At 42.4% G+C, this 135,134-nt stretch overlaps 2 protein-coding genes across 4 annotated transcripts; one reads left to right on the top strand and one right to left on the bottom strand.

Moving 5' to 3' along the window:
* Window positions 1–9,600: 9,600 nt before the first annotated feature.
* Window positions 9,601–38,915, top strand: LOC140739012 (traB domain-containing protein-like). The gene is made up of 9 exons (XM_073066992.1): window positions 9,601–9,661; window positions 16,986–17,034; window positions 21,640–21,803; window positions 25,007–25,144; window positions 27,369–27,479; window positions 29,574–29,719; window positions 30,836–31,008; window positions 35,015–35,126; window positions 38,622–38,915. The coding sequence occupies exons 2-9, from the start codon at window positions 17,001–17,003 to the stop codon at window positions 38,740–38,742; spliced, it is 999 nt and encodes a 332-aa protein (XP_072923093.1). The 5' UTR covers window positions 9,601–9,661; window positions 16,986–17,000; the 3' UTR covers window positions 38,743–38,915.
* A 36,171-nt stretch (window positions 38,916–75,086) lies between these two features.
* panx2 (pannexin 2) lies at window positions 75,087–128,912 on the bottom strand. 3 transcript variants are annotated; one of them, XM_073066384.1, is made up of 4 exons: window positions 128,363–128,912; window positions 127,665–127,982; window positions 92,297–93,733; window positions 75,087–75,945 (listed from the first exon to the last, which is right to left on the bottom strand). In XM_073066384.1, the coding sequence occupies exons 2-4, from the start codon at window positions 127,888–127,890 to the stop codon at window positions 75,584–75,586; spliced, it is 2,025 nt and encodes a 674-aa protein (XP_072922485.1). In that variant the 5' UTR covers window positions 127,891–127,982; window positions 128,363–128,912; the 3' UTR covers window positions 75,087–75,583. The 3 variants fall into 3 exon arrangements, with proteins under 3 accessions (XP_072922485.1, XP_072922488.1, XP_072922487.1); XM_073066386.1 differs by having other exon boundaries at window positions 75,754–75,941; XM_073066387.1 differs by lacking the exon at window positions 127,665–127,982.
* Between the last annotated feature and the right edge of the window lie 6,222 nt (window positions 128,913–135,134).

The raw sequence follows: 135,134 nt of genomic DNA, 5'->3' as shown, positions 1-135,134 counted from the left end.
GGGCCACTGTGTAAATGGGAATGTCCCACATTTCCTGAAAGGTTCTTGCAATTTGGAGACAAAAGTCTGCAGACAATGGGATCTCGAGCAACGCACATCTGAAGGAACTCATGGGGTTAGGCAGCATCTATGCAGGGAAATGACCCAGTCCAGAAGAAGAGTCTTGACCTGAAATGTTGACTGTCCATTTCCCTCCATAGATGCATAGATGACCAGCTGAGATGCTCCAGTGTATGGTGCGTTGCTCAGCAGCAAATTTGCTCATTGTACTCTGTCATGAGGTTCCTCATAGAGTCTAGCAGCGAGGGTCAACTTACTGCAGTACCACCTACTATGTCTAGGGCGCCGAAGTTCAGAGTACTGTGGTTAGTTTATGTACTGCATGATGTATATGAGTGATGATAATCCTAATACTGATATGGGTCTCTACTGTGGACTGAGAGTGGAAAGGGGGCAGGGAGAGGGGTATCTTGGTTGGGAAAAGGGAAAGGAAGAGGGGAGGGAAGCAGGAAGCACCAGGGAGTCATTATGTAATGGTCAATAAACTAATTGTTTGGAGTCAAATGGTCTTGCCTGGTGTCTCAGTGCTGGGTTTGTCTGTACCCACGCCTCTCCCAGCTCCTGGCACTCCTTCTCTGACACCTGTCCTACACTCCTCTTCACCATTCCCAGTATCCTTTGCTTCCACCAGATTTACAATCTCGCTCTCTGCTCAACGTTGACGAATACAATACTGTGCAAAAGTTTTAGGCACTCCAGCTACACACACACACACACACACACGCCTACGACTTTTGCACAGTACTGTATGTTTTACGGAATTTAGTTAATTTTAAATATTTTAATTTATTGTTTTAAAGTGATTTATTTAATAGAACACTTAAACTTTAAACAGATTTTTAATGTTTTTAAATATCATAAATATTTTTATATATTTAAATTTACCAGCAGCTTTAACAGTCAAGATATTTATATGTGATTTAAATAATTTCTAACCATATCCAATGATAAAATATCATAATAAAATGAATGATTACACTACAGTATATCAGGTCATCATCATCATCATTCTGTGCAGTGTCAGTGACATTAGCCATTATGGTCCTTCCATGACCATGATTGTTCTTGGCAAATTTTTCTACAGTAGTGGCTTGCCATTGCCTTCTTTTGGGCAGTGTCTTTACAACCCCAGCCATTATCAATACTCTTCGGAGATTGTCTGCCTGGTGTCAGTGGTCACGTAACCAGGACTTGTGATAGGCACCAGCTGCTCATATGACCATCCACCACCTGCTCCCAGGTGACCCTGATTTGTGGGCTAAGCAAGTGTGACACCTTGACCAAGAGTGACCTGCAGGCTAGCGTAGGACAGGAGTGCCTTATACCTCCTCTGGTGGAGACACATCAAAGTCCCTAACTTTTTAACTTACAGAATTGCAAATGATGTATTATTCATGTAACGCCTTAGCTCTGTTGTTAGCAGCAAGCATGCAACACATGTGGGTCATCACACTTACAGCTGCAGTCATCTGTTTATAAAAATTTCTACAACTGCTTATGTGCATCCAGACTTCAGAACCTTTTTCAGGTGATCTGTGATCAGAGCAAGCAGCAGTACGCCCTTTCAACCAATTACATTGGATGTTCTTAACTGTGGCACATAGATTCTAAGCCAGCATCCAGAAAGGGGCTGAGAAGGAAAAATGGATCAGCTATGATGGGATGGCAGAGCAGACTTGATGGGCCAAGTGGCCTAATTCTGCTCCTATATCTTATGGTTTAATTTCTTTGCTGGTGTATACATTCATTGGCCACGTTATTGAGTACATCTGTATATCTGCTTGTTATTGCAAGTATCTAATCAGCTAATCATGTGACAGCATGTAGACGTGGTCAAGAGGTTCACTTGTTGTTCAGATTGGGGAAGAAATGTGATCTACGTGACTTCCACCGTGTAATGGTTCTTGGTGCCAGACAGGCTGGTTCGAGTATCTCAGAAACTATTGATCTCCTGGGATTTTCACACACACCGGTCTCTGGAGTTTACAGAGAATGGTGTAAAGAACAAAAAAAAAATCCAGTGGGAAGCAGTTCTGTGGGTGAAAATGCCTCCTTAATGAGAGAGGTCAAGGGAGAATGGTCAGACTGGTTCAAGCTGACAGGAAGGTGACAGTAGCTCAAACAGCCATGCAGAAGAGCATCTTGAATGCACAACACATCAGTTCTTGAAGTGGATGGGCTACAGCAGCAGAAGATCACAATTGTACAATCAGTGCCCACTTTATTAGATATGAGAGGTGTAATACTGAGTGTATACTACATATAAAATTATGATTATAATTGAAAAAAGGAAATGAATATGTAATTAAAAGAGAGAAATATAAATTATCAAAGGAAAGATATAATAATATCTGCAACAATCATTAACTGCTGAAGGAAGCACACTATGTAAAACAAAATCAATTCTGGAGAGCACATTCTGTAACTTTGGTTGGTATGCAGATTTTGTCTTGTTTATAAATTAATGTCTTTTAGTAAGGTCCTGGAACGGAACCTCAGCACCCAGACCCTCTTCTCACTACTGCCATTAGGAAGAAGGTACAAGAGCTTCAGGACTCACACAACCAGTTCAGGAATAGTTATTCCTTCTCTACCATCATGTTCTTGAGCCCTCACTCAACTTCACTTGCCCCATTGTTGAAATGTTCCAACAAATGATAGATTCACTTTCAATGGCTCTTCATCAAATGTTTTCAATATTTATTGGTTATTTATTAATTATTATTATTTCTTCTTTTTGTATTGGCACAATTAAAAAAATTTTCTTCAGCAGCCTGGTTGAATTCCCCGGTGGTCTTTCATTGATTCTGATATTATTCTACAGATTAATTGAATATGCCCACAAGAAGATGAATCTCAGTGTTGTATATAGTGATGTATGTGTACTTTGATAATAAAATTTATTTTGAACTTTGAATGGAAATTCAAGAGGAGCTTCCTAGTTCTTGCATGTAACTGTACAAGTGCTGAAAGATTCTATCTGATTTGCTCTCCAATAGTACTTCTGGAAACTGGTGACATCACAGTTATTTCTACTACAAATTGTAGGCTACTGCTTACAATGTTTGAAATTTGTCAGATACTTAATGCTGCTGACTCAGAAATCAATTATGCAAACATGTTATGCAAAGAAAATACTGTGGAAATGACCACAAAATTGAAGAAGAAATCATTTTTATTTTGCTTCTTTCATCTTAGACTTCCAATGTATATATATATTCTGATTAAAATCTTCTAAAACTTACTTAACTTGTCTCTTTTGTCTCTAAATAGTTCCTCATATTCAGGTCTTTCAACATTAGATACTCTTGTCCAGGCAGCCCAACCAGGACTGATCAGACCCTGGCTTGTGTTCCAGTGGCACCGGTTGACGGGTCACTGCCTGACTGGCTGCATCCTGCCTGGTATGGGATTGTACCTCCCTTAATTGCAGGATTCTGCAGAGAGTGGTGCCAACAGCCCAGCGCATCTGTAGTTGTGAATGTTCCATGATTCAGGATCCCAGGATTGGTGACTCGGCTGAGTGACAGTGGAAGGCATAACATTCTTGAATCTAGGAACCTGCACTCGCTTAAATAATACAAGCACCACGGAATCCCCTAGCCTATCAAAACAAACGTAACAAGCTTAAACAGAAAGTGCAAGGAGACCACATTATAAAGAATGAGTCACTTGAAAAGCACAAGGAACTCTAAACGATTAACAATTTTCATTAAGCAACAATTAATCAGTTCAGATGCTCTAAAAACCTTGGAACCGCCAAACCTGTCAAAAATAAACTTAACAAGTGGCAAGAGACCATAGTACAAAGAGCAAGTTGCTTGAGAAAACACAAGGGGCTCTAAACGATTAACAACTCTCGTTTAACACCAATTAATCAATTTTGGTGCTCTAAAAACTTTGGCACCCAATGCTCTTTGGTGCCTCACACAGGCCTGAAGAACTCATTACAGGATGTAAACCATAAAATGTGCATGTAAATTATTTGAGCTTAATTATTTTAAAACTAAATCTAGTATAGCCTGATAAAAATACTTTGTATGTTAAAGATCACACCATGATAAATACTTTGCCTGTTAAAAATCTTGACCTATCAGTATTTAAATGTATATGTATTTAATTGTTCCCGCTTGGTGGTGCAATAATATCAGCACCGGACTCCGGAGCGAAGGTTCCCAAGTTCGAATCCAAGTTGGGTTGAGCGTCGAGCTAACAACTTGGCCTCATAAAAACAAGAATAGCTTGCTACAGAAACACCGTCATGATGGTGCCCCGATAACTCCACGGCCGAGTTAAGGGCTATTTATTCTTCTTCTTCTATTTAATTGTCATTAAAATAAAAGTGAGATTAAAGAAGTAATTTCACCCATTATTTTATTATGATCAAATTTATAAGTCTATTTGTATTAATTAGTTGTAATAGTATGTTCACTTGCATCTCCATCTGGTATGGGAGCAGTCGAGCTTCAGACCTGAAGTCCCTACAAAGGACAGTGAAAACAGCAGAGAGGATCATAGGGATCTCCCTACCATCCATCAGGGACATTTATCAGGACTGCTGCGTACGCAGGGCCCTTAGTATTATTAAGGATCCCACCCGTCCATCCAGCATCCTCTTAGACTTCCTACCATAAGGTGGAGACTACGATGTATAAAAACAAAAACAATCAGGATGAGAAACAGATTCTTCTCCCAGGCCACTAGGCTTCTGAACTCCCTGCTGCATCGTATTGGAAGTGTCACTGGTTAACCTGTTCTGCACCTTACAATATTTAATATTAATGCACTTCTATTTGTTTTTCATGTGGGATTCATCTGTGGAATGTATCCTTACCTTCATAAGTTATCATGTGTTATGTGTTTATGTGTATTACTGTGCTTTACGCCTTGGTTTGGAGAAATGTTGTCTCATTTCTATATACATTATATGGTTATATACATTATATACATGTATATAGTTAAATAACAATAAACTTGACTTGAAATCTGTTTAAATTAGTTTTCATGTATCTATCAACATTTTATGAGTGCACTGTCTCTGAATGTTTTTGCTGTTTGTAACACTTAGTTAATCATGAATCTTATTTCTAGCATTTGCACGGACCTATTTTGCTGGGCACAGGGAAACTAATAACATATTAAATGCAAAACAAATGGAAAAAACTAGGAATCGTGCTTATACCTTCTCAGAGATAATATGCACTTCTGCAGTTAGAGATGTTTCATTTGTGTGTTATGCACATCTAGGTTCATGGTAATGTTAAGAAAATAAAATTTCTCATTTGTGGTTCAAGCTTTAATTGCCTTTCAACCATACACGTGTATACAGCTAAACGACATATTGTTTCTTCGCAGCCAAGGTAAGACACTGTACATACAGTCACACAGTTAATATAACACATACGGTCACAAAATAGTATTAGCACAAGTCCCTGAAGATTGATGGCGCATAGGATGTTGCCTTGGAGCCACCTAGTGGTTACTTGACAACAAATTTAAATTGCTCTGAGACTAGTGGGGGAGGGGTGGGTTGTTGTTTTGTATGATGTACTCCAAATAATGAAGTTCCAAAGTTGAAGAAAGTATGTTCGATCTTTTTTTTAAAGAAATCAACAGAGACAAATAAAACTAACTAAGCTAAAACTAGCGATATAATGAAAGAAGCAGTCTAATAATACCACAACAGTGATCTCGCTGTAGTGTTAGTGGTCAACAAAAAAGATATAATTCCAGCTGCTGCTCTGGCTCTAACTAGACAAAGCGTGACTATGTAACTATACTCATTTACTTCTGCGCCCCAACCCACACTGGAGCAAACACCGGAGAGCAGCACCAATGGGAGAACCAGATTGCAGGGGTCAGCCCCCCAACCCAACATGGATTCCAGTGTGCCTGCCATGCCTCTAATCTCAGTTTTTGTACTTTTCCAGACAGTATTGCAACATGGTCTACCCTACACTGGATTCAATTAGCAGACCACTTTTCAGAACAATTCCGTTCAATCTCCAAAGGCAATCCTGAACTGTCTGCCCTTTCCTTACCCCATCCCGCTTCATTCTGACCTCCCACTGTCTGGACACGAAAGCCCAACATAAGCTCATGGAACAGCATCTCACCTTCCAATGAGATATGTTACGGCCCTCTGGACTTCATAAAGAATTCAAGAATTTCAGAAGAGCAGTCTTTCCTCTGCATATCAGAACTGGCCAGGTCTGATGAGAGGTCAACAACCCTGCTCACTAACCCTGTTTCGTTTACACTTGGTTCAGCCTAATCTGCAGACCACATCCAGAATTCTCACTTGGTACAGACTTCCTAGAAATTACTTTGTTATTTCAGTTCTCATTCGGCTCCTGCCAAGAAAAGCACACCAACATGACATGACAAAGGGAAAATAAGCAGAGGCAGGTTATTTCTCCATGCTTCTTCAGTAAGATTGTGCTTGATCTTTCCCGCCGCTTCATGTGGTGCTATTACTTCTCTAGGCATTGGAGTTCGGAGTTCAAACCCGGCACCCTCTTTAAGGTGCTTGTACGTCCTCCCTGTGGAATGCGTGGGTTTTCTCCAGGTGCTCTGGCTTCCTCCCACAGTCCAAAGACGTACTGGGTAGGTTAGATGGTCATTGGAAATAGTCCTGTGATTAGGCTAGGGTTAAATCGAGAGATGCTGGGTGAAGGGCCTATTCCATGCTGTATCTCTAAATAAATACATAAATAAAATACATCTCTTCCAGATAGACCAGCTGCAATTAATGTACTATTATTCCCCTCTACCATCTGACCCCACCATCATTTGTATCACTTGGTCTCTGTGGGTCAACGTCCCATCACAGATATTACCTTTGTTCATCTATTCTCCTCTCACTCTGCATCTTAAAAAAATTGATTTCTAACTCTTCCTAGCTGTTGTAAACATGAAATATGACCCACATTTCTCTCTCAGTTTATGGTGTCTGTGCCTCTGTGCTGTGGAAATATATCTGTAGCCCTGACATCTTTATGAATTCCTAACGTTTGGAAAATGTAATGTGACAAAATGGAGCCCGAGTGATCTCAGAGTGCTTTTCTGGTTTGTTTGGATGGAAGGCTTGCAAAAGAGGGTGTGATTTATAGCAGGGTGTGTTTTATGGCAGGGAGTGTTTTTTACAACAGTGAAAAACTGGACATAGCTGTTGGGGGAAGAAGTCAAAAGACAAATGTGACTCAGTTAAGAGGGATGCAGATAAGAAAAGAGTGCAATTAAGGGTGAATTACTGGACACTGTTAATGTATAAAAATGATCTGTTTTGAGCTGTAAGATTGAAGCTACCAACCAATGATTTAACGTATAGAAGTAGATTTTCCCTTGCACATAATAAAAGTGCTTATAATTTGATCCACTCTGAGTTTGTTGTAGTCTGTTTACTGTATACTTAGAAGACTGAGCTGAACAGTAAACAACAGTACATTTCCAACATCTTCTGTTTTTATTTCAGATTCCTAGCATCTGCTGTTTTGTTTTACAGTTTTTATTCCACACTCCCACTTTTTTCTGGAAATTACCCCACTTTTATTGCGAGAGGTCATTGTCATTTCTCTTCATTCTGCTTTTTAAATGGATTGTGCTGTCTGAGATATTGACTTTACTATTTGCTGTTGGTTGTACAAACTGCTCTACCTTCTACTTAATGGCCACAACATGCACAAAATGTCTGAAGAACTCAGCTACCTGGACTATACCTCTTCCCACCCTGTTACTTGTAAAAATGCCATCCGCTTCTCGCAATTCCTCTGTCTCCGCTGCATCTGCTCTCCGGATGAGGCTTTTCATTCCAGAACGAAGGAGATGTCCTCCTTCTTCAAAGAAAGGGGCTTCCCTTTCTCCACCATCAACGCTGTCCTCCACTGCATCTCTTCTATTTCACGCACGTCTGCTCTCACCCCATCCTAATGCCACCCTACCAAGGATAGAGTTCCTCTTGTCCTCACCTAACACACCACCAGTCTCTGCATCCAGCACGTAATTCTCTGCATCTTCACCATCTCCAACGGGATCCCACCACCAAACACATCTTTCCCTCCCCCAATTTCTGCTTTCTGCAGGGATCATTCCCTATGCAACTCCCTTGTTCGTACATCCCTCCCCACCGATCTCCCTCCTGGTACTTATCTGTGCAAGCGGAACAAGTGCTACACCTGTCCCTACATCTCCTCCCTCACTACCATTCGGGGCCATAAACAGTCCTTCCAGGTGAGGCAACACTTCACCTGTGAGTCTGCTGGGATCATATACCATGTCCGGTGCTCCCGGTGTGGCCAGCGAGACCCAACGCAGATTGGGAGACTGCTTCGTTGAGCATCCACCAGAAAAAGCGGGATCTCTCAGTGGATTCATTCTAATTCCGCTTCTCTTTTCCAATCCGGCATGCCTATCCATGGCCCCCCTACTGTCGTGATGAGGCCACACTCAGGTTGGAGGAACAACACCTTATATTCTGTCTGGGTAGCCCCCAACCTGATGGCATGAACATCGATTTCTCCAACTTCTGGTAATGCCCCCCACTTCACCATTCCCCAGCACCATTTCCCTCTCTCACCTTATCTCCTTGCATGCCCATTGCCTTCTCCCCCTTTTTCTTTCTTCCCTGGCCTTCTGTCCTCTCATACTAGATTCCCCCTTCTCCAATGCTCTATCTCTGCCACCAATCAACTTCCCAGCTCTTCACTTCACCCCGCCCTCTCCTGGTATCACCTACCACCTTGTGTTTCTCCCTCCCCTACCCCCACTTTTTAACTCCTCATCTTTTTTTCTCCAGTCTTACTGAAGGGTCTCGGCCCCAAACATCGACTGTTTACCCTTTTCCATTAAAGCTGTCTGGCCTGCTGAGTTCCTCCAGCATTTTGTGTGTGTCACTTGGATTTCCAATATCTGCAGATTTTCTCTTCTCTGTGAAAACCCTATATCTGAGTGCGATGGTATTCCTGATTCTCCACCCAAAGCTTGCACAACTGAGTATTGGAAAGCTAGAGGAAGCTACTGACACAATGAAGGAAACCCTGAACTACCCCCCCACAAATGGAGGACTTTCCTTGCTGCCTGAAACACCAGCTGCGTAATGGGCAGTAACACACAGGGTTATACCTTGTCTATTGCCCCTTATTTGTGCAGTAAAAGTATAAATTCATCTGAGAGTGCAATATCTTGAAAAAATAATTCTCTGGAAGACAAACATCATTGACAAATAGTGAATCAGCATCATAAATCTTATCAGAGGGAAACAAATGCATTCATTCATTCATCTGCAAGGTTCTGAGGAAAATTCCACCCATCCCTGCAACTTGTATTTTAAACCATGCCAACAGAAGGAGCTGAGGACGCATACGCATGCCGCGATGCCAGTTTACAAACCAGTCAAGAGAGCTGGCCACGTCCATTGGAAAAGAAATGGAAAACAATGAAACTGAAAGTTTTTGCGAAAGGGGATTTTCAAGACAGCCACTTTTATCAGGTTACTTTTGGTTTCACTTAGCGCACACTTATTCCTGCCTCAAAGACGCAGGGTGACCAGAGTACAGCAGTCATTTGCTTGGGCAGAAAACTAACGATTTGCGGTGGTGCAACTGTGAGTAAACGCTACTATTACACATATCTAAGGATAAATGGAATTATAAGGGGTGTCGTGGTAGGGCAGCGATTGGCACAGCTCGGGGACGTCAAGTTCAATCCCGGTGTCCTCTGTAAGGAGTTTGTATGTTCTCTTCTTGGAATGTGTCAACATCCACTGGGTCCTCCAGTTTCTTCCCACAGTCTAAAGATGTACTGGGTAGGTTAATTGTAAATTGTCCAGTGATTAGGTTAGGATTAAATCGGGGTTGTCGAGGGTCGCTGGGTAGTGTGGCTCGGAGGGCAGGAAGGGTATATTCCATAGTGTATCTCTAAATTAAAAAAGAGTACCGTAATTTCAGAAGAGTAAGAGCACAAATTTAAATCTCTTTAGCCCATGGAAGACTTGCCTTTACACTATAGCAGGCCCACTTCTGCAATATTTTATAAATATGGTTTACTTGTAATTTTTGGAACACTTCAGGCTCCCATGTACTGCATTTCTCTTTCTTTTCTCTCTCCTGTCTCTGCCTTGCTCACAACTCATTTTGAATTTATCACTCCCTGGTTAAAGAAACCACATTGTCACTATTTGTGCACTCACAGGAAATACTTGTCAAGCAACAGTAACTTTGTGTAATCTTTGTTGTTATTCAGGTGTTTGCCTTTAAGATAATTTGAGTAATGCAGGGGACAAGTGGTTTGATGTGGTGGGGAGAAGCATGAAACTTGGATTTGTGTACTTACTTGCATTCTTTATCAACGGCTCTAACAGCCACTTCTGTAGGCTTCTGTACCCCCTGCCCGACAGTAGTGGGCCCAGTTTTCCCCTCACAATGACTCAATGGGTCTTCAAAGAATTTAATTCACTCTCTCAATCTGTAGGGAAACCGTGTCTTGGAATGTCCTATGCTGAAAAAAATGATTTTTGTATTTTCAGTGAGTTAAATTTGTGACTGTCATTTACAATTTAGCAATAAGTTGTCATGAATGCCAAAGCAACACTCACAAAATGCTGGAGGAACTCAGCAGGCCAAGCAGCATCTCTAAACAGTTGGCTTTTGGGTCGAGACCCTTCATTAGGACTGGAAAGGAAGGCGATAAGTCAGAGGAAGAATGTGGGGAAGAGGAGGAAGAAGTACAAGGAGGCAGATGATAGGTGAAACTGGTGTGGGGAGGGTATGAAGTAAAGAGCTGGAAAGTTGATTGGGGAACGAGATAAAGGGATGGAAAAGGGGCAGTCTGAATGGAAAGGACAGAAGACCACAGAAGAAAGGGGAGAGGAGCACCAGAGGGAGGTGATGGGCAGGTAAGAAGATAAGGTGTGAGTGGGAAACAAGGATGGGGTATGATGAAGGAGAGGAGGGGGGGGACAAGTACCGGAGGTTTGAGAAATTGATGTTCGTCAGGCTGGAGGCTACCAAGATGGAAAAAAAGGTGTTGCTCCTCCAACCTGAGAGTGGCATCATCATAGCAGTAGAGCAGGCCATGGACTGACATGTCAGAACGGGAATGGGAAGTAGAATTGAAGTGGGTGGTCACTGGGATATCCCTCTTTCTGTGACAGTGTAGGTGCTTGATGAAGTGGTCTCCCAATCTACGTCGGGTCTCACAGATATACAGGAGGCCACACCAGAAGCACCGGACACAATAGATGACCCCAACAGACCCACCTGGAAGGTAGTCAGGGAGGAGGTGGAGGGGCAGGTATGGCGCTTGTTCCGCTTGTAAGGTTAAGTACCAGGCGGGAGATCAGTGGGGAGGGAAGAATGGACAAGGGAGTCATGTATAGAGTGATCCCTGTGGAAAGTGGAAAGTTGAGGGAGGGAAAGATGTGCTTAGTAGTGGGATCCCGTTGGAGATTGTGGTAGTTACAAAGTATTATGAGTGTGAATGCCAAATAGCTTGTTTTCATTTTAAAAAATTTATTGGATCAGTGAACAAAATCACAAAATCTACCCTGTAAACTCTCCAAAGATTCCTATTTATTTAAGCATTTTAGATTTTTCATCTCCTTTGCTTCATCTGGAAGCGTTGATTTCTTTGATTCAGGTCCTCTAGTTATGACTTATCAATTTGACCATCTGTCTCCTTGCCTCCACACCAAGATTCCATTTCAAGTAGTATCTTGGATTCACTTCTTCCATACTCATCAGTCTAGAGAACGTGTTGTTTTTCTCCTTGGGTCAGAGAAGGCTGAGACCAACTTTCGACAGGGGTGTTAAAATCATTAAAATTACAAATTGTTTCGATTTGTTGCTTCTGTTTAACGTGGTCAAAGAGATGAAAGTCAGAGTTCAAAGTTCCTGGGTGTTTGGCAAAAGACAGTGCCATTACTGAAGAAAATTCTTTTGAGCGATTAGGAATTGAACGGCATTGACTGATGGGATGACATTAATAATCTTCAAAAGGAAATTGGATAAACACTGAAGAAAATTATCTTGAAGATTTGTGGCAGGGAAATGAGTATTGGGCTTAATTAGAAGTTCAAAGTTCAAAGTATATTTATTATTAAAGTATGCGTGCATTATATAACCTTAAGATCTGTCCCCTTACAGGCAGCCACAAAACAAAGAAACCCAACAGAACCCATTAAAAAAAGACGATCAAACACCCAATGTGTAGAGAGAAAAGAGACAAATTGTGCAAACAATAAAAGTAAGCAGTCAGCATTTAGAACGTAAGGGAGTCCTCAGACATGAAGCCTGGAGCAGGCCACAGTGTCAAACTCAGTTAGTGCAGAGCTGATTTTGTGGAGCCCACAGACATGAAGCCCAGAGCACATTTTTGGAATCTTTGAAAGTGAGAGCGCAGATTTGATGGGCTGAGTGGCTTCCTACTCTTTTGTACTACTCCATGGAGCTATGATTGTACGGTTCCTTCTTCTTGTGGGTTTCCAGTGGCCTTTGTTGATGAACTTCTGAAGTCTTTGAGTGTGAATAAAGACAAAGGTTAATCACAATTGGACACTTGCAGTGCTGTAGGCTCAAAAATGAACTATCACTTGACCAAAGTAACAAAGAACTGCCTTTGCCTATGAGTGGTGTTTTTAGGGAATGGGAAGAGGAAACAAATCCAACAAAGATAGGTAGCCGTGTGATTTCTCAAGCAAGGAGCTCTCACGCTATTAACACAGATTAGAATCAAAGTCAAAGTCGTTCATTGTTGTATGCACATTATCATCATCATTATGTGCTGTGTCATCTGACGTGTTCTTGGCAAATTTCTTTACAGAAGTGATTTGCCATTGCCTTCTTCTGGGCCGTGTATTTTCAAGACCAGCGACCCCAGTCATTATCAATACTCTTCAGAGATTGTTTGCCTGGACTTGTGATATGCACCGACTGCTCGTATGACCGTCCACCACCTGCTCCCATGGCTTCACGTGACTCTGATCTTGGTGGGGGGGGGGGGGGGGTGTTTCTAAGCAGGTGCTACACCTTGCCCAAGGGTGGCCTGCAGGTTAGCAGAGGGAAGGAGTGCTTTACACCTCCTTTGGTAGAGACGTGTCTCCACCACACCACCCAAGTCCATGTAATTACCGGTGCAACGAGAAACTCACTTGCATCAGCATCACAGGCACAGAACATCAAATAAGCAACATTCACACGAAAAACAGAAAGTAGGTATAACTTATACATAATTTTTCAACAAAAAGAGCACAGTTAGAACAAAAAATCCACTTTGGTCTGAAGACATGGAAGTGGTCAGAGTGTTGCTAGACTGGTGTAATGATTAGGGTTGTGTTGGCTGGTTCGAGAGCAGAGCGTTTGAAGGGAAGTAGCTATTCTTGAATGTAGGCTTTTGTACCCCCTGCCTGATGGTAGTGATGAGCTGGGGTTCTTTGATGGTAAATATTGCCTTCTAGAGCTAGCACTTCCTGTAGATACTATCAATAGTGGGAAGGAATGTGCCTGTGATATTTTGATCAGAGGCCATGAAGTTAAAACTGAAAGTTCTTCCACTGTTTCTGAGAACTGTTAAAGGTTACAAATGGGTTTGTTAGGGGAATACCGAGAGACACTTGGAGTTTAACCTAGTGTGAATGATAACCAAAATCATTCCTACACCTGGTGAATTACTGCTTAATTCACTGACTGAATTGCAAAGAAAGGAAAACCAGACTAAAATGAAAATAAGGGGTTTCTTCCATGGATTATGCTGCAAATTGGGTAAACATGTCAAACAAAATAGCAACAGAATTCAATGTGGAGGTGGGAGATGATAAGTAATTTAACCTTAGGATCATTAGTAACCTAATAAATCTATACCAACAGTCTGATTACAGTATCAACGTTAAAATTAAATAGTCACAGACACAAAATGCTGGTGGAACACAGCAGGCTAGGCAGCATCTATAGAGAGAAGCGCTGTCGACGTTTCAGGCCGAGACCCTTCGTCAGGACTGATAGTCAATTTCCAATTAAAATGATCCAGATGGAATTAAGTTAATGGTAGATGTAGATATTAAATATAATATTATACACTGTGAATATAAATAGACTTGTTGGGAGACTTGGGGGAGTTGGATGCAGTTTCTGTACTATACTCATCATCAATATTTCTTATTGATGGCAAGCAATTTGTTTCTTATTTGTTATTGTTTTTAAAAATTATGTATGGCAACGTACTTCTGCCGCAAAACAAAGCAAATATGCTTGCGATATTAAACCTGGTTCTGATTCTGAACTAGGGGCAAAAGAAATGGCATAAGAGGGAGGGCTCCGCATTTTAAGTTGACTGCTAAATGAACAAGCAAAGACCTCCAAAGAGAAGAAAGCTCAAATATTCCCATCAGTGGGGAAAGTCCTCTGTGGGTTGAAATTGACTATGAATGTTGTATCTCTGCTGACTATGTAATACGCAAGCCTGGGCAGTACGATATGGACAGAAAGCCGTTGCCCATGTGGCAGGCTCCCCCTTTCCACATAACTGATGGTGAACCCAAAGGGACGGCAGAGACCGAAACAGTTTGGCACCAGCAGCATCGCGGGAGTTGTAGTCTGCGTTGAACTCAATGTAGGACTGATTTAGGGACTCCAACTCTGGATTTATCCTTGGGGTTCACTCCTGAAGCCTCCCAAATGAGTTGGTATAGCCACGCCACAAGGTAACAGAGTTTTGAGATCCGAGTTTTCCTTCTCCTTGATGAGCTGCCAAACATGCCCGACGAGCCCCACCTTCTCAAAAAGGACACAAAGCTGCAGTAAAGATAATCCGAATTAAACACTGGGGAAAAATGATGACTTTTGGTAAAAAAAAATGGGTCCACAATTCAAGAAAGAACTAAACTGAATATTAAAAAATATAGGGAAAACAGAAATATGAGGGATAACAAGTGTTGGAAGGACTGAATCTGAGGATTTCTGATGCCTTTCAGACTAACTAAGCAGGAGGTAGCCAATCACGGTCTCCATGACCATGATTGTTCTTGGCAAATTCTTCCACAGCAGCCATATGCCATTGCCTTCTTCTGGGCAGTGTCTTTCCAAACAGGTGACCCCAGTCATTACCAATCTTCAGAGATTGTCTGCCTGGTGTCAGTGTACCGATAACCAGGACGTGATGTGCACCAGCTGCTCATACGACCATCCACCACCTGCTCCCCCTGATTGGGGGCTAAGCAGGTTCTACACCTTGCTCAAAGGAGAGCTGCAGGCTAGCGGAGGGAAGGAGCACCTTACACTTCCTTTGGTAGAGACGTATCTCCACCCCGCCACCCAAAGTGTGATGTTACATGACATGGCACATGATGATGATGATGAAGCAGGATGCATTGTCAAGAAAACTAAGTGTAGAATTGTGAGAGGACTAAGCCCACCTCAGGAGAAATATTAAGAGGTAGCAAATCAGGATCAAATTGATAAGCATTTGGAAATGCAGAGATAAATAAGTAACACCCAACACGAAAACAACAGAAATGGTCAAAGGGAGTAACACAGATAATGTCATAATCATAGAGTCATAGAAATGTACAGCACAGAAGTAGGCCCTTTGGCCCATCAAATCTGTGCAAAACCATTTAAACTGCCTACTCCCATCGATCTGCACCGGAACCATAGCTTCCATTGCCTTACTATTCATGTACCTACCCAAACTTCTCTGAAACATTGACAATGAGCTGGCATGCACCACTTGTGCTGGCAGCCATTGCACACTATCATGACCCTCTGAGAGAAGAGGTTTCTCCTTGTATTCCCCTTAAACTCTTCACCTTTCACTCTTAACCCATGACCTCTGGTTGTAGCCCTGCCCAATCTCAGTGGAAAAAGCCTGCTTGTACTTACCCTATCTATACTCATAATTTTGTATACCTCTATCAAATCTCCTCTCAATCTTCTACATTCCAAGGAATAAAGTCCTAACCTATTCAATCTTTCCACATTCGGTAACGCAGGTCCTCCAGACCCAGCAACATCCTCGTAAATTTTTTCTATACTCTTTCAACCTTATTTACATCTATCCTGTAGGTAGGTGACCAAAACTGCACACAATGCTCCAGATCAGGCCTCACCAACATCTTATACAACTTCAACATAACATCCCGTAACGTAACATGTTTTTACATCCAAGAAGTTAAATAAAATACTGATTTATTCCTTAAGTGAGACTTCTTGTGTAGCAGAGGCAACAAACTTGGCTGCAGTGGAAGGCTGGCAGAGGGGCAGTGACAATCTTCGCGCCATGACACCCTACAGTACAGGCGACCCGGGTTCAATTCCCACCCCTGCCTGCAAGGAGTCTGTGCATTCTCCCTGTAACCATGTGGGTTTCCTATGAGAGCTGCAGTTTCTTCCCACAGTCCAAACATGTACCAGTTGGTAGGTTAATTGGTCATTGTAAATTATCCTGAGATTAGGCTGGGATTTAATTGGGGGGTTGCTGGGCAGCAAGGCTCGAAAGGCTGAAAGGGCCTACTCCACGTGCTATCTCAATAAATAAATAAATAACAGAACAATTTACAGATGATCACATTTGCTTTTGGCAGAGCTGATGAAAATCAGCTTCTCGTGTTAACAAGATTCACAGAAATCAAAGTAACAGTGAAGCAACAGACTATTTAAGTGCAGTGACCTCAAATGACCAAGGTCAGGTGACCTGGATTTTAATCCAAATTCCCAGGGACTTCAGGACAAACCTGCACAGTTCTCAGACATTCCTGCTCTCTCAATATCGTATCTCCAGCAACTTCTATCACAAAACATAATGGAGGTTAAACGGGTATGACCAGATCTAATCAACGATAACCAGTGTTCTTTGATTTATTAGAGGGACTTTTCTTTGGCCTAATGATGGCTTTGTGAATACAGTTGTATAACATTACAGTCCGTTGCACCCTACAGGTATTTTCTGGACAGATGCAGAATCTTGGCAATAACTGGACAAACATATGTAAGTGTTACATAAACTGGAGTTTATTGAATTCAAAAGATATACCAGAAGGAAAGATAGTTAATCTTGTTTAACTTATAATTGCATCTCATGATAAACTCTCTATAAATTCAACTGGCTGAAAGATAAGAAATACAATTACTTTTATCATTTTGTAACATAACTACAACATTTGGCTATTATTTAATGGGGAATGATGGAGCATTGGGCTGAATTCATTGTTTCAGCAGCCCCAATAACATGGAATTAAATTTGTCACATAGATTTTGAAAGGCCATATTGGGAAATGAATGAACTGTGACCCCCCCCCCCCCCCATTGTTCCCTTCTAGGGATCAAATCTGTCTGCAGCATACTGGATATATGTTTGTTGGTTGAACCAGGAGTTCATACACTTTTAGATGATACAATAAAAAAGCACTTGTTTTGTTGAACACATGTGAGAGATAGACACAGAGAGAGATAGAGAGACAGACATTCAGCACGAGAGAGAGAGAGAGAGACATTAGACAGAGTGTCAGAAAGCAAAGACAATGAAAGGATTAACATGTACCTTCATTAAAACAATGCAATTCACAAGTAATTTAATGTGTTTGTGAAGTGATGATCCAAATTATTCTCCGTAGGTTTACAGACAAGCAATATTCTTTGGTGGACCTCTATTTCAAGATGACTCTGCTTTTGTTGTTCGTGTTAATATGCACTTTGCCAATTGCCTCTTGCATCACTCTCTACTTTCTCTCTGAAGATGAAGTTCATGTCCAATTTCAAATCTACGACACCTGAATGAAATACTAGCCAGCTCAGAACTTGCTCAGTCCCCAATCTTGATGGTGTCAGACGGAATTGCAGATACTTCGCAATGCATGTGTTATGGTCTGTTCATAGTTCCAGAGTACAAATAATAAACCATGATACTTAGGGTCTCATAAATTGATCATTGGGAATTTTTAATTTTAATACTCTTTTCTGTTTTACTATAACACTAAACAATCATTAAATACCAGTGTCAATTAATAAATAATAAAAAAGTTTTAATCATGGGATATAATTTTTAAACTTCCATCAGTCCTTTGATGAGGCAAACAGGAAGGTAGATGATGGTAGAGAAGTGAATACTGTCTACATGGACTTTAGCGAGTGCTTTGACAAGGTCTCTCATGGCAGGTTAGCCTGGAAAGTTAAATCACATGGCATCCAGAGGAAGCTTGCAGATTTGATTCATAATTGTCTCAGTGTTTGGAAGCAGAGAGTGATGGTTTAGAGTTATTTCTTGGTCTGGAGGCCTGTGTCTTGTGGTGTACCTCAATGTTCACTACTGGGATTGTCACAGTGTTCGCTGGCAATGACAGAACCCAAGTGTAGCAGAAAGACGGACTCTCATGTAGAGCCCGAAACCAGGGTTTGTACATTGGAATTCCAACAGAATATCAGTGGCTAGGTCGCGTGACATAACATTCTCAAAACTAGTAACCCACGATTGTGCTAATAGAGTAGATGCTTAAATAATACAATTAATACGGAATCCCGAGCCTATCAAAATAAGCTTAACAAGGAAATATACACAATATAAATCTCATTAAACAACAATTAACTAATTCATGTGTCCTAAAAACCTGGGAGCTCAATGCTCTCCAACTCCCCCCACAGGCCTGGAGAGCTTATTACAGGATCCTTTGTTTGTAAATGTCTACCAGGTGTCCCCCTGCTTTACAAAGGTAGAGCGTTCCTTTGAAACCTTTCTTAAGCCAAAATGGCATAAAGCGAAGAACCATTAAATTATATGAGAAAAATTTTCATAAAAGCAAAAATCCTCTTTGTAATGTGAAAACAGGTTACTAACGTAGGTCTTTCGTAAAAGCAAAGCGGCGTAAAGTGAACATTCGCAAAGCGGGGGACACTTGGTATAAATAATTTCAAAATAAATGTACAAGGCATTGTTAGTAAGTTTGCAGATGCTACTAAAATAGATGGTGTTATAGATGGTAGATGAAGAAAAATTCCAGGCGGATTTTGATCAGCTAGGTATGTGGGCTAAGGAATGGCAAATGGCTTTCAATCTAGATAAATATGAAGTATTGCATTTTGGGAGATAAAACCAAGATAAGCCTTATACAGTGAATGGTAGGTCCCTGTAGAGTGTTATAAAGCAGAAGAACCTAGAAATTTAAGTGCATAGTTTGTTGAAAGTGGTATTACAGATAGATAGGTTGGTGAAGAAGGTGTTTGTCATGCATCTTTGGTTGGGGCATTGAGTACCGGAGACGGGAAGTTATGGTTGCAGCTAGATAAGTTACCAGTGAGGCCACTCTTGGTGTATTATCTACAGTTATAGGTAAGACATTATTAAACTGACAAGAATGCAGAGAAGATTTACCTGGCTGTTACCTGGATTTGGGGGTGCGGAATTGTAAAAATGACATTTTTATCTGTAACAAAATGGATCTTGTATTTACTAGAGAGCTTTGCTAATGGTTTTCATCCAACATTATGCGTTGGACCTTGAGTATATGGCAAACTGCAGAAAGGCAAACTGACTCAGTTACTGGAAGAATGCCAAGTACGTTAATTAAGTAGACTAACAGAATGCACTCTGTCCTTGAACTGGTGCAGGCAGCTAACGCTTGACCATAAAGGTGTGACTATGCTGTCTGTGGTTTTCAAGCTATCACTGGCTCGTTTGCGACGATGGTCTTCCCTTGCAGCAAGTAAAATAAATGTGCTTATGATTGATCCACTCTGAGTTAATCGTTGTTTTTTCATAAGATGTAGCAAAAAGGTGCTTGACAGAGACCTGAGTTGCAAGATGAAGTTGAATAAAAAAGCCTTTATTTCCTGGAATGTAGGAGATTGAGGGGTTGCCAAAATATGGTTTGTAATAACATGAGGGGCATAGATAGGGTGATAGCACATAGTTTATGTCCCAGGGAGGTGGTGCTAGAAGGTATAAGTCTAAGATGAGAGATAATCATCATCATCATTGTGTGTTGTATCATATGGTATAAGAGATCATGGCCTTTCCATGACCATGATTATTCTTGGCAATTTTTTTCTGCAGATGTGGTTTGCCATTGCTGTCTTCTGGGCAGTGTCTTTACAAAACAGGTGACCCCAGCCATTATCAATACTCTTCAGAGACTGTCTGACTAGCGTCAGTGGTCGTATAACCAGGACTGGTGATGTGCACCGGCTGCTCATCTGACCATCCACCACCTGCTCCCATGGCTTCACGTGACCCTGATTCGAGGGGGGGGGGTGGGTGCTAAGCAGTTGCTACACTATGTTCAAGGGCAACCTGTAGGTTAGCAGAGGGAAGGACTGCCTTACACCTCCTTTGGTAGAGATGTATCTCCACCCTGGCACCCAGATCAGAGATGAGGGATTTAAAAGTGGCATCAGGCGCATCTTCAGCAGGCAAAGGCTGGTTTGTATTTGGAATGAGCTGCAAGAAATAATGGCTGAAGCAAGCATGTTAGCAACTTTTCAAAGTCAACTACAAACTTTGTAGATAAGTACTTTGATAGAGGCTTAGAGGGCTATGGGCCAAAAGTAGGCAGATGGGGCAAGCTTGCTGGAAAACTTAGTTAGGATGGATGAGTTGGGCCAAAGGGCCTGTTGGCATGTTATATGACTATGAGTTCATAACTGTAGAGCAGAATCCACAAAACCTCTCCATAAATTGGAAACTCTGAGTTATTTACAATTTTGTTACAAGGATTTACACCTTGGTAATAATGATCAGAGAAGCACAGGGAGAATCTGTATTTATTGACCATCACATTTATTGGCTCAGTTCACAAGCACATGGATTTACAGAGCCAAATACTTGTGTGCAGACCTACTAAGTTTCCCTCACCCTGCAGGAACAGTCAAAGAATAGAAAAGCTAATATCTTGCGGTCCCAAACTAATCTCAATGTGCCTGTGTGGTACACCTCATGTGCAATACTTGGTCTCTGGAGAGTTGTCGCTGCTTTGCATTTGAAGCCCCTGCTTTTGTATTCATTCCTTACCAGTTCAAATGTCACATTTTGGTGTCGTTGGCTGTGGGTCATCTGACTGGCCAAAAACACCTATTGGCTCTGGTCCAAGCCAGCATCCATTTATTGCGCTCTTCAGCAAGTGACAAACTGGTAATTTATGGTTCTTTGTTCTAAATCAGTTATAAAAGCAGAAACCAGCTTGAAGGAAAACAATTTCGGGATGTATATTGTGTACATTTCTCTGACATTAAATATGCCAATTGAAACATATTGAAACCTATTGAATCACTCAAGGTAGACACAGACCCTATCACACAATCCTGCATGCTATATCATACTAAAGAAGACCTCACAAATAACTCCTTACTTGGAAATGATCTCTAGTCCAGTAGATTACTTGGAACATCATTATTTCTACTTTAAATCACTGATTTTTGTCAGGCAAATCCAGTTCACAAAATGGAAGATGCGGAGCAGCTTCACAAAATGGCAGCCTCCATTCCTTTGACCTCATGGCAAGAACAAAGACAGTTGGTCTGTCTGCTTCCATTGTCTTTGATTCATTTGAAATCACTGATTTGTAAACTGTAGTTCATTCTGGCTAACAATTTATTCATCTTTCAGCTTACAACCAAGTTTACAGAAGTCTGAGGAACGTGATTAAGGAGAGAGAGATGTGTTCAAACTTACCAGACTCAGTAACTGAACTTGTCACTGAAGATGGGTGCAAGGTCTACCTGGTTGGCACAATACACTACAGTAGAAAGAGCATAATGGACGTAAAACAGGTAAGATAAAAATATGTAAGATATGCAAAGAAATCTATGTAAATAATTATTTTAAAACTCATTATTTTAAGAATAAAACTCTTACTTTAAAAATTCTTGTTTTAGTCTTATTTTAAGATTAAAACACTTATTTTAAGGAACAACTATGTAATGTTGAGGCTTTTTAAGGCATTGGTCAGATTGTGCTTGAAGTATTGTGATCAGTTTTGGGCCCCTTACCGAAGAAAAGATGCACTGGCATTGGAGATGATCCAGCGGATGTCCCATAAAGTGATTCTGGGAATGTAAAGGTTAACATATGGTGAGAGCTTGATGGTTCTGGACCTGTACTTACTTGAGTTCAGAAGAATGAGGGGGGAATCTCACTGAAGCTTATCAAATATTGAAAAGCCTAGACAGATTGGATGTGGAGAGGATGCTTCCTATAGAAGGCACAGCCTCAGAGCAGAGAGATGCCATTTAGGGCAGAGATGAGGATGAATCTCTTTAGCCATGAAATGGTGAGTCTTTGGAATTCATTGCCATAGACGGCTGTGGAAGCCAAGTCATTGAGTATCTTTAAAGCAGAGGCTAACAGGTTCTTGGTTAGTCAGGACATCAAAGTTATGAGGAGAAGGCATGAGAAAGAGGTTGAGAGGGATAATAAATCAGCCTTGATGGATTGACAGAACAGATTTGTTGGGCCGAGTGGCCTGATACTGCTCTTATGTTATATAGTCATGATCTACTTAATTCAGAGAAACAGTAATGAAACTGTAACACTTATGTATGTTCCAGAGTAATTATTGAATTTTGCTTTGAATTATCACAATAGCCTTTGATGTGACGACATATTAAATAACTTCTGGTAATCTTAAAACTTTCACCTGGAGTATCTCAGTTTGCAGCTCCAACAATTCGCTCAGCACCAGTTCCCTTGTAATTCTCATTTTTCTGTACTTCTCCTTCCCTTCCAGTTTCTGATTTATAGCAGTTTCTGGTTAGTTACTTGTGTCCTGGTAATGATCAAGACTGATTATGTTTTCTGCTATTTTCTCATTTTCCATTATTAATTTCCTAGATTCTCTTCCTTTTGAATCAATCTTCACTTTCCTCTCCTTAATATCTGTACAATAATTTATTGCCTGCATACAGTACAATGGTCATCTAATACTGGAATATCTAACTATCCTAACAGTCTACCTTGGCACACCATTAAAACAAGAGCTATCCTTCTGACAGGCTCAATAACAAGTGTGTATGGAATGCTATAATTGGAAACATTCTGTAAGAGCATAACATTGTAATGAAATTTTATGGGAAAATGTAATTAATTTATTAATTGCGATGCAGCGTATAGAAGGCCTTTCTGGCCTTTCGACACACGCCGTCCAGCAATTTCCAATTTAACCCTGGCCTAATCACAGAACAACTTACAGTGACCAATTAACCTAACAAGTCTTTGGTCTGTGGGATGAAAGTGGAGCACCCAGAGGAAATCCACACATTCCATAGGAGGATGTACAAACTCCTTACAGAGCAAGCTGGGATGGAACTGCGAACGCTGACGCCCAAGTTATTAAAGTGTCGCGCTAATCACTACGTTTCCAGTTTTGATGAATTATACAGCACATGTTTAAGCAAGGACTATTAGATTTCAGTTTAGCTAGTTATGTAGCACAATATAACATTACATGTTAGTTTGTAACTGCATAGGTTTCCCTTGAATGCTTTGATTGTTCACACATCTCACATGGGATAATTGACCACTGTAAATTGCTCTCAACGTGTAGGTGAGTAGATAGAAATATAAGACCATACAATATAGGAGCTGAGTTAGGCCTTTTGACCCATTGAGTCTGCTCCGCCATTTCTTCATGGCTGATCCATTTCCCTCTCAGCCCAATCACCTGCCTTCTCCCCGTAACCCTTCATGCCCTGTCTAATCAAGAATCTTTCAGCCTCTGACTTAAATATACCCAATAACTTGGCCTCCTCAGCCACCCATTGCAACGAATTCCAGATTCACCACACTCTGGCTAAAGAAATTCCTCTTCATCTCCATTCTAAATTGATGTTCCTCTATTCTCAGGCTGTACCCTTTGGACCTAGACTCTCCCACCATTGGAAGTATCCTCTCCACATCCATTATTTTGAGGCCTTTCAACATTCGATAAGTTTCATTGAGATTCCCCTCGTTGTTTTGAATTCCAGTGAGTACAGGCCCAGAGACATCAAGTGATAAGCCTTTCAATCCTGGAATCATTTTTGTGAACCTTCTCTACAACGTCAATACTTTCTTTTTGAGATAAGGAGCCCAAAATTGCACACAATACTCTAAGTGAGGCCTTATTAGTGCCTTATAAAGTCTCAACATTACATCTTTTCTTCTATATTCTAATCCTCTCAAAATGAATGCTAACATTTCATTTGCCTTTCTGACCACTAACTCAACCTGCAATTTAACCTTTAGGGAATCCTGCACAAGGACTCCCAAGTCCCTTTGCGCCTCAGTTTTTGAATCTTCTCTCCATTTAGAAAATAGGCTATGCTTTTATTTCTTCTATCAAAGTACATGACCGTACACTTCCTGACACTGTATTCCATCTGCCACTACTTTGCTCATTTTCCCTATGTTGTCTGAATCCTTCTGAAGGCTCTCTGCTTCCTCAACTCTACCTGCCCCCCCACTTGTCTTTGTATTGTTTACAAACTTGGCCACAAAGTCATCAATTCCATCATTCAAATCATTGAAATGTAACGTAAAAAGAATCGGTCGCAACACTGAACCCTGTGGAACACCACTCGTCACCAGCAGCCAACCAGAGAAGGCTCCCTTTGTTCCCACACTTTGCCTCCTGCCAATCTGCTAATGCTCTATCTACGCTAGTATCTTTCTTGCAATACCATAGGCTCTTTATTTATTAAGCAGCGTCACGTGCTGCACCTTGTCTAAGGCCTTCTCAAAATCCAAGTATGCAACATCCACCAATTCTCTTTGTCTATCCTGCTTGCTATTTCTTCAAAGAATTCCTACAATTTTGCCAGGCAAGACTTTACCTTGAGGAAACCATGCTGACTACAGCACGTGCCTCCAATGTGGCAGGAATACCATGCAATTAATGCAAATTGGTGCTTGTTGGTCACCGAGGATCTGTTTAAATACTCCATGACACTGTGATTACTAGAGAGGGAAGTGACATCAACGAATGTTCTTCTTCCAGGTTATCCAGATGGTGCAACCAGACGCTGTGGTGGTAGAACTTTGTAAACAGAGAGAGTCGCTTTTAACATTAGATGAGCGGATCTTAGAAGAAGCAGGCAAGCTGGACTTCAACACAATACTAGCATTAATGAAACAGGTACTATTGTTTCCTTTATGCTTTAATGATTTGTTGTTGTCTTATACAAAATTCAAATTTGTTTCTATTATTTTGCACTCAGTTTACCAGTGACACAGAAAATGAAATTAGCAATGCAATCAGCTCTATGTCTAAAGTTTGTGGGTTCAAACCCTGCTCACTTGGTCACCATTATTTGTGATCACATAAAGTACTGAAGAAACATTGTCCCACTCTAAGATGTTGAGCTGAGGACCAGTCTTATCCCTCAGATTTACAGTCCTGTGCAAAAGTCTTACTTATAGTCAAGTAGTTATATTGCTTGCACTGTTTGCATCTCAGGCTTCCTGTATGGGTAGAGAGCATCATATATATGCAATAACTCCTATGTAAGGGGTTCTACTCTTGCATTCTTTGTCATCAGAGATCAAGAAGACCTTTGAAGACACCAGCCATCTCCCTTTGTGCTCAATGTACAGGACCACGGTGGGGATTTTCACCCTTCATTTTCACTGGTTTCATCTTTGCGAGATCATTTTGAAACATCACAAGATAAAATGCTTCCTTGATGTCAAGGATGGTGAATCTCACCCTACTTTTGTATTTTTTCAGTCTTTTGATTATTTTTCAGGTCTTGGTTGGGCACACACTCAGCCAGCTTCTTCCTTTCCGCCAATAGATTTGTGAGTGGTTCATGAGCCCACGAACTCCACCTGACTATTGGCACTATTTATTTCTATTTGATATATTGTATTTCTTACTGTAGCATACAGTAAGTTTTGTCTGTATTGCACTGTACTGCTGCAAAACAACAACTTGCATGACATAGTGATATTCAACCGCAGTCTGAGTCTGTTGTATAAATATAACATTGTTTGCTGTCCAGAAGTGTGGTAATGTTAGAAGCGAAAGTTAATCAGCAGGCTCATTTGGGACTTAGTTATTTATGTAGTGATACGGCGCAAAGTGGACTTTCCTGGCCACTTCAAGCCACCCCAGCAACCCCTGACAACCCCGATTTAACCCATGGGACAATTGACAGTGACAAATTAACCTTTGGACCATGGGATGAAACCAGAGTACCAGGTGAAAATCCACAGATTCAACGGGGAGGACGTACAGAGACTCCTTACAGAACTGCGGAACTCCCGAGCTGTAATACCGTCGCACTAACCGCTATACTACCATGGCACCCAATACGTAGTCGGGAAATGCAGTAAAGGTAGGCTACATAATTTAAAAAATGAAAGCCATGTCTCAATGTCATCATTGCCTGAGGATGCTAGTTTTATTTTAAATTAAAAGCCCTTCTACGTTGAGTGACAGTACATCAAAAGACAGGAACAAGACTATCTCCACGATGTCTTTCATTTCCACTGTGTTAGTCGTCCATCTTCAGCACCCCATCGCTAATGTTCTCAATACAATCAGTCGTCTGCATTGATGGGCCACGTCGTTTGCATCCTTTACAGCAGACTTCTGAAACACTTCATTCAGAACTTTGTCACAACAAGAGATTACCAGCTGGACAAGGGAAATGCTTGAAAGGAAGTTTTTCCACAAACTTCTATAGGTGCACGCCGGAGGGCATTCTAACTGGTTACATCGCCGTCTGGTGGGGGGCACTGCGTAGGATCGAAATAAGCTGCAGAAAGTTGTGAACTCAGTCAGCTCCATCATGGGCACTAGCCTCCCCAGCATCCAGAACATCTTCAAGGAGCGATGCCCCAAAGAAGTGGCATCCATCATTAAGGACCCCCGTCACCCAGCTCATGCTTTATTCTCATTGCTACCATAAGGAAGGAGGTACAGGACCCTGAAGACACACACTCAGTGATTCAGGAACAGCTTCTTCCCCTCTGCCATCCAATTTCTGAATGGGCAATGAACCCATGAACACTACCTCACTACTTTCTTTGCACTACTTATTTAATGTAACTTTTTAATATATATATTTACTATATTATTATATATTGTAATGTACTGCCGCTGCCACATAACAACAAATTTCACAACATGTGCTGGAGATATTAAACCTGATTCCAATTCTCAAGTCCTCTTTGAAAAAGCACAACACTCCCACTGATAATACTTCATTTTAGCCAGTCAAAATTGAGAAGGGACACCTGATACTGCAGAAAGAATGCCGTGAGTATGTGTCGGAAGCACACAGAAGTCCGATTGAAACGGGGGAAAGGAAGCACACTACGCCCCTAGTTAACCATCCATCTTTTCCCTCCTGCAGCTTGGCGTGCGGTCTGCTCTCTGGTTAATTCTGTTACTGAAGATCTCAGCCATTCTAACTAAACAGCTGGACATTTTACCAGGTGGAGAATTCAGGCAGGCTTACAGAGAGGTAAGGATTCTGTTTTTGCTATTCCGTAGTTCTGATATTCCAAAGTACTTCCAGTATACTTATAACGTGCAAGCTGCCTTCCCTATTGTCTGATAACAAAACTTCTCGCTGTTATTAAATTTGGTTTTATTTTTAAAGTCTATGCACTGTCTTTACCTTTAGAAATACAGTTGTAGTGACGATTTGGAAATACCTATGGGACTGTACCCAGTACAAACTGTACAAGTTATATGGATATATAAATAAGACAAGGGTGGTGGGGTAAATTGAGAGAATGACATTGAAGAATTAACAGCGCACTGAGAAATGACAGATACGTTTGCATTAGTCTTCAATTTGCTAACATCCCAAATATATTAGATAGGCTAATTTCAAATAAAATGGAAGAACTTACTGTATACCAATCCCAATTATAAAGGATAAGGGATGTGTGGTGATGGCCCAAGTGCAGAGGGAGGGACTCTGAAGTGGATGAACAGTTCACTGACTTAATAACTATGCAGAAAAAACAAATTCTAGGCCATCAAGGCTGTTAACTGAAACTCTTGAACTCTCACTGCAGCTCAGAAGCAGTAACTTAATACTAAATATATACATCTCCTTAAAAGCGTCAATCTAAACCAGGGTTTCTCATCCGGGGTCACTAGAGGTTCTGCAAGAGATGTTGATTAAAAAAATAAACATTGCTTTTTGAACTTCGTGCAATGCTAGCGCTCGCAGTGGTGGGCAGTGAGCGAGCAGACCGTTAGAGGTCTCTCAGCTCAGTATGGCAGTGTGCAGTAGGACCGTGTTTATTTTGTTGAGGCCTCTCCCTCCCGAATTACCTCCCCCAACTTCCTCTTATGCGCCACCAACTGACTTATGGGAGCAAAGAAACTCTACCGGTGTAGTAGGAAGTTGGAGGAAAATATTCATTCTGAAGACGGTCCAATGTGCCGAGTTTTGAAGAGGAGGTGTGAGATGGAAGAGAATGATTCTAGGCCTACGGGCATCTCTGATAAGGTTAATGATGAAGAATTACAATCTTTTGAGTCATTTCACTGCACCGGTGCAACAGCGGACACAAGAATAGACCTTCTTTACAGTGAAAGCTACTTATCACCAGTCCATATAAAACCCTTGGTCCAAGTTGCCCTCTTCCATTGTGCCTGGTCTGGCTAATGCAGCAATGGCTCCAGCAAAATTGAAAAGACACTTAACTACAAATTGCGGCCATATGACCGCGCACAAGTGCTGATTACTTCAAACCACTATTGGAATCTCAAAACAAACAGAGTAAAGCTTTTGCTAATAAAGTCGCAGTCAGTAAAAAAACTCAGGAAGCAAGTTATTTAGTAGCAGAACTTAATACCCAGAAAAGGGAAAGTCACACAGTTGGTGAGAACCTAATAATGCCAGTGTGTAAAACTAAAGTGGGTAAAATACTAGGACAAGATGCGGCATGAGAACTTGAAAAGGCTTCACTCTCAAACAGTATGATAAGTCAACATATTGATGATATGTCACATGATGCTAAGAGGTTTTGTGATAAACTGAAAAGCAACAGCTTCTCGATCCAGGTTGATGAGTCAACAGATTTCTCCAGTAAATGTCATGTTGTAACATTTGTAAGATTCGTAAATGATGGTGAAATTCAAGAAAACTTTTTTTCTGTTGCAAACAGCTGCCTGACACAAGCAAAGGCTAAGATATATTTAATGTTTTGTCTTCATATCTGGAAACAAAAGGTCTGTCTTGGAACTGCGTTGGCATCCGTACTGATGGTAACCCATCAATGGTTGCCTCCATGAGGAGTTTCATTTCTCTTGTAATATAAGAAAATCTTTATTTAAATTAAATCTACCGAGCCTACCTTTAGAAAAGTTTAATCCCATTTTGGCGTAAGCAATTATTTAACAGAAATGTATTATGTTTGCCTTATGAGTTTTCAAAATTTATGAAAGGGAAATAAAGAGATTAATTTCAGGAAAGGTAAGCTAAGCTTAACTGACTGTTCTTTTTTCAAGAAAGCTTGGCTAAAAATTCATTCTCTACAGCATTGACACCACATTGACAAATCCAGTATTATTATATGTTGGAAATATTGTCCATTAGGCTCAGAAGATCCCATTTTGTCAAATCTACCTTGGAGACCGGCCATTCCTGATCACTTTGAAAAGATTGACTGCTGCAGTTTCTGCCTGGGATCTGGTGAAAGCGCTAATTGGAGTGTGCTTCATTTCCCAGCCTACTGCTATTCGGTATGAGTATGATTCTGTTAACTGTGTCTTTGAAAACATTATTTATTGGTCATTGTTGTTGGGCAGAGACACTTTAGAAACACAGAATTCACACAAAGATTTTCACTGCTGTGAAATTGCTATGCTTTGTAAAAAGTTTTGAAAGGAAACAAAAAAAGAACGGTTTTTGAACTTGCTAGGAATTGAGTAACACCAAGCATGCATTTCTTCCAAGAGGACCCAACCTTGTTGGAGGGTTTGGAGATTTGCAAGCCCCCATGCTCAATGGCCTGGAGAGCTACGTTGGCTGGGGTCAGGGCCTTGTGCTTTGCCTCTTGCAGGGTGTCACCCATGCCAAACACGTCAAAGGGTAGAGGCCAGACTAAGAGTGGTCCACCAGTCCTCCAGGTTCATGGGTTCAGCTCAGGGCTAACAACCCTGACTGCCAAAACAAAAAATGTTACGGAAATAGCAATGAAGAATCCCTCTGTTTCTCTGTGTGACTGTATGGACAGACAGAGCTGGCAAACTTTCATTGCTGCCCTAAACACCAGCAGTGTAATGGGCTGTAAGTAAGTAAGTCTGCAGTTATCGCACAACCCTCAGTTCCCGTGTAAGTATTCTTCTTCCTAAATAGCTGCACTCTTTACGTGATCAATACATTTAAGCGGCTGGCAAATTCCCCACTACTCACTCCCAAACCCTAGTTGCCCCATTTCCTCCCTACCCAATTACTTTGTTTCATCATCTTTCAAAGGTTCCACTAATCAGGAGTAAAATTTCAGCTCAAGTTCTGAAAAAAAGTTATTAGGTTATTTGATTATTGATGAAGTATGTACCAAATGTACAAACTACAGTATACAACAATGTGAACTTCCCCATTCTGATTGACTCATCAAGAAATCCTTGGCATTTTTTTAACAACTTGCACTAAGTTTAGTAGTTTGGTTATGAATTAATGAAGTGGGGTGGAATGGTAGTGTAGTGGTAGCTTAATTGGTCATTATCAATTGTCCCGTGATTAGGCTAGAGTTAAATCAGGGGATTGCTGGGCAGCACAGCTCAAAGGGCCTGATCTGCATTGTATCTCAATAAATATAAAGTTTAATGAAACATATCAATTAATTTGTCTTTTAGTAAAGAGGTTGTTCAGCAGATAAAGGAAAATCATGATTTTAGTCAAGATCTCAAACAGATGAAGGCAGAGACTCCTGCATTTTATCGTACTTTTGTCGTGGAACGGGACATCTGCTTAACTCAGTCACTGAAGGATGTAGCTAAACCCATTTTATTACCTAAAATCTCACCGTGTAAGTATCTGAGTTATTTTGGCTCTTACTATAATGCTCACTGGATATTGTCCACAGATTTTATGAATATTTATGAATATATGAATTACAAGCAGGAGTTGGCCTCTCAGATCTCCATGATCCTTTGTCATTTGATAAGATTGTGGCTTGTAAACTCAACTCTACATTTCTGCTTGTTACGTTTTGTAACTTTGAAACATTAAACAAATTCAAAGGAAGATTCCAGAGTCCAGGAAAGCGGGTCTAATCTTAAGTTTACTTCAAGCACGTATCATATGATAGCGTGATGATGTATGCAGTTCATGTATTCATACGTATAATTCATAACAAATTACTTAAACAATATTGTTGTTCCATAAATGAAGTTACCAGAGTGAATGAAGTACTGGAAGATGTGTAGTGTCTTCATTTTGACAAAATATCTCAAAGAAACTGACAGCCTTTGGAGGAGTCAGAGAGAGAGGGAGAGGGAGAGAGGGAGAGAGAGAGGGAGAGGGAGAGATCCTTGCATCATCCATACTACGGATACCCAAATACACGCAAGCACTAAATTTAAATCAACATTGTCTGTTCTTCCAACTAAATTGGTCCATGGTCCTTAGGAACCTATTGTTCAGAGTTGCATTTTAGATTTAATCCACAATCCATTTTCAAATCTGAAGGCTAGTGGCTGAAGTTCTATTAAAGTTATTTGCTACATGTGCTAACCCAAAAATCACTCAAAACAAATATATACACACAAGATTACACAGGTATTACTGAAATATTAAATACACGACTCTGTCCATCCATGGTAACTTTGTTTATGAGGTACTTATCCATCTATCTTTGCCTTAAAGATATTCAAAGACTTCTTCCACTGCCCTTTGAGGAAGAGATTCCCTGAGGGGGAAAAATTGTCCCATCTCCATCTTAAACAGTAGCTCCTGGTTTTTCCCATATTCCCCCTGTCAAGAACTGCTAGGATCTTACAAGTTTCACTGTGACCCTTGTCTTTCTTACTGGAAGATGGAAAGATGTTCACCATCCCAATATTGGTTCAGTGGGATTGGACTGAAATCAATGAGATAAACTGAGATGGATTCTGCCCTCTGTCAGGACTTGCTCTCCAAGGTTCTCACCTAGTTGGGATGGAGATGTGAGAGGCAGTACTTTTTTCTGGGAGGACCCAGGAAAAGAATGTAATGTTGAGGCTTTATGAAGTGCTGGTGAGGCCTCACTTGGAGTATTATGAACATCTTAGAAAGGATGTGCTGAAACAGGAGAGGGTTCAAAGAAGGTTCACAAAAATGATTCCGGGAATGAATGGCTTGTCATGTGAAGAGCGTTTGCTGGCTCTGGGCCTGTATTCACTAGAATTCAGAAGAATGAAACCTATTGAAACCCCTGTTTTCCTTGGTTGTGTAAGTCTAGGGAAGACACACACTTCCCATGAAATGGTGGCATAGACTTGATGGGCCAAATGGCCTAATTCTGCTCCTATATCTTAGAGTCTTATGGTCTTATAGACTCTGATTGGTGTAGATTCTTGATTGCTGAAGGCAGGAGATTGGGGCTGACAGGAAAATTGGATCAGCCATGATGAAATGGCGGAGTAGACTCGATAGTCCAAATGGCCTAATTCTGCTCCTATATCTTATGATCTTATAGACTCTATTGGTGTAGTGTGGCCTCAGTTGTGAATGGTCTTAGATACTGTCTGTGCTTTTGGAATCTTCCTACAAAGGTGAAACTGGAGCACAGCCTTCCTTCCGCTAGAAATAGGAGATTCCCTTAACAGGTTTTGACTGTCTTTGATGTTCATTTAAAACAAACTCAAAAAATATTAAGCATGAGAAAATCTGCAGATGTTGGAAATCCAAAGCAATACACACAAAATGCTGGAGGAACTCAGCAGGTCAGGCAGCCTCCATGGAGAGGAATAAACAGTCAGCATTTTGGGCTGAGACCCTTCTTCAGGACTAGAAAGGAAGAGTGTAGATGCCAGGATAAAAAGGTGGTGGGGGGAAGGGGAAGGAGGACAGCTGGAAGGTGATAGGTGAAGCCAAGTGGATGGGAAAGGTAAAGTGCTGGAGAGGAAGGATTCTGATCAGAAGGAGAGACCATAGGAGAAAGGGGGGGGGGGGGTCCCAGGGAGAGGTGATAGGCAGGTGAGAAGAAGTAAGAGGCCAAAGTGGGGAATAGAAGAAAAGGGAAGGGGAAGGATTTTTTTTACCAAAAGGAGAAATAGATATTCATGCCATCAGGTTGGAGGCTACCCAGACAGAATATAAGGTGTTGCTCCTCCACCCTGAGGGTGGCCTCATCTTGGCACAAAAGGAGGCCGTGGGCCAACACGTTGGAGTGGGAATGGGAATGTTGTCTGTTCTAAATCAACATCAAAGTCAGTTGAAATATTTAAGAGGCAGAATAAACAGTGTAGCAGTTAGTGTAGTACTATTACTGCGCCAGTGACCCAGGTTCATTTCCCAATATGGTCTGGAAGGAGTTTCTACATTCTCTTCAGGACTGCGTGGGTTTCTTCCGGGTGCTCCGGTTTCCACCCACATCCCAGTCATGTATGGTTTGGTAGGTTCATTGGTCACTGGGCTCATTGGGCTGGGAGGGTCTGTTACCGTGCTGTATCTCTAAAGCTAAATCAGTCTAAAATGTAAAAAATAACGTAAGTGACCATTTTCCTCCGGGTCTCCACCTCATGAATCATCACAGAATAGAATAGAATGGTATTGGAGTGCTGATCTTATTCCAGGTCTGACTATCAGAGTGGGATGGCTTGGCAAATCCCAGCAAGTCAAGTTTCTGCCGTTGAATTCCATCTGGGAGTTCAAGAATGGACCAGATTGACAAACATAATTGTATAGTACAATTTTGTGCAGAAGTCTTAGGTATATATATATAGCTAGAGTGCTGAAGACTTTTGGACAGCACTGTAGTAATTTTATGTATTGTACTGTACAGGTGCTGCAAACAATAAAACATGTGATTGATGATAAACCTGATTCTGATATGGGTCTCTATCATGGACTGAGAGTGGGAAGAAGACAGGGAGAGGGGAATCATGGTTGGGAAAAGGGGAAGGGAGAGGGGAGGGAACGGGAAGCACCAGAGAGATGTTCTGTAATGATCAATGAACCAATTGTATGAAATCAGATGATCTTGCCTGGCAACTGAGGGGTTGGGCGCATCTGTACCCATGCCACCCCGCCCCCTGCCCCTGGAAATCCTACTCTGCCACCTGTCCCACAGTCCTTCCGGGACGCTTAACCTTGCTATTCCCACCATCATTTGTTCCCGCCAGATTTACAGACTCACTCTTGGCTCCACATTGAAAAATACAGTACTGTGCAAAAGTCTTAGGCACCTTAGCTATACATATGTGCCTAAGACCTTTGTTCGGAACTGTACGTAGCACTCAGCAAGAAAAATCAGTCCTGAAGAAGGGGCGAGGACCAAAATGTCGACTGTTCACTCATTTCCATAGATGCTGCCTGACCTGCTGAATTCCTAGAGCATTTTGTGCATTTTGCTAAAGAAAAGTTCAAATGGTTGGATCAACTAATCTATGGTCCTCTGTGTCCACAGGTTGTCCTCGCTGTCTACAATCCCACTAATCTTCATATTATTAAATTTGCTTATCAAACCACAGATAGTCTTACTCAAGATGTTTATATAGACCAATGTACTCAGGGACTGAGGGGGTGACTCAAGCCTCGTGGGTTGAGAATTACCAGGGTTCCCCACCCTCCATGTGGTAAATAAGCCATCTTATCAATCTTCTAACCTGACCGATGGCCAACCTCTTAGTTTGAAAGATGAATCCTGATTGCAGGTAACCCGACCATGGGAAAGATCGGTGCCATATTTATGCTGTCAAGCTCTCTGAGACACTCGCACATTTCCATGAGGTCACTTTCCTACACTCAGGAGAATATTTGAGACTGCTTGATCCTTGCCCCTCGTCAAACGGACAGTCAACGAAGACCTGACTTATCATTTCTTTCAACAGTTGAACCACAACAGGTTATACCATCGGTTGTGGTCGGGGTGGTTGGATGTGCCCATGTGCCCGGAATAAAGAAATACTGGAACAAGCAATTAAATACTCAAGAATTGTTCAGGTAATGTATTCAGCATTTACTGAATGTTTATGTTTCTAATTTATCTGTAACTATTTTTTCTGTATTACATTTATTTTTCTTTTTTAACCATAAATAATCTTCCTCTTTTCCTCCTATTTAATTGTTACACCGGATTCAATGCAGTATAAAAAACACAAGATAAAGGACGCAGTAAGTTAGTTAAAACACAATAAACATTGGGCACCACGGTAGCGTAGCACTAAGCCTGATGCTATTACAGCTTGGGATGTTGAAGTTCAGAGTTCAATTCTGACGTTGCCTCTAAGAAAGTTTCTATGATTTTTCCATGTGATGTGAGTTTCCTCTGGGTGCTCTGGTTTCCTCCCACAGTCCAAAGACGTACCAGTTAGTAGGTTAATTGGTCATTGTAAACTGACCTATGATTAGGCTGGGGTTAAACAGGTGCTGAGCAGTGCGAGCCTTTGAGCCAAAGGACCAGAGGGCCTGTTCTGCACTGTATCTCTAAATAAATAGATAGATAGATAGCTATTACCTGGTCTATGGAATAGGAAGTGGAGTGGGGAACTTCCTCTCAGGCTTATGCCTTGCTACCTGTTGCTAAGAAACATATCATAACCTACATATTGAATTCACTTGTAATTACAACATAATATTAGACATGGTGAATTTCATACAATCTTGGTTGACTTTGTTTATTTGGCGGTCAAAGCTTTCAGAGCCATGTAGAGATACAGATAGAATTTTTTTACTGGAATTGTAATAGCATAATATGGATTTTCCTTTGCTGGGAGAAATCCGATTCTCCATTTCAACAAAACATGGTAGCGTAGCGGTTAGGGAAACAATATTACAACTCAGGATATCGAAGTTCAGAGTTCCATTCCGGCGTCCTCTGTAAGAAGTTTGTACCTTCTTCCTGTGGAATGCATGAATTTCCTCTGGGTGCACCGGTTTCCTTCCACAGTCCGAAGACATCCTGGTTAGTAGGTTAATTTGTTATTGTAAATTGTCCTGTAATTAGGCTGGGGTTAAATAGGTGGGTAGCACAGCTTGTTGGGCTGGAAGGGCCTATTTGATGCTGTATCTCTAAATAAGACTTTAAAATAAAGAAATTTCTACTTGGCCATGCACAGCATTTCCATGTGTACAGTCTTCTAAAATGATAGGATGTCTAGTTGAGGAACTGACAGCTTAGTGCTGGTGATGGGGACACCTTGTTAACAGCCTTATTAACATTCAAGGCCTGCTTCTAAAAGCAGATGTATCCTATTGACCTCAGGATCTACTTTTCTTCGCAACATGAGGTCTATGGGTACACAATGTAGTTTACACAGTTACTCAGCAGCCGTAGCAAGCATTAAAATGCTCCTTTGGGGCACCACGGTAGCATAGTGGTTAGCGTATCGCTTTACAGTACCAGTGACAGGGGCTTCAGTTCCTGCCACTGTCTGGAAAGAATTTAGACATTCGAAGTTCTAAGTAAATATTATTATCAAAGTATATATATGCCACCATATACAATCCTGAGATTCATCTTCTTGCGGGCATACTCAACAGATCTATAGAACAGTAGCTATAACAGGATCAATGAAAGATCAACCAGAGTGCAGAAGGCAACAAACTGTGCAAATGCGAATATAAATGAATAATGATAAATAATGAGGACATGAAATAACAAGGTAACGAATTCTTAAGGTGGGAACATCTCAATGGTTGTGCAAATGAATGTAGTTATCCCCTTCATTCCCTCCGTCACTGCGCAGGTTTCCTCCGTGTGCCCCGGTTTTCTCCCACATTCCAAAGACAATTTGGTTGGTCAGTTAATTGGTCACATGGGTGTAATTGGGTGGCGTGGGCTCATTGGCCTGGAAGGACCTGTACCTGTACTGTATCTCTAAATAAACTAAATAAAATCGAGAATTTGGACTTTTTTTTTGTTTCTGTAAAGGCCTAAGGAATCAGAATCCAACTGGGACCATGTTCAAAGGCATCCTCTCAGAACTTCCTCCCAGGCCCATCCAGCCAGCTGACTCAGCAGGGGATGCCACCAACGTCCTGGAGTGAGCTGGCTGCCATTCCCAGCCATTTGACCTTTGCTCTTCACCACTGAACATCAATGAATGTTGGGGCACAGAAAGCTTGGCATATGCCATGTGATGATTAGTAAAATTAATTAATTATTTCATAACCATCAGTCTCTAGACATCAATGTTGATCAGTAAGTCTTTAGTTTTAAAAGAAGTTGAAATCACATGTAAAAACTTATACCCAAATCTGCAGAGCTTTGTTACCTATTAAGCTTATTGTAAAGCTCAGTGGATCTAAGAAGCATATTTCAAATACTTTTCAACATATTTGTAGGTGATTTACTTTAAAAAAAACCTCTGCAGTACATTACTACGAGTGGTAATTGACCCTAAACTTTCAAGATCATGTTCAGTGCTCAAAAGTCAGGTTATTCACAGAGGTGGATTAAAATCCACAGAGAAACCTTCCAGTTCCACTTTTACCTGCATTTTTAGAACTGAATTGAGTTGCCAGTTCTAAATACACTATTGAAAAGTTTCATTTTTGTGACAAAAGTACTTTCTGCAACGCTACCTGGTTAAGCTTCTCATTTTGTGATCTTCAAGAGGCCAAATCCAGCTGGTGAACAGCTGATTCTTCAGCAGGAAATTGTAGGCTGTCAGCCAATCAAAACTCAGCCAGCCAACTCATCAAGGGATGGCACCAACATCCTGGATTGGTTGGCTGCCATTTCCAGCCATTTGTCTACTGTTGTTCACCACTGAACATCAACGTATCTTGGGACACAGAAAGCTTGGCTGTATACCGTGTGATAATTAACAGAATTCATTAAAGATTTCCTGACCATCATTGTGTCAATTGGCTGAATGGCAGTCAGCCAATCATGGCTCAGCTCACCTCAGTATGCTCCCAGGCATACATGGAAGTCCATGATGAGCAAGAAGTTACGTACTGCATCCACCGAATGCGGGGGAGGGACAGTAGGCATTTCACATCTGACTCCTCAGCTTTCTGACACGGTTGGCTGAAGTCTGGTAATTGTTTTCTCACTCACACCTTTTGATTCCCTTCCAATTTAGAAACCTGCCAGGTGGTATTTTGTTGTCTCCGAAGCAGAGACATTTAAAACGTGTTTGACAATGGCACATTGTTGAATCCAAACGAGAAATCTTGGGGTGAGGTTCACCTGCCCCTGAGTGTCGTGCTGCCTGGAGGAAGGCACTCAGATGTCGAGAGTCACTCATTCAGCCCTCTGTTGGAAACGTTAAGGCAGGCAGGCTGCTACCCCATTCCTTAAAACCTGGTTCAAAATTCTGAATGGAATCGGGAACGTAAGGTCAACTTCAAGACCAAGATCCCCTTTTCTTAGACTGTACTCAGTGTTAAAACTCTTAAGTTAATTCACCTAAAGCTAAAAGCACATATTCTAAATTCAAAGCTGCGCCGTTTTCAGCCCTACTTAATGAGTTCTTCTTCAATTTACAGGCTACCAGACCCTTCTTTACTGAGCAGAATCTTCCAGATTACCTCTGTGGTTGCTGTATATGGATTGAAGACTTACTTCTACTACAAAATAGCACAAATAGTGATTTGGCTGTTTGCTTAAACTTATGAGTGTTTCAACATGGTCTATTGCAGATGTACGGACTTATAGATCATGAACCTATTGCACTCTTCATAGTGTTCGTATCCTTTCTATGAAAGCAAATTATTGATTTATCATGCAAACGCGAGGAGTTCTGCAGATGCTGGAAATTCAAGCAACACACACAAAATGCTGGTGGAATGCAGCAGGCCAGGCAGCAGCTATAGGGAGAAGCGCTGTCAACGTTTCAGGCTGAGACCCTTCGCCAGGACGTCCTGATGAAGGGTCTCGGCCTGAAACGTCGACAGTGCTTCTTCCTATAGATGCTGCCTGGCCTGCTGTGTCCCACCAGCATTTTGTGTGTGTTGTATTGATGCATCATTCTGGTTTAAGGGGTTTATGAACTTTTCCACTGATCTGCTCTTGAAATACTAGCTGAGAACTACACAAACACAGGCAATGAAATTTCATTCCTGTTCACATAAAGAAACAGGGAGTCAACTTTTCCTGTTGTAACCAATATAATGTAAAGCTGTGGCAGAACTAACACTGATCTTTTGCAGATTATGATGGGGGAAATTGGTGGTGGGTTAATATTGCCCTCTTTCATGGTTAATGCTATAATAATTACAGTGGGTTTGCATCCATTGTTGGATGACTGTGGATTGTATAATTACATTTCTTACTACTTTGCCTGGTGGTTTAACATTGATTTAATTTTTCATTGTACGTAAAATCTATTGCTTCCAAATGGATTAAAAATAAATATTTTCGTGCCATTACATGATAAGTACATGCTGCTTTTTTTTCCTCTGGTGGAGAATTTAGCCAAGAATTAGAAAGTTTCGAGCAGGTTAATGATCCGAATATCATCAGCCATTCTGTTTCTGTGGATGCAGATGACATATGGATATTTCTCTCCTTGCTGGATACCGTTCTCAACATTCCTGTGCTGCTGCTGCATGTTAGATATCTAAGCATTTCTTCAGGAGGGAAGGAGAAACGGTCATCAGTTTGTGATTTACAGTGGTGCTGCGCTCATTGTAGGCACACTCAAGGTTTGACTCCAGATCAGGGGTTTCTAACCTGGGGTTGAGGGACCCCTCGGTTAATGGTAGGGATTCATGGCATAAAATAGGTTGGGAACCCGATGCTCCAGGGGCTGTTCTGTTTGCAGAACTTACTGTCGCTATACACTCAGTAAACCAATACCATTGCCCACCAATGGAGGGATCCTTCAGTACCATGGATGGACATGTGGAGAAGATAATCCTTGTGAAGTTTTTCCTCTGTTTTGATACATTCTGAACTATTAGGGGAGATTATATCTTCAAAGTTCAAAAGTTCAAAGTAAATTTATTTTCAAAGTACATAGATGTCACCATCAACAACCCTGAGATTCATTTTCTTGTGGGCATACTCAATAAATTTAGAAACATAGAAAACGTACAGCACAATACAGGCCCTTCAGGGTCTATAGAATAGTAACCATAACAGAGTCAATGAAAGACCACCCAACTAGGGTGTTCAACCAGAGTGCAGAAGACACCAAACTGTGCAAATACAAAAAGAAGGAATTGTAGCGATGTACTACATACAGAGCTAGAGACAACGACACGCAGTCGGTAAGTCGTTTCGAGACTAGTTTATTCAAACTTCGCGGCGCTGGCATTTAATCCCTAGCGCCTGCCCTCTCCGGGTGGAAATGACGTCAGAGGTGCATTACCAAAGTCTCCCCCCGCGTGCTGGCTATTTGTGAGCCGGTTCGCCTGTGCAGAAAGTGGGTCGTCACATAACCCCCAGAACTGGCGATACACCCCCCAATGTCCACTGTCTGGATCAGCCTCTGTTTGGGAGGTCTGCCTCTGCGCCGTGGTGCCTGAACCTCGACCGGCTGCGCCAAGTCCACATGGGCTGGTTTGAGTCAGTCCACCATGAAAATCTCCTCTCTCCCCCCAATGTCCAGAACGTACATGGACCTGTTGTTGTTGATCACCTTGAATGGCCCCTCGTACGGCCGCTGTAGCGGTGCCCGGTGTCCGCCCCTTCGTACAAACACAAACTTACAGTTCTGCAGGTCTTTGGGTACATAGGTCGGGGTTCGTCCATGCTGTGAAGTTGGTATGGGGGCCAGGTTGCCGAGCCTTTCATGTAGTTTGTTCAGGACTGCTGCGGGTTCTTCCTCTTGCCCCCTTGGGGCTGGTATGAACTCTCCTGGGACGGCCAGGGGTGCGCTGTACACCAACTCGGCCGACGAGGCATGCAGATCCTCTTTGGGCGTTGTGCGAATTCCAAGCAGGACCCAGGGAAGCTCGTCCACCCAGTTAGGTCCTCTCAGGCAGGCCATGAGAGCCGACTTCAAGTGATGGTGGAAGCGTTCCACTAGTCCGTTCGACTGTGGGTGGTAGGCAGTAGTGTGGTGTAGCTGCGTTCCCAACAGGCTGGCCACAGCCGACCACAGGCTGGAGGTGAACTGGGCACCTCTGTCGGAGGTAATGGTCTGGTACCCCGAAGCGTGCTACTCAGGTTGCAATCAGTGCTCGGGCGCAGGAATCGGCAGATGTATCGGTGAGCGGGACCGCCTCTGGCCACCTCGTGAACCGGTCTACCATAGTTAGGAGGTACCACGCTCCTCGGGATACTGGTAGGGGGCCCATGATATCCACATGAACGTGGTCGAACCTCCGGTCGGTGGGTTCGAACTGCTGCGGCGGGGCTTTAGTGTGCCACTGCATCTTGGCTGTTTGGCACTGCGCGCACGTTCTGGCCCATTCACTGACCTGCTTGCGAAGTCTGTGCCACGCGAACTTGCTGGAGACCAGCCGGACGGTTGTCCTGATAGATGGGTGCGCCAAACTGTGTATGGAGTTGAAAACTCGCTGCCTCCAGGCTGCCGGGATGATGGGGCGAGGTTGGCCGGTAGCCACATTGCACAGGAGGGTCCTCTCACCTGGGCCTACGAGAAAGTCCTGCAGCTGCAAACCCGAGATTGCAGTCCTGTAGCTGGGCATCTCGTTGTCTGCCTGCTGCGCCTCCGCCAGTGCTGCATAGTCCACCCCCAGGGACAGGGCCTGGACACCTGGTCTGGAGAGTGCGTCCGCCACAACGTTGTCCTTTCCTGAGATATGCTGGATGTCCGTCATGTACTCGGAGATGTAGGACAGATGTCGCTGCTGGCAAGCTGACCAGGGATTGGTCACCTTTGTGAACGTGAAGGTCAACGGTTTGTGGTCCGTGAACGTGGTGAACGGCCTGCCTTCTAAGAAGTACCTGAAATGCCGGATTGCCAGATACAGTGCCAACAGCTCCCTGTCGAAAGCACTGTACTTGAGTTCGGGTGGTCGTAGGTGCTTGCTGAAGAATGCCAGGGGTTGCCAGTGCACCTCGATGAACTGCTTCAGCACCCCACCGACTGCTGTGTCGGATGCGTCTACCGTGAGGGTGGTCGGAACGTCCGTTCTGGGGTGCACCAGCATCGCGGCATCTGCCAAGGCTTCCTTTGCTTTAACGAAAGCAGCCGCGGCCTCCTCGTCCCAAGTAATGTCCTTGCCTTTACCCGACATCAGGGTGTACAAAGGGTGCATGATACGGGCTGCTGAGGGGAGGAAACAGTGGTAGAAGTTCACCATACCAACGAACTCCTGCAGACCTTTGACCGTGTTGGGCTGGGCAAAGTGGCGGATCGCGTTTACCTTGGCGGGCAGAGGTGCAGAGGTGTTGCCCCGTCTTTGGTAATCCTGTGGCCCAGGAAGTTGATGGTGTCGAGACCGAACTGGCATTTGGCCGGGTTGATCATGAGGCTGAAATCACTCAGGCGGGAGTAGAGCTGGCGGAGGTGGGACAGATGCTCCTGACGACTACTGCTGGCTATAAGGATGTCGTCCAAATAGATGAACGCAAAGTCCAGGTCGCGTCCCACCGCATCCATTAGCTGCTGGAACGTCTGTGCGGCATTCTTCAGGCCTAACGGCATTCGGAGGAACATGAACAGGTCGAATGGGTTGATGAGTGCTGTTTTGGGGATGTCTTCAGGGTGCACTGGGATTTGATGGTATCCCCGGACGAGGTATACTTTGGAAAAGATTCTTGCCCTGTGCAGGTTTGCTGCAAAGTCCTGTATGTGTGGCATGGGGTAGCGGTCTGGAGTTGTAGCCTCGTTCAGTCTGCGGTAGTCGCTGCATGGTCTCCAACCCCCGGCTGCTTTGGGCATCATGTGCAGGGGGGAGGCCCATGGGCTGTCGGACCTCCGTATGATCCCCAATCCCTCCATCCTCTTGAACTCCTCCTTCGCCAGGTGGAGCTTTTCCGGGGGGAGCCTTCATGCGCAGGCGTTGAGGGGTGGTCCCTGGGTCGGGATGTGGTGCTGTACCCCGTGTCTGGGCATGGCTGCTGTGGACTGCGGTGCCAGAATCGATGGAAAGTCCGCCAGGATTCTGGTGAATTCATTGTCCGACAGCGTGAAGGAGTCCAGTGTGGGGCCGGCAACTTAGCTTCACCCAGGAAGAACGTCTGGAAAGTCTCGGTATGTACCAGTCTTTTCCCTTGCAAGTTGACCAGCAGGCTGTGAGCTCGCAAGAAGTCCGCCCCCAGGAGTGGTTGGGTCACCGCGGCCAGTGTGAAGTCCCACGTGAACCGGCTGGCGCCGAACTGCAGCTGCACTGTGAGGGTGCCATAGGTCTGTATCGTGCTGCTGTTTGCGGCCCTCAGGGTGGGTCCTGGCTTCCTGTTGCGGGTGTCGTACCCCGTCGGGGGCAAGACGCTGATTTCTGCTCCGGTGTCGACCAAGAAGCAGTGTCCCGACTGTTTGTCCCAGACGTACAAGAGGCTGTCCTGGTGGCCAGCCGCCATAGTCATCAGTGGCAGCTGGCCCTGGCCCTGGCCCTTGCAGGGCGGGCGACAACGGCAGGCTTCTGTGCCCCACCGCTGGTGGTAGAAACACCACTGTTCACCGTCCTCCTCACTCCTGCCTCTATGTTGTGTGCACCCCCCTGCCGGGCCTGGTCTGGTCCAAACAGGATTTGGACCAAAGATGACTGACTCTTCATCTGTCCACGCAGTTTCGCTAAAACTGCCGACTTTCTGGATGCTGCGAACACACGTGTGGTTTAGCCAAACAGAAGCCCAGTTCCAGATTCGGAAGATATCTTCTGATTCCACACGTTACTATCATGTTGGGGTCACCAATGTAGCGATGTACTACATACAGAGCTAGAGACAACGACTCGCAGTTGGTAAGTCGTTTCGAGACTAGTTTATTCAAACTTCGCGGCATTGGCATTTAATCCCTAGCGCCCGCCCTCTCCAGGCTGAAATGACATCAGAGGTGCATTACCAGAGTCTCTCCCTGCACGCTGGCTATTTGTGAGCCGGTTCGCCTGAGCAGCAAGTGGGTCACCACAGAATAATAATAATAAAAAAAGCAATAAATATTGGGAACGTGAGATGAGTCCTTGAAAGTGAATCCATAAATTGAGGGAGCATTTCAGTGATGGGGCAAGTGAAGATGAGTGAAATTATCCCCTTTGGTTCAAGAGCCTGATGGTTGAGGGGTAATAACTGTTCCTGGACCTGGTGGTGTGAGTCCTGAGGTTCCTGTACCACCTTCTTGATGGCAGCAGTGAGAAGAGAGCATGTCCTGGGTGGAGGGGGACGGGGTTCCCTAATAATGGATGATGCTTTTCTGTGACACTCTTTCATATAGATGTGCTCAATGGTGGGGAAGTCTTTACCCATGATGGACTAGGCAGTATTAACTACTTTTTGTAGGATTTTCCGTTCAAGGGCATTGGTGTTTCCATGCCAGGCTGTGATGCAGCCGGTCAATGTTCTCTCCACCTATAGGGGAGAATCCTATACATCTATAGGAGTTTGCAAAAATTTCAGATGCCATGCCAAATCTCTGCAATCTAAACCTGGTTGTACTTTTTGGTTCTGGTGCCTTAGATAAATGAGTTCGTATGGACTACTAACATCATGATATGGCTGTAGATCTTGGTGATGCAGACAATTATTCTGCATGGAGTGGATGATTTTGAAGAGGTTCTCTGTTGTTATGAGGGTTGCTATAGGCACTGCATTTGATACAGTTTACATTGACTTTATTACGGCTTTTAATGTTATCCAAGACTGATCAAACAAAATAAAGGCATCAGCATCTGAGGAACTGTGGTATTAAACCCAAGATCAGCCAACAAGTAGGATGCACAGGTAACGTTTGTTGGATAATTCTGTGATGGGAATGATGGGGGGACTGGTGGGGACCCACAGGGCTCCCCTCTCAGTCCCTTTCTCTTCCACCTTTGAAGTTAAACTTAAGCACCAGTGGCGTGGTAAAGAAATTTGCAGGTGATTTTAAAAAGCAGCTTGACAGTGAGGAAGAAAGCTTTGGGCTGCAGAAAATAAAGAAGGTCTGGTCAGCTGAGCAACAAAAAAAGGTAAATGGAACTTAACCCAGAATAAGTGTGATGATGCATTGTGGGAAATGGAACAAGGCGGGGGATATAGCTGAACCAATAACTATTAATTTACTTTATTTCGAGGTAGAGTGCAGAGTAGGCATTTCCAGCTGTACTGTACTATATACCTGTGATGTTGCAGTCACGTTACAAGCTCTAAATAAAAATCTGCCTTATTATTGGTGCTTTCTAATTATTGCTAGTATTTTACTTAGAGATACTTTGTGGAATGGGCTCTTCTCATCCTTTGAGCCGTGTTGCCCCCACCAACCCCTGATTCCACCCTAGCCTAATCACGGGAAAATTTACAATGACCAATTAACCTACCAACAGCACATCTTTAGACTGTGGGAGGAAACCAGAGCACCCGGAGAGAACCCACACGTTCCATGGGGAGAATGTACAGACTCCTTACAGACGGCACCAAAATTGGACTTTGAACTCAGACACCATGAGCGTGGAGATTAAAAAGGCATATAGAATTGTTCCTATTGGCTGAGTAATAGAATATAAGAATGGAAAGATTGCTTTGCTGGTTCTTTGCTTGTTGTATGTTGGCTTCATGTTGTTCTGGTGAACATTGTGAGCATGTGATGTTTGCATCAGACTGTGTGGCAACATCGTGTATTGTTAACACAAGCAATGCATTTCACTGTATGTTTCAATAGACACGTGATTAATAAATAAAACTTACCTAATCTAATTTTGTTAGAGCTTAGTTAGATCACAACTTGAATGAGAATGTAGTAAACACAATTGTTTGAACTGAATATTTCAACTTCTAAAGAGACTGGGAAACATTACAGTACTGTGCAAAAGTCTTAAGCGCGTATATGTAGCTAGGGTCCCTCAGACGTTTGCATGGTACTGTAGTAATTTTATGTATTGCACAGTACTGCTGCTACAAAAGAAAAACAAATTTAATGACATATGTGAGTGATGATAAACCTGATTCTGACATGGGTCTCTATTGTGGACTGAGAGTGGGAAGGGGGCAGGGAGAGGGGAATCAGGTTTGGGAAAAGGGGAAGGGAGAGGGGAGGGAGCAGGAAGCACCATAGAGACATTCTGTAATGATCAATAAGCCAATTGTTTGGAATCAAATGAGCTTGCCTGGTGACTCTGGGCTGGGTGTGTCTGCACTCGTGCCACACCCCACCCCTGGCAGTCCTTCTCTGCCATCTGACCCACACCCCTCCCGTGGTGCTCCACCCTCGCCATTCCCAACATCCTTTGCTCCAGCCAGATTGACAAGCTCGCTCTCCGCTCCACATTAACAAGTACAGTCAGGCACCCTTACTGTATATGCTTTAGGTGCCCAAGGCTTTTGCACAGTGCTTAATTTCTCAGGCCATTCAGTACATTATATCTATGCCAGTTCTCAGAAAATTCCCATCTGTCCCATCCCCTCTTATTTCCGTCATCTATTCTCTCCTACCTTCCCGTAAGCTCATTTGACCCCGATTATCCTGCCATACACCAGCTATAAGTTAATTTACAGGAAAGTAAACTTGAGCCATTTACCAGTACTGTTTAGGGATGTGGGCAGAAACCAGAGTAATTGGGGAAACCCATGGGGCCACATGAAGATTATGGAAACTCCACACAGGAGAGCCAAAGGTCAGGATTGAATCTGTGTTACTAGCTGAGCCACTCTGTCAACTTCCATATATACTGAGGTGCAAATTTATGTCCGGCTATCAAAATAATTGTCATTGCTGATAATAAGATAACTTAATAACTGGGCCCAGAACACAGGCACTCTTACAACTCAAACATTCTTTTTATTTTACTTGTGCACAAGGAGAATCACGTGAACCCCCTGTCACTCACATTGTTCCGAAGACTGAACAGAAAACTATTTTTTAAAATATAGAATTGACTTATCAGTTAAGGATATTGATGACTGTAAATTGTATACGATTGTATTATTTACTCGCAAGATCAAATGCCATTCACAATTGAGATGTTAAAAGTCAATCGAAACTTCAAGCAGACAGCCGACGATGTTTTGAAGTTAGTAAGGGCAATGGAGTTTTGGTTGTTGGGTATGTTTCACATCCCTCTGTTATTTTGTCTGTCTTTTGGACCTGCTATTGAGTAAAGGAAAACTATGTTTTAGGAAGACCTTTCTGGAGAAGTCTCACTATAGAGCCCTCACTCATTTGGCTTTAGTACACATTATCTTGTCTGTAGTAAGCAGAGGTGTCTCCAATGGACTTGCTTGAATATAACTGCCCCAGGCTTTCCTTGCCTTACCATGCCTTCCACACAGCACTGGCCATGGGTTTATACCCCTTCAACAAAATTGCTTGAAAGCTGTGACGTAATTCATTTGACGGCTTTAGTTTCAAGATTTTTTAATACCATTTCTTGTACACAAGTGTAAGGAGAACGAAATAATTGTGACTCCATATCCAATGCAGCACAAACCCCCCCACACACAAAAGATAAAGAACATAATAATAATAATAAACAATAAATATAAATACATAAGATCGCTTATATACATCGATTGATTGCATGTTCATAAAGTGACTGATGGTAAATAATGAAGTAGTGGTGGAGTTAGTGGGTGGAGGTGTTGATCAGCCTTACTGCTTGGGGAGTACCTGTTTTTGACCCCGGTGGTCCTGGTGTGGATGCTACATCGCCTCCTCCCTGATGGAAGTGGGACAAGCAGTCCTTGAGCAGGGCATGTGGGATCCTTCATGATGCCACTGGCCCTTTTCTGGCATCTTTCTGTGTATATGTGCTTGATGCTGGGTAGGCTGGTGCCAGAGTTGCGCTGGGCAGTTTTGACGACCTGTTGTGGAGCCGCAGTGCAGTCTCCGTACCAAGCAGTGATGCAGCTTGTTAGCTCTCGAATGTTGCATGCCTCTTTGTTTCATGGGGAAGATCTGTTCTTGACTTGATGCTTCAGCATGTCACACTTTTCCTCTTGCAATTTAGAGCAAATTCACCTCGTAAATCGGTATCCCTTTCTGTAGGAGCCACGTACCTATTTTCTGTCTGTATTGTACTTTGTGGCACGTTTATTGTGGTAATCTGTCACGTAGATCAGGGTGTGGTCGAAGCAAATGAATATGGTTACGTATTCATGCTTTGGCTTAGTTAGTTGGTTAGTTCAGTTTAGCGAAGAAGGGTTGGGGTGTGGAGAATGATAGTTTTTTTGTTGACTGCCAATTGGGACACTATTGGATCGCTAACCAGATCGATAATTGGAATGTTAAATACATATAGAATGGGTCGAGACAACAGAGACTTATAGAGAAGAGGAGTTATAAGCCGTGTCTCCCCTCTCTCATTATGGGCAATGTGAGATCACTGGGTAATAAAATGGACGAGTTGACAGCGCTAGTCAGGAGTCAGAGGACTTTTCGGGAGAGCAGTGTTATGTGTTTTTTTTTACCCAATTTCCCTCCGGATCAATAAAGTATGTCTGTCTGTCTGTCTACATCTGATATCGCTAATGAGAACAGTTAGTTAGGGTGACTTGAATGCTGTATCGCTAATTTAGTTCCGTTAGTATGATCATTCATCTTTGTTGGTTTTGTAATAAAGGATCAAACATTCCTTTTTTGACTTTGAGAGTCACTACCCATTACGCCACCAGCGTTTAGGGCAGCAATGAAGGTCCTCCATCTCTAATGGTGTTCAAGGCTTCCTTCGTCATGTCAGTAGCTTCCTTTCGGTTTACACTACTGGCAGTCATGCAAGTCCTGGGTGGAGACTCAGGAATACCGTCACACTCAGATGTAGGAGGGTTCTTCATTGCTGTTTCCATAACAATTTTGTTTTACCACTGGGTTGTTAGACCTGAGCTGAACCCCTGAACTTGGAGACCAGTGGACCACTCTTAGTCTGGCCCCTACCCTTTGACCTGTTTGGCATGGTGACCCTACCAAGAGCCAAAGCATGAAGCCTAACTCCAGCCAGCATAGCTCTCTTGGTCATTGAGGCAGGCAACCCTCCAAACCACGACAAAGTTGTGGTCTCCTTGGACATTTCTTGGGCATGGAACTTTGTTATTTGAAAGCACATCATACAGTGTCGATCTTCTGGCTTAGTCCCTCAGTGGTTTTGGTTTGTTTTAAAGTATCCGCTAGATTTTCCATTGTGGACAACCCACTCCATGCATAACTCTGGAGTAACATTCATTGGCAGCAAGCAGAAATGTTATACCAGAACAGATGGTTTCACTTACACTTCTAAAGAAATGTTTTCAATGGACAGATGTCTCAACAAGTTATATGTGGAATGAAAATCACACAAAATATGCAAACAAAAGGGGATTAATTCCACATTCCACCTTAATCCACCACAGACTCTTTACTTTCTTACTGTAAATCATTTTGAGCATTAAGTTCCCACCAAGAAAAAAATCAATCTATTCATGATGATCCCAGCACTTAAGAGCGAGATCTGGAGTGTGCTTAATTATAGCATAGAGATGATTTATTCGATTGTAAAAGAGACACAGAGTACCTTAAATTGCGGTATGCATTGCCCTCAAATGGTTATTTTAAGTAGGTTCAGATTGGCTGGTTTGAAATAAAGTCATTTTCCTACTATGGAGATTCAGGAAAGACTGCAGATGCTGGAGTTCTGGAGCAGACACTATAAATGCTGGAGGAACTCTGGAGGCAACATCTATGGTGGGAAACGGACAGTTGACATTTTGGGTCAAGACCCTTCACAAAGGGTGGTGTGGTAGTGTAGTGGTTAGCACAGCGCTTTGCAGTACCAGCGACTTGGTTTCAATTCCCGCCACCTTCTGCGACATTTACTTGGCTCTGCACTGATCTGAGGCTACGGCTGTGGCCTGCTCTGGCTGCTCTGCCCTCATTTTTGTTCTGAACGCTATTTGCTTACTTTTATTGTTTTCACTATTAGTTTTTATTTCCCCCTCTCTGCACATTGGGTGTGTGATTTTTTTTAATGGGTTCCTTTAGGTCTCTTTGTTTGGTGGCTGCCTGTAAGGAGATGAATCTCAAGGATGTATAATGTTTTCATACTTTGAACTTTGTATGTACGTTCTCCCTGTGACCGTGTGGGTTTCCTCTGGGTGGTCCAGTTTCCTCCCACAGTCCAAAGGCCTATCGGTTGGTAGTTAACTGGTCATTGTAAATTGTCTCGTGATCAGACTCAGGTGAAATCGGGGGATTGCTGGGCGGCACAGCTCGAAGGGCCCGAAGATCTGATTCCGTGCTGCGTCTCAAAAAGTAAATAAAACAGGAGCAGAAATGAGAAAGGGAGATGGCCAGTATAAAAAGGAGGGGGGAAGTGGTGGAATAAGAGCTGGCAGATGACAGTGAATCCAGGTGAGGGAGGTGCTGGACAGTTGAGGGAGGAGGGTGGAGTGGCAATGATGTAAGAAGCTGGGAGGTGATAGGTGGAAGTGACAAAGGGCTAAAGAAGGGTCAGTAGACCATGCAATAAAAGCAAGAAGGTGAGGTTGGGAACCAGAAAGAGGAATGTGTGGGTGATGAACAGACAGAGACATCTAAAACTTTGACATCTAAAAATCTGCCAAACTTCTTTAGATGTGTAGTGGACAGTATATTGATTGGCTGTATTGAAGCCTGGTAGGGAAACACTAATGCCCTTAAACAGAAAACTCTCCAAAAAGTAGTGGATACGGCCCAGTCCATCACGAGTAAAGTCCTCCCCACCATTCAGCAACATCCATCGTCGGAGACCCCCAACACCTAGGTCATACACTCTTCTCACCGTTGCTATCAGGAAGAAAGTACAGGAGCCTCAGGACTTACATCTCCAGAGATGGGGACAGAGAGAGATCAAGAAAGAGGAGAAAAATGGAGATAGACCAAGTAAATTTGAGAGCAAGGTGGAACTTGGAGGCAAAATTGATGTAATTGATGAACTCAGCACGGACGCAGGAAACAACAACAATATGAGTCGCAATGTGGCAAAGAAAGAGTTGAGGAGTGTTAACAGTGTACTCTGGAAGATGGCTTGTTCCACATAGCTGACTAAAAGCCAGGCCCAGCTGGTGTCCACATGTGCGCCCAAGGCAACACTTTAGCCTGGAGAAAGTAGGAGGAGCTGAATAAGAAGTTGTTAGGAGTGAGCACCAGCTCTGCTAGACAGAGGGGCGGGGGGTGGTACAGGGGAACTGGTTGGGTCTGTTATTCAGAGAGCTCTGACATCATCCTGATGGATGTGGGGAGAAATAGAAGTCTACGTAGATTGGACATCATGGTGCAAAGGGGGCGGTTGGGTCCGGGGAACTGAAAGTGGTGGAGAGCGTGCGAGGTGTCACGAATGTAGATTGGAACCCCAGCACTCTTCCTCGAAACCGAGGCTGAGCCAGACTGCTTACAATCTTGCTGCCGCGTTCCGACCTTATTCCTGGACCATCACCATGACCTATTATCCTGCCGTGAAATTGCCTCCCTCTATCTCCCACGCGGCTTTCTCCTTCTGAAATCCAAATCCCAGCTGTGAGATCTCTAGAGTTAACAATTCCAGCACACTCTTGGTTGACTCCTGTTTCCAACCCTCTATAAACGTGGGCTCATAGAGAACTGTGCTGATTGCACTTATCCGACGTGAATTGGTTCTATTGGTAATGACTCTCTGTGTTAGTAGGGCCTGCTCTATTACACAGTATCGTGCAAGAGTCTTAGGCACATATATAGAGCCGTGGACTGAGAGTGGAAAGGGAACAGGGAGAGGGGGATCATGGTTGGGAAAAGGGGAAGGGAGATGGGAGGGAGCAGGAAGCACCAGAGAGACATTCTGTTATGATCAATAAACTAATTGTTTGGAATCAAATGATGCTGCCTGGTGTCTCGGGGCTGTGTATGTGCATCCACGCCAGACCCCTTCCCCTCCCCCCCCCCACCCCGGCACTCTTTCTCTGCTACCTGTCCCACATCCCTCCTGTGGAACTCCACCCTCACCATTCCCAAAATCCTTTGCTCCACCCCGATTTACAAACTCGCTCCCCGCTCCATATTGACAAATAAGCCAAATAAGACTGTGAATAAGCCTTAGGCACCCTATATGTGCGTAAAACTTTTGCACAGTACTGTAAGTGATATAACGAGAGGAAGCAAGGGCAGGTTGGGGGCAGTCAGTTAAAGCTGTTACCTCCAGCTTATACAGTTGCCAAAAGTGTCTTCAGCTTTGATGCCTGGAAGCTTGCTAAGACATGTCAGCTAGATTACTCATGGTGAACCAGTAGTGACTTGCTGTGTACTGCCAAATGCATAAAGGCTGCTCTGGTTCATGATGAAAGAAGACTTGAGTCTGGGAGGAGGGTCAGGATCAGAATGAAGCAGAATGATTGGGGGCAGACTGATAAAGGCGCTGAACCAAGAGAATAGTGGAAGGTGTGGGCCGAGAGTCAGAACGGAAGTTGGATTGAGGGTTAGGGGTGCTCAGTGGTCAGGAGGGTCTCATGCCTGGGTACCGGGTTGGTTTGGTTTGCCATAGTTTGGTGGCTGGGCGGTCAGACTGGGTCATCAGCTCAGTGGAAGGAATGGGTTGTATTAGGTTAGCAGATGAATTCACTGGTGTGTGCGGTGTGGAGGATGACATTTGGACAAGTGTCGTGAGTTTGACGGGGTTGCAGGAGGAGGAGGAGTTCCTGGTACAGATCATCAATTGTAAGCAAGCGCCACTGGTGTGAGCACCTGCCTCTGCCACGGCAGCCTAAAAAACCAACTGCAGCCGCTCACTGTGTCTGTCAGCGGAGGTCTCAGCGTCCCTGCTCGGTCTGTACTTGATGTCCACGCCATAGATTTATTTAGTTATTTATAGAGATCCAGTGTGGAATTGGCCCTTCCAACTCTTGGAGCCCAGCAACCCCCGATTTAACTCTAGCCTAATCATGGGACAATTTATGATGACCAATTAACCTACCAACTGGTATGTGTTTGGACTGTGGAAAGAAGCTGGAGCACTCGGAGGAAACCCACACGGTCCATGGGGAGGACAAACAGACTCCTTACAGAGGACGCCAGGATTGAACTCCAAACTCCGACACCCAGAGCTGTAATAGTGTCGTACTGAATGCTACACTACCATGGCTACCATGGATCTGTGGCTTGTAGGAGTGGGGCAAGTGACAGGAGAGGCCTGACACTGCTGTCAGCCATACAAGTCCCAGTTTAAGACTCAGGAATACCATCGGACTCATCTGTCAATGTGGAGCAGAGAGCGAGTTAGTAAATCTGGCGGGAGCACAGGACGTTGGGAATGGTGAGGGTGGAGTTCTGCGGGAGGGGTGCAGAACAAGTGGTAGAGAGGGGTGGGGAGCGGCGTGGGTGCAGACACACCCAGCCCTGAGACGCCAGGCAAGGTCATTTGATTCCAAACAATTGGTTTATTGATCATTACAGAGTGTCTCTCTGGTACTTCCCACTCCCTCCCCTCTCCCTTCCCCTTTTCCATGATTCCCCTCTCCCTGGCCCCTTCCCACTCTCAGTCCACAATAAAGACCCATATCAGAATCAGGTTTACAATTGCTCACATATTTCATGAAATTTGATTTTTTTTGTGGCAGCAGTACAGTGGAATACATGAAATCATTACAGTACTGTGCAAAAGTCTTAAGTATCCTAGCTCTCTCTATATAGAAATATAAGCATAAAAAATTAAATATGTGTGTGTGCCCAAGACTCTTGCACAGAACTGTAGAAGGATTCTTCATTGCTGTTTCCATAATAATTTTCTTTAACCAGTCAGGGTTGTTAACCCTGAGCTGAACCCCCAAACCTGAAGGATGGATGGATGACTCTTAGTCTGGCCTCTACCCTTTGACCTGTCTGCCATGGGTGACCCTACCAAGAGCCAAAACATAAAGCCCTCACCCCAGCCAACGTAGCTCTCCAAGTCAGTCAGGCATGCAAACCTCCAAACCGCGACAAGGTTGTGGTCCTCATAGAGGTAAAAGTGATGTAATCATCACCATTATCATTATCATCGAGCCATGTCATGTGGACGATCACAGTCCTTTATCCATGATCATGATTGTCCTTAGCAAACTGTTGTGCTGAAGTTGTTTGCCATTGTTTTCTTCTGGGGAGTGTCTTTACAAGACGGGTGACCCCAGCCATTATCAATACTCTCAAAGATTGTGTGTCCAGTGTCAGTGGTCGCATAACCAGCACTTGTGATGTGCACCAGTTGCTCATACGATCATCCACCACCTGCCCCCATGGCTTCTCGTGACCCTGATTGGGGGGCTAAGCAGATGCTAAACCTTGCCCAAGGGTGACCAGCAGGCTAGCGGAGGGAAGGAGCGCCTTACACCTCCTTTGGTAGAATATCTCTACCCCACCATCCAAAGAGTGGTGTGCTCGGGAAAAAGCATGCATTCCTCCTGGAAGTGAAGCTTGGCTGGGAAACTGATTCAAATCATAGTGACAAAACATTACTCTAAACAAAAGAATCAACGAACAATTTTCTGCTTATAATATTTCATTTTATTCAGTCAAAAGGCATAGTATCAGGATATTATTTTAATAAAATATTGTGCTACAGTATATATTATTTTCTTGGTGACATTGTGACCCTCATTAGGGTGAGAAGTGCGAATACATTGCTCATATATATTTATTTGTAAGTCCGAACAATTACATTTGTGTTCCAACATTCATCGATACTCCTCAGTATAGTTCAGTGTCAGTACATGAAGGCATGCAGTCTCATTCAAGCTGCAAGCTTGATAGGATATTTCCAGTCTGGCCATGTCAGCGGAGGTAGCATGAAGTATGAAGATATAAACTATATACTTTTTTATAACATTGAAACATTCTGGAAAGTTCTTTTGATGTCCTTAATTTTAACTCTACTTGTAATGCTGATTTTGGCATTATTGGCCTAAGGTGATACAGCGTGGCAGAGGGCTCATCGTGCAGGTGTGGCAGAGCGCAGCCTTGTCCTTTCTGCTTACCATGCGCACTATGTAAGTGTAGAAAGAGTTTCTTAGCTTTACATCTCTTCTGCCCCCATTTCTGACTCCTTTTCATGCAGTTTGGTGCACTTTGCCCAGTCCAAGCATCTTTCCATCTACTCTGAATCCACTCACTGACTAGTGGATTTCACAAATCCTAACTTTCCGCAAAGCAGCAGAAACCACGTGCCAGGCACTGGTCTAAAACACTGGTGAGAAGCGATATCAACATTAGACGGTCTCCTCTTCATGCTGTTTCCCAGCCAGTCTATAAATACCAGAGGAGCTTTATCATATCTTTAGTTTTATATGTATTAATGCATCTGGATACTTATTTGTATTTATAAATCTTTTATTTACTTTCAGTAAGATTGATAATAATAGGCAAAAGAGATTTAAACTCACTTCAGTTTTTATTTTTATGTTTTATTGAGATACAGCGCGGAATAGGCCCTTCCAACCTTTTGAGCCCTGCCACCCAGCAACCCTCGATTTAACCTTAGCCTAATCATGGAACAATTTACAGTGACCAATTAACCTAATAACCGGTACATCACTGGACTGAGGGAGGAAACCAGAGGACCCGAAGAAAGCCCACCCGTTCCGTGGGGAGAATGTACAAACCCCTTACAGGCAGTGTTGGGAATTGAACCCTGGTAGCCAGTACTGTAAAGCGTTGTGCTAATCACTATGCTACTGGCGGTGCCTATTAGGAAGATCCTGGTCGAGGAGGACAGGCCGTCCGAGGGGTTCACCTCCATCAGAATCATCGCCAATGGGCCTTATTGATAAAGTTCCCCACTGGTGAATAAGGAAGAATTAAAAGCGATGGGCTGGATCGTGCTGCCAACCGTTTGGCATTTCCCGAGAGAGCTGGCAGTGACAGCACTTTCCAAACAGTGCCAGAGTTCAAGTGTGGAACATGCTGTTGCCAGCTCATTCAGCCTGTTTCATCACCTCTGGACTTGCCGTTCAGTTCAAGGACATTTTGTAATGTACTGCTTTGAGGAATGAATAAGAACATAACACATAAGAAATAGGAGCAGGAGTGGGCCATCTGGCCCGTGGAGCCTGCTCCGCCATTCAATAAGATCATGGCTGATCTGACCACAGACTCATCTTCCTACCACCCCCTCAGTCTTACAACATCGCGACTGGTACGCCCAGGGCAGTCCCATTCATTTGAAAGGCAAGTATGTTCATTATTATTAACGCATTTAATTAATTAACAATAGTTAATTCTGATTTTAAGTGAATTTAATGATTAATTATGTTGAATGTATTAATTGCAACCTTTCTAATCTTGGATCATCAGATTGTCAGGAGATGGGGCCCTAGTTTCTGACTATTCATGGTGTTTGTCAGCAGAAACCTCAACACCTCTGCTCGTTAAATTTGATACCCTCACCAGGTGCTGGTTGAACAACACAAGTGGCAGAGCAAGTGTTCACTGTTCAGAATGGATAATTCTAACCAAGGCTCCTCGACAAGCAGTGGAAGACAAAAATAGAAATATCTGATTTCTCCGCAGGTAACGTTAGCAAAGGCTGCTATTACACAGTCGATGGAGGAGAGGACAGTTAATCACAGCAAGTTCTGTGTGTTGGCATCAGAGACGGTTATTAGTTTTACCCAGTGATGACAGAGAGTGCTGTCAATCTCACTATTCAGAACATAATGTATGAATTTGGAGACGAGGAGACCATCTGGACCCTTGAAGAAGGTACAAGAGCCTCAGGACTTGCAGCATCAGGTTCAGGAACAGTTACTGCTGATGGGGTCATAGTGCAGGCTTTGAAATGTATGGGGTGTCCGGGGAGGGGCAGCATCTCTGGTGAGGGGGCTTGTCATGCCCATTCCGGGGCAGTTCACTCACCTTTGGTCCCCACCAGACACTCAGCTCTCAGCTGTGGCTACAAGTAACTGTTTGCATACGACAGTGGCCACAGCCCATCACACTCCTATGGCAGATAGGCAGCCAGTAGCCTCATGCCCCAGCGAGATAGGGACACGCCTGTCCTAGCATGCAAAGTCAGTTCCGGCGGACTGGGCGGATGAGATCTACAGTGAGATCCAACGGCCAGGAAGGTGGCACTGCCACGCTGTGTGGAGAGCAAAGGGCATGGCAAGGCACAGACGACGTCACAGTCACCCACTGCAACCAGGTTTGTGACACCGGCTTGTACCACCGGACTCGGACTTCTGAGGCCTTCAGAGTGGAGCTGTCACAGTGCCAGAACTTTTCCATTTTAAAGCTCTCCTGCACCCCAGTGTGTCCTGTCATCGCCAGACATGATGGGCAACTACTAGTGAAGGCTTTGGTAAGTGTTTGGAATTGGCAAGCAGTGTTGGCTAAAGATTTATCTCCGGTTTCTTAGAAAAAGGTCTTGGCATACAGGAGTTAATAGTGGAAAATTCCTCCTGCAGGATATGGGAGACCGGGTTTCCAATGTCCCTGTGACTGTGCCGGCAGGAGGTGAGTCCACCTGCTGTTTCTGTCAGACCCCACAGAACAGTTGGAGCTGAGCACAGAGCACCTGGGATGCAGAAAATATTGCGGAAAATGCTCCTTACACGACCTGAGAACAGATGTGAGAGGGAGAAACAATGCTGGAACAATGAGATGAAACTCTGCAGAGGCCGGAACCGAGCAAGGGGTGAGTTAGTCACACCGCAGGTACAGAGATAAATATGGGAGGTGATCGCCAGGAAGAATAGCAAGGGCAGGCTTGTAATGCAGGAGTTCCCTTTGGCCATTTCACCCGTGGGCAGGCATACTGTGCGAGATACCGCTGGGAAGAATGCCCTCTCAGAGAAACAGCAGCAGCTTCCAAGTTTGTGGAGCTGCAGCTGGCAAAGCAGGAGAGGAGCAAGTCTGGGCAAGCAGTAGTGGTGGTGGATTCATTAGTGAGGGGAAAACGTAGGAGTTTCTGTACCTCACAGTGAAGCTCCACTCTTGTATGTTGCCTCCCTGGCGCTGGGAGTAGGGAAGTCTTGAAGAGGCACAGAACATTGAAGCACTGGTTAAGAACAAGAAGGAGGTGCTTAGCAGGCGTGGACAGGGAGGACCAAGTGAGGTGTTCCATATAAAAAATGTAAGAGAACACCTAAGAAGGAAACCAGGAGGGCTAAAAGAAAGCACAAGGTTGCTCTAGTAGGTAAGGTGAAAGAGAATCCCAAGTGCTTCTACAGATATATTAAGAGTGAAAGGACAGCAAGGGAGAAAATTGAAGATCTTATCTCTGATCACTTGAAGATCAGAGTGGTCATCTATGCACGGAGCCAAAAAAAGATGGTGGAAACCTTAAATGGAATTCCTTGCTCCAAAGATGGGCACAGAGACTAAATAAGTGAGGCAAAGTGGCAGCGAGGTCATGAAACTTACACAGGTTACAGAGGAGGAGGTGTTGCTGACCTGAGGCAAATTAGGGTGGATAAATCCCCAGGGCCTGACAAGGTGTTCCCTTGGACCTACTGCAGAAACTGTAGGGTTCCTAGCAGAGATATTTAAAATGTATTTGGCAACAGGCAAGGTCCCGGAGGACTGGGGGATAGCTAGTGTTGTTCCATTGTTTAAGAAAGGTTCTAAAAGTGAGTTGGGAAATTCTAGGCCGGTGAGCCTGAAGTCAGCAGGGCGTATTCAGAAGCAACTGGGGTATAAGTATTTGGATAGAAGGACTGATTAGGGATAGTCAACATGGCTTTGTGCATTGTAGATCATGTCTAACCAATCTTATAGAGTTTTTTGAGGAAGTTCAGGGAAGTTGACGAAGGCAAGGCAGTGGATGTTGTCTACATGGACTTTAGCAAGGCCTTTGACAAGGTCCCACACGGGAGGCTGTTCAAGAAGGTTCAGTCATTTGGCATTCAAGATGAGGTAGTAGATTGGATCAGACTTTTGCTTTGTGGGAGAAGCCACAGAGTGCTAGTAGATAGTTGCCTCTCTGACTGGAGGCCTAGTGGTGTGCTGCAGGGATCGGTGCTGGGGCTGTTTTTGCTTGTCATCTCTATCAACGATCTGGATGATAATGCGGTAACATGGATTAGCAAATTTGCGGATGACATCAAGATCGGAGGCATAGTGGACAGTGAGGAAAGCTATCAAAGCTTGAAAAATGGGCTGATTGGGATGCAAGTGGTAGATTGGATTTAATACAGACAAGTGTGAGGTGTTGCACTTTGGGAGGACAAACCAAGGTAGGACTTACAGGGTAAGCGGCGGGGCAATGAGGAGGGTGGTAGAACAGAGGGATCTGGGAATACAGATCCATAATTCCTTGAAAGTGGTGTCACAGGTAGGTAGGATCATAAAGAGAGCCTTTTTTATACATTGGTGTTTATAAGTATTGAGTACAGGAAATGAGATGTTGGGTTGAAGTTGCATAAGATTTTGGTGAGGTGTAATTTGAAGTATTGTGTGTAGATTTGGTCATCTACCTACAGGAAAGATATCAATAAGATTGAAAGAGTGCAGAATAAATTCACAAGGATGTTGCTGGGTCTGGAGGACCTGAGTTATAAGGAAAGATTGAATAGGTTAGGACGTAGAAGGTTGAGAGACTTGATACAAAATGATGAGGGGTATAGAAAGGGTAAATACAACAGGTTGAGTGAGACTAGAATTAGAGGTCAGGGGTTAAGGGTGGAAGGTGAAATGTTTAAGGAAACATGAGGGGGAATTTCTTCACTCAGAAGGTGGTGGTGAGAATGTGGAATGAGCTGCCAGTGGAAGTGGTCAATCTGGGTTCCAATTCAACATTTAAGAGAAATTCGGATAGGAACATGGATGGGAAAGGTATGGTTGGGGTGCATATCGATGGGACAGGGCAGATTAATAGATTGGCATGGACTAGATGGGCTGAAAGAGCTGTTTCTGTGCTGTTGTGTTCCATGACTCAAAGACACGATTCTGTAGGATGCCAGGGAACAGCCAGAGGTCGTAGCACAACTTAGTACTAATTGCTGAGGGGTAGCTCTTGCAGAGTGAGTTTATGCAGAAGGCTAAAAAAGTAGGACCTCTATAGTCTTAAATTTAGGGTTAGGCTCTGTGCCGGTGAAGGTCAAAATAGGATAGAATGGATTAACATATGGCTGAAGAGCTGCTGCAGGAGGGAGGGCTTTGTATACTTCGATCATTGGGATCACTTATGCAGCAGGTGAGCCATGTCAAGGGACAGGTTGTTCCTTTACTGGTAAGGATCCGATATTCTTGCAGGGAATTTTGTTCACGCTACTCGGGAGGGAGCTGGGAATGCCGACACAAATGTGGAAACTAAATCAAGCCAATCCAGTGGGCGGAATGGGCAAGTTAGACCATATGATAAGACACAGGAACCGAATTAGAGATCATTTAGCCCAGTGATTCCCAGTGGGGTCAGTTACGTGCCCTAAGGGGGCATTAGGGGAAATAGAAGTCATTGGGAGAGGTTCAAAACACTTTGGGGGGGGGGGGGGCAGTAGGCGGCACTCGAACTTGAAGCATGTGACCTGATCAACTGTTAGTAGAGCTGGCATTTCCCCAAAAAAAGGATGAGGCACCGGAACACAGGGAAAAGCCATAGCTGAGCACCCATCTGAAACTCAGCAATCTCATCCAGCCTTACCAAACTAACAGATATTATTGGGGATGCATAAATTGGCAACCAAGGTGCCCAACAGTTCCCCCTGACTCACGGCACAGAGCGAGTTCATGCAACTTAACAGCTGGTAAGTCAGGTACACCCTCTCAACTTCCTCTACAGATCTACGGAAAACAGGTCGGACAATGATACAGCACTGGCTGGAACCAAACGGTGAAGTAGAGCCGATCAGTGAACCTGCCGACCCCGAGGATTCCTCTTGAGGTGTTCAAAGTGACCTCGGCTTCACTTGTGTGGTCAAGAAACATCTTTGGGGATTATGAGACCTTACGTGATTGGTCAATCGTGCTAACTGGAATAGTATAAAGGGAGCTTGTCGAACACCAGCTCTATCCTGACTAACATTCAGATTCCAATCTGAATCCTTGACAATGTAACTTTTGCTGTTGTGATCATCTTCATCTTCATCGCCATTTCTTTGTGTGGTATTCCCATCGTTCCATCAGGGTCAACTCGCTGCTTATGTTATTACTCAGTTCCAGAAGATGAAAGAAGCATATGAAAAGCATTGCGCACTCATCTCATTTGCCAAGAAAGCAAAAAATGACCTTGATAGTGGTCTCATTATTTCTTATAACATTTCCAAAATGATAGCAAAGTGTGGAAAATCTCATCCAATTGGTGAAAGATTGATAATGCCTGCTGTATCAGAAGTGCTCACCACAGTTCTCAAAATGGATACCAGTACTGTAAAATCAATTCCTCTGATTTGATTTTAAAATACTGGAATCCATTTTGTGAACAGTGCTGTTCTCAAAATAACTATGTAGCTCATTGTATTTATGAAATGCGTGAAGACATTGAGTATCAACTATGCACAGAGCTACAGAAAACAGAATTTGGGACACAACTGGATGAGTCAACTGTGTAAGACAATGACACATTGCTGATGGCATATATACAGTTTATCAAAAATGGAAATGTTTTTGAAGAGATTTTCTTTTGTAAAAAGTTAAAAACAAAAATCAACAGAAAATCAATCTACGACGAGCTCAAAATGTATCTTGAGGATGAAAGTATTCTGATTAAGAACATGATTTCTTGTGCAACAGATGGGGCATCATATATAACAGGTTACCATGCTGGTTTAGTGGCAATATGAAAAAAGAAATTCCAAGTCTGTTTGCAATCCATTGTGTAATTCATTGTCAGCATCTTGTAGCCAAAAACCTCAGCCAGTGACTTTTTTCAAATACAACTCTTGTAAAATCTACTATCAACTCAGGATGTGCACGGCACAACTGGCTGATGTGTTTGCAGATATCTTTCTCTCTCCCTCTCCCAGTGAAGATCGCCCTCCTACTTCAAAACATCCACCATTGTCCCTGTACCTAAAAAGACCAAGGTAACATGCTTGAACGACTGGTGTCCTGTCACACTCACCTCAATAATAAGCAAATGCTTTGAGAGGCTGGTGAAGGACTACATCTGCAGCATGCTGCCACCCACACTGAGCCTCCTACAATTCGCCTACTGACACAACCGATCGACAGACAACGCAATAGCCACAGTTCTGCACACTGTCCTTACACATCTGGAGAAGAGGGATGTTTAAGTGAGAATGCTGTCCTTGGACTACAGTTCGGTGTTCAACACCATAATTCCCTCCAGGCTTGACAAGAAGCTCAGAGACCTCGGCCTTCACCCTGCCTTGTTTAGCTGGATCCTGGACTTCCTGTCTGATCACTGGCAGATAGTAAGAGTGGGCTCCCTCACCTCTGCCCCTCTGACCCTCAATACAGGTACCCCTCAGGGCAGTGTCCTAAGCCCCCTCCTTTACCATGACTGTGTCTAAACTGCGGATTAAATTTGCTGATGACACTACACTGATTGGCCTTATCTCAAATAATAATAGGGCAGCCGACAGAGAGGAAGTCATCATCCTGACACAGTGGTGTGAAGACAACAACCTCTCCCTCAATGTCGCAAAAACAAAGCAGCTGGTTTGAAATGGAGACAGGCTAACCCCTATTGACGTCAATGGATCTGGGGTTGAGAGGGTGAACAGCTTTAAGCTCCTCGGCATAAACATCACCGAGGATCTCACGTGGTCTGTACATACCGACTGTGTGGTGAAAAAGGCACAACAGCGCCTCTTTCACCTCAGACGGTTGAAGAGGTTTGGTATGGGTCCCCAAATCCTAAGAACTTTCTATAGGGGCACAATTGAGAGCATCCTGACTGGCTGCATCACTGCCTGGTATGGGAATTGTACTTCCCTCAATCGCAGGGCTCTACAGAGAGTGGTGCGGACAGCCCAGCACATCTGTAGTTGAGAACTTCCCAGGATTCAGGACATTTACAAAGACAGGTGTATAAAAAGGGCCTGTAGGATCACTGGGGACCTGAATCACCCCAACCACAAACTGTTCCCGCTGCTACATTCTGGGAAAAATTACCGCAGCATAAAAGTCGAGACCAACAGGCTCCAGGACAGCTTCTTTCACCAGGCCATCAGACTGATTAATTCATGCTGATGCAATTGTATTTCTATGTTATATTGATATCCTGATATATTGAAATTACATAATATTTATTATAAATTACTATAATTACACATTTAGACAGAGACATAACAAAGATTTTTACTCCTCATGTGTGAAGGATGTAAGAAATAAAGTCAATTCAATTCAATAAAATTAAAGCTCATCCATCAAATTGCAGAATATTTTGCTAGGTATGCCAAGATAACGATGAAGAATTTGAAAGCTTGCTTCTTCACACTGAAGTGAGTTGGCTGTCAAAAGGCTGCTGCTTAAAGTGTTTCTTTGATCTTTTTGACACTGTGGTTGAATTTTTGCTCAAAGTGGACAAGAGCTTGGGAAACAAGATTGAATTTCTACAGGAGATGTGGCACACCCAGCTGATCTGTATGACAAAATGGACATTCTAAATATGAAACTGCAGGGTGAGAATTTCAATTTAATCTAGGCAAAAGGTGCAGTGTCCACTGTTTTTGGAAAATTGGAAATATATAAGCAAGACATTGGGGGAAGAATGTTCTCACAGTTTCCCTGCATGGAAAGTATAGCACTCTCTTTCATAAATGGTGATTTGATAGAGTAATTCTTACACCTGCAGTCACTGAAGAAGAATTTTCAGAATCAATTCAAAGATTTGATTGATCTGGAAATTCTCATCTGGGTTATTAACCCATTTCTTTGCAAGGTGGAGGACTAGGAAGAGAGTTTGCAAGAAGATATTATTGAATTTCAGAATGATGAAGAAGCAAAAGTACTTATAAAAAATGTTGGCTTTTGTGATTTGTGGCTGCACTGTCATACAAAGTTTCCTGGTCTTGGGGAAGAGCCAAACTGCTCTTCATTGCATTTCCATCTTCCTACCTTGTTGAAAGAGGCTTTAGTGCAGTGAACCACGTACTCAAAAAAAACAGAAACCACTTGGACATTGCTAAGTGTGGGGTTCTAAAGCTTTTGCTGTCACAACTTGAATCATATATTTCAACTCTTGCTAAAAGCCATCAAGTTCAAGGATCATATTGATATTGAAGCTGCTGTACAGTGTACAGGTTGGTTTAAAGAGAAATAAAAATTTAAAGCAGAATTATTTTTCTCATGTTAGCATATAATAAACATATTTTTACACTATGGAGGCACTGGAAAGTATTTTGTGCCTACGAGGGGTGTTGGCAAGTATGAAAGTGCTTTGGGGGGCATTGGGCTATAAAAGGTTGGGAAACACTCCGCCTTTGATCTTGGCTAATTTATTTTTCACCTCAACACCATTTTCCTGCCCATATCATTCATTGGCCCATAGTAAATTATCCAAAAATGAATCTTACAAAGCAGCGACCAGTTTCTAAAACCTTGTAAACATTCTAATACATTTATTCCGAGAGTCTTAGGTAAATGAAAAATAAGGTTTTTAAAAAATTTATTGAGGTACACCGTAGAACAGGCTCCTCCGGGTATTTGATCAACACCACCAGACAACTCCACAATTTAATCCCAGCCTAAACACAGGACAATTTAGAATGAAGAATTAACCTACCAACTGATACGTGTTTGGACTGTGGGAGGAAACTGGAACACCAGGAGGAAACCCATGCGGTCACGGGAAGATGGTACAAACATTTAGCTCTGTATAGGCAGGTGAACAGAATATTTGCCAATAAGTTCACCCGATATTAGGGAGCATGATTGCACAGATGTAATTAACTTTATTCCAATGAGATTCACAAGAAAATCTAATGAGCTTAGAGCATAGAATGCTCATGCATTCATGAAATTATTGCAATCATGGAAAGATAATTGAGGGAAGGCAAGACTGGTAGCCTAGCGTTCTGGGGTATAGAAGTTCCAGCCGGGGATCAAAAGAAGGTGGGGGAGTTACGCTATTTATTAGGAAGAAAGTCACAACACTATAGATAGGATATTGTCAAGCAGGGGTTCCCAACCTGGGGTCCATGGACGCCTTGCTTAATGGTGTTGGTCAATGGCGTTCAAGAGGTTGTAGAGGGATCATTGAATGATACCACATGGATAGAAGTATAGAATTAGAGTGGAGTGGTCACTTTGCTGGGTGTATATGATTTGCCTCCAAATAGTGAGTGGGAATTAAAGGAATGGACATGTAAGCAAATCACAGATAGGATTATAGTAATGGGGGATTTAAAGTTTTTCAATAATGAGTAGGATTTCTTTAGTGCAAGGAATTTAGATGGGTAAATTTGTTAAGTGCATTCAAGAGAATACTTTGAGACAATATGTAGAAGATCCTGCTTGAGGTGGTTCCTTAAGGTTGTCATAGCCAGGGGAAGTAGTGGGGATAAGCTCCCACTACCTGTTAAATGCTCTCAATAACATGCACCTCAAATAGTCTCTGACAACCAAGTGCAGCTCCTGGTCTTCATGTATGGCTCAGCTACTAAGCCTGGCGGAATTGATTCTACTGACAGGAGAAGGGGCAAAGGCGGGTCACTGGTGCCTTAAAAACAGTCACTTTGGGCAGCTTGGGCTTGTCAGCTATAGTTGACAGCTCATCTAGGAGAAGGAAATCTTTAATCTCAAACCTCAGCTGCCTTGTGGCTATACCCACTCATGGAGAAGGCTTTGGGAATAAACCCCGAGGGAAAAATCTGGATCTGGAATCCCTAAGGCAGCCCTACGTTGTTTTCGCTGCTGACTGGGAACTCCTGTGATGCTGCTGGTGCTAATCTGTATCAGTCTCTGTTGTTCCTTTGGGTTAATCTGATGTGTGGAGAGGGGGAGCTTGCTCTCGTATCGTACTGCCCAGGCTTGTGTATCTAGACAGCGAGGACGCAACATCCATGGTCAATCCTGATCTACAGAGGCTCCACACCTACTTGAGGTGGGAGCCTTGTCTGTGGAAATGAAAATGAGTAGGTAGTATAAGGTTAAATTGGGGGGGTGGTGGTGGATATTTGGGGAACAGTGAACGTAGTTGTACAAGTTTCAAGGTAATTATGGAAAGCAATAAGGTTGTCTTAAGTGAAGGTCTTCAATTGAGGAAAGGCTGATTTTAGTGGAACAATGGTGAATGTAAATTGTGAACAGATGCCTACAGATAAAACAACAGTTGTCAAGTGGGAATATTTGAAAACAGAGTTAGTAATCATTTACAGAGATTTTTTTTCTCTCTGCTGAGAGTGAAAAACAATGAATTTATGGTTAGGGAATATTTCGAAGACAAAGAATATTGAAGATTTGATCAGGTAAAAGAAAGGAAGCACGTGACAAGGATAAACAACTGGATTAGAGTGAGTCTTTTGAGGGATTCAGAGAGTGCAGAAGAGAATTTAAGGAAGTTATAAGCAGGGTGAAAAGCACTCATGAAACATCCTTAGCAAGTAAGGTTAAGGAGAATCCTGATCCTCTGTATATCAGGACCATTGGGGAAAGAGGTACCAAAAGGGAAATTGATGTGTGGAGCTAAGGAAAGTGGGTGAGGTGCGTAATAAATACTTCTCATTTATGGAGAAGGACATGGAAGACAGTGAGTTCAGGGAGGACTATGTTGACACTTTGAAGGACGTCGGACTTAAGAAAGAGTAGGTATTGGATGTCATGGATTACACAGAAGTGGAAAGGAACAGAGAGCTTTAATAGTAAGCACAAGAGATTTTGCAGGTGCTGGAAATTCCGAGATTCCTTAAGGTTGTCATAGTCAGGGGGGTAGTGAGGATAAGCTCCCACTTCCTATTCAATGCTTCCAATTAGCCTCTGACTCTGAAATACTTCAATAGGCCCTGACAACCAAGTCCAACTCCTGGCATTCGCATGTGGCTTAGCTACTAAGCCCGGCAAAACCGTTTCTACTGAATGGAGAAGGGGCAAAGGTGAGTTACTGGTGCCTTAAAACCAGTCGCTTCAGGCGGATAGACCTTGTCAGCCGTGGTTTGCAGCTCATCTGGGAGAAAGAAAACTCTGATCTCAAACCTCCGCTACCTTGGAGCTATACCCACTCATGGGGATGGTTTCAGAAGTAAACCCTGTCATGAAATTTGTTTTTTTTTTGTGGCAGCACACAGTGCAATACATAAAATTCCTACGGTACTGTGCAAAAGTCTTAGGCTCCCTAGCTACAGGCCTTTTATGTGTCTAAGTCTTTTGCACAGTACTGTAACTATAATATTTTCTTTTATTTATATGCAACATGGTAACACACCCTTTTGGTCCACGAGCCCGCAGCACCTGATTATACCCATGTGACCAATTGACATACTCTCCCCTATATCTGTTGAATGTGGGAGGAAACTGCAGTACCCGAAGGAAATCCACACGGGCACAGGGAAGTGTACAAACTCCTTATAGACAGCGGCGAGAAATGAACCCAGGCTGCTGGTGCTGTAATAGCTTTAGGCTGACTGTTATGCGATCATGACACCTCAAGAATTAGCTTCAACCGTCACCTGTGGTAGCGAGTTCATATTCTCAATACTCTTTAGATAAATAAGTTTAAAAAAATTCTTGTTTGGATTTCTTGGTGACAATCTCCTGATATTGGCCTCCGGTTATGCTTTTCTTCACATTCATTTTGTCTCTCTCTAAAGCCTTTTTTTCATTTTAAAACCTTCTATTAGATCACTCCTTGATCTTTGCTCAAGGGAAAAGAGACCTAACCTGTTTATCCTCATTCTCATCGATGTATAATTTTATCTGAGTAATGCTTGAATAGTTTCCAATGCTTTATTTCACTCCAATCACAGTTAAATATGAGTAACGTGGAATATGAGAAACTAACTTATTGCTTGTTGGAAATATTTCCATTTATTCCTGATCTTTCAGCTTCTCAATTACCGTAGTAAGATATGGAAACCATAACTTGCCAATATCACAGGGTGAACAAAGCGTTGAGAAAGTAGATGCAGACATTTTTCAATTCTTTGAAACAAATTTTGAAGCAGATGCTTACAGTCTTATTTATTTGTTTGTTCATTATGTGACATGTCTTTCCATGAATGTGATTGTTCTTGGCAAATTTCTCTACAGAAGTGGTTTGCCATTGCCTTCTTCTGGGCAGTGTCTTTACAAAATGGGTGACACCAGCCATTATCAATACTCTTCAGAGATTGCCTGGCGTCAGTGCTTCACCTGACCCTGATCGGGGGTGGGGGGGGGGGGGGAAATGCTAAGCAGGTTGTCTAAGGGTGACCTGCAGGCTAGTGGAGGGAAAGAGTGCCTTACACCTCCTTTGATAGAGACATACCTCCACCCTGCCATCCATTTCAGTCTTATAGACACAGTCATTATTGTCTTCTACAAAGAGGTTATCTTACTTATGGAGTAAACAAATTCTGCTTAAAATCAAATAATATTTATATGTATTATGTTCCCAGAATGTTGACGTGAAGATACTCCACTCTGCTCGCACATCTGTGTTGTGAAGTGGAGAGGATATTCTCTTTGCTAATGCTGAGGTTATATCCTATTTACCTGTTTACTGTTAGTTTTAACTCTTTGTTGGTCAATCACGGAATGCCTTTTGTTGGAATGTATTTTGCTCTTCCGTTTAATTATTTTTTGAGGTGAACATTGTCAACCATCTTTTTCTTCCAGTATTCTTATTCCCCATTTAATTAGCTCAGAATGTTTGTATGCTTATCCACATGCTGTTACATCTTACCTTTTGCTGAACTGAGCATGCATAGTAACTTTTATAAGTTTATGGATGTTTATTTGAAACTCCCTTGGATAAATGTTCCTAATTACAAAGAACTTAAAAGTAATATGTTTGAATGTTTGCTTGAACTTGTGTTAAGTTTGCAAACTTTACTGTAAAGGTTGACGTTGCCCACATCTTGATGGCACTTTCCAGATCTCGACTGGCACGTCACCATGGGTACTATGCATGCTGTGACACTGTCTGACCCAAAGTAGGACTGCCCTGAACGTCAGTTAGAAACAGCAGAAGGTTGCCCTCTCTGATGTCTGTCTGTGCAGGAGAGACAGGATTAAAGAGGAAGGGGCACAACTCAAATGAAGCCATGGCCATTGCACAAACAGTGGCATAATATTAGACCATAGGACCATAAGATATAGGAGCAGAAGTAGGCCATTTGGCCTATCGAGTCTGCTCCACCATTCAGTCATGGACTGATCCAGTTCTTCCAGTCATCCCCACTCCCCTGCCTTCTCCCCATACCCTTTGATGCCCTGGCTAATCAAGAACCTATCCATCTCTGCCTTAAATACACCCAATGACTTGGCCTCCACAGCTGTTTATGGCAACAAATTCCACAGATTTACCATCCTCTGACTAATGTAATTTCTCTGCATCTCAATCCTAAATGGACGTCCTTCAATCCTGAAGTCTGCCCTCTTCTCCTAGAATCCCCTAACATGAGAAATAAATTTGCCATATTTAATCTATTCAGGCCTTTTAACATTCGGAATGTTTCTATGAGATCCCCCCTCATTCCTTACTTTGTAATATTCCTCCCTTTGTCAGACAACTAGTATGAGGATGCACTCGGTATTAAAATCAAGACTTGTTAAGGTCTTGTTCTGGGGCTGTTACAATAATTGTCATTCTCAATACCTGTACCTTGAGTTTATCCAGGGATCTGTTGGGTCAAATGCTAAATCTTACTGTCAGCTCTGCACAGCTTTATGGAGCAGGTGACTGAGATCAGTATGAGTAGTTCTACCATGACTATTCCCTAGGACTCCAATGAGAATGGGTGGGCTCTCAGATTTCTGCTTTTGGCTGACCTTCGCATTGGTGCAGGATATCAGCACCTACCGTCAGGTGATGGTTAAGAACCCCCAGGTCAGTGAGGCTTGTAATAAACAGAAACAATTTCACTCCAAAGCATGTGGACTTACAGAATGGTGGAAAATACCCTGATGCCAAGCAATGGTCAGAAACAGTTGGGGGATCTGTATATTGTGTAGAAAGGGGCAGAGAAGGAGTGTTTTGGCATCTTGATGTTATATAGGTGCTTTTCAGGAGATGAACTTTTATAATGGTGGAGGTTCCTGGGAGAACGTGCTCCATTTTTATTGTTCTCCTCTTCCTCCAGTTCTTGTCCTGCTTGTTGCTCACTGTACAATAGCCCATGATCATTCTGGAGGACCTGGAGAAAAACTGTCCCTTTAGCTGGTATGTGTCAGATTGCTCGATGCCTCTATCTCCTGACACCTTTGATGAGCTGCCTGGAGATTTAAAGCAAGGCTGATGACACCCATGCAGAATATCACCGGTGTTGTCTCAGTGTGGTATAGACAGACACACTGGATAACAACAACCTCATCTAGCACACTCCTCCAAGAGGACCACAACCTTGTTGCGGATTGGAGGCCTGCGTTCCTCAATGACCCGGAGAGCGATGCTGGCTGGAGTCTGGGTTTCATGCTTTGGCTCTTGGAAGGGTCACCCATGGCAAACAGGTCAAAGGGTAGAGGACAGACTAGGAGTGGTCCACCGGTCCTCCAGGTTCAAGGGGTTCAGCTCAGGGCTAACAACTCTGACTAGTTAAACAAAACTATTGCGGAAACGGCAATGAAGAATCCTTTCGCATCTGTGTGCGACGGTATTCCTGGGTCTCCACCTGGGACTTGCATGGCTGACAGTAGTGGGACGATGAAGGAAGCCATGGACACCAGACAGACAGAGATGGAGGTCCTTCATTGCCATCCTAAACGCCTGTGGTGTAATCACTGAGCATACAATTGATATGACGATGATTCTCTTTAGTTTCCTTGGCAGGCAGAAGGTACAAATGTATAAGAAGATGCACTTCAGATTCCCTGGAGTTTCCCTGATCCTCAGGAATTCCCCATCTGGTGTTTAGAAGTTCAACCAGTCACCCATGACTTTGCCTACTGCCCATTGCTTGGCATCAATTCACGTTTTGCCACTTTACACCTGTGAGAAGTCCACTTACCGGGACTTATCAGGCTAGAAACGGACCTCAGTGAGTTATTTGCATTTCAGGGTCCAAAGAACTGAAGCTTTGCTATTGAACATAGAAGAAAGACTTGAACATTGGACAAATCACAAATCTTGACATTGCCTCCATAGAAATTCTGCACAGTTCGACCCCCAAGGCTCCAGCAAAGTGGAGGCTGGATGGTCAGATCTCTCTGCTCTCCCAGCTGGGGTGCTGATGCCTCCACAAAAATCACAGAGGGGAAGACTTGTTTATTAGGACACCATAAGCTCCTGAAGAAAGCAGGCTGAAAGGTGGAAGCACTTTTATTGGAGCTATACCCACAAAATGCTGGAGAAACTCAGCCGGTCAGGCAGCATCCACACAAATGAATAAACAGACAACATTTTGGGCTGCGACCCCTCTTCAGGAAAGGAAAGGAAGTGGTGAAGATGGCAGAATAAAAAGTGGAGGGAGGGGAAAGAGGACTTAGCTACAAGGTGATAGGTGACGGGTGGGTGGGAAAGATAAAGGGCTGGCGAGGAAGGAATCTGATAGGAGAGGAGGGTGGAGCAGAGGAGACAGGGAAGGAAGAGGGGTGACAGGGGAGACAGTAGGCTAGTGAGGAGAAGAGATAAAAGAACATAGTGGGGAATTTCATTGGTGCTTCAGTCCTATCACCTTTATCTTTTTGATGGTGCTCAAAATCTTTTCTGCTTGCATCATACTTCTGTGCTCATTTCTTCAGGCCCAGAGGACAGTTAAGTGGCCATGGCTGGTGCATCATCCTGAGTGTGTAGATAGAGTAAGTCTTTGTAGGCACCCATTGGATTACCGGTTTGAAGTTCCATGTGGGTGGCTGCTCGTTACAATGTGCCACTTGTGCCCAAGACAGACTACTCCAATCTCTCCCTGTGAGTGCAGACTGTGGCTAGGATGCCTGTCCAAGCCACACTGCTCCAGAAGTATTAAGTTGCTCATCACCATCCAATGTATCTCATCTGCACTGAGAACTCAGGGAGACTGGTACCTTCCAAAAGAACTGAAGCTTTGCCACTGCTGGGTCCCCTCCTCCTTCCCTGTCTCCTCTGGTCCACTCTCCTCTCCTATCTGATTCCTTCCTTTCCAGCCCTCTATCTTTCCCAGCCACCTGGCTTCATCTATCACCTTCTAGCTAGTCCTCTTTCTCCTTCCCCCAGCTTTTTATTCTGGCACCTTCCTCCTTCCTTTCCAGGCCTGAAGAAGGATCTTGGCTCGAAAAGTTGACTGTTTATTCATTTCCATAGATGCTGCCCGACCAGCTGAGTTCCTCCAGCATTTTGTGTGTGTTCCTTTGGGGTGTTTATCTTTTTCTCATCCTCACAAACGCTTTGCCCTGATTTTTATATTTTCTGTTCTTTCATAGGATAAATATTGCAAATTAGAAAATGCACTGGTTCATAAAATTGCAGTAACTGTTGCTATAATTATATGTGTTGAAACTTTGATGTTATCACAAAGAAAGATGTCGTTAAGTTACTTGTTTACTTTGGATTGGATTGCTTATGCTGACTTCTGGTTACATCCATCCATTTTAACTTCAGGTGTATCTTTGAGTCTGGAGGTGTACCTGGAAGCCACCTGGAATCGAATGAGGACAGTGTCACATCATCTTGTCTTGAAAGGCTGTGTTGAAGGAGGTAAATCAGCACCTTTCGTTTAGGCCAGGAGTTCCCAGCCTTTTATATGCCATGATCAATACCGTCAAGCAAGGGGTCCATGGGGCCCAGGTTGGGAACCCATCTTAAACCATTAATGTTTGTATAATTTCTTCTACAAAGACTATTGCCCTTATTTGGTTTTTGCATAAAAAAACAATGTGTTTGATGGTTAATTTTGCATCTGTTTGGTGAGTTTAGTTTTGTGATATTTGAAGTATTTATTTTTGGATTGAACTCTATCAGAATGAACAATTGAATTTTTCAGTTACAGAATAGTGAATGACAGTTGGTAAATGCACACTGGGCATTGAAATTAGTGGGAAAAGTGAAGTCAGTGGCTAAAAAACCATAAGGAGCACTTGGCTTTATCAATGGAATTTTGAACTTTTGAACTTTGAATGGAAGCGAGAGTATAGCATCAGGGACCATATGACAAACTTTTATAAAATACTTGAAACTTACTGTGTTTTTTCTATTTGTGCAATTTGTTCTTATTTTCTATGTTAGGTGTTTGATGTTTCCTTTGAATGGGTTCCATGTTTATTTTTGTTTCGTGGCTGGCTGCAGGGAGATGAATTTCAGGGTTGTATGCTTCGGTAAGTTTCTTTGACTTTGACTTTGAACAGCCTTTATTGGAGCATTGCCTCAAGTTTGTGGCATTGCACTTTGGAAAAGACCATAAGACCATAAGATATAGGAGCAGAATCACACCGTTTGACCCAATGAGTCTGCTCCGCATTTTATTATGGCTGATTCAATTTTCCTCTCAACCCCAGTCTCCTGCCTTCCCCACTCCCATATCCCTTCTTGCCCTGATCAATCAAGAACCTATCAACCAATTTATCAAAAGGTATTAGACTTTGCGGAAAGCATCCAGCAGAGATTTACTAAAATTAATCTAGTGTCAGGGTTTTTTTTAACATATATTATATATTTTCTTCTGATATGAAAAGAGGCATTTTACCCAATATCTACCAACATTCAGATTAGACCCACTGATTGTATTCCTCTATTTAATCCTCTGTAACCTATTCACCCATTGATTCCACCCTCCTTCCTTCCCCCGCTTCTTACTTCTCTATCTGTCACCGTGTAGAGTCCTGTGCATCTCTGCAGCAGCAATGTCAGCACTAATGAGGTAAGATAGTTCCTCAGCATTCCTCAGGATTTTACAATCCCGCACTTACATGTAGACCATAACACCATTAGACATAGGAGCAGAATTAGGCCACTCGGCCCATCGAGTCTGCACCACATTCCAACATGACTGATTTATTATCCCTCTCATCTCTGTTCTCCTGCTTTCTCCCCATAACCTTTGACACCCTGAGTAACCAAGAACCCCAATACCTCCTCTTTAAATATACTGAGTAACAAGGCATTCACAGCCATCTGTGGCAATGAATTCCACAGATTTACCACTCTCTGGCTAAAGAAATTCCTCCTCATCTTTGTTCTAAATGGATGTTCCTCTGGTCCTAGACTCCCCCACGAAAGGAAACATTCTTTCCACATTCACTCTGTCTAGGCCTTTCAATATTCCTCCTCCCCCCCCCCACCCATTCTTCTAAACTCCAGCGAGTACAGGCCCAGAGCCATTAAATGCTACTCACACATTAACCCGTTCATTCCCGGAATCTTCTCTGGACCATCTCTAGTGCCAGCACAGCTTTTCTTAGAGGAGGGGCCCAAATCTGCTCACAATACTCTAAGTGCAGTACACTTAGCCAGTACACTGGGTCCAGAGCTGAAACCAATCTGCCCATCTAAGTAACTCTAACCATTCTGTTAGAACGTTATAAAACTCTAGTCGGTAATGACATGCTAGTGCACTATGTGTTAAATTCTGTTAAAGCTAGGCTGAATTAATTAATTGACATCAAGTGAGACTATCCTGCAACAACAATTAGACCGAAAGCACAGCTGAGATGTGGAACACTACTAGATCAGTAAAGTGGAAGTACTGGCCGTGACTCGCTGGTTACATTCATAATGGTGACTTTTGCATCCCATAGACAACATTTATTGCTATCCTTCACTTGTAGAGCAGATGTATTTGTGCTTCCTAAGAAATGGAATACAGAAATACAACACCACTCTACTGATTTGGATAAAACTTCCGTGAAATAAAAATGTAAGGCGTAAAAGTCCTTAAAAACTTAACTAAAAGCTGGAGGTTTCAGCTGCTTTGGAGTTTTGTGGTTGTCATCTCTGTTTATTGCATTTTTGTCCTATGAATTAGTTTTCTCCTCATGTAGTGATCTACTATTAAAAATGTGTAAAAATAAACTGTGTAAACATTTATTGGTTCTTTATTGGTATCTCGAACAAAGAACCAGTGAAGATTCCTTCATTCTAGTTGCTCTGACCGTCTCTTTCCAACAGCACTGGCATGTTCATGCACTCTGACAGAAAATCTCTGCCAATTATAGTTCATCAACCATTTGCCCTTCAACTCCAGTTTTTTGTCCATCACTTCTTTGTCACATCACGTTGCTGACAGTTTTAGGATAGATTTTAAAACCCAAAATACAATTAATAAAGCTAAGCACCATAAAGTTTGTTGAGTCTTGAGAGCTTGTTGACTTAAATATATTTTTTCTGGGTTAGGAAGCATGCCTGTTGGTCATCTTGCATCTAATGAAACCACATTGACACATTGTGAGTACTATTTGCATTAAGCATTACCTAAACTGATGGAGAGATTATTACTTGTGCCAATGTCATCATTCAATGATGCATTATCAGCCTTATGAGAAGAATGACACTACAGCATACCTAATATGCTAATATTCTATTGTGCTAACCATTACTACAGGATCTTCAAAAGTAGTGAGTAATATCTTCTCTGGTGAATGTATGGGTAGATCCTCTGTGTTTGCAGAGGAAATTACTTTAGCGTTTAGCAAGCTGGGGGCAAATGCTTCATCTTCGTGGTCTTCATAGAGCGTCTGAATATTCTGGATGTCGATGAGTGGGAGAGTAGGGTTACGGTTGAATTGTGGTCTTGCTTCGCGGGTAGCTTTTTCTGCCGTAGGCAAGTTGTTCGTGTAGTTGGTACAGTAAGGTCTACTGTCAGGTAGCGTTAGGCAGCTCTCTGATGAACATTTAATATTGCTTGTAGCACCTCCTTCAAACAGATTACTATCTATGAGAAATAACTTGTTAGAGTTCAAACAGCCATGAAAAAAAACATCGAATTTTCTTTTTAATATTTGCATTTGATTCTTAACCATTATAATTACAATTAGATAAATCTGCAGACCAATATGTATAATTCAGCATATATATCAATGTTAATTGTTACTTCAGGTTATGGGAATGTAACAATCGCTTCTGTTTTTGCACAAAAATTGAGATTATGGAAGTAACATTCTTCTTTAACATTCCTGCTCCAAGATTTAAGACCTTAAATTAAGATTTAAGATCTTAAATCTTGGTGCAGGACTACTAAAGTAAAATATAAATAGAACTCTGTAAAAATAAAGAAAAACCCTGAGTTAGACATAGAAAGTATCAAAGTACACATTTCATAAACATTAAAAACCTAATATACATTCTCTGTCATATGATGTCTCCTTAATCTTGCCATTTATGATGGACTCTCTAATTCCATCAATTTTTGTCCTTCATCAGAAACATTTCCTTATGCCTCCCAACACTATGTCATTATGAATTGAGCATTGCAAAATAATCTCCCCCTCAGCTCACATGGAAAGCACATTGAAAATTCCTCCAGCGCAGAATTCAAATTTCCTTTTGTCAATTTTATTCTTATCCATTTCTCAATATGTTTCCCAATTCCTCACCTCAACCTTTAATAACATATCCCAAGCCTAACACATTCTCTCTCCTTAGGGCCATTCCCCTTAGTATGGTCTCAGTAATAGCAGAGTGTAGATGATCCCAAACTGCTTAAACTGTAATTAGATTTATCTGTGGCCTGCAGTAAACGAATAACACAGCAGTAGATTGAACTGAAATGAACTGAAAATGAATATCCCTGGAGTGTTTCGTTGACTTTGTGGTTAGATCTTTTATCGTCTGTGTACTTTGCTCATTTTTCTGCCATTTATGCAATTTGATTTTTCTTTACATGTGGGGGGGTGGTGTTGTTGTTTTTCTTTGAATGGGTTCCACGGTTTTCTTTGTTTCATGGCTGTAAATGGGAAGACGAATTGCAGGGTATGTGCTGCATATATTCTTTGATAATAAATGTAGTTTGAATCATTGAATCCAAATTATAAGTAGGACCATACTGTATAACCATAATTTAAGAAAATAAGGGTTTGTTTGTATTGACTGTTACAGAGCTTGCATTGTCTGAAGAAGATACATGAAGTAATTGACTTTCAGGTGAAGTTGTTAACTTTGTCAATAAAGAGAATGTAATGCCCTGTTTAAGATTTCTACTGCTATGCTGTGAGGTATACTTTTATTTTAGCAATATCCTGCAAAAGCAGTGTGTAAGAGTGTTTTGGCTTCAGCCAAAGATACGGAGCCATTTTGTTGTGTCAGCCAATCAGGTTTGCCTTGGTATGTGTTGTAACTTTCTGCCCAGTGGGATGCAATGGAAGAGTTGGGGGAGCTGGGCAGGATCAGATTTCTGAAGGACAGTGGCTGGTTTGGGGTCTTTCGGCAGGAGCTGTGGAGCACAAGGGAAGATGCCACAGAATGCCGCTCGAAGGAGAGACCTCATAGTAAGACGTGCTTTGTGCAGATGAATGGTTCTAAGGAGGAAGTGCCAGTGCTCCTGAGTTAGTCAGTTCATTCAGATGGTCTTCGAGGAATGTTCGAACTGTGGCTGGTGTCTTTCATGCAGAACGTGGGTTCAGCATGTGAGTAAAATGATACACCCGACTACTCCAGAAACGAGCTCCAATGTTTATGTGCACATTTGGACTGGCTTAACTGCAATAGGCCCTTTTATTTTTCATTTCTTTTTCTGCTAAACGTTTGTTAAAGTTGAAATATTGGTAAATATATTTCCTTTGTAATTTTATGCCGGTGTACAATCTGTTATTTTTCTGGAGAATGATAACTTTGCATGGGGCAGTATTCACACAGCATTCACTACAATTAATGTTCCTCCCTGGAACTTTCCAACTTCCCTGTTTAATTGAACCCAAATCATACTGACTCTAGCTGTGCGTTGCTTATGGAAGGTGGCCTCCTCACTGCTGAGTCACCTGGCTGTTAGCAGAGTTAGCTAATGAGCCAAGTTTGTATACAAGCACTGGTGTGGGGGTTGCAAGAATCAAATACTATATATCTATATCTGTGGATGTCAATTCAATGAGACACCTGAATGGCAGAGCAAATCTGGGCTTGGAAAATGTAATGTGCTTCTTATTCCATCACTGCTCCAATTACCCAACCAATCTGGGTTTTGCTGACATCCCAAGGGTGATTTTTTTAAAAAGTTCTCCTACTTTCTAAAACGTGGGCCTTCCAGCTTAGGTAAAAGGAAAAAGGCATGAAAGACACAGAAAAGCATAAAAGACCAATGGTAGGCATGCAGTTCTGTGCTTGGTCACATCAGAAGTAGAAAGAAATATGGGTATTACACCTACATAAATTCTACCATTCCACCATTGAATGAAATCATGGCTGAACTATCACATGATGACCATGTTTCTGCCTAATCCCATTTCTCCTGATAACTAGCAGACCATTCACCTTGCTCACCACAGCTGATCTGTTATTGCTGTGGTAACAGTTTCTGAATTCACAGCTCCACCTCATCGAAGGACCCTAAGATACTAGTTCCAGGGGCTTGAAATGAGCTCCCCAAAAGGTAACTGGACTTTGGCAACAAACCATCCTTGTAATGATTTCACATCCAAAATAATTTTTAAATGCGACTGCATTTCTTCTTCATTTGCTAGTTGTTGGAGTGGTATGTCTGCATTTATTTAGCACCAGGAACTTAATTTTTCTTTGTCGTAGGACCTCTACTTCCACAGTATCAGAAGGTATATTTCCTCTACAATATGGCTTGTTCTTCCATTTCACTTCCGGTAGTTGTCAAAGCTTTCCTTTTGCCTTGAGTTCCTGTCTGCCCGGTAACAGATTACTTCGTCAGGTGTGCAAAAGTTCATGCTGAATAGACAGTTTTTTTACCTATTGCAAAAGACTAGTTTTGTTCAGAGATGGGATTCTCAAAGCAATACTTGTAGCTTTGCTTCAGGCTCTTGGTGTGCAAGCCTGTGATGAGGGTCAACAAAGTTATGTTGTTGCTTTATTACCAAAGCAAAGTTGTGACATACAGTTTTCAGATATTTATTGATGTGCAGCGGGATCTGCTGCCAAGCTGATATATCTGCATGTCTGCTGGTCCTGAGAGCAGAATTTCCTGGTGGCAAACCATTTTAATTCCTATCCTCATTCCCATTCCGACATCTCGGTCCATGGCCTCCTCTTTTGCCATGAGGTGACCATTCTCAGGTGGAGGAACAACACTTCATATTCCTTCTGGGTAGCCTCCAACCTGATGGCGTGAACATCGATTTCTCCTTCTGTAAAAATTCCCCACCTTCCCTTTTCTTCTATTCCCCACTATGACCTCCTCTCTTCACCTGCCTATCACCCTCCCATACCCCAGTGCCCCTCCTTCCCTTTCTCCCATGGTCTACACTTCTCTCCTATCAGATTCCTTCTCCTCCAGCCCTTTACCTTTCCCACCTGCCTGGCTTCACCTATCACCTTCTAGCTATTCTCCTTCACCTCCCCACACCTTTTTTTATTCTGGCATCTTCCCCCTTCCTGTGCTGAAGATGAGGTAGCTGGTTTATAAACAGAGGCAATGTATTAGAGGTATTTAAAATTATGAGGGGGATAGATAGAGTTGACATGGATAGGCTTTTTCCATTGAGAGTAGGGGAGATTCAAACAAGAGGACATGAGTTGAGATTTAGGGGGCAAAAGTTTAAGGGTAACATGGGGGGGGGGGAATTTCCTTACTCAGAGAGTGGTAGCTGTGTGGAATGAGCTTCCAGTAGAAGTGGTAGAGGCAGGTTCGGTATTGTCATTTAAAGCAAAATTGGATAGGTATATGGACAGGAAAGGAATGGAGAGTTATGGGCTGAGTGCGGGTCAGTGGGACTAGGTGAGAGTAGGCGTTTGGCACGGACTAGAAGGGCCGAGATGGCCTGTTTCCGTGCTGTAATTGTTATATGGTTATATAATGTGTAGTGAGGAGAAGCTGTTGATGGGGTAAAATTGCAGTCAGTGGGATGAGTTGCAACATAAAATTGAGAAGGATGAATACAGGACTGAAAGTGTTGTATTTGAATGCGTGCAGTATAATGAATAAGGTAGATGAACTTGCAGCACAGTTACAGATTTAGCATGTATCGTGATGTAGGCATCACTGAATCATGGCTGAAAGAAGATTATAGCTGGGAGCTTAATATCCAAAGATGCACATTGTATCAAAAGGACAGGCAGGAAGGCAGAGGTGGCAGCATTGTTCTATTGGTAAAAAACGAAACCAAATCTTTAGAAAGTGGTGACATCGGGTGGGAAGATGTTGGATCATTGTGGATAGAGCTAAGGAAATGCAAGGGTAAAAAGACCCTGATGGGAGTTGTATATAAAGTTCTATGTAAGATCTACAAATTACAATGTGAGATAGAAAATGCATAGCAAAAGGTCAATGTTAAAATATGCAGCTTGATTGGGCAATCAGGTTCCTGTGGGACTCCAGGAAGAGGAATTCCTAGAATGCCTACGAGATGGCTTTTTAGAGCAGCTTATGGTTGAGCTCACTTGCGGGTCAGATATTCTGAATTGGTTGTTGTGCAATGAACCAGAATTGATTAGAGAGTTTAAAGTAAAAGAACCCTTAGGGGAAAGTGATCATAATATGATTAAATTCACCCTGAAACTTGTGAAGGAGAAGCTAAAGTCAGATGTATCTGTATTACAGTGAAGTAAAGGGAATTGCAGAGGCAGGAGAGAGGAATTGGCCAGAACTGATTGAAAAAGAACACTGGCAGGGATGACAGGAGAGCAGCAATGGCTGGAATTTCTGGAAGCAATTCGGAAAGCACAGGATATAGACATTCCAAAGAGGATGAAGTATTCTAAAGACACGATACACAACCATAGCTAACAAGGGAAATCAAAGCCAAAGAGAGGGCATATAATAGAGCAAAAATTAGTGGAAAGTTAGAGGATTGTGAAGCTTTTAAAAACCAAAGAAATCAACTAAAAAGTCACAAAGAAGGTAAAGATGGAATACAAAAATAAGCTAGCCAATAATATTAAAGAGGATGCCAAAAGTTTCTTCAGATACATAAAGTGTAAAAGAGAGACAAGAGTGGATATTGGACTGCTGGATAATGATGCTGGAGAGGTAGTAATGGGGGACAATGAATCATGGATGAACTGAATAAGTATTTCAATAGGTTTCAATAGATACATTTAATGTCAGAGAAATGTATACAATATACATCCTGAAATTCTTTTTCTTCACAAACATTTTGTATTATTCTTCACTGTAGAAGACACTAACAGTATGCTGGAAGTTCCAGGTGTCAGAGGGCATGAAGTGTGAGAAATTGCCTTTTCTAGAGAGAAGGTTCTTGGGAAACTTAAAGGTGTGAAGTCAGTTAAGTCACCTATACCAGTTGGTATATACCCTGGGGTTCTGGAAGAGGTGGCTGAAGAGATTGTGGAGTCATTAGTAATGATCTTTCAAGAATCACTGGATTCTGGAATGGTTCCAGAAGACTAGAGAATTGCAAATAGCGCTCCACACTTCACGAAGTGTGAGAGGCAGGAGAAAGGAAACTGTAGGCCAGTTAATCTGAACTCAGTGGTTGAGAAGATGTCAGAGTCGATTGTTAAGGATCTGGTTTCAGGGTAACTTGGAAGCACATGATAAAATAGGTTGTAGTCGGCATGGTTTCCTCAAGGGAAAAAATTTGCCTGACAAATCTGTTGGACCTTTGCAGAAATAGCAAGCAGGATAGACAAAGGAGAATCAGTTGATGTGGTGTACTTGGATTTTCAGAAGGCCTTTGACAAGGTGCCACAAAGAGACTGCTTAGCAAGTTATGAGCCCATGGTATTACAGGAAGGATTCTAGCATGGATAAAGCTGTGGCCGATTGGCAGATGGCAAAGAGTGGAAATAAAGGGAGTCTTTTCTGGTTGGCTGCCGGTGACTAGTGGTTTTCCACAGTGGTCTGTGTTGGGACCGATTCTTTATACGTTATATGTCAATGATTTGGATGATGGAATTGTTGGCTTTATTGCAAAGTTTGCAGATGACATGAAGATAGGTGGAGGGACATGGAGTTTTGAGGAAGTAGAGACCCTGCAGAAGGACTTAGTCAGATTAGGAGAATGGGCAAAGAAATGGCAGATGTTTGGAAATGTATGGTCATGTGCTTTGGTAGAAGTAATGAAAGGGCTGACTATTTTCTAAATAGAGAGAAAATACAAAAAAAAACTGAGGCACAAAGGGACTTGGGAGGATTCTCTAAATGTTAATTTGCAGGTTGAGTCAGTGGTGAGAAAAACAAATGCAATGTTCATTTCAAGAGGACCAGAATATAAAAGCAAGGATGTAATGTTGAAACTTTATAAGGCACTGGTGAGGCCTCACTTGGAGTATTGTGAGCAGCTTTGGGCCCCTTATCTTAAAACAATGTGCTGACAGAAAAGAGGGTTCAAAGAGGTTCACAGAAATGATTCCAGGATTGAATGGCTTGTCATATGAAGAGTGTTTGATGGCTCTGGACCTGTATTCACCAGGATTCAGAAGAATGAGGGGTTACCTCATTGAAACCTATTAAATTGTGAAAGGCCTTGATAGAGTGGATGTGGAGAGGATGTTTCCTGTGGTGGAAGAATCGAAGATCAGAGGACACAGCCTCAGAGTAGATGGAACAGATATGAAGAGGAATTTCTTTAGTTAGTGAGTGGTGAATCTATGGAATTCTTTGCCACAGGCAGCCGTGGAGGTCAAGTTTTTGTGTATATTTAAGGCAGAGGTTGACAGATTCTTGATTGATCACTGCATGAAGAGATACGGGGAGAAGGTGGAGATTGAATCTGAGAGGAAAATTGGATCAGCCATGATGAAATGGTGGAACAAACTTGAGATTCTTCTCCTATATCTTATGGTCTTCCTTTCTAGTCCCGAAGAAGGGACTGAACCCAAAATGTTGACTGTTTATTCATTTCCATAGATGTTGCCTGATCTGTAGAGTCCCTCCAGCACTTTGTGTGTGTTGCTCTTAAACAGAACCATGTTTGTGCCTTCATTCACCATAATATATTCCCAACTCAAGAGCCTCCTCTCCTCAAGTATATGAGATTACCTAGGGATGGGTAATACACATTCTGGAATGTAATCTGTAACATCTTCATCATCATCATCGTCATTATTATGTGCCTGTTTTCAAATGACGTGTGCAATCATGGTCTTTTCATGGCCATGATTATTCTTGGCAAATTTTTACAGCAGTGGTTTGCCATTATCTTCTTCTGGGCAGTGTCTTTACAAGATTGGGTGACCCCAGCAATTATCAACACGAGGTGTTATATCCACATTATACTTTTATTTCCTTTCTGTTCTTATCATCTGCTGAAATGAAACATGTTTCCTTTGGTGATTCCACAAAATACTTCCTCCACATCCCTCTGGCTTCCTTCTTCATCCTTCTGTTTTCTGGAATACATGTTGCTGTTATGAAGTTCAAAAATCCCTCAGCTGTATTGGACTGAATCAGATTTAATATCACCGCATATGTTGTATAATTTATTGCCTTTTGGCAGGAGTACAATGCAACACATAATAATAGAAAGAAGTTGAATTATAGTATATATATATAAAATAGTTAAATTCAATAAGTAGTGCAAAAATGAAAATAAGAAAGTAGTGAAGTGGTGTTCCTGGATTTAAAGTCCATTCAGAAATCTGATGGCAGAGGGGAAGAAGCTGTTCCTGAATTGTTGAGTGTGTTTCTTCAGGCTCCTGTACCTCCTTCCTGGATGTTAGCAATGAGAACAAGGCATGCTCTGGGTGATGGGCGTTCTTAATGATGGATGCTGCCTTTCTGAGGCATTGCTCCTTGAAGATGTCCTGGATACTACAGAGTCCAGTGCCCGTGATGGAGCTGGCTAAGTTTACAACTCTGCAGCTTATTTCAATCCTGTGCAGTAGCCCCCCACCCCCCCCCCCCCAACACCCCATACCAGACAGTGATACAGCCAGTTAGAATGCACTAAAATGTACATCTGTAGAAATTTGCGAGTGTCTTTGGTGACATACCAGATCTCCTCAAACTCTTAATGAAATATAGCCGCATAGCTGCATTGATACGTTGGGTCTAGGATAGATCCTCAGAGATATTGACACTCAGAAACTTGAAATTTCTCACTCTTTTCACTTCTGATCCCTCTATGAGGACTGGTGTGTGTTCCCTCATTTTACTCTTTCTGAAGTCTACTATCAGTTAACAAATAACTGATTTAGCAAATCATTTGGTTGGGTGGTTTCATCAACTCCTTCAATAAAACACTTTGAATCTAAGTCTTAGATGATGGTCAATTTTCAAAATATTCCACTGTCTCTTTCCATCTTCTCTTCTATTTTGGCTCTTTTGAAATGAAATCTTTTCCTTATTTTCTTCACTCTCATAATTTATTCTTTGTTCTTCTTACTGCTCTTCATTTTTGTCGTCCTGTCTCATTTAAGTAAATTTCCAGACCAAAGAGGCCCGAATGTTAATTCGCACGAATGCTTGAAGGAAACACGATACATTGATAAGACTCTTTATAAATAAAGCAAACAGATTTTATAAATGAACGCATAGAGCACAGAAGTAAGGGTATGACTCATAGATTATTGCTGAATTAATTCAGAATATTGGGAAGCAAGTATTGGAAAGGATATCACGGAATTGGAGAGATTTCAGTGGAGATTTCTGAACTGGTATTGGGGATAAGGAACTTTAATTAGCAATCTAGGGTGTTCTATTAAGAGAGGATGAATATGTGATTTGTCAAGGGTTTTGATATTATTAAAGGGACCTCTTTTCACTCATAGCAGAGTTGGTAACCGGGGATTTAATACAGTCAGGGCAACTGAAAAGTTTCTTTTTAACATACATGGTGATTGTCTATCGTCTCCAATGATGACAGGAAACTGATGTGAGAGAGTTTTAAAATGCAAAAGCTTTTGCACTTGGACAGTTCCTCTGTCTTGACCTCAGAAGTCCGGGTCCAGCGATACAAACAAACATCACAAACTGGGGTCTTCCTTGGTTGCATCGGCTGACTGTGCCTTCTGTGCCTTGTTGTGCCCTTCGTTCTCCACAGGGTGTTGCAGTACCACCTTCCTAGCACAGTGATTTGGAATATGCGTATGGAATATTCGTGAATGTCTCAAAAAAAGGGTGGATATATCTAACAAAAACATTCCAGGACTCTCAAAAAAAAAGAAAATTGGAAATAATTTCAAGGTTCTTTTAAGGAGCTACAGCTGTACAAACTATTTTCTTTTTCAGGAGCATGGTTCCAAGATTCTTCTCAAGCCTCACATCATTTTTCTTAGTTCTTTCCATTCCACCTGTTCCATTTTCCGTACTCTGCTGCATTTCTTTCCTGTTTGTCACTGTGGCACTTGTTCCTTCCTCTGTAAAGAACCCCAATGTGGAAGTGAGTAGGTGTGTAGCTGAAGGTGGGAAAGACAGCGGAGATCTTCCCTGCACCTCGAATGGAGCATTGGAAGGAAGCAAAGGCATCCTCTCACAGAGGAAGGTCTTCAAGAGTGAGGAGCATGAGACACTATGTCAAGAAATGTAGAGGAGGCTTGACTCAAAGGCAGAGCAATGGAAATGATATCTTTAATAATAAACTGCAAACAACAAGCCACCGAAGGCCACAAAACAAGAGGGAACTGATACACGACAAAACAACAAGGTAGCTGAAGGCCAGGGGGCAAGTAGTTGAGGCTGGCTAGTTCATATGAATGAACAATGATTGTGGATGAGTGCTAGGTTTAAATAGGTTGCAGGTGACGAGTTAGAAACAAGCGGCAGGTGATTCCTGTTAGCTGGGTGGAGACTTGGGGGGTGCTTGCCTGTGCAGGCCTGACAGGACCACCTACACCCCACAGCCAGCACACGACAGTCCAGGACGATTCAGATGGGTCCGGTGGAACTCCTTGATGAGCAATGGATCCAAGATGAAACCTAAAACCAATGGCTCCCAAAACGTCTCCTCTGGGCTGTACCCTTCACAGTTGTCCAGCAGCTGTACACCCTATTCACGATGACATGAATCCATCAGCCAGCAAACCATGCACATTAGATGTTCTTCCACCATTCTTGGTTCCGAAGGTGCAGGCCCAAGTGGTCATTGGAGAAAGAGCTTGAGGCAAGACATGTGGAATGTAGGTATGATCTCGAAGGATAGTGGCACCTAGAGATGGTAAGTGACTGGATCAATGGGACAGATGACCTTGAAGGGAACGAAGAATGGGGGGGAGAGCTTGCAGGAGCAGATTTTGGGTGGACAGCCAGGCAGGGTCCTCAGGCTGGAGCAGTCTGGCTGGGCACTGCTGGCAGTTGGCCTGGTGGCAGTAGGCATGGTTGACAGCTCCTTCTGACTGACCATTGGTCTGCAGATGATAGTCAGGGGACAAACTCACTGAGGTGCAGAGGAAGGAATAAAGATTTGCCAGAATCAGGAGATGAATTGTGGACCCTGGGCTGACACAATATCCTTGAGGAAGCTGTAGAGGTGAACTACATGGTGAAGAACCAGGTCCACTCTATTAGTGGCAGATGGAAGTTTGGGGCATGGGCCACCTTAGAGAACTGCTCCACCACTGTCACGATCACTGTGGCTCCATTGGAAAGTGGTAAAGCCGTGATGATTCTATGGTGATTTGGGACCATTGACATTGCGGGACTAGTAGGGGCTGAAGGACTTGATGTTCCCCTTCAGCCAATGTCTCCATTTCTCCAAGGCCCATTTGATGGCAAACAACTCCCTGTCTCCTACTCAATAACAGTGTTTTATGGAGTTGTACTTGCATGAGAAGAAGGCACAAGCCTGTGTCTTCCCATCTGGTCCTTGCTGGTAGAGGATGGCCTTGGTGCCCACATCAGAAGCATCAACCTCTACCACAAAAGGACCGGAGGGGTTTGGATGGAAGAGAATGGGAGCGGTGGTGAAGTCGATGATGGCAAGCAATTTCACTGGGTCCATGGTTATGCTTTAGGGTATAAGGATGTAATCAGGAAGGAAATCACTGGGGTGTGAAACTGGCATTTTTCTAACTTGCAGTACAGTTGGTTTTTGAGGAGACATTGAAGGACTGAATGGATGTGACAAATGTGGTCCTGGGGTCCTTGGAGAAGATAAAGATGTTTTCCAGGTAGACAAACACAAAACTGTGTAACATGTTTCAGGGGATCTCATGAATGGAGGCTTGGAAAACGGCTGGACTGTTAGAAAGTCTGAAAGGTATCACCAAGTACTTGCAATGGCATCACCAGGTATTCGTAGTGGTGAGTGGGTGTTATGAACGCCACCTTCCACTCATCCCTGGCAGATGCAGATTGGATTGATGCACTCTATAGATGCAGTTTGGTGAAGATTTGGGCCCAGCAGAGTGTTTACAAATGCACTATCCACCAAAAGGTGAGAGTAGCAGCTCTGGATGGTGATTTTGTTGAGTTCACAGTAGTCAATGCAGGGACAAAGACCCCCAACTTTCTTCTTGATGAAGAAGAATCGTGTACCAGCTGGGGACTGAGATGGATGAATGAATCCATGTTGTCGCGCATCGGTGATGTAGTCATTCACGGTTTGGGTCTCAGGAGGGGAGAGGGAGGGACAGATAACTTGGGGGATGGACAGTACCCAGGAGGAGGTGTATCTGTGTGGCTGCAGGGTGCTTGCTTTCCTTTTACAGAAAGCAATGGCATGGTAGTGGTACTCCTGTGGGAGTTTGCTGAGGTCGAGGGTTTCCCCTGTCCCCACAGATTTACAGGATGAAGTTATCTGAGGTTGCAGACAGCTGGTCCAGCAGGTAGGTCCCCTGCAGTGAGACAGATGACCAGGCGGAGTGAGAGTTGTGGATGCCAGAGGTAACCCAAGATGAGAGGAGTGTTGGGTGAGTCGGATTGGGTGGATTCAGGGTGTTCTTCGATGTTCGAGCACATTGTGTGTGTGTTCTAACCAAAGGACGTCTGTCAATAACTGTGATGCAGAAAGGGTGTGAGATAGACTTGGTAGGGAGTCTAAGCTGCACAGATAGAGTCTGGTCCAGAAAGTTGTCTGCACCGGAATCCACCAGAGCCTCTTGTGTGCATGGAGCCATCAGGGTGTGGAGGAGGACAGAGAGAGAGTGAGACAAGCTATGATGCTGGAATAAGGGGTAGGGTGGACATTACCAGATAGAAGGCTCCTTGTCTCTACTTGAAGGTGCTGTCTTCCTGGATGCAGTGGGCACTTGATGTGCGGCTGATCAGTGGCTCTGCAGTAAGAACACAAGTTGTTTCTCCACCAATGCTCGTGCTCTTGGGAGCTCTCCCCATCTACATGGGTTCTGGAGGATTTTCTGATGAGGGTCCTGCAGCCTGAAATGGTTCTGGGAATGAAAGTGGTGTTCTGGCTAATGAGCTGGAGGGTCATCCCATAATATGCTTGTCAACATGGAGGGCCAGAGTGATGAGGCTCTTGAGGTCAGTGGGCATCTCCCGGGCGGACAGCTTGTGTTTCAAGCTCTCTGAGAAGCTGTGATGGTAATGAGCCAGCAGGTCTTCCACAGTCCAACTGAACTCCGCTGTGAGGGTCCTGAATTCCACGGTGTAATCTGGCACTGAGCATGAGGCTTGATGCAGGTGAAGCATCTGATCCACTGCCTCCCATGCACTTATTGGATAGTTGAAAACCCGGTGCATCTCAGCGATGAATTCCTCATATTTATTCAAGCTGGTGGTCTCATTGTCCCAATTAGCAGTGACTCAGGCCAGAGCTTGCGCAGTCAGGAGAGAGATAACGCAGGCAATCTTGGCTTGATCCATAGAATACGGAGTCGGCTAGAGCCCGAAGTGCAAGATGCACTGGAACAGGACATTGCAGCATTGTGTTGGAGATCTGTTGAATCCTTCAGCACCGGGGTGCCAAGGGAGGATGATGGCTGGCATGGGGTTACTGCAACGAGACGCAGAGTGGGTTAAGAGTGGTGAGTGGATGGTCAATGGTTTCTTCTGGCTTCTGGATATGTGTGTTTGTTAAGACAGACAACTTCCTTTCAGCAAGCAAACTCTGTTGGGTGACCCATTGTATCAGAAAATGTAAAGGAGGCTTGATCCAAACACACAGAGAGGTGGAGACGATATAGCAGTGAACAATCACTTTAATAATAAACTGCAAAGTAACAAGCCACAGGGGGCCACAAAACAGGAGAGAAAGATATTTAACATGACAAGGCAACAAGGGAACTGGAGGCTAGGACAACTGGTTGAGGCTGGCTGTTTTAATGGGTGAACAAGGACTATGGATGAGAACTGGGTTTAAATAGGCTGCAGGTGATGAGTTGGAAATGATTGCTAGGTGACTCCTATTAGCTGGGTGAAGGCTGGGAAGTGCCTGCCTGTACAGGCCTGACATGCCAGGTGTGGCATTTGAAGCAGACTGTTTGTTTTGCAGTAAGGAGTGTGAAGAAATGTCACCAGTGATGAGAAACACCCAAATAATTACCAGAATTATGAAAATGATTCCATTGTATGCCAAGTTGAGCCTTTATCACATGGTCAATAATAGTACATAGAACATGGAACTGAACCGCACAGTACAGGCCTTTCAGCCTATGATGTCAAGTTGATCTTTTAACCTTTCCTAAGGTCAATCTAACCCTTCCTTCCTACATAGCCATCTATTTCTTTCATCCATGTGGCTTAATCAGAATTTCTTAAATGTCCCTAATGTATCTGCTTCTATCATCACCCCTGCACACCCTGTGTAAAAAAACCTACCTCTGACCACCTCCTACACTTTCCTCCAAGCACCTAAAGTTAGGCCCCTCGTATCAGCCATTTCTACCCTGAGAGAAAGAGCTAGTTGTCCAGTCTATGTATGCCTCTCGTCACTTTTATTTAGCAATGCAGTGCAGTGTAGGCCCTTCCAGTCCTTCCAGACACACCACCTCAGCAACCCCATAACCCCAAATAACCCTAACTTTAATCACAGGACAATTTATAATGACCAATTAACCTACCCAGTATGCCTTTGGACAGTGGGTGTTAATCGGAGGACTCGGGGAAAACCCATGCTTTCCACGGGCTGGAAGGGGACTCCTTACAGAGCAGCACTGGAATTGAACTCTGAACTCTGGAATGCCCTGAGCTGAAATAGCATTGCGCTAACTGCTACAGTACCATGGCAACCAATCACCTTGTACACCTTTCTTGAAAGCACAATCCTTTACATCAGAAATTGTTCCGTGCATGTTGACTTGACTTGTTTATATACAAGAAGGCTCCTAGAGATGGTGTCAGTTGATTGGATGGGGAGAGTGTAGGGAGATGTCCAGAAACTGTAAGAATGCATTAAGGCAACTTGAAGGAATGTGATGATATCTCCTGGGTTGTTAATGAAACTCCAGAATGAGTTGCCAATTATTTTATGAGCTGTGACAATGTTTATTGTCAGAAAGGTTTTGTCCTTCAGCACGTATGGTGGGTTGGGTGTGCAACAAACCCATGAACTTATTTGAATTTAATTGAAATCATTTTCTTTTGTGAAATTTGACTGCATGTAACTGAAAAGAGATGAGATGTTTCTGTGCAATGAAAACTAAACACTCTAGATCATCAATTGGAAGTTACAAGAAAAACATAGTGATGAGAATTAAATAAATTAGATTTCATCAGTTATAAGACCATAGTGCCATACAATGTAGGAGCCCATTTGGCCCATCGAGTCTACTTCACCATTTCATCTTGCTGATCCATTTCCCTCTCAGCCCCGATTCTCCTGATCTTCTCCCCGTCACCCTTCATGCTCTGACTAATCAAGAATCTATCAACCTTTGCCTTATATATACCCAATGGCTTGGCCTCCACAGCCACTTGTGACAACGAAGTCCACAGATTCTTCACTCTCTAGCTAAAGAAATTCCTCCTCATCTCCATTCTAAATGGATGTCCCTCTATTCTGAGGCTGTGTCCCCTTCCAATCGGCTCCTCTCTCATGCCTCTGTAATTCCCTTTACTCCACTGTAATACTGATACATCTGACTTTAACTTCTCCCTCTCAGACTGCAGGGTGAACTCTATCATAGTATGATCACTGATCCCCTAAGAGTTCTTTTACCTTAAGCTCTCTAATCAATTCTGGTTCATTGCACAACACCCAGTCCAGAATTTATAACCCCTTAGTGGGCTCAACCACAACCTGCTCTAAAAAGCCATCTTGTAGGCATTCTGCAAATTCAACATTTTGGGATCCAGCACCAACCTTATCATGAATTTATTTATTTAGAGATACTGCACCTTCCGACTCTTCTAACTGCATCCTCCAGGAAAACCCGAGAACCCTAATTTAACCCTAACCTAGTTGGGGACAATTTACAATGACCAATTAACCTACCCAGTATGTCTCTGGACACAGGGAGGGCACCAGAGCTCCAGGAGAAAGCCCATGGGGAGGACATACAGAGACTCATTACAGAGGGTGCCGGGATTGAACCCCAAACTCTGGGATGCCCCAAGCTATAATAGCATCGTGCTAACTGCTCCATTACTGCAGCACCCCAAAAAGTGATTTACACAGAACTCACAATCATGGTCAGAATATGAAGTATTATTATGAATAATTTGCTGGTTGAAAAAGAATTGTTCTTCTGAAAAAGTACAGGCTTCTTTGGTTAAGAATATAGGCTTTATATGTTTGGATAGTATTCTCACCAAAACAATTTGTGACAACCATTTGATGGCAGACTCTTTGCACTGATAATGCAAAATACTCATATTACCTCTTTGGTAAGTTCTACTCCAAACTATGTCTAATTTGCAGATTTCGATCGTTTTCACCATGCAACAGAAAGGGTAATCCGATTTGGAGACTTTGTGTGGAAGAGGAGCACTCACAGTGGTCCCGGATTGAAATCCCAATGGGAATAACACCTAACCCATCACCTGAACCTCAGGCCCAGTAAACGCCATGCACCACAACCTCATAACCAGCTTCAGAGGTAAAGATCTATTTGATATGGATCTGTAATATCTAGATTATGCAATGGAAGTATATAAGGCAAGGAGTTCCCAACCTGGAGTCCACAGACCCCTCGATTAATGATAGGGGTCCATGGCATAAAGAGGGTGAGGAACCCCTGATATAAGACACCCTGAAGAGATAGTCCAATGCATAGTTAGCAAGTAACCACAGTCAAAACATTACTCTCCAACTGCCCAAATCCTTTAAGACAATTTCTGCCATATAATATTCAGTAAACTCACACTTCACCTTTGATAGGAGATGCCACGTGTGACAGCATGTTCTCTTCTGAATGTAAGAAGTCTCCCTCTTGACTCTTAGATGTGCAACTTGCCTGATTTTCAGGCTTTGTCTTTTTGGTGTTAAGGATATAAGGATGAACATCCAAAGAAAAGTGTCGACTGTGCTTCTTCTCACCATTAGCAGAGACGCTCCCTTCGCTTTTATTGGACGGTTGATCTTGGAAGTACTTTGGAGTGGAGTCCAGGAGAGGAGCTGCAAGGCTGTCTGTCGCCATCTTGCGCCGCACTGGCTTGGGCTTTTCTCCTTTGTTGTTCTCAAACTTCAAGGCAGTCAAAGGCTCTTTGAAAGGCTGGTGCAGTGGGTTTGTGGTTGGAATCCATTTCATTTTCTTTCTGGGCCTCTTTATGACCAGTTGCTCGTTGCCGTCGATGTCGGCCGGGTCGACACTGGGATCAATTGTCTGAATTCCTGCATCCCTCATTGTTGGAGTGACATCGTGGTTGGACTGGGCCAGAGCAGCCAGCAATTGCCGCACCACGTTGTCATACATTAGATCGCTCTCATTTGTTATGAAGTCTAAGCGGTTCAGTGATTTGATATGGTCGCGGTTTTCGTTGCAAAACATTGCTAAAATATTAATGTCGCAAAACTGTGACTTCAGCCACTGTTTTTTAGTCTTGATTCCAACCTTGTGTAGTTTATCAAAAATAAAGTTGGACTTTCGAACTATAAAAAGATGGATTAGGTTTATCAGAATGATGAGGTTGATGAAGCAGAGCAGAACAATGTCTACAATGGCAATGATGCGCTGCATCTGCACTGAAGGAAGTTTGCAGTTGACACGGACGTGGAGCATCTCATTGCTGGACAAGTCTGGGGGCTCCCCCAAGGGGCAGGTGAATTCATTCTGCTTCTGATTCGCGTAGTAAGTACAGAGATACGTGATTGGGATGACACTCAAGAATACAACCGACAACTGCCTTGAGAGATACAGTCTAGCCAAGAAATTGCTTTGCCCCCGCTGCTCCAAGTATTTCTCAAAAAGGTTTTGTTCCGGACTCTTCTCCTTCTCGGCGTTTTCAATGATTTCTCTCTTCTCCTTTTCCGTGATGCCCGCCCCTTTGGACTGGATCTGCTTCTCTATCTTCGGAGCCCGCCCCTCGGCAGCACGGTGATAGCAGTTGTCTATCTCCTGAAGCAGGAAGTTCAGTTCGGAAGTCAGCCTGGTAGACGCGAGGAATTCCCATCCCAGGACAGGGATGTACATGATCCCAGCAAAGGCGAGTAGTGCATAGGGAAGGAACTTGTGTTCAAACAAGGAAGGCCTCTGGCTGGCTTCAACCCCTGGCACAGCATCCTTCAGCTCAGTCCAACAGTAACCTCTAGCGTACAAAGCCTGGTCGCGGGTGAAATTGCTCGGCGTGTAACAGTATATTGACTCCTCTGTGTAGCAGAGAGAAAAGTCACAGTTGTACTTAAAAAAATAACTGTCAAAGGTGTTCTGTAAAAGAAATATTTTAAATAACACCATCAATTACATGACATTTTATTTCTTTATGTTGACATCTGCCCTTAGAGCCAATCACAAATTATTATTTATTTATTGAGCTACAGTGCCAATAGACCCTTCCAGCCCTTTGAGTCCCACTGCCCAGCCCAATCACAGGATAATTTACAATGACCAATTAACCTACTAACCGGTACTGTGGGAGGAAACTGGAGCACCCGGAGGAAACCCACGCAGTCACGACGAGAACGTACAAACTCCTCACAGCCAGTGGCAGGAATCGAACCTGAGTTGTCTGTACCATAAAGCGTTGTGCTAACCGCTACGCTACCATACTGCTCTCTATTTTATAGAGCTCTAATACTGTTATGCATGGAAGTTCATTCACTTAGGGTGCACGATAACATCTGATGTTGAAATTAGAAGAAGGATTCAGATTCTTAAGTTTGAGCACTTGAGCAAGATACTAAAGAATAACATAATCTCTATGGGTATCAAGCTCAGAGTGTTACAGTGCTTCATTCACTTCACACTAACATATGGAAGCATAAATTGGGCAATATCAAAGCAAAATGAGGGAAGACTTGAAGCTGCAGAAATGGGATTTTTCAGAAGTAAGATGAAAATATTACGGAAGGACAAAGTAACAAATGAAGTGTTGTAAAAAGCTGGAATAAGAAGAAGGCTGATATCATTAATTAGGAAAAAGAAATTGGAATTTCTGGGACATCTAGTGAGGAAAGAGAAGCTCAAACATCTTGCAGTGATGGGAAAAACTGATGGAAGAAGAAGTTGTGGTTGACAGCACATGACGTTCATGAGTTACATCAAGGGATGGACAGGCAAAAGTTTTGAAGAGTTTATTAGAACTTCTCAGATTAAAGACAGATGGAAGAGCATGACCGCCCACATCATATGACACGGCACATAATAATGATGACTGTTATGCACATTTTAAGCTACAGTCTGGCCTAAAATTACATCCTTTGGAATATGCGGCTTAATTGATTTAACAATGTAATTGCATTTAACCTTTTGTTGGGAAGGTTCCTGTTGCTAGGGATACAGATTTGTTTTATAACTTGATTATTCTTTGATGTATGAGCCTGTGGAAGGAACGCTTTGTTGGGGGGGGGGGGGAGCTTCCATTTTTCTATTTCCATTCAATAGTTAACTTTCTCCAGAAAATCCAGAGAGTGCACGTGGATGGCATAGTGGTGGAGCTAATGGAGCTGATATCTCACATCTCTAGTGAAATCTGAGCTCTGGCTTTGTCTCTGTGGGGACTACACTTTCTCCCCATGACCAGGTGCTCCAGTTTTTTCCCACATCCCAAAAACACGGGGGTTGGTAGGATAATTGTCCACTGTAAATTGCCCCCCAATGTAGTGTTGAGGGTAATGAAGGAAGAATAGGTTACGGGAGAATTAGTTTGGGAATGGGACTAATCTATGAGCCACCTTGGGTTCCATTGGAAACTGACCTCCTTCTAGTTGTTGTGAAATATAGAAACCTTGGAATTGTGATGTGGAGATCAACAATAAGGAACCTACTGGAATCAATTATTAAGGAAATGGTGACAGGACTACCGAGAAAAGAAATCAATAGGATTGGGTAAATGAAGTGGAAGTTATGTTTCTAAAATCTGTTAGAGTTTTTAGAGGTTATATTGAGCAGAAAAACCAGGGTTGGTGGGGCGGATCAATAGATGTGGGTTATTTGGATTCTCAGTGAGGCACCACAAGACTATTACACTAAGTTACAGCAGGCAGTGTTGTGGTTAACATATTGGTGTGGGTTCAGGGTAGAGGCAGATGTTCAAAGGGATCTGGATCACTGTAGATAAATCACTGAACACAGATCATGCTGTTGGAAAGGCAAATGATATGTTAGCCTTTACTGTAAGAGGATTATTTAACAAGAGGAGGGACATCTGGCTCCAAATATTTAAGGACTAATTGTGACTGCATCTGAAATAAAGTGCACAGATCTTGTCCCCCTACCCAAGGAGGGATATAATTGCAAGAGAGGGAATGCAATGAAAGTTCACTGGATTTATTCCTGGGATGGAGGGCTTGTCATTTAAGGAGAGATTAAGCAGGCTGGGCTTATGTTTTCTTGAATGTAAAACACTGAGTGGTGTTCTCATTGAAACATACAAAATTCTTATTGGGGTTGATGGGGAAGATCTGGAGTTGATGTTTCTCATTGGTAGGCTGACCAGAACCAGAAACAAGACCCTAAGGCCGTAAGATACAAGAGCAGAATTAGGCCAATTGGCCCATTGAGTCTGCTCCACCATTTCATCATGGCTAATCCATTTTCCCTCTCAGCCCCAATCTCCTGCCTTCTTCCCGTAACCCTTCAAGTCCTAATCAATCAAGATTCTATCAACCTTTGCCTTAAATATATGTAAAGACTTGACCTCCACAATCACCTATGGCAATGAATTCCATAGATTCACCACTCTCTGGCTAAAGAAATTCCTCTTCATCTCCATTCTAAATGGATGCCCCTCTATTCTGAGGCTGTGTCTTCTGGTCCTAGGCTCTCCCACCATAGGAAGAAGCCTCTCCACATCCACTCTATTGATGCCTTTCAACATTCAATAGGTTTCAATTAGGTCACCCCTCATTCTTCTGAATTCCAGTGAATACAGGCCCAGACTATCAAATGTTCTTCATATGACAAGCCATTTAATCCTGGAATTATTTTCGTGAACTTCCTTTGAATCCTTTTCAGTTTCTGCACATCATTTCTAAGATAAGGGACCCAAAACTACTCCCAATACTCCACGTGAGGCCTCACCAGTGCTTTATATAGTCTCAACATTACTTCTTTCCTTTTATATTCTGGTCCTCTTGAAATGAATGCTAATGTTGCAATTCCCTTCCTCACCACAGATTCAACCTGCAAATTAACCTTTAGGGAATCCTGCACAAGGAGTCCCAAGTCCATTTGTGCCTCAGATTTTAGTATTTTTTCTCCATTTAGAAAATAATCAACCCTTTCATTTCTTCTACCAAAGTGCATGACCGTACACTTCCTGACATTGTATTCCATCTGCCGTGTCTTTGCGTATTCTCCTAATTTGTCTAAGTCCTGCTGTAGCTTCGCTATTTCCTCAAAACTACCTGCCCCTCCACCTATCATCGTATTGTCTGCAACAAAGCCATCAATTCCGTCATCCATATAACATAAAAAGAACTAGTTCCAACACAGACCCCTGTGGAACCCCACTAGTCTCTGGCAGCCAACCAGAAAAGGCTCTCTTTATTCCCCACTCTGCCAGCTGTCAATCAGCCACACTTTTATCCATACTAGAATCTTTCCTATAATACCATGGGCTCATAGCCTGTTAAACAGCCTCATGTGTGGCACCTTGTCAAAGGCCTTCTGAAAATCCAAGTACACAACATCAACCAATTCTCCTTTGTCTATCCTGCTTGTTATTTCTTCAAAGAATTCCAACAGATTTGTCAGGTAAGATTTACCCCTGAGGAAACCATGCTGACTACGACCTATTTTATCACGTACCTCCAAATACCCCGAAACCACATCCTTAACAATTGACTCCACCATCTTCCCAACCACTGAGGTCAGACTAAGTGGCCTATAATTTCCTTTCTTCTGCCTCTCTCCCATCTTGAAGAGTGGAATGGGATATGCAGTTTTCCAGTTTTTCAGAGAATCTAGTGATTCTTGAAAGATCACTACTAATGCCTCCATGATCTCTTCAGCCACCTCTTTCAGAACCCTGGGGTGTACACCATCTGGTCCAGGTGACTTATCTACCTTCAGACCTTTCAGTTTCCCAAGCACCTTCTCTCTAGTAATGGTAACTTCACACACTTCATGACAGCTGCCACCTGGGCATATTTAAGACAGAAATAGATAGATTTTTAGATACAGTGGGAATCAAGGGATGTGGAATTTGTGCACAAGAGTGGAACTGAGATAGAATATGACTAAGATCACGTCCTTATTGAATGACTGAATGGGTGTGAAGGGCCAAGTGGCCAATTTCCTTATTCATTTCAGACATTCTTATATTCTCAGGTTCTGAAAAATCCCAGAGAATTGCTGATATGATAAAGGAGTTATGTATAACTCCTCTGAACTTTGATAAAATGTGCAGGCTGCGTTCCACATGAGGATTACAATCTTAAATGGTTTAAATTACTGTACGACACATTATTTCCCCCCCCACCCCCCACAGCACTGGCTGGTGATCTAGTCTTGATATCTAAGAGGTATTGGAAGTCATGATACGTCAGGCATGCGTGGCACAAATTCTTCAAAGTATACGTGTGAAGTCCAAAACATATATAAATGTGTAGTGGAAAATGTATTGACTGGCTGCATTATGGCCTGGTATGGGAACATGAATGCCTTTGAACTGAAAAGCTAGTGGATTCGGCCCAGTAAGGTAAAGCTCTCCCAACCTCTGACCACATCTACACGCTATGTTATTGTAGGAAAGCAGCATCCATCATCAAAAATCCTTACCACCCAGGCTATGCTTTTTTTCACACTGCTGCCTCAGTTAGAAGGTACAAGAGCCTCAGGACTCACACCAGCAGGTTCAAGAACAGTTGCTACCCTTCAACCATCAGGCTCTCGACCAAAAGAGGATAACTACACTTATCCGTTGAAATGTTCCCGCAACCAAAGCTCTCACTTTAAGGACTCTTTGTCTTGCTATTTCATGCTCTCATAATTTATTGCTATTTATCATTGCATTTCAACAGCTTGTTGTCTTCTACGCTCTTGCTCTTTCATTGGTCCTGTTTACAGTTAACTATTCTATAGATTTACAGGGTACGCCTGCAGTAGAAAGAAGCTGAGTTTTGTATATGGTGACGTGTATGCACTCTGATGGTAAGTTTTATTTTGTGAACTTTGTGACAGAAAGCCAAAGTGACTGACAGCTGTTTTCACATGGTAACATCTCCAGTATTAAAAGAATACCAGGAGTTTTCAATAATCAGGACCATACTAACATCTACTGTATGTTAGCTGGGTAATGACAATCTTCTATCACCTTAGGCTGTGTACACAAGAATAATTTTGCAATCATAAATGGATTAATTGGCGTTAAGCCTTAAAATGTGGGAGTGTGGTGATTCATACAGGCTAACTAGGAAATCAGCTAATTGTTATTGCCATCAGAAATTCTTTATTTAGGACCTTTCAATTTCTATTTAGAGATATAGTGTGGGGTAGGCCCTTCCAGCCCTTTGACCCAGCAACCCACAACCAACACGATTAACCCTAACTTAACCACAGGACTAATTAACCTACCCAGTATGTCTTTGGACTGTGGGAAGAAACCAGAGCACCTGGGAAAACCCATGCATTCCACAGGGACAGGGGAGGGGGGACACCTATGGACTCCTGACAGAACTGAACTCCAAACACCGAATGATCCAAGCTGTAACACCGTTGTGCTAACCCCTACGCTACCATGGCGCTTATAAATCAAAGCTAATGCCTACATTGGATTGTCAGCAAATACATCCACTTCAGGGACCATCTCCATGTAGGCCCTTGCAATGGTGGCATTAGAGTCCAGTCTGTGGACATACAGTCCTCTACTACCGGGGCAGTCGGACTTGACCTCTCTCCAGACATGATAAAAGAAATTAGCCTAGTATGAATTTCTCTTCTACAAGTCCACATCTCCAAGCCAATCAACAGTCCTGATGAAAGTCGACTGTTTACTCTTTTCCATACATGCTGCCTGACCTGCTGAGTTCCTCCAGCATTTTGTGTGTGTGTTGCTTGGATTTCCAGCATCTGCAGACTTTCTCTTTTGTGACTGGGCAACAACTTTAAGAGTTGTGAGCCTAGAACAGTATGGAGAGGCAAATGGATAATTTTCCAATATAATCCTGTATCTCCAATTGATCAAATAATTACAAATTATGAGAACTGAACTCCTTTGGAGCAGTTTTTGACAGCCATTTACAATGCTTTTTTTGACGAATTACACCACAACACTTTACAGTACCAGAAACCCAGCTTCAATTCCCACCACTGCCTGTAAGGAGTTTGTACATTCTCCCTGTGACCGCGAGGCTTTCCTCTGTGTGCTCCAGTTTCCTCCCACAGTCCAAAGATGTACCGGTTGGTAGATTAATTGATCTTTGTGAATTGTTCCATGATTAGGCTAGGATTAAATTGGGGGTTTCTGGGCAGCATGGTTCGAATGGCTGCAGGGGTCTATTCCATGCTGTATCTCAATAAATAAGAAAATATCTCAAACTGTTTGCTATTTTGTAATTATATACAAAAATACAAATAATAATTCATCATGAAGAGCAGAATAAACTGATTTGCGTTACACAGGGTTATTTGCTATGATTTTTTTTTGAACCAGGCCATTTTGGGGATCAAATACTTTTCAACTCTCGGACAGTTTTCTCCAGCACAGGAAGAACCTTGCATGTAAAGTTCAGTTTTAAACCATTGCTTTATTTTAATAAAATACCAGGAAAGGATCTGAACCGTCTGTCTTTGTGGGTGCCACGGCAACGTAGTGGTTAGAGAGACACTATTACAGCTCAGGGTGATCCGCAGTTCAGAGTTCAATTCTGGCACTGTTCCGTAAGGATTCTATACGCCATCCCTGAGGAATGCATGGGTTTTCCCTGGGTACTCCGGTTTTATCCCACAGTCCCAAGGTGCACCGGGTAGGCAAATTGGTCATCGTAAATTGTCCCGTGATTAAGTTAGGGTTAAATTGGGGGTGTAAGGTTGCTGGGCCACCGTGGCTCGAAGGGCAGGAAGGGCCTACTCAGCACATGTTGCTAACTGGAATAAAAAGAAATAAAATAAATAAAATAAAATAGTTACTTTGATTTGTACAAATAATTTTAACTGGAAGATACACTCCTTCCCTTAGTCAATATGAATGCAATCCATCGATAAAAATAAAAAGCAAACAGTAGAAGATGATTTGTGCATTACCATATAAATTGTCAATGTGGACCATGTTGATTGTGCAATTTGATATCTGTTTGAATTAGATCAAATCTAATCCAGTGTGTTGAAATTGGAAAGCTAATTCATGAAATGGCTCATTGCTTCTGGCATATAAGGCACGATTTTTCAGTTGCAGGCAACCTTTGGAACAACGCAGTCAGATTAGATTTGGAAAAGCGGTTGGAAACTATGGGCATCCATTTCTGATGCTGCAAGTTATTATGGGGCATAATGCAATACATGGCCAAACAGGGACTCATGAAATAAGGTCTGGCATAAATGGTATCAAAAGGCAATCTTATTCTTTGGTTTATTGAATTGACTTGACTTTATTTATTACATCCTTCACATACATGAGGAGTAAAAATCTTTACGTTATGTCTCCGTCTAAATGTGCAATGATAGTAATTTGTAATAATTGATAATAAATAGAACAGTCAATGCAACATAGAAATACACTCAGATCAGCGTGAGTTAATCAGTCTGATGGCTGGGTGGAAGAAGCTGTCCTGGAGCCTGTTAGTCCTGACTTTTATGCTGCGGTACCATTTCCTGGATGGTAGAAGCTGGAATAGATTGTGGTTGGGGTGACTTGGGTCCCCAATGATCCTTCGGGCCCTTTTCTCACCTCACACCTGTTTTTGTAAATGTCCTAAGTCATGGGAAGTTCACAACTACAGATGCACTGGGCTGTCCGCACCACTCTCTGCAGAGTCCTGCGATTAAGGGAGGTACAGTTCCCATACCAGGCAGTGATGCAGCCAGTCAGGATCAGAGAATAAATAACAACAGAATGCAAATAAAATATAGGAGAAATGAAAGCATTAATTTCCAAAATAAGCTGCAGAAAGTTGTAAACTCAGTCAGCTCCATCATGGGCACATGTCTACCCAGCATCCAGGACATCTTCAAGGAGTGATACCTCAAAAAGGTGACATCCATCATTAAGGACCCCCATCACCCAGGACTTGCCCCATTCTCACATTGCTACCACCAGGAAGGAGGTACAGGAGCCTGAAGGCTCACACTCAATGATTCAGGAACAGCTTCTTCCCCTCTGCCATCTGATTTCAGATTTCAGAATGGACATTGAGCCCATGAACACCCTCTCACTCATTTTCCCCCTTTTTTTGTATTACTTATATATACTTCTTACTATAATTTACTTTTTTTTAATCAGAACCAGGTTTAATATCATGACAGTGATATGTTGTGCAATTTGTTATCTTTGCGGCAGCAGTACAAAGTAATACCAAATAATAGAGAAGAATAATTATATATATATATATAAATAAATTAAATAAGTAGTGCAAAAATTATTCCGTGAAAGTAATTATTATATATTGCATTTTGCTGCTGCTGCTGTTGCTGCATTACAACACATTTTACAAAATGTGTCAGTAATATTAAACTTGATTCTGTTCATTTACATTAAAATGAAACATTATTGACTTTGAAAGTTTATAGTTCAAAGATACGTTACTATATGACAGTAGATGTGCATTCTTTCATACAAATAACATTTTGCTTCTTTGTTTCAAAAGCCTTTGATAGTTAGCAATAAATAACATAGTAAAGTAGTTGGGTTTGTGCTTTGTTGTCTAAGGAATTCTTGAACAATTATGGGATGTCGAGCAGCCTGCACGGCAGTGCTCATTAATTATACAGTAGTCAACAAAAGCAAGTGAATTAGTTGTGAATTAATGTATACCAGGAGTGATATTACTGGAAGGCACGTAAGTCTTCTGAGAATTCCCAGCTACCTTCCTATTTTGTTTTAGACAAACAGCATAATTAATTCAAATAAGTGTCTGACTGCTAAACTATTGGTTTCCATTAGTTGATTTTGTAATTTGTTGTGGAGTATGGTGAAATATATAGTACTGTGCAAAAGTTTCAGGCACATATATATCTAGGGTGCCTAAGACCTTTGCACAGTACTGTGGTAATTTTATGTATTGCATTGTACTGCTGCCACAAAAGAACAAATTTCATGACATAAACCTGATGCCTTTGCTACTGCTCATGCATGGGGTGGGGGAGGGTTTTGGGGTTCTGATGTTTCTGACATTCAATCTTTGTTTCTTTTTCTGTTTCATGGATGCCTGCGAAGAGTACGAATTTCAGGTTGTGTACTGTACACATCTCCGATATTAAATTGAACCACTGAACCATTGATTCTGATATGATCTCTATATCAGAATTGATGAGAATGGGAAGGGGGCAGGGAGAGGGGATTCATGGTTGGGAATATATGTTGGATGTTAATGCATAAAATATAATTTAATGACTGAAAGTTATGGTTGATGTAACAATGGCAAAAAGATTTAATAGTTCCACCCTGAGTGATAACATGGTTATCTATCTACTTCTGTTTGCTAATATAATTACTACAAACACCTCATTACTGACGGGAAATTCTTAAAAATATGCAAAGAGGGTATTTCCTTTGCCATTTGAGAAAGGCATTTAGAGTCATAGAAGAGTCACAGAAAAGTACAGCACAGAAAGCGGTCCTTCAGCCCATCTAGTTCATGCCAGACTATTTAAACTGGCTGGTCCCATTGATCTGCACTTGGACCAGCGCCCTCCATACCCCGTTTGGTGGCTCGTTTCAGACTATCACAACCCTCTGAGTGAAGAAATTTCCTTCATGTTCCCCTTAAACTTTTCACCTTTCACCCTTAACCTATGACCTCTGGTTGTAGTCCCACCCAACCTCAGTGGAAAAGGCCTGCTTGCATTTACCCGATCTATACCCCTCCGAATTTTGTATACCTCCATCAAATCTCCCCTCAATCTTCTACATTCCAAGGAATAAAGTCCTAACCCATTCAATCTTCCCAAAGACTGGCAACCCTCTGAGATAATGAATTTTGTTTCATCTCTGTCTTAGATGGGCAGCTCCTTAGTTTTAAACAGCAACACCTCATTTTAGATCCTTTCGCATGGGAGCAGGTGATGGATGGTCGTATGAGCAGCTGGTGCAAATCACAAGTCCTGGTTGTGCAACCATTGACGCCAAGCAGACTATCACTGAGGAGTACGTATTAATAATGTCTGGTGTCACTTATCTTGTACAGGCACTGCTCAGAAGAAGGCAATGGCAAAATACTTCTGCAGAAATATTTGCCAAGAACAGTCATCGTCATAGACCATGATTGCCCATGTCATGTGACACGGCATATTACGATAATGACTGGCACCTAATTGGGAACACTTAAATATAATATACAATAATGTATTTGTCAACGTGGAGCAGAGAGCAAGTTTGTAAATCTGATGGGAGCAAAGGATGTTTGGGATTGTGAGGGTGTAGTGTCATGGGAGGGGTATCAGAGAAGGAGTGCCAGGGGTGGGGTGTGGTGTGGGTGCAGACACACCCAGCCCTGAGACACCAGGCAAGGTCTTTTGATTCCAAACAATTGGTTTATGGATCATTACAGAATATCTCTCTGGTGCTTCCCACTCCCTCCCCTCTCCCTTCCCCTTTTCCCAACCATGATTTCTTTTTCCCTGCCCCCTTCCCATTCACAGTCCATAATAGAGACCCAGATCAGAATCAGGCTTGTCATCACTCACTTATGTCATGAAATTTGATTTTTTTTTGTGTGGTAGCAGTATAATGCAATACGTAAAATTACTACAGGACCGTGCAAAAGTCTTAGGCACCCTGACCACGTATATGTGCGTAAGACTTTGCACAGCTCCATAAAAGGCCATTCTGGCTTGGTAGTCAGCCTTCTTCAAGGTTGAGCAAATCTGAGAAGGAGGAAGTTTGATATGCCTGGAAGTACATGTATAGTTGGTGGCAATACACATGCTCCATTATTACGTCAGTATTGTACTTTGTTCTGAAATCCATTATATTGATTTCAATAGCACCAACCTTGGAAGTAGAGTACAATAGACTCATAAATATGTAGCCAATTTGGCGTTACTGACCAGGCATGAAGTCTCAGCTACTCCTGTCTCCATATATGAAAAGCAGGCCCAGGGAACTGGTTAAGTATACAGGACAACAAAGATTTTGCTTCCTCAATACTTTTGGGTGTATCTTATGGATCTTGGGCTGCTGATCATGAAAACATGATGAAATTTCTCTATTGTGCACCATTTTTTTGTAATCACCTCTATTCGTCATTTCAATTCATAAATCAAGTCCGAATAATTGATGCCAAGATTAAGGAAGGCATTTTTGTTGGTTCACAAATCAAACAGGTCATCAATGACAGGCAATTTGAAGAACAGTTAGTGGGACCGGAGAAAATCACATGGAAGGCACTCAAGCATGTTGTTGAAAATTTTCTTGGCAGTTATGGAGCACCAAACCTCATGCAGCTGGTTGACAACATGCTTCAAGCATACAGAACCATGAAGTGCAACATGTCACTAAAGTTTCATTTTTTGCTTTCCCAATCAGACTTCTTCCCTGCAAATGTTGGCACTGTCAGTGATGAGCATGGTGACAGCTTTCACCAGGACATTGCAGTCATGGAGAAATGGTATCAGGGCAACTGGAATCCATCAATGCTGGCTGATTATTGTTGGACACTTAAGCGAGAAGCCTCAGACACTGAGTACAAATGAAAATCATCAACAAAACGTTTTTAGCTTGGTTGAACTATTGCAAAGTGTTCACATCATTATGCAATTAATGCATATATATTCAAAAAAAATTCATTTCTTTTTTCTCCAAATTCCTATTTGATACAACAGTCTGAAATTATATTTGTATTCAGCTTCAGGTGGTCTATCATAAAGGATTAGGAAGCAACACTTTTGAAAAAAATTGTTGTCCAGTGATAATTGCCTTAAGCATTCTTGAGGTGCAAACTAAGTTTATTGTAAATGTTAAAATGCTCATAAAGCTTCAACCACAACTTCAGCTAAACCTTCAAGATGCATATCTTTAAAAACATAAGCCAATGCTAGAAGAACTCTGCCAGAACATTCTCAAGCATCAGGATTACTACAGGCAACGGGAAGGCCTGGAGCAGCCCACTTTGGGTTTGGTGTCTTTTCTGAGGTTCAAGGCTGTTCTTTGAATCAGCTTGAACTTAGTAGCCAGTTTGTAAAAATCAATTGTCAAGTTTGTCATGGCATCCACTTGTGTTTGCTACATGAGTTTACTCTGGCTGGTAAGAAAGGTCATCGTTATCAAATCTGCAAGCACGTCACATCCCAGAAAAGCCAGCAAACAAAGCCAGAGATCGCAATGAAATGCAGATGAATTCATTTTCAGAGTATTCTCGGTTTTCAATGTGGCAAAGCTGAGTTCACTTTGGGTGCAGCAGAGCAACAGAGTCAGCCAGTTGCTTTTCTCAGCCAGAGATTAAAAGATGCCAATTTATTCTCACCCACTCCATAAGATGAATTTTCTCTCCTGCTACGCATGGCGGTTTGAAGAGAAGCAAATTTAATCCAGTTTACTCAAGTTTAGCTGATTCGGTAAATATGTCAATGTAGGCAAAAGAAATGCAACGCTGCTGAAAAACTCCAACAAATTCTACACCCAATTTTTAACTCTGTTCCTATCTCCAAATTTGGTTAAAATTAAAAAGTAAAACATACCATTTTGCTCAGGAAAGACCAATTTTGAGAAACCTACAAACAGGTGGGGGGGGGGGGGGGGGGGAGGGTGATATAAAAAAAATTAGCATTAAACTTTCGCCTAGGAGTGCAAGAAGAATTCATGGTTATTGAACAACAATAAATAAAATCAGATGCACTGAAGTCAGTGGAGTGTAAATTTAGGACGGTTGTAAAAAGGGGTTCAGACCAGGTATTTACCAGAGAGGTTAGCTTACAATTGACGATAATGATACCGATTTGTCACTGCCTTATTGAACGGTTTTCCAAGTGTCCTATGATTGCATTTTTATTTTAAAAGGCTATATTTGAAAAGCAAAATAGCTTGAATGCTAAAGATCTGAAATAAAAATAGAAAATTTTTGGAACACTCAGTAACATCTACAAAGAGAGACACTGTTGAAACATTAACTTTATTCTCCCTTCACTGCTCCTGCCTCACCCTTCTGTATTTGCACTTGTTTCTACACCTTCTGCTCAAACCAATTTTAATCTTCAGATTTTGCTAAGAACTGCATATTTTCTATTCACTTTTTGTTCTTAATAAGTGTTCCCTGTTGGGGGGGAGGGCAGTTGAGAATGTTCAGGTACAAGCTAGCCAAAGGAGAATTAATTGTATTCAGTATTTAAGTACATAGTGTATACATGATTGTATGGAATAAAAATTGTTATAGCTAGGGGCTGTAGTGGAGATAAGCTCCCACTTGTGATTAAATGCTTCCAATGGCGTGCGTCTCAAATAACCTCAGACAACCAAGTTCAGCTTCTGGCCTTCATGTGTGGCTTAGCTACTTAGCCTTGTGAAACCATTTTTACTGACAGGAGAAGGGGCAAAGACAGGTTACTGGTGCCTTAAAACCCATCACTTTGGGCAGATGAGGCTTGTCAGCTGAGCACTTTCGGCAAACTGCTTGTCGCTCTAGATTCCAGCATCTTCAGTGTCTTGTGTCTCCAGTGATATAATAACATCTTTATATTTGAGAACTAAACTTCTCTTTGATCCCATGGAAAAGAGAAGAGTCCTAGCTAGATATGGACATGTATATTCCGATAAACATCACCTGCATAGGCTTCAAGTGAAGCACAAGAATAGATAGCGATTCCTAACAGAGAAATTAAACTGACTGCTCTTAAGCATATTAATATCAGGTTGAATTATTGACCTCCAGATTATCTTTCTAACATGTACACTATTGTATTAGCTGTCACTTTTAATAGAAAGAATGTCGTCGACTGAATTGTTGTGGAAGATTGAAACATTGAGACAGCAGGTGTTGCACACTGCTGTCAAAAGAAGGCCCATGCACTTGGGTGATCTCTCTCTCTCTCTCTCTCTCTCTCTCTCTCTCTCTCTCTCTCTCTCTCTCTCTCTCTCTCTCTCTCTCTCTCTCTCTCTCTCTCTCTCTCTCTCTCTCTCTCTCTCTCTCTCTCTCTCTCTCTCTCTCTCTCTCTCTCTCTCTTCCCCCCTCCCCTTCTCCCTCCCTCTCCCCCCTCTCTTTTCCCTCTCTCCCTCTGTCTCTCTTTCTCTCTTGATGGTGAATGAGATACTGTTCCTAGCAAAATCTAAATCACAGGTAAATTCCTGAACTGTTCACCAGCCATGTGTATCCATGCAATTTGAAATTCTATCAACGTGCACTGCAGCAGTGGTATGCAACAATTATCCCTCATGAATCTAAAAGATTCATACTTACTGCAGTCATAAATCTATTCTGAAGATGAAAGAATGCTTCAAGTCCAATCGCACAGAGCAATGTAGTTGTATCATCCCATTCAATAATTAAAACCATCTATAGTTTGTTTCTGCTGAGTGAATAGAGCTCCACAACTTAACTGGATCTAGGTCTACAAATATGCAGATTTTAACTTCCCCACCCAGTTACAATTTTCCACAGAGTACCATCCTAAGTAAAATTAATGAAAGCAAGACAAATGTAATAAAGTTGAAAAAATGCCCTGTGTTAGCACAAACAAGAGAAAATCTGCAGATACTGGAAATCCAGGCAACACACACAAGCTGGAGGAACTCAGCAGGCCAGGCAGCATCTATGGAAAAGAGTACAGCTGAAGTTTTGGGCCATCAGGATCTTAGCCCGAAGTGTCGACTGCTTACTCTTTTCCACAGATGCTGCCTGGCCTGCCGAGTTCCTCCAGCATTCTGTGTGTGTTGCAAAGGAGATGTAAGTTTTGTAGAAGAGGATTGGGAAGTAATGTAAAACACTAGTCTAAGATCACATCTGTTAGACTTACAAATAATTGAAAGAATTGAGTTATTCTCTTTATATATACACAGTAAATGACAGAAATGAGGGAAATTATAAATGAGGGAATTTACTGATTCTTTACTTCATTCTGCAACATTGATTTTGAGTAATAAAACTTCACTCGAAGGTAGGGGCTCCCAGCCTTTTTTATGCTATGGACCAAAACCATTAACCAAGGGGAGTGTGGACTCCAGGTTGGGAACCACTGCTCTAGGGTTACTTTGTTTATTCTTGCTCAGTGTTTCATTTTTAAAACCTTAAGTTTCATATTTTTCTCCAGTTGTTGGTTTAAAGTGCCCAGTGCAGAAATATTGAAAAAATCCAGAGCAAAAATAGTAAAACGCTGGACGCTGCTGCCCAAAATTGCAACTCATGTCGCCTTAGAAATGGAAGTTGAAATAGGACTCCAGCAAGTTGGGCACCATGGTAGCGTAGCAGTTAGCACGATGCTGTTACAGCTCAGGGTGTTCCGGAGTTCAGAGTTTGGTTCCAGCGCTGCTCTGTACCTTTCCTCCCACCCCCGTGGAATGTGCCGGTTTTCCTGGGGTGTTCCGGTTTCCGCCCACAGTCCAAAGACATACTGAGGAGGGTAATTAGTCACTGTAGGTTGTCCCATGATTAGGTTAGGGTTGATCGGGGGTGGGCATCATTATTCAAATGGCCAGAGCAGCCTAACTCCCTGCCACAGAGCTAAATAATATAATTACGTTCCCTTTGAAGATAAAGTTGCAACCACCGAGAACGCCTTTTTCTCAGTTGAACAGCGACTGTCATTCAAAGTGCTTATATGTATGCAGATACTGCATCTCTGAACGATGTCAATGTTTTGATCTTCTGTGTTGTAGCAATTTATTGGATTCTATTTTTCTATTAAAATGCTTTTCATCTAATAGCTTTGTAAGTTCTTAAGGAAATCCAACAGACTTGTGAGGCTTGAACTATTTTTAATGATCCGCTCTGTTCCATAATTTGAGATGAATACCAATAATGTTCCATGGAATGTTCTGTAACTATTTAATAACGATATATGTTAGATTAAACAGTCTCAAATACTTCAGTTAATGATGTGCCTTTCTTTGAAGACTGGAATCACACCATTTGTGCCAACATCGAGATACTATATTTAACCTGATGCAGGTGCTTTTTATTGACCCTTGGCTCTAAGTGTTCCTACGAAGAGAAAAAGAACATTTCTTTCATTTTTTGATGTCCCTTTGAGGAATGGTTTTTGTATATAATGTTGCGAGTATAACAGAAGTTTCATTAAAGCTGCTCAAACAGCTGGAAGCTCCTTGGCTCTGGTAAATGAGCATGGCTTTATGAATACTAATATTGGGAACAAAGGAGTCTTATAGAATAAAGAAACAGCCTGAATGAATTCATTGCATCACACAGAACGGGTAGTTGAGGCAGGTACTCTCACATTTAAAAAGTCTCCGGATAAATAGTAGTCTTGTGGCACATACATATGACTAGGGCGCCCAAATCTTTTGCACAGTAGTGTATTTGTCACAGTAGAGTGGAGAATGAGTTTGTAAATCTGGCAGGAGCAAAAGGATATTGGGAAAGGCAAGGGTGGAGCGACATGGGAGGGGTGTGGGACAGATGGCAGAAAAGGAGTGTAAGTGCCAGTGGTGCGGGTGCAGACACACCCAGCCCTGAGACACCAGGACACCGGGCAAGGTGATTTGATTCCAAACAATTGGTTTATCGATCATTACAGAATGTCTCTCCTGTGCTTCCTGCTTCCTCTCCTCTCCCTTCCTCTTTTCCCAACCATGATTCCCCCTCTCCCTGCCCCCTTCCCACTCTCAGTCCACAATAGAGACCCATATCCGAATCAGGTTTATCATCACTCACGTATGTCATGAAATTTGTTTTTTTTTTGTGGCTGCAGTACAGTGCGATGCATAAAGTTTCTACAGTAGTGTGCAAAAGTTTAAGGCACTGTATTTATATACAGTGCCGATAAAAAGTATTCACTCCCCTTGAAAGTTTTCATGTTTTATTGTTTTACAACATTGAATCACATTGGATTTAATTTGGCTACTTTTGACACTGATCAAAAAGATTCTTCTGTCACAAAGTGAAAACAAATCTCTACAAAGTGATATAAATTAATTACAAATATAAAACACAAAATAATTGATTGCGTAAGTATTCATCCCCTTTAATGTGACACACCAAATCTTCACTGGTGCAGACAATTGGTTTTAGAAGTCACATAATTAGTTAAATTGACATCACCTGTGTGCAGTCAAGGTGTTTGAATTGTTTGTAGTAAAAATACACCTGTATCTGGATGGTCTAACTGTTGCTGAGTCAGTATCCTGGCAAAAACGTCACCATGAAGACAAAAGAACACTCCAAGCAACTCCGTGAAAAGGTTATTGAAAGGAGGAAGTCAGGAGATGGATACAAGAAAATTTCCAAGTCACTGAATATCCCTTGGTGTACAGTTAAGTTGATCATCAAGAAATGGAAAGAATATGTCATAACTGTAAATCTGCCTAGAGCAGGTCATCCTCAAAAACTAAATAACTGTGTGAGAAGGGGATAAGTGAGGGAGGCTATCGAGAGACCTATGACAATTCTGGAGGAATTACAAGCCTCAGTGGCTGAGACGGAGAGACTGCGCATACAACGTTGCCTGGGTGCTTCACCAGTCGCAGCTTTATGGGAAAGAGAAAGCCACTGTTGAAAAAACTCACATGAAGTCCTGACTAGAGTTTGCCAGAAGGAACGTGGGAGACTCTGAATTCAGCTGGAAGTCTGATGAAACCAAAATTGAGATTTTTGGCCATCAGACTAAATGCTACATTTGGCATAAGGCAAACACTGCACATCATCAAAAACACACCATCCCTACCGTGAAGCATGGTGGTGGCTGCATCATGCTGTGGGGATGCTTCACTGCAGCAGGCCCTGGAAAGCTTTTGAAGGTAGAGGGTAAAATGGATGCATCAAAATATAAGGAATTCCTGGAGGAAAACCTGATGCAAGAGAACTGCGACTTGGGAAAAGTTTTGTTTTCCGTCAAGACAATGACCCCAAGCATAAAGCCAAAGCTGTACGATGATGATGTTGACTCAGGCCTGAGAGCCAGTGTCGGGCATTTTCATGCCTTACAAGGCGTAGAATGTCTGTGTGGCAGTATTTTTCTTTATCTTACGAGGTTGAGTTGCGAGCTCAAAACTCAACCCAGCACGGATGGAAAGCGTACTCGGGAACGGCCTGACTGGATTCAAACCCGGAACCTCTGTTCCGGAGTCCGGCGCTGATGTCACTGCGCCACCAGCTGGACAGGAATGGTTTAAAAAACAACAAAGTTAATGTCCTGGAGTGGTCAGGTCAGAGTCCAAACCTCAATCCAATTCAGCATTTGTGGCTGGACTTGAAAAGAACTGTTCACTCACGATCCCCAAGCTGATAGAGATTTCAGGCTGTAATTGCTGCCAAAGGTGCATCTACTAAGTACTGACCTGAAGGGGGTGAATACTTGTACAATCAATTATTTTGTGTTTAATAATTGTAATAAATTTAGACCAATTTCTAGAAATTGTTTTCACTTTGACATGAAAGAGTCTTTTCTGTTGATCAGTGTCAAAAAAGCCAAATTGAATCCTCTGTGATTCAATGTTGTAAAACAATAAAACCTGAAAACTTCTAAGCGGTGGTGAATACTTTTTATAGGCACTTTATATATTTGCCTAAGAATTTTGTACAGGACTGTATTTGGATCACCAAGTCAGGGAAGGCCACAGAGCAAGTATTTAGAAACAGGCTTGGAGCTTACAGTATGTGACCAAACATTGTAAAAATAAATACTGAAGATGCTATAAATCTGAAGTAAATGGATACATTTCTGTAAATAAATGATTTCAGTAGGAGCAAACTAGAGGTCCATGAGTCAGTCTCCATCAGGGAAATCAGAAGTGGAGAGGGTCAGCAACTTTAAATTCCTCATTGTTATCATTTCAGAGGAGTCTTCGTTTCGTGTTCTTGATATTTATTGCTTATTTATTTATTTAATTATTTATTTATTGTTGTTTCTTTTTCTTCTTGTGTTTGCATGGTTTGTTGTCGTTTGCACATTGGTTGTTGTCTGTCTTGGGTGTGATTTTTTTCCGCTGATTCTATTGTGTTTCTTTTTGTATTTATATTGTACAGATCGAGTTGGTGGAAGGGGAAGAGTGGAGCAGTTATTTAAAGAAGAAGCAAAGGGCACTTCGCCATCCTGGTGTGGGATGGAGCATAGAAGGTCTGGACATTTATGATATGCGCTCTGTGTGGCAAAAAGTGCATCAGAGGTGTCATGGATATTACTAGAAACACTCAACAAGAGGAGAGAGAACAGAGCAGAAGCAGAAAGGAGTAATTTCTGTAAACAAGAAAAGACTAAAATATTGGTTCTTTTGGGCTTGTGAATCTTGAGGATTTGGTAGAGGCAGGATTTTCATTATTGGTGAACAGTGAGACTGGAGGCCATGGAGGGATAACCTTCAGAAATGATGAGGTCTGCAATAGTTTTGGAGACAAAGGGATGATGTCCAAGAGGTGGGGTCAACATCTAGACGAAGGTTAGAGGGGGTGTCAGAGAACTTGGCAGTCAGCCTCTTTGAGGTAAAGGTCAGTTTGGCAACAACTTCTGTTCTTTGAATTCACAGATGTGATCACACCCAGATCATCTCAGAGCTTAAGCTGTGACAAAAGGTTTGAAATGCAGAAGTGAACATGCCCGTGGCATCAACAGTATCATCTTCAATGAGCATTAATTGATACAATTACACTCAAAGGGATTTGGTGTGTTTATAAAAAAATCCACTCAGACAAAAGAACAAAGGGTGGCACAGCTTGTAGAGTGCTCTCACAGTGCCTGAGGATCTGGGTTCAATCCTGTGTGATTCACACGGTCAGGTCTTGACTGTGTGAAATTTGCAATTACTCCATCTGAATTGTATGCGTTTCCTCTGGACACTGCAGTTCCCTCTCATATCCCCAAAAATGTGCAACAGCGCCAAGAATAAATTGGGTAAACAGATGAATAATAGAACTTGGCTGGGGGCTGGCAGGATGCAAGCTGATGACAAGATGGGAGTAAAGAGAGAGCTTTGGATGGGGGTGGTCTAGACTTGACTCCGACACGGTCCAAAGGCGAAATCACAAACAGTAGTGCTAGAAATGCAACTCCTATGACTGAGCACTGAGTGCTCAGCCCAAGGCCTTTTAAGAACAGCCTTTCTATGAAGGAATGTGGCAGTCTGAGTCTGAAAGGGACAGTGGCAGCTAACTGTACTCTGGGGATCTGGAGCACCAAAACTTGGATGCCAGCCACTGTTCAGTTGGGATCATGACAATGGGAAGAATAAAAGGTAGGATTAGTATAAATGGGGGTTGGCTGTTGGCACACACCTGGTGAAGAGAAGGGCCGGTTTCTGTGCTGTATCCCTCCCAATGTCTCCAACCCCCAGGCCTTCTCGGTATTTGTTCATCAATGCAGCATCCTCCGTTGAAACAGCTTCAGCTGCTCCATTCAGTGACCTTCCCACTGACAGATTAAAGGCGGCAATGGTCACTCGCATCGTGCTCAGTTTCTGTTACAGTAACTGAGACGCTGCACCGGTCTTGGACAGCATCTAACAAGACCTGTAGAACATCTTGGTTAAGCCTGATATTTGGTAGCTTACAGTTACACACGGCAGTAACCGGGTCCATATAGACAGTGCCTTTCCTTGACATTCAATGCCATTATCATCTTTGAATCCCTCATCATCAATATCCTGGAAACCACCATAGAACAGAATCTTCCTGGACTAGTTTATACCGTGGCTTCTCGAGCTTTGACTCCCAAGCTTTGCTACCATATGGAAGGCACAAGTCAGGGGCGTGATGCAATACTCTCCACATTCCATAATACAAAAAGTAATGGATGTGTCCCAGTTCATCACGGGTAAAGCCCTCCCCACTATTGAGCACAACTAATGCAGCACTTTTGCGGGAGAACAGCATCCATCATCAAGGATCCCCAATACACCCTCCATGCTCTCCTCTCACTGCTGCCATCAGGAAGAAGGTACAGGAAACTCAGGTCTCACACCACCATGTTCAGGAACAGTTATTGCCCTTAAACCATCAGCTCTTGAGCCAGAAGGGATAACTTTACTCAACTTCACTCGCCCCCTCACTGAACAGTTCCCACAACCTATGAACTCATTTTCAAGGGCTCTTCATCTTCTGTTCTTGTATTTATTGCTTACTTGTTGATGTTTTTAATTTTTTTTGTCTTTTTCATTTGCACAGTTTGTTGTGTTTTGTACACAGGTAGTTTCTCCATCCTCTAGCGTGTAGTCTTACATTGATTCTATTATATTCTTGGATTTACTGAGTATGCCCACAAGAAAACGAATCTCTGGGTTGTATATATTGACATATATACAGTGAAAAAGACTTGGGTATATGTATGTAGTTAGGGTGCCTCCGACCTTTGAACTACTGTATTTGTCAATGTGGAGCAGAGAGAGAGTTTGTAAATCTGGTGGGAGCAAAGGATCTTGGGAATTGCGAGGGTGGAGTGCTGCAGGAGGGGTGTGGGACAGGTGGCAGAGAAGGAGTGCCAGGGGTGGTGGGCGGGTGGCTCAGTTGCAGACACACTCAACTCTAAGACAGCAGGCAATGTAAATCGATTCCAAACAACTGGTTTATTGATCATTACAGAATGTCTCACTGGTGCTTCCCGCTCCCTCCCCTCTCCCTTCCCCTTTTCTCTCTCCCTGCCCCCATCCCACTCTCAGTCCACAATACAGACCCATATCAGAATCAGGTTTATCATCACTCACATATGTCATGACATTTGTCTTTTTTTCTTTTGCAGCAGCAGCACTACAGTGCAATACATAAAATTACTACAGTATTGTGGAAAAGTCTTTGATGCCCTAGCTATATATACTATCTGTGCCTAAGACTTTTGCACGTACTTTGATAAAAATTTAATTTGAACTTTGAACATTCCTGGATGAATTCCAGCAATACCGAAGAAGCCCAGATTCATCCATTACTGACTGACAACCCATCCATCACATTAATTCTCTCCAGTGTCTGGAACATCAATTCAGTTTAGCTCTGGTGTTTACCATTTACTGCCTTATAAATATATTAACTTTTCCTTACAGGAAGAGAAGGACAGGAAGCAATGGGAGGAGCACCACTTCCAGGTCACCCAGTATCCTTATTTGGAAAGATTCTGCCATTCCTTCATTTGCATTGGGTGAAAACTCTGGAATATCCTGTAGCGTAGTGAGAGACCCTTCAACGTGGAGGTACCAGTTCCTTTTCATGGGCATCCTCAGGAATATGTGCTTGGCCCACTGCTCTGTTCTCTCTACATCCATGACTGTGTGGCTAGGCAGAGCTCAAATGCCATCTATAAATTTGCTGATGACACAATTATTGTTGGCAGAATTTCAGATAGAGGTGTGAGGGCATACAGGAGGGGGATATACAGCTAGTTGAATGGTGTTGCAGCAACAACATTGCAAAAAAACCAAAAAACTGATTGTGGACTTCAGAAAGAGAAAGATGAGGGAACATGAGCCAGTCTTTATAAAGGAATCAGAATTGGAAAGACTGAGCAGTTTCAAGTTCCTGGGTGTCAATATCTCTGAGGATCTATCCTGGGTCCAACATACGGATGCAACTACGAAGAAGGCATGACAGTGGCTATATTCATTAGGAGCTTGAGGAGATTAAGTTGAAGAGAGCTGTAAACTTAGTCAGCTCCATCAAGAGTACCAGCTTCCATAGTGACCAGGACATCTTCAAAAGGCAATGCCTCAAAAAGGCAGCATCCATCTTTAAGGAGGCCCCATCATGCAAGGTCATGCCTTGTTCTCATTCCCACCATCCGGGAGGAGGCACAGAAGCATAAACGATTCAGGAATAGTTTCTGCCCATCTGCCATCTGATTTCTGAATGGACATTAAACCCATGAATACCATCTCACTACTTATTTAATAAATATGTACCGCTGCCACAAAGACTGCAAATTTCCCGACCTATGCCAGTGATATTCAACCTGATTCTGATTCCGAAAGACCAGTAATAAACCTAGAACTTCAAACTACAACCATATTTGCGAAAGAATGAATTAAAGAAAAGCTTTTGAGCATACCAAACAGAAGGAATTCCATAATGATCTGAGCACTTTGACCCAGGCCATGCAGCTATTATGATTACAAGAAAACCAGTTAAGCAGAACTACAGCCACTTCTGTCTCCTTTGGAAATGTTCATTGTCTGCAACAGTTTGGATCTACTTTTCCTGGCTCTTACATGCCACTTGGATTGGTTTTTTTTTACTCCTAACTTCCCATATTAATCTCTCAACCAGACAGCTTCATAAAGAGAATATCACCAGTGAAGGCAAGGCCTCACCCTATTAGTGATGTTCCCATTGTCCTTTGTATCCCTCCCACTCCCTCTCTACAACTTAAAGCCACATCAGCACACAAAAAATACTGGAGGAACTCAGCAGGTCAGGCAGCATCTGTGGAAATAAATAAACTGTCAATGGTGCCTGGCCTGCTGAGTTCCTCCAGCATTTTGTGTGTGCTGCTTTGGATTTCCAACATCTGCAAAATTCCTCATGTTTGTAACTTAAAGCTAACATGGTTTCTCATTTTGGCAATTATGATGAAGGATCTTTGGCCTGAAATATGAAAGGCTTCCTTTACCACCAGCCTGACCTGCTGAGGCTTCTGAGTAATTTCTATTTTCAGCATCTGTACATTTCTCTCTCCCTCATTACATATTCTTTGTTATTTATAAATGAGTCTTGAGCAGAATATTCAGGTCAGCAACAATATTGTAAACGGGAGTGGGTGGTGACACCAACACAAGAGGTTACTATGGAGTTGAGAATACCATGATGTACAGTAGTCGGCCCTCTGTTGGTCATGGCTGACCATGGATGTTGCGTCCCAGCTATCTATGCAAGCCAGTATATGAGCCAGGGCAGTACGATATGGAGAGCAAGCTGTTGCCCGTAGCAGCAGGCTCCCCTCTCCACGCAGCTGATGAATCCGGAGGCAGAGACAGTTTGGCACCAGTAGTGTCACAGGAGCTGCCATTCTACTCAGGATCTCCCCCTCGGGGTTTACTCCCGAAGCCTTCCCCATGAGTGGGTATAACCACAGAGCAGCGGAGGTTGAGATCGGAGTTTTCCTTCTGTTGGGTGAACTACCGGTCACGACTGACGAACCCATCTGCCCAAAGCGTCTGGTTTTAAGGCACCAGTAACCTGCCTTTCCCCTCCTGTCAGCAGAAACTGCTTTGCTGGGCTTAGTAACAAATCCAGACGTGAAGGCCAAGAGCTGGACTTGGTTGTTGGAGGATTTTTGGGAGCTCATCCCCACTACTCCCCCGGCTATGACAACCTTAAGGAACCACCGTGATCTAAGTGCTCAGAGCTTCTGTTCAAATGCATCAGAAAGGGAAAAGAAATCATGACATAGTATGGTGCAGATTGTGGACTCACAGGGGAACCAGCAAGCAACACATTTACATCTAATCGCAAATGGAAAAAGCACACCAGCGTGTTCCATGCAGGTTATCCTTTACGCTCCCATAAGCAAGCACATGTCCCTCGTGATCAATTTAACCATGCTAACCAACTTCTTGTTGACTCACTTCCTCTGTCACAAACCAGCTACACGTTCAAAGGGTGGCGACCCTGCTGGTGAAGATGGCAGGGTTTTTCTATGGAGCAGACAGGTCAATGTCGCTGCATATTGATGGTTTTAGGATGGACAGCAGACCATGGTCACTGGGGGCTTGCTATTACATGGTGGGGCTAATGCTGGAGTAAGAGGGGGCAAGTTGATGCTTTTGCTGTTGCTTGTGTGTGGGAGAGGGAGGGTGCTTTGGGGTTTGACTTTTTTCTGTCTTTAATTCTTTGGGGTTCTTTTCCTCTGTTTCCTGTAAAGATTTTGGGTTGTATACTGGATACAGTGTCTGATATTAAACTGAACCATTGATAGCCTATGAACCACACCCCAAGCAGCAGCAACCTGCAGACTGACTTATTCTAGCATCAGCATGCACAGCCCAGTTCAATCATAATGTTGAGAAAATTCATGGGCCCAACTGCAGGCAGAAGCTATGTGAGCCCATTTCCTCGGTATTACCAGAATAACTCCAGTCTACCAAGAAAGCATCCTTTAGCAAGGACCCTCATCAACCAGGCCATGCTCTCTGCTCATTACTACCATCTGGCAGGAGGTACAGGTTTTTCTCCCACACCACCAGGTTCAGGAACAACTACTGGGTTCCTGAACTAGTGTGGATAACTTCACCCAGCTCAATGCTGAGCTGACTCCACAGCCCATGGACTCACTTTTAAAGGCTGCAACACAGTATTACATATTTACTATTTTATATTTGCATTATTTATTTTCTTTAGCACATTGGTTGTTTGTCAGTCATGGTCATTTATAGTTTTTCATAAAGTCTATTTCTTTCCTGAAAATCCCTGGAAGAAAATGAATCTCGAGGTAGTATTTGGTGACATACAGTATTGTGCAACATTCTTAGGTAGATATATATAGCTAGGGTGCCTAAGACTTTTGTACAGTACTGTAGTAATTTTGTGGATGAACAGAGGGACCTTGGGGTTCAAATCCATACGTCCCTCAAGGTCGCTGCACAGGTCGATAGGGTAGTTAAGAAGCCTATTCTGTTCAGTTCTGGTCACCTTATTTTAGGAAGGATGTGGAAGCTATAGAGAGGGTGCAGAGGAGATTTACCAGGATGTTGCCTGGATTGGAAGACAAGTCTTATGAGGCAAGGTTAGCAGAGCTGGGACTTTTCTCTTTGGAACATAGAAGGATGAGAGGGGACTTGATAGAGGTCTACAAGATTGAGGCATAGGTAGGGTGGATAGCCAGAACCTGTTTCCCAGGGCACGAATAGCAAACACCTGAGGGCATATTTACAAAGTTAAGGGAGGGAAGTTTAGGGGAGACATCAGGGGTAAGTTTTTAACATAGAGGGTTGTGGGTGCCTGGAATAACTTGCTAGGGATGGTGGTGGAGGCTAAAACATCAGGGGTATTTAAGAGCCTCTTGGACAGGCACATGGATGAAAGAAAAATGGAAGGTTATGGGGTAGTGTGGGTTTAGTACTTTTAAAAAAAAGGAATATATGGGTCAGAACAACATTGAGGGCTGAAGGGCCTGTACTGTGCTGTAGTATTCTAGTGTCTAGTGTCTAAGGTATTGAACTGTACTGCTGCCACAAAAAAAAAAACAAATTTCATGACATATGTGAGTGATGATAAACCTGATTCTGATATGGGTCTTTATTGTGGACTGAGAGTGGGAAGGGGGCAGGGAGAGGGGAATCAGGTTTGGGAAAAGGGGAAGGGAGAGGGGAGGGAGCAGGAAGCACCAGAGAGACATTCTGTAATGATCAATAAGCCAATTGTTTGGAATCAAATAACCTTGCCTGGTGATTCAGAGCTAGATGTGTCTGCAGCTGAACAACACACCCCCCTGGCTCTGACACCCCTTCTCTGCCCTTTGTCCCACATCCCTACCAAGGCATTCCATGCTCATCATTTTCAACATCCTTTGCTCCTGCCAGATTTACAAACTTGTTCTCTGCACCATATTGACAAATACGGTATTGTGCAAAAGTCTTACACACCTTAGCTCTCTCTCTCTCTCTCTCTCTCTCTCTCTCTCTCTTCTCTCTCTCTCTCTCTCTCTCTCTCTCTCTCTCTCTCTCTCTCTCTCTCTCTCTCTCTCTCTCTCTCTCTCTCTCTCTCTATATATATATATATATATATATATATACCTAAGACCTTTGCACATTACTGCATACTGTATGTACTTTGATAATAAATTTACATTGAATGGAAAGGTGATGGATTCACTAGTCTTTCCCGAAGCAGATATACGTTTTCTTGTGATGCAAGAGCTCCAGTGCTTTCAATATTAGTGACTGCATGTTTCTCTCTTTCCTTGTTGCAAGGCACTTCCTTTCATTCAACACACAAAAGATGCTGGAGGAGCTCAGCAGGTCAGGCAGCACCTATGGAAATGAATAAGCAGTCGATGCTTTGGGCCAAGACCCTTCTTCAGGACTGGGAAGGAAGGAGGAAGGCCCTAGGATAAAAAGGTCTGAGAAGGGGAAGGAAGACTAGCTGGAAGGTGATAGGTGAATCACGTGGGTGGGAAAGGTCAAGTGCTGGAGAAGAAGGAATTGGATAGGAGAGGAGAGTGGACCATAGGAGGGGACCCGGGGTTGGTGGTAGGTTGGTGAGAAGAGCTGAAAGGTCAGAGTGGGGATTAGATGAATAGGGGAGAGGGGTCAGCATCTGCAGACTTTCTTGTGTCTTTGACTTCCTTTCATCCACTTCTCCAGCTCCAATATCAGACTCAGCAAACTAAACTACTTTACAATAACGTTGGTCAAACTAAAGGCTCATTGCACTGACAGTAGCAATCAGAAATTGTCATCCCTCGAAAGGCAAAGTGCTAAATCTCCTTAAAAATTACTTTTCACAACTATTTCAATCACAATAGTCAAGAAATGCCCTCCGAGTCCCCCCCCACCAACAGTTGAGAACAAGTAAGCAGAGAATTATCCTTCTGCAGATATCATTTTCAACAGCGTCACTACAATCTGTTTTTGCAAATATTGTCAAAAAAACCTAGGCAGGATTAAGATTTGACAAATCCATGTTTACAAATACAATGTGGAAAAAGAATACATCACCGCTTGCATGGCCTTTACTAGATATTTTAATGTCAGCCTTTTGATTAGCAGCTAAAATCTTCTGCATAGACTGCCGGATGGGTTCGCCACTTGACCAGTGGTGAACTTCAGCAGCCTGTGAGAGATTGCAATCAAAAATTTGTCACCCATCCCACCAGCCAATATTTGTTCAATTTATGACTACAATATGAGTAACATCATACAGTCATAGAAAAGTACAGTACAGCACAGAAATACACCCTTCAGCTATCTAGTCCACGCTGAACCATTTGACCAGCCCAATCCCATCGATCTGCACCAGGACCATATCCCTCCATATCCCTACCATCCACGTACCTATCCAAACTGTCTTAAACGTTGAAATCGAGCTCACATGGACCACTTGTGCTGGCAGCTCGTTCCACACTCTCACCACCCATTGAGTGAAGAAGGTTTCCCCTCTTGTTCCCCTTAAACTTTTCACCATTCACTCTTAACCCATGACCTCTGGTTGCAGTCCCCCCCAATATCAGCAGAAAAAGTCTACTTGCATTTACGCTATCTATACCCCTCATAATTTTGAATACCTCTAACGAATCTCCTCACAATCCAAGACATTTTTCCAACCAATTCACTTTTTTGATTGCATAAACAAATAAAGTGAATTAAGATAGAACGTGGATACTAGAAATAAAAGTATCTGCACTTTCTATAAATAAACATTCATTGTCACGCTGTAAATCAATGCAATAAGCTAAGGGCCCAAGTGAAGTGTGAGAAATATACCTTGCAATACATCTATAAATCAATTTCTGTGCAATAACTAGGACAAAAACAGAATGACGCAAAATATCTTTATTTACTCTGCTTGACAAATGCAGGAGGAACTGGATGATTACTTGCTCCTGACACCTTTGTCTAACAAGAGTGGTAGCTGGACTTGTCCCAGTAAGGATATTGGTTGCAGATATGATGAAAGAGGTAAGTAATATTGTTTTCTCTGAAGCACAGAAGAAAAGGTTTCATCTATCTTAAAGATTAAAAATAGTCCTTGCAAGAACTTTAAACGTAAGCTCTCCCTCATGTTAAGTTATGAGCCGGTGATTATTTTTTTCAATGATGTTCCAATTTTTGCTGCATTAGTGGACTGCAGTCATTCTCCTAGATCCACAATGCCTGCTCATAAAACTGATAACTATATCCAGAATCCAAACAGACTAAATACAACTAGCATTTGCAGTCTACTTTCTCATAAGTTTTCATTGTAGCTATAATATTGATTGACATAAATGGACTGGACTGTAGTCTTCTGGGGTCCAGCATTACCTGCAATTCAGTGATGCAGTCTTAGGTTGCAATGTTATATGTGTCCAACAGCAGCTTGTACATATTGACCTTCATGTGAAGTGAATGCACTCTTCCTCTAAGGAGTTTTTACATCCTCTGTGCCAGTAAAGTGTTCTCATTCTGCGTTCAGTTATTTTTGATGTAAGTACCACATTAACTGTGTTTGTGCTCGTTGTATGGATGTCTCTGATGAAGTTCTTTTTTTTTGCAGTGTCCCAGTTGATTTAGCTCATCTGTGGAAGCAATAAAGGTAAAACGAGTCTCTCATAATTAGAAAAATTCTATAACTCTAAGTAGGACTCTGTTACATCAAACAGAAGTTGATGTAAGCATTTGATTAAAAATGATAAAGTTATTGTATTCATCTAGAAAGATGCATATGCTTTTGATGGACACTTACCAGCATCAACAAGATGTTTCCTCCTCAAAGTTTCCAATCCATTTTAAGGTGTCGAGATTGAGTAACTCACCACCTCTTCAGCTGGTGTCAATTCCTCCTCCTGTCAGGATATTTTCTGGTTGATGAGTAAACACAGCTTTCTGTTTATCTGTTCACATCATTCGACCTTTCCACAAAACATACCACTTCGTTTTTGTTATCAAAAATTGCTCTCAGCTTCTTAGCAATTCCTTCTCAGGTTTACAAACAAATTCCTGGATTCAGTGTTGAGGAATTCCACTTAGGTCTTGACCACTTTGATCAAGAGTCTTCTATTTACTTCAATAATGTTATCCTAAGACATGGGTGTCATTTGGTAAACACTTACACATCTGTGTTACCAGAGAATAAGTTTGTTGATCTTCACAGCTCACTAATTTCAATGCATCAATAACTATTGCAAATCGAAGACTAATCAATGTTCACAAAGAAAGATGACAGTGTATTTTTGATAAGATGTACAAGATTTTAAAAGACCAGGATATCAATTCAAAGTAGAGGAACTGAATCAATTTTCAGACAAAATGCCGTTTAGGGGGTAAGTTCACAAATAAGCGGGCATTTTATTTGTAAAAATTAACAAGTGTCATCCTTATATTTTATATAACAATTGTTTTAATGAATCTTTTGATAGTGCAACTTTCCCAGCAATAATCTAAACTTGTAATCAACAAATAAATCTCATTTATGTTTTGACCATATAAATGCTTTAACTCAAAACGATTGACATATTTCACACATTAATCTCTGATCTAATTTCATTAATCAATACTATCAACAATTTGAAAATAAATAGTTCAAGTTCAAGTTCAAATCCAAGTTTATTGTCATTTTAACTGTGTATATGTATACTGCCAAATGAAACAATGTTCCTCCGGACCAAGGTGCACAACACAGTACCTATACCTCACACACAACACATAAGGTAAATTACCACAAATAATTTAAAAATATTAAGGTGCATTTACGTCACAAGTTAAAAAATAAACAGTATAACACCACTGGCACTTCATATGTAGCGAGACCTGGGTGGGAGCGGGGTGTTCAGTAGTCTCACGGCTTGGGGGAAGAAGCTGTTTCCTACCTAAGAGTCCTTGTCCTAATGCTACAGTACCTCCAGTCTGATGGTAGGGGGTCAAAGAGATGGCTGGATGGATTGGGAGGAATCATTGAAAATGCTATGGACCCTGCATACGCAGCGCTCCTAGTAAATATCTTGGATAGGTGGAAGAGAGACCCTGATGATTCTCCCAGCAGCCCTCATAATCCTTCATAGGGTCTTGCTGTCAGATGCCTTGCAATTCCTGTACCAGATGTTGATACATCAGGGCAGGACACTCTCAATAGTTCTCCTGTATTATCTATGCATTAATGCCACCAGAGGCATACAGACCATTAGTCAATAAATGCTGTGTTGGAAGACGTCCATCATTTAACCAAGTACTCAGGGGATCCCACCCCTACCATAAACTGAAGGGTCAGTGGACCATAGGTTGGGAACCAACATAGGTTGGGATTCACTGGGTAAATTCACCTAAATCCTGAAGTGAAACAAACCTTAAACTCTCTTTCCAGACCAAGTAGAGAAGATTGGGGGGGGGGGGGGAGGTGGTAGTGGTGGTGGGGGAAACAGGGTTAATAAATAAAATAATGCCTTTCACAATGATGCAGCCTCAAAAAGGGGTTAACAGGCACCCGTAATCAGGATCTCCACATGATGTCTACATAAAGAAGACAGACACAATGCATGAAGACAGCTGGCACATCATTATCACCAACCAACTAACATCAGGAGATTGTTTATTCTTTCGGAATAGTGTTGCCAGACCTAGACATCCTTGGCAATGAGCCCAACCTGAGTATTAATTTCGCTGTGCAGATTTCTATGGAGGCACAGGGAAAAGGGACTACCAGGTAAATCCCAAAACACATTTTGCACTCAGCTCAGCAAATCAAGAGCCTTAGGAATACTTCTGCAGTTGTCAGGTTTGGTTGCATGTGTTCACTATAACATGGGTAAACATAATCAGCATAGTGACTGCAGATGAAAACCGATCTTACAGCATCTTTTTGTATTTCTACTGCTCAATGATGGCCCCTTAAAGTGCAAGATCTTCTTGAATCAAACTATCAGCAGTGAAATATGCTTGTTACTGGGAAAATACTTAGATGAATAGGAATGAAAGAAGGAAAGACAATCTACTGGATCTTTACCAGTTGTTGCACTAATATAAAGATGCCAACAAGAGCCACAAACACATAGATTGGACATCTATCTCAAGGCTTCTAAATATACAGAGGACAACACTTATGCATCTGATTGCCAGCTTGTATCCTTGCTGACTCTACTCTGAACTTTGCTGTAATTTACAATCTTAGAATGATGAGTGATGAAATCAAACATAGTTAATTTAGTAAAATATAGAATGTTATGAAGGTTAATGGAGAGTTTTTTTTCAAAAATCCATGCTTCATCAATGTCCTCTCTCACATCTAGGAGTGAACCAGTACTATGGCTGAGGCAAAGTGGCATGTTTCATTAAAATATCAATGAATTAACCCATTAGGCAGTCAAACTGCAAACTCAAATTTGTAATACATTACTATCAGATTACTGTGCTGTAAATGACAAGCTGTGAAGGTGTCCCAAGACACCATTACTATTTGAGATGCTTTGTTTTTTAATATAGTTTATAACTTGATAGATTTTCATATTGGGCTGTCTTTTTGAGACAGTTAGCATTTGGATTTAAGACATTAAATTACAAAATAATAACAGTGAAATAAACAGAATTGAAGTTCTATGTTTTATGCAATTAAGAAGAAAGCATGGCAGCACCTCTACTTCCTTAGAAATTTGCAAAGATTCAACATGGCATATAAAACTTTGCCAAACTTCTATAGATTTGTGGTGGAGAGTATATTGAATGACTACATCACAGCTTGGTATGGAAACACCAATGCTCTTGAATGGAAAATTCTACAAAAAGTAATGGCTATGCCCCAGTCCATCATGGGTAAAACTCTCCCCACCATTCAACAAAATATTGTTGCAGGAAAGCAGGATGCATCATCAGAGATCCCCACCACCCAGGACATGCTCTCTTCTCACAGCTGCGCTCAGGAAGAAGGTACAGAAGCTTCAAGACTCACACCACCAGGTTCAGGAACTGTTATTACCCCTCAACCATCAGGCTCTGGAACCAAAGGGGACAACCACTCAACTTCACTTGCCCCATTACTGAAATGTTTCTATAATCTATGGACTCATTTTCAAGAACTCTTCATTTCACGTTCTGAATATTTATTGCTTATTATCATTGTTACTGCTTTCATTTTGTATTTGTACAGTTTGTGTCTTTTGCTCATGATTGAACGCCCAAGCTGGGGTGGTCTTTCCTTGATTCTGTTATAGCTATTATCCTATTATGGATTTATTGAGTTTGTCCGCAAGAAAATGAATCCTGGGTTGTATATATTGACATTTCTGTACTTAGAAAATACAATTACTTTGAACTTTGAACGCAACGTAAGAGTTTTTTTGTCTTTTAGGAAGAATGGACCGGGCAGTTAAAAATGACGCTTTGCACTAAGGGTTGGTTTTGGTCTGTTTAATTCCTTTCCTAAATCCGTTTCGATTCAGGGAATGCGTTAGACAGGTTAAGTTTCAAGTCGTAACTACTGAATAATGCACTTTTAGTTTTCAATACAACTGATTGATCAGAAGATTTTTTTTGAGTATAGAGCTTTTTAAAGCATTAAAGAAAGCTAGATTATTTTACAAACTTCAGTTGTGTATCTAATGGGATTTTAAGAAATTCAAGTGAGTAATTTGGTGGCTTTGCTTTGGACACTCCTTATTTTCATGAAAACAATGTTTTGCACCGGTTTCCAATTACAAATATTGATGGCGCGTGCACGGTTGTACATCATCCATGCACATTTAATCAAAGAAAAAAATCAATCCTCCCGCCAGTTCTTCCTGAAATAAAGACAGCCTTGGCAAATATTTTAAGAAAACTTTCCCTTTTTAAAATAAAGGGGTATCTCATACGTGAGAGAACTAAAACACTATTTAGTATTTTTGAAGGATAGTGCGTTTCAGCATCATGGTGTAAACTCATTTATTTACAATCTACAGATTAATTTTACGGGAGGGCGGGCTGATAGGACGCCTTAAACGTATAATGCAGTGGTCTATGTACAAGTCTACTCACTAAAGAGGTATTACTGCCATTGTCAGTTCATTTTGAAGGTCAGATGTCAACAATAACAAAATGTCCCAATAAAACTCCAAAGTAAGAGGCGCGCGGCAGAGCAAAGTGTCTGGTCGGGTATAAAATGTGAGTGACGGGCTCGGCTCCAGTGGAACTTCTGTCATGCATAACCTGCGTTAATGTACAACAGAAACGCCGGGAGTTCCGCCCGATACAGTTTTTAAATAATTGTTATGATATTGGGTTGTGTAACTTCTCGATCTTCTTACCTGCAAAATTTTTAGTGAATACCAATGTGACTAATAGGATGGGGATAATGACTGTCCCGATGGACACTACTCTGTCGAATGGAAGTTCTAGCTTTAGTTGAACCATGAAGGCTGCAAAGGGCGAGCCTTTCTCATCTTGTTGCCCCGGAAGGATCAGCTCCTTGAGCTTTTCACCAGCTAATAGCGCAGTAGCCATGTCTGGATGGTGTTCTATGATGTTGTGCATTCGTCACTGAGTGCAGATATGATCCCTAAAACCGGCCTGTGTGCTCGATCTTCCCTTGCTGGAAAGCGACCGAAATCCCAAAAGATCGCTTTCTGTTAACATATTAAAACAAAAGGCATCATGTTCATATATGCAGACTATCACGCACGCTAAACAACAGGAAAAAAAGACCGAATTACATCCGCCAACTCGCGGAAAACAGTACATCATTGTTGCACCAAACCACATCCCAGATCGCTGAGCTAAAGTAGAACACTGCCTCCTCGCCCCCGCACCCTAGCCCGCACTGACTGAATTATAGCGAAACATTAGCTTATTGACTGCATGAACATACAAAAGTATTGGGAGCAGGCTATCCAGATACCCTCTGCACCTTCCAGCGAATGCATTGCCCAGAAAATCCCAAACCCGTACTACGTGTTATTAATTGAACTTTAAATAAACACAGCAATAGAAAATATCCTTCACTCACCGAGATGGAAAGATCAATTGTGTTGAAATCGGCTATCTCAATGCCTCAGTGAGGAGATCGGGATAAACGGGTCTTCGCCGCTCGTTGGGGTTTACCAGTTGTATACATTATTCTTCACTGCATCGCTTATTATTTTCTTGTGTAATCACCTCCGTTTATCTGACAACTTTCAGCAAACCGACTAGAATTAGTGGGGATTATTTTTACAAACGTCGACGGAGCAATATGAACAAATGAAACAGCAAAGGCAAGGCTTTGCCGCAGAGTAAACTGGGTTCAGCACCATGGCCAGCGCTATCGGAGGGGGTGCAGTCCATTGATCGCGGTTCGCGAGTTAGACACGTGAAATTGCGGTGAAACTGCCATTCCGCAGCTGGACGGGCAGCTGTGCACAGCACTGGGCTGCGTCCAATTCAGATCTCACACTAGATAGTAAATCATCCTCGTCTCAAGGTTCACCGTATGCTCAACGCCCTCTTATAAATTGTTGGATCCACTCGTATTAAATGCTCGCTGAGATTTCGACTGCTGGCTTAACATATGCAGCACGTTTGTGGGAGACGCAATCAGATTGGTCTCCAGGAAACAACATGCCTGAGCCATGACGTGTCTTTTCTCTTTCATGTGATTGTGTTCGGAAATAAACTGCTGATACTCAAAAGGGTTCTCTTTTGAAACAACCAAACTAACTTATTAACGTTCAAATGTGTGATCAAGCTTTCTCGGTTCGAATAAAACCTGTTCACTTCACTAACCACGTATACCGTAATCTCAGTAGTTCAGGGAGCTTGCGGGTAGTGCTGTAAAGTCGTAACATATCACTGCCCTCGCGTAAGTTTTTAATCCTTTAAAGGCTGTGATTCCATGGGTAGCAGAAAAGAGGGATATAGAACACGGGTAATAGAATACAGAGCATAAAACATCTCCAGTGGCAATGGATTACATCTGTTATCAGAATCAGGTTTAATATCACTGGCATATGTTGTGAAATATGTTGTTATTTTGCAGAAGTACTTTGCAGTACATAATAATGAAACTGTGAATTACAGTAATTACGTGTATATGCTTAGAGTAAGAATGTACAGTATATAAATTAAAACATTAAATTAATCAAGTAGTGCAAAAAATAGTGAGGTAGTGTTCATGGGTTCAATGTCCACTCAGAAATATGGTGACAGAGGGGAAGAAGCTGTTCCTGAATCACTGAATGTGTGCCTTCAGGCTTCTGTACCTCCTTCCTGATGGCAGCAATGAGAAGAGAGCATGTTCTTGGTGATGGGTGTCCTTAAAGATGGACGCCGTCTTTCTGAGACACTGCTCCTTGAAAATGTCTTGGATATTACAGAGGCTATTGCCCATGCTAGAGCTGGCTAATCTTACAACTTTCTGCAACACACTTTTGATCGTGTTTAGTAACCCCCCACTAATACAATACGGTGATGCAGCCAGTCAGAATTCTCTCCACGGTAGAAGTTTTGGGTCTTTAAGGTGACAAACCAAATCTCCCCAAACTCTGAATGAAGTATAGCTGCTGTCTTGCCTTCTTCAGAGCTGGATCAATATGTTGTGACCAGGTTAAGTCCTCAGAGATATTGACACCCAGGAACTTGAAATTGCTCACTCTCTCCACTTCTGAGCCCTCTAGGAGGATTGGTTAGTGTCCCCCCATTCTACCCTTTCCGAAGACCACAATCAGCTCTTTGGTCTTCCTGACACTGAATGCAAAGTTATTGCTATGACACTACTCTACTAGCTGGTATATCTCATTCCTGTACTTACAAATTCATGTATTCATGAAGAGCCCTTGAAAATGAGTCTATAGGTTGTGGCAACAGTTCAGTGATGGGGAATGAGAGAAGGGCATGTCCTGAGTGATTGAGGTCCTTAATGCTGGATGCTGCCTTTTTGAGTCATTGCTCTTTGAAGATTTCTTGGAAGTTGGGGAAGCTAGTGACAATGATCAAGCAGACTGAGTTTACAACTTTCTGCAGCTTATTTCAATCCTGTGCAGTAGCCCTCGATTACTAGACGGCGATGCAGCCAGTTAGAATGCTCTCCACAGTACATCTGTAGAAATTTGTGAGTGCCAAATCTCCTCAAACTCCTAATGAAATATAGCTGCTGTTGTGCCTTCTTTGTAACTGCATTGATATGTTGGGCCTGGGATAGATCCTCAGAGATGTTGACACCCAGGAACTTGAAATTGCTCACTCTTTCCACTTCCGACCCCCTTATGAGGATGGTGTGTGTTCCTTCTGTTATCAAGTATTTATATGTTACAGGCAAGGGGAAACATTTCCTATGCATGTTACTCAATAGTAATGTTCATTCCAAGAGTAACATTATCCTATGTGGATTTTCTTCCAGGTAAAATTTTCTCTGTTCTTAACATTTAGGCTCATCTCCTTCACAACTGTTTTGAAACTGGTATATACTATGGATTCAGCAAATATTTGGATATGCTTAGCTCCTGATTTTCTCAACAGATCCCTGACCATAATTGTAAGTGTACCTAGAAGTGGAGAAGGCCAATACATTTCTGAGGGTTTTCCCTGAACTTTGGAATTGAGTGCACTTTATGTTTGCAATGAACAAATGATCAAACTTAAAGACTCATAGATAGTAGAAATGTTCTTACCTTTTTACCTAATCTGCCTTCAATACAATTCCAGTACCTCCATCATTGAATGTGACCTTGCATAGAACATAGAACATTACAACACAGGACAGGCCCTTTGGCCCATGCTGCTGTGCAATCTTTTATCTTACTCCAAAATTAATCTATCCATTCCTATCCATGGAGCCCTCCATTTTTCTTTAATCCATGTGCCTATTTAGGAGTCTCTTAAATGTCCCTATTATATCTGTCTCTACCACCACCATTGGCAGTGCATTTCATACACCACTCGGTGTAAATAAAAACCTACCTCCGACATCACCCTATACATTACTCAAAACACCTTAAAGTTATGCCCCCTTCTATTAGCCATTTTCTCCCTGGAAAAAAAAAGATGCTGGCTGTACCTATCTATCCCCTGTCATCATCTTATACACTTCTATCAAGTCAAATCTCCTTCACTTCAAAGAGAAAAGTCCTAGCTTGCTCAACCTTTCCTCATAAAACACGCTCTCTAATCCAGGCAGCGTCCTGGTAAGTCTCCTCTGTACTGTCTCTAAAACCTCTAAATCCTTCCAATAATGAGGCGACTAGAACAGAATACTCCAACCAGGGCTCTATGGAGCTCCAATATTACCTTGTAGCTCTTGAACTCAATCACCCATCTAATGAAGGCCAACACACTACACACCTTTTCAAACATCTTTTCGACTTGTGCAACAATTTTGAGGGATCTATGTGTGTGGACTCTACATTGCTAAGCATCCTGCCATTAGCCCTGCACTGCCTTAACACATCACTTCACACTTCCCTGGATTTAACAACATTTGCTGCTTCTCAGCCCAGTTCTGCATTCTATCAATATCCTGTTGTAATCTATAACATCTTTCTACACAATCTACAGCACCATTACTTTTGTGTCATCTGCAGAACATACTAACCCATCCTTCCACTTCTTCCTCCAAGTCATTTATAAAAATCACAAAGTGCAGGAGTTAAAGAACAGATTCCTGCAGAAGTCCACTAGTCACCAATCTGCAGGTATCATATGCTTCCTCCACTACCGCCCTATGTCTTCTGTGGGCAAGCTAATTCTGAATCCATTCAGTCATTTTGAAACATCTAAACTCCAGAACACCCCACAGTCATTCTTGCCTTTGTGACAGCCAAGTCTGTGTGATGGCTACAATGCCATATATCTATCTACTGATCCATGATCTAGGTTTATCACCCTTGTTCCTGATACTTCTCACATTAAAACAGACATATTTCAACCAATTCCATTGACAATAGCTATGCCTTATGCATTTCCTATCCTTCTTCACAATCTCTCTACACACTGCACCTACCGTTACATCAACTGCTCCATCCTCCATCACTATGGTTCCCATCCCCCTGCTAACCTAGTTAAAACCCTTCCCCACAGCTCTAGCAAACCTGTCTGCAAGGGTGCTGGCCTTCATCGACTTCAGTGTAAACTGTCCTTTTTGTACAGGTCGACCCTTCCTCAGAAGAGATCTTAATGATTCACGAATCTGAAACCATGCCACCTGCACCAATTCTTCAGCCACACATTCATTTGCCACATCAAACTATCCTTACCCTCATTGTCACATGGCACAGTAAGTCCAGAGATTACTACCCAACCTCAGTGGAAAAAGCCTGCTTGCTTTTACCCTCTTTGTACCCCTCATAATTTGGTATAACTCTATCAAATCTCCACTCAATCTTCTATGTTCTAAGGAATAAGGTCCTAAACTATTTAATCTTTCCTTTTAACGCAGGTCCTCCAGACCCAGCAACATCCTTGTAAATTTTCTCTGTACTCTTTCAACCTTATTTACATCTTTCCTGTAGGTAAGTGAGCAAAACTGCACACTATAATCCTCACCAATGCCTTATACGATTTCAACATAACATCCCATCCTCTGTATTCAGTATTTTGATTTATGAAGGCCAATGTGCCAAAAGCTTTCTTTACAATTGTGACACCACTTTCAGTGAATTATTCCTGTACTCCCAAATCCCTTTGTTCTACCACACTCCTCAGTGCCCGACCATTCACTGTGTAAAACCTACCTGGTTGGTCCTACTGAAGTGCAGAATCTTTATAATTATTAGATTTTGTATGTACTTTGTATGCTGTCTTTAAGTTTTAGCATCAATTCTGATGGTCCTTCACTCATTATGGAGGATTGCAATTTCCAGTTTGAGTTTTGCATCTCTAAAATTCATTGCTGGACTGCTAGACAGAATGTTCTGTGCAATCTACAGGGACAAAGGCTCCTCTAGCATCTCCAGCAGCTCTTCCATGAAAGCCTTTCTGCTGGTCAAACATACCATTGGTGGGAGAGTCTGGGAGGTAGTGTAGGGTGGATGGTAATGCGGTATCACGTACTGGCAGGAGTGAACCCATGTGTGGAGGAATGGCAGACTCTGTCACTGTGAGTGCTGGAAAAATGACTCAACCCAAGTGCAGAGGAACGGCAGACTCTATGTAGAGAAGGAAACAAGAGGTTTATGCATAGGAATACCAACAGAGCGTTGGAGCCACAACTCTGCAAGGTAAATCATTCTCCACAAACAAACACTCTGCAAACAGCACTAAACGAGAGTCCACTTTAAATAATCAGAGAATGCAGAAAGCCTATGCCAGTCACAATCAACTTGACAACATTAACCAGAAAGCACAATTGCTTAATGAACAGTTAGTAAATACAGGTGCTCGAGAAACCTAACAACCCTATGCTCTGCCATAAGCTGCAGAGCTTGTGACAGGTGGCTACACTGGCAGCAGCATTTTTCAAGCCATCTTACCATTTAATTCTGGATGAATGTATTTTTATTTTAGAAGTGTAAGCTACTTTGAAAAGGTTTCAAAGTTTCAAAGTACATTTAATATCAGAGTAGGTATCCAGTACACAAACATCTTTTAGCATTCATTCTCTTCACAGACATTCACAAAAAAAGAAACCCCATAGAACGATAGAAATATCAAAGCTCCAAAGCCCCCCATTTTCCCTCCCTTCTTACAAGCAGCAGCAAAAAGCATTGAATCCCCCCCATCGTCCCCATCTGTGCCGGCAGAACCAACTCCCCCACCCTCCCCCACCATTCAAGGAACAGCAGAAGCACCAAAGAGCCATTGATCCAGAGTCCATCAAACTACAGTCCACAACAGTGACTGACCTCCCACTTAGGCTGGAGATTATTAACAACACCACCAACTGAAAGTATGGTAAATAATTCATTACAGATGGTTTGGGCACAGGCTGCAAATTCCTCATTTCTTTCCCATTTTAAACTCCACTTCAAAATACCTTTCAAAATATCAATGTCCTCTCCATGAATTTTAATATTTTCATTTGATTATTTTTACAGTTACCTTTCAATAATTTTTATGTTATAGAACTATTAAATTAATAAAAAACAATCTACAGTGAACCCGCTCTTCAGTGCAATGAATATCTAATGGTTGCGGTTGCATTAGATTAATTAGCCCTTTAACAAAAAAGTAATAAAAAATATTTTAACATGGTAATCCAATTATAATTGGTATAGAATTACAATTTGAATATATTTAGCTGTGAAGTTTTGAAACCTTACTTTTGGTACTTAGCTTTGTCTTAGAATTAAAAGATAATTAAGTATAAACATATATATCATTATTATGTGCTGTATTATATGACATCATTATGTGCTGTGTTGTATGACATGAGTGATCATAATCTTCTGACCATGATTGTTCTTGGCAAATTTTTCTACAGACGTGGTTTGCCATTGCCTTCTTCTGGGCTGTGTTTTTACAAGACAGGTGACCCAGACATTTTCAATCCTCTTCAGAGATTGTCTGCCTGACATCAGTGGTGGCATAACCAGGACTTGTGACATGCACAAGTGTATGACCATCCACCAACTGCCTCCATGGCTTCACGTGATCCTGATTGGGGGTAGGGGAGGCTAAGCAGGTGCTACACCTTGCCCAAGGAAGACCTGCAGGCTAGCAGAAGGAAGGAGCACCTTACACCTCCTTTGGGAGAGACATATCTCCACCCTGACACCCAAAACATATACAATCAGGACAATAGAGCAGAGGCAAATATGTGGGCTGTAAGTAAAAGTAGCAAATGAGGTTATGGAGGGTTAAATTGGCTT

Source organism: Hemitrygon akajei, chromosome 14 (assembly GCF_048418815.1).
Source record: "Hemitrygon akajei chromosome 14, sHemAka1.3, whole genome shotgun sequence".
Lineage (NCBI taxonomy): Eukaryota > Metazoa > Chordata > Chondrichthyes > Myliobatiformes > Dasyatidae > Hemitrygon > Hemitrygon akajei.
This window is presented reverse-complemented; position numbering and strand designations above follow the sequence as displayed.

What these genes read in the sequence shown, in the direction of transcription:
- LOC140739012 (XM_073066992.1), top strand. Translation starts at nt 17,001, where the DNA reads ATGCAGAATCTTGGCAATAACTGGACAAACATAT. An exon ending in TCAGGCAGGCTTACAGAGAG is followed by an intron (nt 27,480 to 29,573) that starts GTAAGGATTCTG and finishes ATTGTCCATTAG; the next exon opens with GCTCAGAAGATCCCATTTTG. An exon ending in TCCCAGCCTACTGCTATTCG is followed by an intron (nt 29,720 to 30,835) that starts GTATGAGTATGA and finishes TTTGTCTTTTAG; the next exon opens with TAAAGAGGTTGTTCAGCAGA.
- panx2 (XM_073066384.1), bottom strand. Translation starts at nt 127,890, where the DNA reads ATGCACAACATCATAGAACACCATCCAGACATGGCTACTGCGCTATTA. An exon ending in ATTCACTAAAAATTTTGCAG is followed by an intron (nt 93,734 to 127,664) that starts GTAAGAAGATCG and finishes TCTGCTACACAG; the next exon opens with AGGAGTCAATATACTGTTAC. An exon ending in CGTGGCATCTCCTATCAAAG is followed by an intron (nt 75,946 to 92,296) that starts GTGAAGTGTGAG and finishes TATTTCTCATAG; the next exon opens with ATAGTAATCTGTTTGAAGGA.